This window comes from Andrena cerasifolii, chromosome 13, assembly GCF_050908995.1.
Source record: "Andrena cerasifolii isolate SP2316 chromosome 13, iyAndCera1_principal, whole genome shotgun sequence".
NCBI lineage: Eukaryota > Metazoa > Arthropoda > Insecta > Hymenoptera > Andrenidae > Andrena > Andrena cerasifolii.
In genome coordinates, this window is record NC_135130.1 from 4,550,520 (window position 1) to 4,672,415 (window position 121,896).

General features: G+C 39.3%; 7 protein-coding genes across 10 annotated transcripts; 4 read left to right on the forward strand and 3 right to left on the reverse strand.

The window, feature by feature from the left end:
- Window positions 1–41,997: 41,997 nt before the first annotated feature.
- Window positions 41,998–90,968, forward strand: LOC143375655 (uncharacterized). The gene is made up of 6 exons (XM_076825005.1): window positions 41,998–42,209; window positions 42,286–43,731; window positions 83,610–83,753; window positions 86,560–86,861; window positions 87,673–87,929; window positions 89,630–90,968. Exons 2-6 carry the CDS (start codon window positions 43,422–43,424, stop codon window positions 90,378–90,380), a joined length of 1,764 nt encoding a protein of 587 aa, XP_076681120.1. The 5' UTR covers window positions 41,998–42,209; window positions 42,286–43,421; the 3' UTR covers window positions 90,381–90,968.
- Window positions 55,668–61,592, forward strand: LOC143375657 (endoribonuclease dcr-1-like). The gene is made up of 10 exons (XM_076825006.1): window positions 55,668–55,716; window positions 56,885–56,938; window positions 58,525–58,702; window positions 59,261–59,497; window positions 59,601–59,889; window positions 59,981–60,057; window positions 60,139–60,242; window positions 60,415–60,553; window positions 60,624–60,754; window positions 60,846–61,592. Exons 1-10 carry the CDS (start codon window positions 55,688–55,690, stop codon window positions 60,946–60,948), a joined length of 1,341 nt encoding a protein of 446 aa, XP_076681121.1. The 5' UTR covers window positions 55,668–55,687; the 3' UTR covers window positions 60,949–61,592.
- A 378-nt stretch (window positions 90,969–91,346) lies between the features above and the next one.
- On the reverse strand, window positions 91,347–94,791 carry LOC143375654 (ATP-dependent RNA helicase DDX24). 2 transcript variants are annotated; one of them, XM_076825003.1, is made up of 9 exons: window positions 94,456–94,791; window positions 93,645–94,391; window positions 93,425–93,570; window positions 92,689–92,981; window positions 92,387–92,609; window positions 92,223–92,334; window positions 92,028–92,145; window positions 91,785–91,962; window positions 91,347–91,708 (listed from the first exon to the last, which is right to left on the reverse strand). In XM_076825003.1, the coding sequence occupies exons 1-9, from the start codon at window positions 94,639–94,641 to the stop codon at window positions 91,375–91,377; spliced, it is 2,337 nt and encodes a 778-aa protein (XP_076681118.1). In that variant the 5' UTR covers window positions 94,642–94,791; the 3' UTR covers window positions 91,347–91,374. The 2 variants fall into 2 exon arrangements, with proteins under 2 accessions (XP_076681118.1, XP_076681119.1); XM_076825004.1 differs by having other exon boundaries at window positions 93,645–94,382; window positions 94,456–94,790.
- Window positions 94,792–96,375: 1,584 nt separating this feature from the next.
- LOC143376094 (uncharacterized) lies at window positions 96,376–98,465 on the forward strand. 2 transcript variants are annotated; one of them, XM_076825958.1, is made up of 4 exons: window positions 96,376–96,518; window positions 96,643–96,917; window positions 96,999–97,812; window positions 97,955–98,465. In XM_076825958.1, exons 3-4 carry the CDS (start codon window positions 97,085–97,087, stop codon window positions 98,463–98,465), a joined length of 1,239 nt encoding a protein of 412 aa, XP_076682073.1. In that variant the 5' UTR covers window positions 96,376–96,518; window positions 96,643–96,917; window positions 96,999–97,084. The 2 variants fall into 2 exon arrangements, with proteins under 2 accessions (XP_076682073.1, XP_076682071.1); XM_076825956.1 differs by having other exon boundaries at window positions 96,711–96,917.
- Window positions 98,466–99,392: 927 nt separating this feature from the next.
- Cog8 (conserved oligomeric Golgi complex subunit 8) lies at window positions 99,393–104,416 on the reverse strand. Its single transcript, XM_076825955.1, has 10 exons — window positions 103,956–104,416; window positions 103,745–103,816; window positions 103,553–103,677; window positions 103,197–103,472; window positions 102,918–103,131; window positions 102,021–102,181; window positions 101,678–101,953; window positions 100,645–100,833; window positions 100,424–100,579; window positions 99,393–99,813 (listed from the first exon to the last, which is right to left on the reverse strand). The coding sequence occupies exons 1-10, from the start codon at window positions 104,008–104,010 to the stop codon at window positions 99,484–99,486; spliced, it is 1,854 nt and encodes a 617-aa protein (XP_076682070.1). The 5' UTR covers window positions 104,011–104,416; the 3' UTR covers window positions 99,393–99,483.
- A 494-nt stretch (window positions 104,417–104,910) lies between these two features.
- Window positions 104,911–106,649, forward strand: Mrpl48 (mitochondrial ribosomal protein L48). Its single transcript, XM_076825959.1, has 4 exons — window positions 104,911–105,093; window positions 105,212–105,289; window positions 105,374–105,507; window positions 106,210–106,649. The coding sequence occupies exons 1-4, from the start codon at window positions 105,070–105,072 to the stop codon at window positions 106,490–106,492; spliced, it is 519 nt and encodes a 172-aa protein (XP_076682074.1). The 5' UTR covers window positions 104,911–105,069; the 3' UTR covers window positions 106,493–106,649.
- Window positions 106,551–113,715, reverse strand: Frtz (WD repeat-containing and planar cell polarity effector protein fritz). 2 transcript variants are annotated; one of them, XM_076825954.1, is made up of 15 exons: window positions 113,369–113,715; window positions 112,849–112,978; window positions 112,601–112,778; window positions 112,335–112,528; window positions 111,083–111,183; window positions 110,848–110,962; window positions 110,551–110,760; window positions 110,313–110,476; window positions 109,517–109,624; window positions 109,231–109,439; window positions 109,015–109,138; window positions 108,783–108,952; window positions 107,043–108,715; window positions 106,838–106,970; window positions 106,551–106,767 (listed from the first exon to the last, which is right to left on the reverse strand). In XM_076825954.1, exons 1-15 carry the CDS (start codon window positions 113,449–113,451, stop codon window positions 106,685–106,687), a joined length of 3,675 nt encoding a protein of 1,224 aa, XP_076682069.1. In that variant the 5' UTR covers window positions 113,452–113,715; the 3' UTR covers window positions 106,551–106,684. The 2 variants fall into 2 exon arrangements, with proteins under 2 accessions (XP_076682069.1, XP_076682068.1); XM_076825953.1 differs by having other exon boundaries at window positions 106,551–106,770; window positions 113,369–113,713.
- Window positions 113,716–121,896: the final 8,181 nt, after the last annotated feature.

The following is a 121,896-nucleotide window of genomic DNA, read 5'->3' on the forward strand; positions in this document are numbered from 1 at the left end:
AAAATTCCCGAAGTTATAGGCATTCGAGTAGCGGCAAATGCAACTGGCCACTCGGCGCCCATGTAAAACTTTAAACGCGTTTTTCTCGAAACAGTGTTCTCAAAACGGTGGGAGCTGTATCTCCAAAAGTTATTATCCGATTCGACTGAAACTTTTTTTATTTTGAAGAATATACTTCTGGCTAGGGAGGATATCAGAAAAAAATACAAAAAATTGAAAATTTATTAATTTTCAAAGGCGGTAAAAGGATGAACAATATAGGAAAAAATTGATTTAAAACTTGAAGTGTCGTTGTTTTCTGAAAAATTCCATTTTTTAATTTTTTTTGGGTTTTCCCCCTAGCCAGAAGTATATTCTTCAAAATAAGAAAAATTTCAGTCGAATCGGATAATAACTTTTGGAGATACAGGTCCCACCGTTTTGGATCAATTTTTTGACGCCTTGACTTTAACTACTCCCCAGTGCCGTCTGCAATGATTAATTATAAAACAAAAAATATATTTCTGTAGCGTAAGATATCCTTAATGTAATGCAACAAGTCCCGTTAAATTATATATCGTAGTTTTCCTTTAATTAATTCCTAAATATCACCTATTTTTTGGGGCTCTAGACCGGAAGGTCCCCTTAAGTGGCCTTATCGACAGTGTCACCAGCAAAGACAATATACATAGGCATAGGGTGGATGCACCAGTAAATGAACACGTACCAGTGAATGGACATGTCTTATTAGAACGAGTAAAATAAGTTATTAAAATAAGCAACTAATTAATCAGAGACTTCTTTTAATTTCTTGCCTCATACCCAAACAATTTTTGCAGCACGTAGAACCAGTCGCACTGCAAACATAATTTTATAATGCTGCTCATACATTAGCCTGAAGTGTTCATTTATTGGTGCGTTTACCCTATATAAATTATCTATATAAAACTGACTATCACTTCATGGTTGCCACCTCTGTTTTTACTGCAAACTTATTTTTCATCATAATTCTCTAGTTATGCAAAGTGAAAAAGTGGTTCAGACATGTATCGATAGAAACATACAGAACTACTCAAAGCTCAAAATTGTCATGTACCTACCATTCTGTTTTAAAAAAAAATGGCGCTGTTCAACGCTATCTCATTCCTCTTACAAACCACTCCAGCCAACACTAAAATTTTGTTTAGCTTAATTTCATCAGAATCCACCTTGATTAAACCACATTCTCTGTTTCTTAAATGTCCACAATTTCAGAGATATTGGTTTAACAATCTACAGCGCAATAAAACACTCATTCCCCGAGCCCAGGCAGTTTCGCAATATCTTTTCGCAAAGATCCTTTTGCCCACTAACGAAGCCCTACACCGGCTGCCTACGCGTTCAGCCGCGTTCAGGCCTTTTCGTTCTATCGGAAGTGTTTTGCCAGCGATTGTATAATAGTACCAAAGGCGACAGGACGTCCCTACAGGCCTGATACACCAGCCTGGGCTTCTTATTCCTCGGCTGGCGCCTTATTCTGTGTCCAGCGTCTCCTCTTCGTCCTGTCCTTTGCCATGCACCCCGTTGCCCGCGCGCGCAACGTAACGAGGGGCTACAGCCTGTATACAAATAAGCGTCGCGTCTTCCGTGCACACTTGGCAGGCGACGTTATTTATCACCAGGAAGCACAGAACTCTGATTAACGAAGGTCAATGCCGGTATAGAGTCCTCGGGGGTCTAAACCCTTTGGTCACGTACATGTGTTCGCGGATAACGGGCCTGCACGCGACCAATTCGAGCGGATTTCGTGACAGCGACGTCCGCGCGGATAATTGAACCGAACATTTCGATGGCAACGCCGGGCAGCGTCGTTGAACTCTGCGGGGATTCATCGGATCCGAACGAAGCGACGACAGTTGCTGTTAATTCGCCGGGTTAAGGGGTCATGCTCAGTCAGGAGGCCGGAAAAAGGGTGGTCTTTGGAAATTTTTTACTTAAAGGCTATAACACATTTCTCAAAAAATCTTTTTTTATTTTAAGGATTGCATCTAGTGCAGTGCATCGTATTTTTTTTGTTTAAAAATAATTATTAATAACTAAGTTATTGTCCATCGTTCGAAGGCTCTCTAAATAAAAAGGCTTCTGCGGTGACCACTGCTGCTCGAAATTCGATCATCTGAAATGAAAGATTCAAAAGAATTTACTTATTATATTATATTATCTAGTATTTGAACGAAGGATTTTTTTATCCGATGCTTAGTTTTCTTTTAATTGACGAAAATCAGGCAAGAGGTATGATAAAGTTTGAAACTTTTATTTTAAACATCAGCCATTTTTTCCCAAATCAATATTTCGAAAAATCCTTCGTGCAAATACTAGATAATATAATATACTAATTAAATTCTTTTGAATTTTTAATTTTAGATGATCGACTTTCGAGCAGCAGTGGTCACCGCAGAAGCCCTTTTTTTTAGAAAGCCTTCGAGTGATGGACAATAACTTAGTTATTGATAAATATTTTTAAATGAAAAAATTACGATGCACGGTACTAGAGGCAATCCTTAAAAGGAAAAAAGATTTTTTTAGAAATGTGTTATAGCCTTTGAGTAAAAAATTTCCAAAGACCACCCTTTTTTCGGCCTCCTGACTGAGCATGACCCCTTAATTCGAAAGGGGCGTATCTGCAACTTTCGATTAAATTGAGTTATTGTTGCCAGGTGGCAGAAAAATAGTTTATCTATATGTGTATTAAATACCAAAGCTATATCTGTATTAAAACTGAAGACACAACAGTTTATATTTCGGACGTATTTGAAGTCGATGCCTGATTTTCGGCGTATCTACCAGAATTTCATTTGGAGTTTAGGAAAAATTTTATGGATTTGTCACAAATGTTTAGATAGCTTTTTATTCAGATTTTATATTTAACCTAATCTGATTTATATAGCACACAGATGGCATAGCACAGAATACTAAAAGTCGTTTATCTCAAAACCACCTTTTGACCAGATACGCCCTTTCGAATTAACACGGCAGAGTAAAGGATTACTGTTAAAATTTGAGTGATAATTTTCAGTTAAATATACTTTATATTGTTGAGATGTGTATTCAAATCTCATGGTCATTAAAAAAATTTATTTAAAGAATAAAATCTAGTTTTCTTTTCATTTTATATACAGATACAGATTTGCTGTATTTTATTTATCGCATGGAGTGTCACTAAATGAATGAATACTTTATAATATGCTTAGCTTCATATTTAGAATAGCTATTCTAAGCACAATCTTGCAATGTCCATACAAGCTTCACACCTTTGTGTCACAGAATTCAGCGCCTTTCAGAAGTTCCTGGTCTGTGCATGACATGCATATTCTACTCGCTACGGCAAAAAGGAACGAACGCTGCATCGTGTGACATTATAAAATTATAATAGACTAAGAACTATTATTCATAGTACTAATTAAATGCAGTTATTAATTGATATTACTTCTTTTACAATATTATAACATTGTTTTTATTGCTAAAGGCAGGAGGAGGTTACTGGACTTTCTGAATAGAAACATAGCTTTTAAAATCAGAAGATAGAAGGATAAAATAATCTTCCGACCTGTATTCACTAATAATTTTTTACTCAGTTCAACGAGTATTATCTACCATATAAAACTTGAATCATTATTATAGCTCCCTTGCAGGAGATAAAACACCAATATACTGTTTTTTTCCAAAAATGTAATTAATAATGAAAATAAATTTCAGATAAAATTCAAATAAGATTCTTTATACCACCCTGAACACTCAGTACTAACACTACCAAAATTTGTTAGCCAAAACTGTATCAATTTTTTTAGCAAACGGTGCGTTTGCGACATTTGGCCTCTTTTAAACTTTTTCTCCTTTCAGCGAGCAGACTATGTTAATTTTTAAAAAATAAACATTACTTTTCAATGTTATAAACAATTTTGTGGCAAGTTTTTTTCACAAATCTCTACTGATCCAGAGGTGTAGATTCACCCCTGAAATGATTGACCATCACTTTTTTAACACCCTATACATACAACTCGTCGTACCTCATTCTTCCTTTCCCTCGGTCTCTACCTCTCAAAAAGAAGCAGAAACCAAAAATTCCCTGAAACTGCAATGGAGGTTCCCTCCATAAATAAATTTTTATTCGAATAATCTATGAATAATCTATGAATAAATTTTTTGAATAAAATGAAATTACAAATTTATTCGAATAAAAAATGAATCGTTATTCTCGAATAACTTCGTTTTATTCGCAAATCTTATTCGAATAAGGCCCACTCTGCCTACAAGCCTGCAAAGTTGACAAAAAATCGGAATTTTCGAGTTACCGAAGGTCCCTTGTTAGCAGAGCCTGCGTTGATTTAAAGCAGATGTAAATCGTACGAATATATATGAAATGGTTGGGAAAGGCCCTTACGCTCTTCTAATTCAAAATTCCTCGATCATGACCATATATACAACTGCAAACGGTGGAGGATCCACCTACATCAGGCGAACGCATTAATTAGTACCCCAAAACAATGGTACACGGCTCGACGAATGGTAACAAGCAACATTGGTACACGTGGCTTCATGGCCACCAGTACGTCGATGTAACATGCATCTTGTCCCGCAAGCCACGAGCAAAAAAGGCCCGCAGGAGCGCCATTTTTGGGCACCGGGGAACGTCCACTGTTTACCAATCCGCGTTCGAAAACTCGACGAGCAGAACGAAACCGAGGATGACCATTAAACGAATCCACGAAAGGGCCCCTTTCGACGATGCCTCATGCACCAACCATTGCACATCGAATTGCACAATATTTCACACCACAGTCATCGTTATTCTTTCAAATCCACAGAGTTTACTAGTGGCACGAAGAAAATAATTTTCTTGCAAAATTTCACGCTTCTATATTGGTGCAATTAATTACACGTTGAATGTAAGTCGTGGATAATATTTCTTTAAAAGAATTGAGGAATGTCACTTAGATTCGTCAAAGAACTAGAGCTGAGACTATTTGTCGAATTTCTTTCTGTACTAATATTTTGGTTGCTGAATATTTAAATATGCATTGTATACAGTTTGAATTCTGCAGTACTCGAATATTATTATACAAATTACAGTTATAGTAGAAAAATATTAAATATTCGAATAGTTGTGTAATTTACAAGGGAATATTTCGAGAATTAAATTTTTGTTCACTCTAACTGGCATAAATTTGTAGAGCAATGAAAAATATTAGAAACAAGTTACTCAGTTTTAAATACAGAATCGTATGAAAAAAGAAAAACTTCTGTATTCGAATATTCGAATGTAACATTCCAATATAAATACTCGTGGCATTCTAGTACGTCTAAAAAATTTGAATAGTCAATTACTCGAGTAACCCCAACCCTGCAAAGAACACTTTTCGAGGGTGACATCGCTAATCCTTGGGCGTCGCAAAAGGAGCCCGACAAAGATTTCGTTACAAATTGGTCAACCCCATAATTTCTAAACCCTAATTGTTCACCACTCTACTTTCCAAAGTGAAGACAACTCAATACCGGTCAATATATTCCCAAAAAAACTCTCCAAAACACTTTCATCGTTAGTCGTAAAACTATAGTCCCATTTTGGGACCACAGAGCCTTTTTCGGCTGTACGCAAGGTGAAAGCTGAACCACCACGAGAGCTAAAATACGAAAACAAAAAAACTAATACTCCAAGGAACTCATCAGTTCTGCATCGCGTCAAACACAATAGTGTATCGCTTTTGGGACCATCCCGAACATAGCGGCTAGACGCGCACCAATGGGACGCTGACGTAACTCCGCGCAATCATGGGCCCCGATCAGCTCGGTCTCCCCTCCCCATCTGCATCCTCGTCTCTCCCCGGCCGCGGTGGAGGGAGTCGCGTTGGTAAACAGATTTTCTTCTCTCTTCAGTGTCACGGGCCGGAGATGAGGCAGAGGAGGACGTCGAGGCAGGCTAAGATCGGGCCCCCCCCTCCCCCCACCAACATGTACCGTTACTTCCTTAGGGGCTCCTGGGGCCAGACGTGTAATTTATATATCGCCCCGTGGACTCTGCGAAAGTATACAGACTTTTTTACGACCGTTCCCGCGGAGGAGAGGAAGAAAAAGGGCGAAAGAACCGCAGAGAATGGCCAGCCAGTTCTTCCAGCAGGGCTGCCAATGCAGCTCGCGAAACAATGCGCTCACGTCAATTACGATCACGGTAGCGGTCCACCTCCCCGAACGATGTTGCCTGTCATTATTCTCTTACGTCCCCCTCCGGTCACCGCTGCTTTCTTGTCGCGAGTTTCGTTGCCGAAACGACGGCGGGGGGCGCGTATGATCGGTCAATCTGGAATGGGCTACGAACTGTTCTCCGGCACCCAAGCTTCTTCTTGTACTATGGATAGCAAAACTGTGGGTGTCTGTATGTTTAACCCTAGGACGACGCTTCGGGTCTCTAGTGACCCCATGTATTTAAATATTAATTATATTTAAATTGCAAAGGTAAATGTAGGTAGTACTAGTCAGATGAAAACACATTCTCAAATTAATTTTATTGCTTTTAGACAGCATTCCAGAAATAAGCGTACTTTTCATTCCATTATGCAGCATTAGAACAGTTTTTTACGTGGTCTTTTGAAAATTATATCAGTATTTTTTATAAGTATGTCAGACTAGTTTTAATACCCGGCTTCGCCTAAATCTCCTTTTTTTCATTTAGCAGGATTAGCTAGGCGTAATGAGGGGATAAGGGAAGTTAAGCAACTCGGAAATTTAGAAAATTATGCAACTTTGTGTAGAGTAGTTCATGCGTAAGACAAACCTATTTTTTGTTGGTGCCATACCGAATTTTCTTTTTCGTGGAATATCTTGAGAACGTTGAGAGATATCGAAAAGAATTTTAAATACAAGTTGCCTCTTTTTTATATCTATAAAACTGCGTAAAAATAGTTATCAAAAAATCCATACTTTCCAAGTCACCCCTACCACCATTCCTTAATTCGATAATTACTTTTAGCAAATTTGTAGATATAAAAAAAGATGCAGCTTTTGTTTAAACTTCTTTCCAATATCCCTTAGAGAAAGAAAACTCTTCAAGGGGTGATTTCACCCGCTAAAACCGCACTATGGCACCAACAAAAAATAGATGTGTCTTACACATGAGCTACTCTACTTGCACACAAAATTGCATAATTTTCTGAATTTCCGTGTTGCCTAACTTCCCTTGCGAGGCACATTTCCTGACCGTGAAAGTTTTTAGGCGACAAACACACAGACATAAAATTTCTGATCTATATATTAAAATGTACAATGAATCTATCTAATTGAAAGCTGATCAAATTTGAATCATCGAGGGGTCTCAAATCACACTACAAGTCAAACGTAGCAAAAGTTATACTAAAGCTTAGTACACTTTAGAAACAGATGGTCCTATACTATTTGACTTGCGTGCTACACATGAATGTTCTTCAAGAACTTTATACCAAAACTGTGAAGCAACTCAGGTACCCCATAATCGCCAGTTCCAGTCTAGGGAGCTTCTAGGGAATAATCGACCAAGAAACAAGCCCTAAGCCCTGGGAATCTGTTCCAGCAACAGTAAGAAAACTGTGAGGAACAGCTGATGCAGGTTCGGCAAGCAACCCCCTCGAAGCAATAATACCAATCTTCAGACGATAAAGCTTCTGATCCCAGTTGGAGGCTTCTTCAATCTCACGAATGTAGATTGCAACAGTGCTGCGCAAAGAAGCATAATCGATTTCATGAATAACGAAACAGTCACGCCTGTATCATCAGCCGAGTGTGTTCTGTTGCAGTTCTTAATAGCTGGTCTCTCACGCTGGAAAATTGACCAGATGAGTTGGACGCGTTATTTTTCTCGCCTCCCCCCCAATTGGCCTAGCGACTTATTCAATGACGAAAAACTTGTCCCAGGGAACTAGCATGACTAAGCTGGTGATCTTTTCCCACTAGCTCCCCTGTCCCGTGACGAACCACCGACCAATCCGGCAAGAAAAGCCCTTGGTCTCGCCCTTGGTAACCTATCACGCCTGCCGCAGCAAGTGCAACGTGATTATCCAGCGATAATTATTATTGTCACGTAGCTGGCCGTGATATTCTGTACAGTCACGGTGACTGTTCGCCTGCTGGTACAGAGCGAGTCGCAAAAACGCTGCAACAGAGTATGGGCTCTGATACTGTGGCAACGGGAATTTTGTATCAGGGAGGCTCGTAAAAACTGCTTAAGCCCATTCTCTATGAAAGTTCAGTGTAATTGTACGCGGTGGATGAGACACGTTGTTTGCACTCTGGCTGTCAGAGGATATTTTGTGAAAGAATTTGCAATGTTCGAAGCGTGCCACACTCGTTAACTCCTTAACACCAACCACCGTAATAATACTTTTTTCGAAAAACTGTTTCATTCCAATTTATTAACATTTCCCATATAGTAAAATAGAAACATAAAAAAGGTTGTAATTTTTCAATTTAACGGGAGGTTCTGGTCTAAATGTCGATTTTTCTTTTATTTCATTTTTCGAATGTTCAACCTTTTAGGAAAACGAGTGTGAAAGGATTTGTTGAAATTCGTAAAATTTCCGAAGTTATAGGCATTTGAGTCGCGGCAAATACATGGGTCACAACCGGTTACTCGGCGCTCACGTAAAACTTTAAGGGGAGGTTCTGGTCTAAATGTCGATTTTTTTTATATCATTTTTCGAATGTTCAATCTTTTAGGAATACGGGTTTAAAAGGATTTGTTGAAATTCGTAAAATTCCCCAAGTTGTAGGCATTTGAGTCGCGGCAAATACATGGGTCACAACCGGCTACTCGGCGCTCACGTAAAACTTCAAATGCGTTTTTCTCGAAACAGTGTTCTCAAAACGGTGGGACCTGTATCTTCAAAAGTTATTATCCGATTCGACTGAAACTTGTTTTATTTTGAAGATTATTCTTTTGGCTAGGGGGGGGGGACTAAAAAAATTACAAAAAGTTGAAAATTTATGATTTTTAAAGGCGTTGAAAGGACGAAAAATACAGGGAAAAGTGATTTCAAACGTGAAGTGTCGTTATTTTCTAAAAAAAATGTAATTTTTGTAATTTTTTTAGCCCCCCCCCCCTAGAAAAAAGAATAATCTTCAAAATAAAAAAGGTTTCAGTCGAATCGGATAATAACTTTTAGAGATACAGGTCCCACCGATTTGGATCAATTTTTTGACGCCTTAACTTTAACGACTCCCCAGGGCTGTTTGCAATGATTAATTATAAAACAAAAAATATATTTCTGTAGCGTAAGATATCCTTAATGTAATGCAACAAGTCCCGTTAAATTATATATCGTAGTTTTCCTTTAATTAATTCCTAAATATCACCTATTTTTTGGGGCTCTAGACCAGAACCTCCCCTTAATGTTAATGAACTCTGGGTTTCAAGTGCGTGTACGCTAATGTTACGCAGAAAGGGTTTGTAGCCCTTGTGTAAATCTAGGAGATAAGGAGCCACTGCTCGTGTTTTAATTCCTCAGTCTGACTCTTCTCGACTTCTTCCACTTCTGAAAAATGAAATCGAAATTAATTGTTTAGAATTCACAGCTTTTACCTAATATGCCAAATGAATTGGGAACTGGGCTCTGAGAAGCCTACAGCTTTGTGTCAATGTCACAGAAAATGTGCTTGGAAGTTGGAAGCAGTGAAAGAAGAAGCCCAAGTAGCTTCCGGACAACCTTTAGTAAGCGATTGAGAAGCAATGCAGAAGGAAACCTAACCAATCAGCGTTTTTCCCATGCTCGTAATTCCTCGGAGGGGAACACTGCCACTCGCCTAATAGGAATGCAAAACGCTCGCCTAACTCCACGTCAAAGTCGACCGCGCGTACGACCAATCGACCAGCGCAGCTTTTTCGCCCCGAGTTCAATGCATTCAGTGTGCTTTGACACGAAAAGATCGCGATGACCCGCACGGTTGAGCGTAACTACGTCCGCGAAGAACGTGCATACAGGGTGTTCCTTAAGGGGGACCGTCACTTTGAAAGTTTAAAAAATCGACTTTTCTCTTACATTTTCCTCAAGATTAATGTTCTAAGAACACTTTTCTAAAACATAAAGACTACTTGGTTGGTTATGCCGCCATACTGGGCAACCTACCTAACCTCGAAAAGTCACGACCATCTGCCCAAAATTCCCGCTGAGGTCGCTTCTGTTTGGGCATGCGCGCTGGGAACCTAACTACTGCTCAATGTAGGTACCTATTATCCGCTCGAAGTAAAGACAGAGCGCGTGTAAACAGAATCGCCAGAACAAGATAGGGGTGTATTCAAATAAAGATTATACAAATATTTCTACTACTTATTAACAAGAGAAAATGTATCATACTGTCGAATGAAGTGAGAGTATATTTAAAACACGAAACCTTGTATTCACACAATTGGAACACTGTTTACATCTACCCTATCCTAATGAATGATACAATCACATTAAAACTCGTATCGACTGAGACTAGTAATCGTCCGAACTATACTAGCATCAAAAGTAAAGGACGAATCAATATGCGAACTCTGCAACAAAAGGTTTCCATGAAGAGAACGATACAAAAATTCCGACACGCGCTCGTAGAAGATACTTAGACCGTCTCGAATTCATTGTGGGCCTCGCGCCAAGTTAACAAACACCCTGTATACGCATGCAAATGCACGTGCGGCGCTGATGCGACCACGTCCATTAGAATTGATCGGCAACATTAATACAAGTTAGTGCCGACATGCTTGGAACTCGTTGGACTCGGGGGCTGCCTCGATCTCTACTCGCCTCTCTTCCTCTGGCCCATTCGCCAGCCATCGCGTTCGTCCCTTTCTGGCGCTCGCGTGATCTCCGATCTTACGATTCCGCGACGTGCCACGCAGTTTCGAAGCAGTCCCCGGTTCAGCCCGCGCCGCGGACGAGAGCTATCGGCCATCAATGTCTACTTCCGACAAGATACCTTCCCTCCTCTATCTGTACGGGACGAGCGAGGATCACGAGGAGCCGAATCACGGATTCAACGACCCGCTATGCAAACCACCGAGTCCAGAGGAATGAGATGATATCCCCATTTGGAGGATCAAAACGAATCAACTGCTTCTTATTACACTTTCTTAAAGGTTCACATTTCGACAGTGAGGCCCTAAAATTTTATGCCTGAATTCGCCAAAATGACGAAGTTACAAGTACTCAAAGTTTCGAGGTGGGAGGCTTGCAGCGCGCGGGGTTTCGCGGGTTCACAAAAGAATCCGAATATATACAATAGCGTTCTTTAAATCGAATTTCATGATGACCCTGGAATGAATTAAGCAATGGATTTCAAATATTACAGGCATATAAAGTAGGTTATCAATATCTGAAATAGCCTTTTCTTCACAACCATTAGAAGACAAAAATATTCGAACTGCAGATAATTATTTAGAAATGTATCTGTACTTTCTTGTAACACGAATAAGTATATTAGAGAAGAATTCAAATTCTTTGGCCCTGTAACGTTTTTTATATTAAATCCCAACGGTCGTCTAAAAAACGACGCGCCAAATTTAAACTCCCCTTTAAGCGACCGGTGTAATGCGCGCCTGCCCATTCTTGAGCCCTGTTACGGCCCGATTATTCGTCAGCCTGGTTGGCTGCCAGCGAAAAGTAACGGCAGTGATGCGATCTGCTGCGTGGACGCCGAGTAAATTACGATTGAACGCGTTCGTTCCGCTAACGTCGTTGGGGATGGTCCCACGTTTAATCGGTTGTTATTGAATTGAATCGTTTTAAACTGTCCTCTAGAAGCTAGAGAGATCTGGAGATCAGTCGTGACCTAGGTAAACCAGCGACTGCCTACGTAATTGCAGACGTGACAGGAATTGTTTTACTGTTCGTTTCGGGGTACTATAACGAGGGATGGTGAACTGTTGGATACCTTGAAGGTTCAGTAAAATGATAAAGGAATTGATAAATAGCTTGGTTGGAAAGAGGACGTTTGATGTCACAGAAAATAATACTCTTCAGTTTAATTGTACCATACTATGACATCGAGAAAAATCAGTGATGATGGCTATGTTAGAAAAATAATAGTGCCGGGGTTTATTAGAAAATGGTATTTCAGGGATGGGAAAAAAATTTCAATACTTATGTAACAAAACGTATGTCATAAAACATTAATTACAGATAGCAAGAACAGCTTTTGAAGAGAATAATAATAATGTTTTCCTTTTACTCAATCAAATAAGAATTTGTTTCAACGTCTTGGTATTTTTATTCAACACTGTATCTTTTTCTGATTTCTATATATTACATTCGTCTGATTTAAACTATGCAAATTTTGCACTGTAAAATGGAAATAAACTTCTGCGTTCAGAACACAAATCTCACATTTCGTCACAAAATGGAGCCAAGGGTAGACCGTAAAAGCAGCCCCACGCATTCTTTTTAATAAATTCGTTGCACCTATCGCGCACATACATCAAAACCCCCCGCGGATCTAGCCTTCGATCTCGGTAAACAAGCGCTGATAAAAACTTACGCCCCCGAAGATTACTGCTTTTCTGGCGTATCACAGCCTTTCTTCAATTATTTCTGTACGACGTTGGGGGCGGCAGAGTGCATGGTCGCCTTAACCTGTATGTTTAACCCCCGATACTTACGCCGATTCAGCTACATTGTATATAATTTCTGCGCACTGTAATTTGTTAACATCCACTCTGCCTCAATGATAGAACGTTGCTTTTTTCGGTGTACTTCGATGATACGTAACCGATATAACGGCTATCAGGCGATCTGATTCCGTGCAAATTTCCGAGTATCGATGGTCGAGGCGAAGAATTAGAGAAAGGATCGTAAATATAGGAAATTACACAATAGTGGCCACGACGGGACGTTTCCATTGTCTTTCCTTGGTGCTGTTCGAATGTTACAAGAATCTTGGAGTGCTCAGTTGAGATATGAATCACTAATGAAACACAAGAGCAACTGTAGCTCAGGAATAAAAACGGGGCAAACATTTTTAGGAACTTTTATTTCCACATAAAGTTACGCCCACACGTTATGAAACGCGCAGTATACTGTACTCTCCCAAAATCCTTACTTTTCATTGGATAAACTCCACATTTCTAAGAATTTCTATCGCCCCTTTTCATCATTCAAGAAAACCCAATTTACCTCTAAACTCACACCCATATATTATGAAACACCCTGTACATTGTACAACCCCAAATTCACCACCTTCCGTTCACGTTATTCCACATGCCCAACGAAGAAGATTACAGTCCTTGTACCATACAAGACGGCAAAGCATGCGCAAAAGTACTGGAGGAAATCCAGAGTGGCGCAAATAACCAAGAGCGACCCTAAACCCGTGAGCGCATGTCAAGCTGTACCGTTCACCTGTGTTGGGCAAACGAAAAATGCGATAACTCGTCATCCGCGAGCACGACCAGCGTCTCGCTTCCGCGCCGCACGGTTCCAAAGAAACCATCCTCTCCCGCCTGAATGGCACAAAAACATAGTTTGCAGACCGTTACACGTCCCTCTAGCTCATGGCACCCGTACGACCCAGGAATCGACGGCGACGTTCAATCAACGTGCGCCGAGCGTGGCACACGTGTGTCAGGTCTCTTGCCCGTGTGCCGGACCACCACGTTCGACGACGGGAAGTCGCTTTCACAGAGCCATGGCAGAGTCAAGTCGCGCGTAATCGTGGCCGAACGATCTGTCGTCTAAGCCAGGTAGATCGACCGTGTCGGCTGGCATCTCCGCGGAACACCGCGGTTGATTGCACGACCAACGCCGCACACGTGTACTGCGCCTCGCTCAGATATAGGGACTAAACAGAGATCAACTCGACTGCTGTGGAAAGGAATATTCTTGAGGGTACAGGCCACCAAATGTGTTCCCTTTCACGTATTACAAGGCTGCGCTTATCCCACCACGTTATTGCGCTATGCGCACCCTGGGACCTTGACATACCTACTAATAATATTCAAAAAGTACTATAACTTGTGGAGATATAGTGGGTAACCTGGTTATGGTAAAGGTAAATTCGCGAGCAGTGGCGGACTAGCCAAGATGTCAGCTTGCTCGATGGGAAGTGGGCCCCGTGGGCCCCCTTACACACAAAAATATACATTTATTTCTCAGGAATTTTAATTGTACTTTTATGCCACTCATGTATATTTTGAAGATTTGATTTATATCTTGTAAAAATTAAATGATAGCCTTACAGTTGTGGGTGGGCCCCCTTTGTCGCCTGGCATTCAATATTTTCAGACCCAGCCCGCCACTATTCCTGAGGATTAAAACGACCAGATGCGTTCTACTTAAACTTATTTGGTCACATTTCCACACCTCATAGTCTTGGAGTACTAATGTCTAAAAAATATTGGGCCTTATAAAGATAACTACAGTAACTGACCATAGATCAATTCAAGTGGAGTAAAAAGGACTATTTCTGAGTGTACAAACCACAAAATATAGTCTCCGTTACTTACTCCAGGACTACGCTTACCAGTGGCGGATTTAAGAAAACAGGCCCAGATGGCAAACGTTCTGAGGTGCCCATTTTTCGGGAAATTGAAGAGGTGATTTACTAAAAACGGACCAAGTGTAGTAGTACGAAAAAGAATGTAGTGCTTTCACATGTATCTATATCTAATCATAATTTTTTTTTGGAGATGGGGCCCTGGAGGGGCCTTCTGGACAGGGGACTAGGCGGCAACTTCTCATCAGCCGCCCTGTTAAATCCGCCACTGACACTTACATATTTGGCCACATTGATACCCCAAAGCTTTGTTAATGCCATTCTCAGGTTCGTCCTGCCCAACACTCAAAAGTCCTACTACTTGTAATTGCTACTTCATCCACGGCACTACTATATCTACTCCACCAACAATACCAATAAGTGTACGCGGTCAAAGCTTGCGGAAACGTTCTCCTCGCGTGCATCCCCGCGCACCCGAGACCCGGAGGGGTCGAGGGGCCCATCATGGTTGCGCGCAGGCCCAAGGACCGTTGCACGCCGACTCCCTCTCTCCCACTGTTTCTCTCCCTCTCTCTCTCTCTCTCTCCCTGGGTGTCTACGAGTTGAAAATAAAGGCCGCGGAGGAGGCAAGCACGGCGCTTATTATACCTCGAGTCTTGTAAGGACCACGTACGTGAACCGTGCACCCGCAAAAATTACGACTCGGTGAAACGATAAAAGTTTCACGCCGCGCCGCATGCACGCGCGTACCCGGGGCGACACAGGGCTTTTGGGCAACCCAGGCTATTAAAGTTAAGGATTGGCTACGCCCACCGCAATCATAGTGATTACCCGACGCGTATTACAATGCAATTGCTGGTTAATTCTCACGTGCCCGCGCGCCTCCAAGATCGTTCCGCTAAACCGTACCCCTCCCTCTTCTCTTTTTCTTCTGAACCCTCCTCTGTCGTGCTTTTCGTCACGCCGAAGGAAAAGAAGCGAGCGCTGGGTAGGCAAGATTGAAATAATTGGAGGGGTTAGCTTTCTCAAGGACACTTCGAAGCTCTGTGGGATTATCTTGTGTTGGATTTTCAGATGCAATGGAATATAATCATTATGTGTTTGTTTTTAATTGTCAAGGCTGCCAATGGTCTTTTTTGATTAAAGTAAAGACACATGTGCGTTTATCTGTTTTCGAATTGGGGTTTGGTGTTATTCGTTTAACCTGGAATTAGGGCTTAGGTTTATTAAATTGGATGTTTCTATGCCTTCAAAGTTGTTAGGACCATTTCAAATATACTGCGTGTCATGTAACTTGTGGTACAACTCGAAAGATGGTGATTCTACTTATAAAAATAAGGGTAGAATGTTAAGCCAGTGTACACCTCATCAAGAATTGACAGAATGAAATGAATCATTGTACCAAAATGAGTAAAAATTCTAGAATCTAGAGTAAAATTTGCATGTTAATAAAATCCACAAGTATTCAACGAATTTTCTAACAATAAGAAGTGAAGCCCCAAGTCAAAAAATCACATTCTGTATTTTCTGATTAAAGGTAAATTAATAAAATTTGTCTCTAAACTTCCTGAAAAAATATGAGCAAACTTCTTGACAAACGTAGTAGTTAAATCTATACATACTTAATGGGTGTTCAAAATCAATCTTCTCGGCGACAAGGGCTCAAATAAAAAAATGTTATTCTACATTTTCACCTTAATTTTTCAATTAGAATCATATCACCACCTTTCAGGTTCTACAAATAGTATCAAGACACCCCATAAATAGTTGTAATCAGGTTTATTTCAGCCACGTACCAAACTGTGCCCTCGAACTTATCGATTGCCTCTCGGTTGTCACACTGAGTCAAAATGACCCACAATTTGTGGTAAAATATCTTTGAGGCACCATTGAAAATAGTACCACCCTTCAAACATGATGATACATTAAATCCTAATTTTCAGCGATGAACATATATTCTACATTGTTCAAACTTTATCTCAGATTCTTTGCGACCTAATTTAACAGGTAGTTCTTAAACAGCAGCTGATAAAAAATTGACTTGTGTGACAATTGCGTTAAAAAAAAAATAGGTGTGGCAACCAGGGACCAAACAATGAGAGCCTCAAAAGACATTTTAATTTTCCAGCTCCCAAGTTTCACTTAAAACTATGAAACAACCTACATACACCAGTAAACTGTCTCCGACAGGTCAACTTGCTGTCAGCCCTAATTATTATACAGCGATCTGTCTCTAATAACCTCCACGTCGAGCCCACCGAAGAATCCCGCTATTGGGAAACCCTGAAACATGTCCCACTAATGATGCCCGAGAGTTTGTAATACCCAACATGTAAACAGCGGGATATTAACATCGTGCACCTTTATAGTTGTACCAAGATGGCAGCACCCCGACGCGAGCGTACACTGTTCTTACGTGGCGTTCTTCCTTTTGCGCATCTTAACGCCGACTTTTATGATTGAGACCGATGCGGCGATAATAAGCGGCCTTATCACGCAGGGGACATCCATAGAAAAAGGAATTAACGTTGCATGGTAATGCATCCGGGGAGGGGGGTGCAAATAATCGACATTCATCGACAAGCTCGTCGGTAATAATTCGCCAGAACTGTTGCCTTCCATGAACACCTCTTCCATTTCATTCCGAAGTTTTCTAAACACTGAGCAGGGGGCTGGATTCTTCTTTAAAAAGCTCAGACTTTTAAAAAAACTGTCCTATGCCTAATAGTTCTCGAGATATTCTAGAAAATATGGGGCTGTTTTCACCCCTTCAAAATTAACAATTACCGATAACAAAAAATAAGTGGCAAATATTTTTCACTGTTCTGCAAATCTGCAGTCTCGTCAAAATCGGCTTGCGCTTTTTAGAATGTTTAAAGTGCTGTGTAAGATCAGGTATTAAATCTTGGACGTGAAAGTTGGTAACATATATATGTTGAAAGAAACTTTTATTTTTAACTACCGATTCAGAAAAAAAGGAAAAAGAAATTGTTTGAGCTTCAGGTCAAATTTGATTTATATTCGTTTGCCCGCCCAACAGAGACAGGTAGGTGCATCTCACCCTCTTTGACTAGCTCTTACTTCTGTCGTTCTGTCAAATTCACTTTCATTCTCTCTTATTCGCAATCCTTTCCGTCCACTGTCGGCAAAATAAAGCGAGTTGCTTGATTAAACGACTGCTCGAAATTTATGAGGTGCTAAAATTTAGGGCCATGTTCCGATCTGGTCCTGAAGATGAAACAAGAATCGAATTTAGTCATTTAACCCTCTATGGTCACAACTTCTTATTGTCACGAATTGATTAAATGGGGTTCACCGCGTAGTTCACCTCGGCGCCATTTTTCAGTTACCATTTTCGTATTTTTGAATCTTTTAACTTTTGAGTGATAATTGTACATTGATAATATTCATACGATCATGCTCTCTCTAATAGTCTTTTTCTATAAATGTAAACATTGATATGAAGAAATGGTAAATGTTTACTTTAGGGGCGGCATCTCCGTTCTCAATGACCTTGACATATGTCGTCAAGGTCATCGTTCTGAACAACATTTCCCTCTAAACTTTTTGGCGCTTTGACAGCATATGTCAAAGTCAAGGTCATCGGAGATGCCTCCCCTAAAGTAAACATTTACCGATTAAATTTGTAGTTGAAAAAATAGTTGTGAAAAAAGGCGATTTTTTTTGTTAAAATTCAGCAAATTTTAAACTTTAATATCAAGGTCTAAAAATTTACAGAAATATTGCCAAAGACCAAAATTCTTTTACTAGGGATGCAATGCACCCCGTGTAACCATGAAGAGTTAAAAAAAAATACGGTGTTATATAACAATTAAGAGACCTGCTGTAATAGTTGCTCAAAACGTCTTTAATCGTTTTTGACTCGTTCAATTTCCATTGCTAGCTGTTATCATACAGTAATTATAGTAACTGTATATAATTAGCATATTAACATATTCGATAATTGACTCTTAACGAGTTTCACTACCCCGGTGCAAGGAATCGCGATGGAAAAGCGTGATAAGTTTATCTGAAAAGGGTAACACAAGCTTAGTAGAACTTCTTGCTCGAGGACTGCGCTTCTTATTGGGAGGAAGTTTAAGGACACCGTGTATAATTTAGCTACAGGCATCTGCGCTGCAGCGAAATCGTTATTTGCATATTAGAAGGAAGTTTCAAAGTACGTGCGTTTTGTTTTATAATTATAGGGCAGCGTACAGCGTGTTTGTAAACGGGACACGTTACTTCAGCAGTACTCAGTTCTCACGTCGAAGTTACTTCCCGAAGTCAGTATTTATGAACGAAAACAGGCAATCAGAAGCTGATCTATCGCATAGCGGTACAGCAGTTGCCATTACACTTGGGTCGTAAAACATTCGGATCTATGGTTTAGTTGAGAATTGGCAGCTCGACCTGAATAGCAAAAATGGTGTAATGAAAACTGGGGGCTGTGTAGCTTCCACGAAGAAGTTTGAAATATGTGTATCACCGGCTGGCAGAGTAAAGGTGGATGCACATTGCGCGCCAAAATTTTCCTGGCACGTCAATGATTTTAACGACGATATCATTCACAGGTATTTGTTCATTAATCTAAAATAATTATTACATGGTTAGATACACTAAAATATTTTTTCCCAGTTTTTACTATACGTAATACAACAATATGAATGCCAAATTATGAGTTCATTCTTATGAAATTCTATGTCAATTTTTAATATTTTTATTAATTTTTCCCCTTATTAAAAACAGACCCGCGCATCAGCAATTCGATAAACATTGTTTATAAATTTTTGGCACGCGCAGGGATTTTTGGGACCACGTTGGGTCCCCTTAGGTGCATTTTTGGCACCACGTTGCCAGGCGTACTGGATAAATGGCGGCGTGTTGGCCTATACGACGTCATACGGTGTAGAAGAAGAGGAGCACGGTATATTTGGTTGGTGGCGCCGTGACGTCATGCCAGCGCCAAGCCAATCAAAGCCAAGTGACGTCATACGTCATGCCAGCGCCGTGCCAATCCAAGCCAAGTGACGTCATACGTCATGCCAGCGCCGTGCCAATCCAAGCCAAGTGACGTCATACGTCATGCCAGCGCCGTGCCAATCCAAGCCAAGTGACGTCATATATCGTCGGTGATACTGCAACACCGCGTATGAGCAGTTTCTAAATACCGCGTATCTGCAAAAGTAGCAAAATTGAGATTTCGTGCCCACGGTTGCCAAGCGCTGTTTCGCTTTTTTTAAAACTCACGCCATGTGAAATAGCCAATAGGAAGCCGCCTTTTTACCAACGGAACAAATCAGGTGAAGTGACGGCACGTTTGGCGCGTGAAAGTGACTTTACACAGCAATTCAGCATTTTCATGATGAATTGATGTTACTATTTATTACAAGGCGTGCTAAAACTGACCCAAAAAAGTTCAGTCAAAGAGATCCCTTAAAATGGCTGAAATATTAAGTTCTTTCTTCCTCCTGTAAAATCGGTAAAATGCAGAACCGCGGTATTCACAAACTGCTCATACGCGGTGCTGCAGTATCACCGACGATATGCCAGTACGCGTAGGGGATTGCCTGGCAACCCAGGGCCTATGCTGCGACTGGCACATAGATGGCGCCTCGGTAGCTTGTGCACTTGTAGAGTTCGGAAAAGAATAAGATCGGAGAGTCAGCGTTGGGGGAGTCGGTAACGCGGCTGGCCAGTAACGCAGAGGGTCCCCGGAAATCTTGGGTTCGAGTCCCACCGCCCGGGTTCTGTTTTTCGCCTGCAACATGGTTAAAACTGTGTGAATAAAGTTTCATTAGCCAAATCTCATAACCCATTCCTTTCGCGCACCCATTGCCCCCCAAAATAAAGCTCCTATCCCCAAAGCGATGGTCCCAATGGGTGGCACGTTGTCTCAGAGGGGTTCTTCAATAGATTTTAATATCAAGGGGAAAGGTCGTCGCTAATTATAATGATCTGAAATTAACGACCACGATTCCTACGCGATATGTGCGCACAGCAACCGAGCGGTGTCGTAAATGAAGATGTTTATGGAGACGAGAAAAAGGAAATGAGGGGCGAGAGGGAGAGGGGGTTGGGGAACACTTACCATGCAATTACACAGGTCGATAGTGTTCCTAAATAAAGTTATTACTCGACGTGTCGCTCGTGTTACATTCGCTTAGCGTGGCAACCGAGTGTACATAATCAAGCGACTAACAGCACACTCGGGCGATCTAGGTACACGAATGGCCACGCTAAGTAATAATAATCTGATGCTGATGAGCAGAGGATCTCCGTTGGCGAGCTTCGCCTCGCGGTCTTGGGTATTCTTAACGCTGAGCCTCGTGGGGCGCCTTCCCTCTGTTGGAACACTCTGCGGGGCGGAACTTTGGGAAATGTATCGAGGGCTTTGTGGAAAACTTGTTTGTATTTTCATCTGCTGCAGAAAACAGTTCGATGTGGCGTGGAGAAATTTGAAAAGTTAGATTAATTGTGCTGCATATAAAATTGCCGATCGCGGATAGCGTGAAAGTTCCTTTGTTTGTGGTGGGGGATACAATAACAATTGCTACCGCTGCAAGACTCCAGAAATGTCACGGAAACTCAAAGAAATAAAATGAATAAAATGGTTAAAAAGCAAAAAATATTTTCATTCACACTTCTCCACCAACCTCATGCATGTGTGTATGTAAGTTAATGGGATTGCAACGTTGAATTTCTTAGTGATTAAAGGTTTACTATATGTACATTCTGTGATCAGTTTTAATGATTACTAGCTTTACTATCCGGGTTCGCCCGGAATTTAGATTCAGATTTTATAAAAAAAAATTGTTTGTGAAAATAGTCGCATTCATCTGGATTGGTCAGGCATATAGAGCTGAGGTACGTTTCGTAACTCCGAGGTTTATCGTTCAAAAGTTTTTAGGCGACAGATAAACACACATACATATAAACTTTCTGGTTTTGTGTATTAAGATAGTTTGCAGGGAATTTTGTAAGCATTCGTATACTTTTTAAGTAGAGTAAGTTTGTAGGTAGAATATGATCGAAGATAGTGCTGCCATCTGTAAAATCACTAATCTAGGACCCAGAGCATTAAAACTCCGAACATTTCCACTCGAAACCTGAACAATTTTTACTATTTGAAATAGTCTATTTCTTATATTAGGTACGACATCCCAAGACGAAAATTTCTGTAATTTATAGACTGTAACTGCAATCAGGAAATAAAGAGAAAATATAGTTGTACAAAGTGGGAATTTATTTATGACTTTTTGAGCGAGCAGCATCGAAAAACATTTACAATACATCTGTGGATGTATTGTAAATTATGGAACAGGTTCAGCAGATGAGATATTTCTGCTTGCACTGTGTAAAGGGATTAATGTTTGGAAGTAAAAGTGACTTCCAGGTTTACAAAGTTTTAGTAAATTCAAGACACCTGAAAAGTAATTTTGAGAGCAGCCTTATACCAAATTTTTCATGCAATTAAATAATATAGAAAAATTGATTTTAAATATGGAACCCGTTCTGAATTTTCAAAATTAATATTCTCGGAATCAAAAGGTGCGATACAATTTCGACTTGTTTTTACACAAGAACCATTTTATCCACAATTCTATCCAATATTCTGTGAATTCTAAGTCAGATGCGCTCACACCAGAGTCATTTATGTGGAAGACATATATCTAATAATAATAAAGACTCGTCAAGACTCGTACGAAAGTAATCTATTTTAAAACATCAAATTATTTGGAAGTGCAGAATCTACCCCTTTGGTGGAACGCTTCTCGGTTTGCAACGCTTATGGCTGGCAGAAGCAGTGCCTCAGTGCACGCGTACCGAACAAATACTCGTACTCAATTCCTTACTACATAAATCTTATTGTATAGCCTGCTGCTTTATCACTCAATGTAATAAATCAGGCGTACACATCAAAGGGCCCTAAAGGTCCCAAATAAATAAATGTAAAACAAACGAAACCCTGTGCAGTAACAAATTAGCCCTGCACAAACGAACCTCCCAAATATCAACAAGAAAAGCTTTCATCCAGCAACCAGCTGCCACATAGGAACGTTGACACCATAAAAATTTTAACGACAGCACTCGACAGCGGTCGTAATGCCGAGGGTGGGGGTAGGTCCCGTCGATTCAGGTGCCTCGATTGCGTGTGAGACGTAGCAATGCCTCTTACGTATCCAAGTATCGAGGAAGTTTCGTTCTCGTTTGCACTTTCATCGTCGATTTCGGTTGGCCCGGATACCAGACTGTCCCCCCGTAAGGCCCCCACCGCCCCACCGGGCCCCGTCCCCCCGGTGGCCGTCAGCCAGGCAAAAACTGGTTAACCCACGCCTCGCGCAAAATCCCTGAGGGCTGCAGCTGCATCGCGAGGTGTCGTTGCCACCTGACGTGCATGCAGCGTCGCCTGTGACGTAAGCGGAGAATAAACTTTCGTCGAGTCAGCGACGTCTTCGGGTCGTTCGTGTCGTCGTCATCGGCCGGCAACCTTGAAGAGTTCATCGCCGCCCAGTGCAAAGGGGAACCAAGCTGCCCGAAACTCTCTCGAGTGCAGCCCGCAATGGGCCTGATGTATTTTCCACCAACGGCGTTTGGGCATTCAATTGGCTAAAAAGTTTTTAAGGTATTTTTTAAGGGAATTCAATGACTAGTTTCACATGTAAATGCAGAACTTTTGATATATTACCAGTGGCGGATTTAACGGGTGGCCAATGAGCAGTTGCTGCCTGGGCCCAGAAGGCCCACAGGGACCCATTTAAAAAAAAATTAAAATTTTAACCAAAACACTATATTTTTTGTTTGTTTCCCACAATTTTAATATCTACCACATGCGCGTAAATTTATTTGTAATTCTGTTATGCATAGGTACAGGGTGTTCAAGAACGTTGGGCCTTTTTCCTTAAATCCGCCAATGTATATGTATTACGTTTCTGCACAAGTTCTGTAAGTTAAAGTACGTTTGCAGCAAATCTGATTTTTGGAAACAGCTTACTGTACTTCCTTCAAACTATATACTTTCCATTATTATTTATGACAGCTTCCCATCCACGTGGATGTTGTGTTATGTCTCTTTTATAAGAATCTTAAGATTTGTCATTAAAAAAAAAACTTATGGCATTCTGTGGCCTCGAAATTATTGAAGCTTTTCCCGTCTAAACTGTTTTGTGGCGATTGAGAAAGGTGAGAATTTGTTGGTGCCTGATTCGAGGAAAATGGTGGATGAAGAATAAGTTCCCATTGCAGTTCCGATATTTTTCTTTGCGTTGTTATCGTCGTGGAGGTACACGGCACCCTTTCGATTCACAAGGGGTGGCCTTTTAATCTGCAGTTCATACTGCACTCTTTCAAGATTGTGTAACTCAAAATACAAACAAAATGGCGAACAGAATTTATTCAGCAAGCTAATACTAAGGGAAAAAATGGCGAGCAGATTTTTTGTCAAATAGCTTGTAGGGCTATTATACTGTCAAAGTTACTGTAAAGCCTGCATTATATGAACTGAGGGGGTGACGTTACTGTTTGTATAATAAAATTTTTCGATAATAGGTTTTTTTTAGGTGTATTATTATACGGGGTGTTCGATTACACGCGGGAGAATATTTAAGGGGTGATTCTAGATGAAAAAATAAGCCAAAAATATAGAGTAAAATTTTTTGACATCACGCTTCGTTTTCGAGAAAATTGACTTTGAACTTTAGCCGAGTGCGCCTGCACTGAAGCACCTACTACCCGTTCCTCTTATCGCAGTACGCCCCTCAGCCGCCAAAAACTGTTAAATTGCAATTTGAAATCAAATTTTTCCTCGCCATAATTTAGGAAAACTATGTACCCACTTGCTACATCCACTCTGTACTCAGGAGCGGATTTGGAGATTTGGCGCCCCTGGGATAAAAAGCGTCTGCCGCCCTTTCCGTGAAATATCATCAAATATATTAATTTAAAAGGACAATTGAGACAATTTTAAAATTAATTCGATACAACTCATGAGTTGTTGCTAATTTGCTACTTGAAAGAAAAGTGATCTGTTTTTAAAGTCTCGAGCTTCTGTGTTTAAAAATCACCCCTCACTTTCGGTGCTAGGGAAAATATATAGACGTTTTATTTTATAATGAAAATCTCTGCTATTACTGTCGATGAAAAAATTCGAAGCGATAATTTTGTAAACAGTTTTTTCTAATTTACTCGAAGTTGGTAAAGATGGACCTTCTTGCTGCAAGGTCCTGAATTGTATCTGAACAAATTTACGATATTCCTCCCAGCGTTGGCACCTTATCTTTTCACACGTTGTAAAAATATCTTTCCACCTGGAAATATTAATAACAACAGTTATTATGCGCTGTAATTAATGCACTTAAATTCGCGCGCGACACGCTGCAATTTCAGAGAAAGTCAACGAAAAAATACGGCCTCGTTACGAGGATCTTATCTGGATAAAGCACGGCGCAGGCTACTGTGTATGATGTGGTCCAATTTAGGTTTGGCAGGATTCCTTGCACGCGACGAAGAAAAACGAGGCGGCCTAATTAAGTCGGCAGTCACGTTTCGATGGGAAGTTTTTAACAATGTAGGTCAGTCGACGACAAAAGTACTCAACCAGGAGGTGTGCAAGAGCGAATATCACTATCAGAGATAAGAAACTGTTTGTTGTAAGCAGTGGACTCACCTACAGGCTGTTTAAAAAATTATGATTGACCCTGCATCTATATGGCCTAACAGAATGAAGACTAAATAGAAAAATATTAGGTCCAGTGCATTAGTGTATTGATATTAACTAAAATAAAATAATTTTAAACATTTTTTTTTTAAGTCCCACAATTCGTATTCACAATTTAAGACTTTTAATATGGATTTGCAAAATATAATATACAATAAACTTCTACTTAGTCGATCAGAATCGATTGTCTTTTATTTTTGGAAAGCGAAGATCGTGGTAGAAACAAATTTGTACTTCTCAAATTTAATTGTAAATTTTAAAAAATTATGATTGACCCTGCATCTATATTGCCTAACAGAATGAAGACTAAATAGAAAAATATTGGGTCCAGTGCATTAGTGTATTGATATTAACTAAAATAAAATAATTTTAAACATTTTTTTTTTAGTCCCACAATTCATATTCACAATTTAAGAGTTTTAATATAAATTTACAAAATATAATATACAATAAACTTTACTTAGTCAATCAGAATCGATTGTCTTTTATTTTTGGAACGCGAAGATCGTGGTAGAAACAAATTTGTACTTCTCAAATTTAATTGTAAATTTTAAAAAATTATGATTGACCCTGCATCTATATGGCCTAACAGAATGAAGACTAAATAGAAAAATATTGGGTCCAGTGCATTAGTGTATTGATATTATCTCAAATAAAATAATTTTAAACATTTTTTTTAAGTCCTACAATTCGTATTCATAATTTTAGACTTTTAATATAGATTTGCAAAATATAATATACAATAAACTTCTACTTAGTCGATCAGAATCGATTGTCTTTTATTTTTGGATCGCGAAGATCGTGGTAGAAACAAATTTGTACTTCTCAAATTTAATTGTAAATTTTTTATTTATATTTTAAAACAATTTAAGTGATATTTAAGCAACAATAAATATTAGAACGAAATCGATTTTTTAAGCTAAATGTAAGGTATAAAAGATTGTTTTAATTATTAACAGAACATGATTGAATCTTAAAGTTTCAATTATTTGAAGCACTGATTGATAGAAATAAAATTGAGGCCAGAAATTCTTGCGAAAACTCGCAGGCTGACCTGCTAGCGGATATGCTAGCGTGAAAGCAGCTTTGATACGGAGAGATAAATTTATACGTCGCGTAGAATACTTTTGGTAAAAGTGCAGATGAAAAGTGATAAAACGGAGAGTAATAATTATTCCCTGCCTGCACAACAGGTTTGATGCACAGAAGGAAGTGGGCAAATTAAACTGCATAAATAGAAAATTACTTTCTACTGTCACTTTAATTGCTTCAACAGAAAATCACTTTCTACTCCGACAAGGTTGCTCTGCGAGTATGTTACGTGAATTCCACGTGCATTACTTACTCGTTCAGTGCGAATCGGATTAATTTTCCACTACCCTCTTAAAAGAAATTAGCAAAACAGTGGCACGTAAGCTGCATCGGATGTCTCCAATCCATTCAGTACACGCGGTACCTGCGTAGACCGCCCATAGGCGTTCAGCGCCTATGATGAACATACGTGACTAGAGGAGTCCCGCACGTGGCGTATGTTCGGCGCTGAAATTGTCAGCACCCAAGTTGGAACAAGTTGGAATGCAAAGGGTTACAACTGAAGAATACTTTAAGAAGAAAAAACGCCAAGATATGCTTGTAGAAAATTCAATGCGAGTGACATGCACGTATTTTAAAAGCTATACCCACTATCTGACAATGCGACTGATAAGAAATGTAAAAGAAATGCGAAGGAAACGTTCGTGCTAGAAGAGTGTGCCTGACAAAGTACGTGTGCGACTTCAGAGACTGGCTATTACAGTTCATCACAATAAAGCCTATTCAGAACGATTACGATCGCTTTTTCTGTCATGAATTAAAATTTATTCGTCCCTACGTGCTTTCCATGCGCCAAGAATGGGGCTCGAATGTGGGTCGTGCATTCTGTGCAGCCTGATTGATACAATCTGTGAATGCGGGCAGCGAAGGAGCCTTCCCTAGAACGTAATCGAATTGTAACAATGAACGAGAGATCCTATCGTGACGAGAGAATAAAGTATTTCAAAGGTGTCGGCTAGTTCTCGGCAAGCAACTGCATGAGAACAGTGACTGGCCGGACTATTGTCCACTAGCTTTAAATCTCAAATTATTTGTACATTGTGGTTATAGTAAAATTTTAATGTATGTACTGTGTTGTAACGTATACCCTGTATATTGTCCGTTAATATCACTGTATTAGTGATTTTTACTGATATAAGCTTCCCTTAACCCTTTGTGGTCACACGGGGCGTATCGCACCCCAGGCAATTTTTTTCCTTGTCAATATTTATATTCCCGTAAATTTTGTAGACCTTAATATTAAAATTTTAAATTTCCAGAATTTTAACAAAGAAACTACAACTTTTTTAATTATAAATTTCAGTATAGCAAAATTTACATTTCTATGGGTATTACAAATGTATATTTAGCACTCGGAAGTTAAAAGATTGAAAAATAGGAAATATGGTAACTCAAAAATAACGCTGGGGTGCAGTGAATCCCATGTGACCAATTTGTGATTATAACTTGTCATTCCATCGGCCACTTTTTGGAGTAATCCGCTTTTGCTGAAACTTGAATATTTTATAGTCTTTAGAGATATATAAAGTTATCTCGAAGGGTTTTTAAAAAGTTTTAAAATTGCTGATCTTACAGCTCTTTGAAATTTAGTATTAACCTTTTTTTCAATAAATTATAACTGTTGCACTAACAAACTGATTAAAATGAGCTTTTAGGTTCTTACAGTGGGGGCATAAGAGTACCTAATAAAAATTATATCCGTTGAAAAAAACAATTTTTCACCATTTATTTTGCAGTTGTTCTTAACAAATGCAAATTTATAATATCAGGACACTATTGAAAAAATTAAAAAAAATATATGGATATGGTCCTACTTGTCCAACTTGCGGACAAGTTTTCAGAAATATGAACACTTCATAATTTGCCCCGTGAAATTATTATCAAATACCCAATGAGAAAATTCAAGTGCAAATTAAATATCTTTAACAAACAAATGGCGAGCAAATCGTCAATCAACTGTGCAAAAGAGCAATTTTATAATCGATGCGTGGAACTTGAGCTCCGACAAAAATGCCGTTCGTCAATTGATATTCTCGCCTCGGCTGGCTGTTAGCAGAACCGTCGATTTGCTTCCTGCAACGAAATTCTCGACGTCGAATCGATAATTTGCCACTCGAGTTAACACTGTGCAGAAACTTTCCTCGCAGGGCGCTCGCTGAACAGTTCGCGCAACTCTTAAGCGCGAAACAGAAGGAATTCCTGTAAAAACGTTTCAAGAATTTTCGACGATCAAGTTTTACGGCGTGCCAATGCGTTCAGTCAACGGAAACGTTGTCACCGAAAATTTTTTCAACGATTCCATTCGTTTTCGCGCATAACGTTGGTGAAAGATGTGAAAAACTTGTACGAATTTGCCGCTGCAGAAAAATTATCCTAATTTGTCGCTGTTAAGTATAGCACTTAGGATACTTGCTTCAAAAGAAAAAAAAAATACTAATAACTCGCTTTCTTAAAAGCGTTTATTTTTTATTCTATCGAACGTAATATTACAGGGGAGGAATTTTAAGACTGTTCGCAAGAAGGGTAATATTACGGGGGTGGGTCTTGAGGAATTAAGCCCCAAATTAAAAAATATTATTAAACATTTTCGACTAATTTTTCGTGCAGAATTATCACTTTTCGGGTTCTACAGGGTGGATAAAAAGTAGTGGTCACTGCTTTCAGCCTCTGAATCGGTGGAGACTTGTAAAAAAAACTTGCCGCAAAATGGTACCACGGATATACTGCACTCTACAAGTTTATGGTAGTTTTTCTCGAAATTTTCTATTATCATTCTATTACGAAATTTTCTATTATCATTCTATTACGAAATTTTCTATTATCATTCTATTACGAAATTTTCTCTTATCATTCTATTACATTCTATTATCAAAAAATTGTCTTGTAAGAACAGACCTCTCTATCAGCTCGAGTAATGGAGGGTTCTCCCTTAACTTTGTCAGCACTATGCACCTCTGCTCGTTGGGGATAGAAGCCATTCGAATCTCCTGCTCGCCATCTTTTTCCCAGTCGCAGGACCCGTTGCACGGTACTAGAGACGTGTGACGTGCAGGAATAATCTGTTGCAAGTAGCACGATGAGGCAAACGACACCGACAGAATGTTAATTGGTCGGTGGACAAAAGTGTGGCTGGGACGTGGCAATTCCGGGCCTCGAATTGGCGTGGCGCGACGTGTGCTTCCATGACTTTATGCTAATTCGAAGCACACCGCGGCGACACCCTGCATTTGAATGCCATCCTTCTCAATAAGACAGCGTCGCGGCTAATCCCTGGGACTTAATCTCAAGCGGCTCCAGATGGCGCCGCGATCGCTGGCCCACGGGCTACTATTGTTAGTAGAGTTTAAAATTTAAATCTGCGAGGCACATGCTACCAAAGAAGGCGCTCGATAACTTGCATGTAGCCAGATATAGTCACCAGTGCAGCGAAATATTTTATAGGGATTCCAAAATTATGAAAAATACGGTAAATGTATTTTAGATTCTGCTCTGCGGGTTTCAAATAGTGTGGACGTATCAAGTAGACCGTGGAATTTATTAAAAGTGATTAATAGATTTGTCAAAATTTCGATGCAACCAAATTCACGTCGTATTCAGAATAGTGTTTATTTAGTCGTAAGGTGGGGCAAGTAAAATTTGACAGTGAGAACTACATGCGCATGGAAGCATGTATAGGTGCGCCGAAAAGTAGTGGGATCTCAAACGCGCATGACCAGACAGAGTCTGGTACCGCAATCATGCACAAGCCTCTATTCCGCCTACAAACAGCAGTGCTGCTTGGTACACCCATAACTACCTGTCGCCAATTACCCTACGAGCATTAGGAGAGACTGCGCGGATAGTTGCTACATTTGTCAAGGTTTAGCTTTCAATTTTGAAATTAGGGTAGACCGCGACGAAAGCCATCAAAATAAGAATTCAGGGCATATTTGATCTGGCACGAAAAAAAAATTTAATTTCAAATTTTAATTTCAAATTTTAAATTTCAAATATCAAATATCAAATATCAAATATCAAATATCAAATATTAAATATCAAATATCAAATATCAAATATCAAATATCAAATATCAAATATCAAATATCAAATATCAAATATCAAATATCAAATATCAAATATCAAATATCAAATATAAAATATAAAATATCTAATATCAAATATCAAATATCAAATATCAAATATCAAATATCAAATATCACAATTCAAATATCAAATATCAAATATCAAATATCACAATTCAAATATCAAATATCAAATATCAAATATCAAATATCAAATATCACAATTCAAATATCAAATATCAAATATCAAATATCAAATATCAAATATCAAATATCAAATATCAAATATCAAATATCAAATATCAAATATCAAATATCAAATATCAAATATCAAATATCAAATATCAAATATCAAATATCAAATATCAAATATCAAATATCAAATATCAAATATCAAATATCAAATATCAAATATCAAATATCAAATATCAAAAATCAAATATCAAATATCAAATAACAAATAACAAATATCAAATATCAAATATCAAATATCAAATATCAAATATCAAATATCAAATATCAAATAACAAATATCAAATAACAAATAACAAATATCAAATAACAAATATCAAATAACAAATATCAAATATCAAATAACAAATATTAAATAACAAATAACAAATATCAAATATCAAATAACAAATATCAAATATCAAATATCAAATATCAAATATCAAATATCAAATATCAAATATCAAATATCAAATATCAAATATCAAATATCAAATATCAAATATCAAATATCAAATATCAAATATCAAATATCAAATATCAAATATCAAATATCAAATATCAAATATCAAATATCAAATATCAAATATCAAATATCAAATATCAAATATCAAATATCAAAAATCAAATTCCAAATTTCAAATTTCAAAATTTAGATCTAGGGGTTAAGTTTTAAAGTTCCAAAGTTTCAAAGTTGAAATTTGAAATTTGTACATAAAAAAGGCTGTTTTTGTGTAACGTGGCACGAGTTTCTTGAGCGCGTCAACTCATGTCGCTATGGAACATATGCTGACGCATTTTTGTATCTATACGAGAAGCGTTTCTTTTTTTTAAATTAGATGTATCAACGTGCCTCTGCATCAACTAACCCCAATCCGCCCTATGTAGCCAATACATCAAGCCAGAATTAAACCAATGTTTTTGTCTCTTTGTAATCCTCCTATTTTTATCTACATATACTCTACACGTCACTACCCCTCCCGTTTAATACCATCTTAGAGACGACAGCAGGGAAAGGAGAAAGGACGGAGGACACTGAGGAAAGAAGGAAGAGAATGGTCACGTCGACAAACAGGACGTGAGGTCCAATAAAAGGATCTTACAGCTCTGGAAAGTATTAAGCAGTCCGGCGCGCATTGTACAGCAAGTCAGACGTTCACGTGGGCGCATAAAAATGCCAACTCTTTTCGTAACGACACGTCCTGTCGTATATCGAAAGGGTTTTTACGGGCACAACGACCTGTCCTGTGTAACCTGCTTTATGTGGCGCGTTCGGACGATAACGTTCGCGCTACCGTTTCGTCTTATCGGCTCCACCGCTGGCACATGGTACCGTTTTCTTCCACATTTGCATAGAACCCCGCGCGGCCGCTATCAAACCATTCAGGTAGTAATAAGTCTCTTAGGACTTTCGAAAAGAATCTGTACGCTTCTCGCTTGGAATGAAGCCATTATGTAAATATCCTAGCGGCAATGGTCTGTGCTCTGAACCGAGGGATCAAAAAATCAGAATGGTTTGTCGTTCGCCAGCGAGGGCGTCTGGTAATGTGATCTACCCAAAATAGCTGAGGCATTCTCGCCAACCGAGGGTTTTGTTTATAATGTTACCCTGGGTTCGTTATTTAGTTGCACCCATTGGCAAAGTTTCAGGCAATGAAATTATTTCTGAACCCTATATATTCATTTACTCTTATTTTGTGCAAGCTACTAAAAATTTGAACACTAGAAGATTTTATAATTCTGGAGGTCAGTGAACTCAAGCTTCAAAGAAATCGTAAAAAGGAGATTAATTTAACCACGACTGAAGTAATTTTAGAACTTTGTAAAAAGAAAAGAAAACTGGATTTTACTCTTTAAATAATTTTTTATAATTACCTAATGAATTTTATTGAATTTGCCTTTAAAATATTTTTATCCCTTCTCGCCCCCCCTAAGATTAAATCCTGAGTGCGTTACTGTTGAAGGTATAACTTTCGCGAGTAACACTGACGTAATTAGAGGGAAATTTTAATAAACTATTTTTTACTACAGATATGAGACTACATACCCCTTTATTTCGCCATTACAACGTGATTTTAACGGTAAGGGAAGTGCTTTAATTCTCTTCACTTTCATTCTCATTTCTTCTAGAAACGAATTTCCTGGCAGATTTATATAATAATATATATTTTATCGAATAAGTTCAGCAACCATGTATAAGTTAACGACTAGTCCGTCATTAAGGTAAATTAGAAGCTATAAGAAGTGCATTCACGTGTCGCTGAAAAACGAGCGGTAAAAACGAAAATGTTATTTTACAGCGAGACCTTGCTGCAAAAAGGTAATTTATGTTAAACACGTTTGGTTGATGGTATTTAGATTGTTCTGCAGCAGCTGCGGGGAATTGTCAGCCGGAGCGATGAAAAACAAACGACCTTAAACATATATTGCCCTTTGTCCATTCCCGTTCGGGCTTGTTAAAAATGCCCGTGCCTCCTTCTGTATCCTTCTTTTCCATGTTAAAGGCGAGAACACCGGACAACAATAAGATGAAGAGTGTTCCTACGGTTAAAGTGGCGGCGGAGGCGATAAAAATACCAAGTGCCTTGCAATTACATCTACAGGTAAGCAAGCTTTGTGGGTAGTGATGGCTGCGAACAATCCACAAGTCAAAGATTGTTCATCGATTGATCAGTGTGAACAAAACTTTTTCTCAGTAGACTTATTAGTCTAAAATGCTCATGGAATTCAGTTTTTTTTTTATATAAACATGTTGCAGACGTGTGCAGTTTATTAATGATAATTTTTATATCGATTTTCGATATGTACTGTAGAAGTTGAGTAAATTGTGGTGTAACTGGTGAGGATGTGATTTTTCATGAAGGAGTTATAGTTGTAGTAAATTATGGAGAAGACTTTGGAAAATTATGAATTATAAGAAATACTGAATAATTTGTAAAGTGGATTGTATAATAGAAGAAATAGAAAATTAAATTGCCTAGTTGCCTTTATTAGCGAAGACAAATTACTGTAATATTTTTTTCTCTTTTTGTTCTGAAAAAAGTTTTGCCAGATTAATAACTTTTATCGGAATGTATTTGATAACGATAATGGTGTTAGCAGTAGTTATGTTGAATGTAATAGGAAATGTGGAACCTAAAGAATGAACTGTCGAAATTGGAACAAAAGCATCGAATTTCAATAACTCAAAAACGTACTATGGAATTATAACCAATATTAATGGACTTATTCCAAATCTACCAAAAGGGGCATAAACCTCTAAAAATCAAATTCCCAAAAGGTGTAAAATATAACGAAGAGTAAATGTAACTGCGTAAAAACTGTAACAAACTCAGTCAGATTTTAAAATCTGATAGATCTCGTTTAAAGATACACCACTTTTAAACTATACTCCATCGATTTTTCTCGCGGGAGGTATTCCACCCCTAGGAATTAGTTTCCATCCAAATTGAAAAGTTGCATTTCTAAATAGTTCTTAATGTAGTATTCTTGCGTTTATATTTTCTTGGCATATTGGTCAGATGAACCAGCGTGAAGTTATCCACATAACACAGTATGCAATAACTTTTAGGTTAGAAATCACTAAAAATGCTTGAAACTCGTATACTCTTCAGTAAGCAAGACCTTTTTACATCCAAGTTAAATTAAAAGGCTGAAACACTTACATTTTATGTAACTGCAACGCAACTAGATAAACTTCTGGCAAGAGGTACAACATACCAAAGTGAAGTGTGGTAATGGTCGTGAAATCTAACGGGTATATCAAAAGTTATGTAGATGGTCCACCTCACATAAGATCCATCAGGCCCCTCCTGATTTACCCTACATACCGCGCACTATTTGTGCGCAAAATTTGAACCAAATCGATGACCCGAACCTGGCGCGCTCCCCTTGTTAGGCGGCGAAGATCGTGGATCATCGTCGTCATCGTATTCACGCGAGAGTGGATCGTGCAGCGGGCAAAGGCGCGGTCGGCACTTCAGCGTGACGCTAATGAGCGGAGCGGGCCTGTCCCGCTGTAATTGGTTAGTTAGCACATTTATTTCATATGAAACGCCCGATGAAAAATGCGAAGCGCGTGCGTCCTAATTGGCGGCCGTGCCATTCCCGGCGTGAATCGTGAACCGATCGATCGACGCGATACCGGATCGTTGACACCGGTGACCGAATAACGTTGCCCTTAAGGCTCGAACCCTGGTCGGTACCTGCGTTAGTGAATCGAGCGGAGAATGTGGAATGAAAGGGTTACACCTGGACACTTCGGAAAAGAAAATTAGTATTCTGCATGATTTTCAATTCGTTTCAAGTTTGCGTAATTAAGAAACTTATGGGATTTTAAGTGTATGAACTTATGAACATAACCGAGGTGGTTGCCTACCAATACCTACTGATATTTTCAGGGGTTTTTGCACAGTGATACAAGATATTGGGGCTAGTAGTAGGTATATGGTTTTGGAAACAGCCTATGGTGAGATTGGTACACACAGTGTTATCCACTTATCTCAGATCGCTGACGGGAGAACAGATGAATGGACCAAGTAGTCAGTCCCTGTCCTAAAGAAGAAATTGGATTTTGGATGCACCAACGGCTTGCTCAGGCTTTTTGCGTCGTTTCCCCATGAGCCTGAGGACAAATGTCGAGGCGATTGGCTGAAAAAGGTCTCGCAAGGCATCTGCTCCCGCGTCCACAGTCTGAGTTAAGTGGATAACCCTGTAGATGGCGCCCCGTTAGTTTGGGTAATTGTAGAGTTCGGAACAGACTAACATCGGAGAATCGGCGTTGGGGGAATTGGTAACGCGGCTGGCAGGACGCAGAGGATCCATGGACCTAAGAATTAAATGGACGGAGCACAAAGTCTCAACATGGACAAGGGGGTCGAGCCAGTCGATCGGGAGAAGAGAAGCGTGGTGGGCGGCTTGTGATTGGCGGAGTAGTACGCATGCGTTGCGCGTTATTTGAAACGGAATGCTTATATAGGGTGTATTAAAATACGCTTATTTGTATAAAACTATACATATATTACTTATATATATGTACTTACATATGAGCCCCTCAATTGACGAGTGACATAAGTTTTACCAAGTCTCAAGACACCAAAATATAATGTTGCAATTACGTATTAACGTTTCAAACTCAACGACAAACTTAACCATACAAAAATATAAAAGAGGCAATGATATGTCACTTTCATTAACCAACCACCGATCGTCCACCACCGCATGCGCAGTGCCCTGCACCCCCTTCACTTATACGAGCTTAGGCCCCGCAGCTTTGTGCTCCGTCTATTTAATTCTTAGGTCCATGAGAGGATCCGCAGATCTGGTTCGAGTCCCATCACCCGAGGCTCTGTAATTTTCGCCTGCAGAATGTAGATCAGCAGTTGAAAAGATGTTTAATGTTGAAGATCTGCCTGCCTTCACCTCTGTTGCTTGCTCAGCATCACCACCTCACGTAAAATTATAGCACACTCTCAGTCTCATAATGAGAAATCCCCAGAAACCCTTGTGACCCAATAAAACCGCAGAAAATTCTAAAAAGCAAACCTCGCTGGCCTGACACTTCTCCCAAGTGCACCTGCACTCGGTCGACATACAGAGTGCGGTGCCCAAGGGACAAACGCGTGAAATAATTGTTGAGCTGTATTACGATTCCTCGTCCCTGACCTTGGGGCCCCGTAAAAGTACTTAATCGCGCATTCTGCATCTTCATGCCACTTTCCATCGCCCTGGCTCCTCTCCTTCTCCCTTTCTCCTTCCGCGGCGCTGGAGTTCGGGCAGCTTTGTCTTCGGACTGAAACACCGAAGCCGCCACGCCCTTGGCTCGCCGAGTAATAATAATTGTTTGCGCGGCTTACATCTAAAATGGCGGCCATGTCCTTGCAAGGCTACGCTCCCGCCACGGCTCCCTGCTTCTTTCAGACGGCGCAGCAGCCAACACACACCGTGGGAAGATGGCTGGTGCGCGATCCGCGATGGGCCCTCCGGCTCGCCTTGACTGATCCTTTCCACAGATTAGTCCCTATCTCGCGTACTCGCTGGACGCGACCGCGGTAAATATAGAATTAAATGGACCGAGGCATCGCCACCGACGGTATTAATAAACCCCAAGTTTCACGCGCCTCTGCCTGCTCCGCGCCACGAGTTCCCATCCCGCGTCTAGGACCGCCATTGTGGCCCTAGTTCGAACGCGCTTGGCGCGAAACCTAAGGCCGGGTGCGCACTGCTGCGACGCAGCGTGCAACACAGGGGATTCGGGTGCGAGTTAATTCGTAGAGTATGGTTAGCTTGTTTCAGAAGGGGCTTCCACTTAAAGCCGGGTCCACATTTGTTACCGCGACCTATTTGACCGGTCGTGGTACAAGTGTAGACGATGTCGGACGATTTCGAGACATTTATCGGAACGGCTGAACCAAGTGACGAGTCACAGTATGCAATAACAGAACATCGTTAGATAGGTAACAGGTCGCGGTAACAGAGCGGGGTGCGGTAACAAATGTGGACCCAGCTTAAGAGATTAAAGTCTTAAGAGATACAGTCCCATTACTGTATTTCTAATGGTTTTGTATCGAAGTATAGAACGCATTGCGCCTTGCAGATGTATAGGTAGTGACTACCGAGGCCCACTCATGTGGTAGGTATGTAAAATAATATCTTTAACGGTAAAAGCCGTCAAAAAAAGGGCGATTCAGTACGCGCAGTACTTATTCTTCTTTAACTCATCACAACGCAAATAAAAATAGTTTGGTAATCTTTGAGGTGGAATTACACTCAGTTAATTCTTTAGCAACGGGCAACGTCGCATTTTTTTCCGCGTGCTACATGTCACCCGCGGGTTGCCTCAGTGGAATCGCACCTTTACGTTCATATAAAAGTTTTCTGTAGGCTATCTCCTACGAAGGCGTCTACAGACTTTTTTCCAGGGGGGAGTGGCAACTTTGAGGAAGAGTCAAGTTGACAGGCGACGATTGGTTGCTTGTTCCTATATTTATTTATAAAAAATAATATTTATTAATTACTCTGTACTTCTTGCGGACAAAGCAAACGCAAATGATAACAATAATTACTAATGTCGTCCCGCTTTATACGGTAACACAGAAAGCATATCTGAAGACAAAGAGGTAAGGCAAGATATGCCCAGTAGCAGAATAAACGACGGTTCCGCCCAAACAGCTATTATAAAGCCTGGCCCTGAATAATAGAGTAGCATTTCATCGGTTATTTTATTGGGGGCTTTCCCTCACCGCGCACATTTTTACGCTCGAATAATATACAACATTCGAAAGCACTTGGGGCAACGGGGATTACAATTCTGCGGCCTGCGTCACGGTCTCCCCGTTGAAGAACCTTGCGCTGCGCGGACCATCGCAAGATACAACCGCCACGATACGGTCTCAATAGTCCCGATTTCTTGGCTACGCCCAAGGAACCTTGTCCAACAAGCCATAAAGAAGTGTAACGGCCAAATAAATGCTACTATAATGCATCGCTGGTATACGGGATTGCAACGACTTTGTACTCGTAAATGTTTATCAAGATGAGCTGGCCTGGTTTTCACTGGCCTATTAACAGCGCCGTTTCAGTGCCTCGAATATCGCGAATTGCGTGCTGAGGAACGCTTTTTGCTGCAGAAACGGAACGTATTTTTTTGCCAGACTATGAGAAATTCGCTCGATAAACTGGGGACTGTAATTAATTTTGCAGATTAACGTGGATTCGTCGTGGCGCGTCTGATATCTTCGCTGAAATCTTGTTACGAATGTCATCCTCTTGAGACATTATAAAGCGGCAAAAGATTTTTACTTATTCTGTCATTTATTAAAATAATTACTCGGTAGTGAAATTTTAAAAAATTGTCTGACAACAAGATGGAAGGAATGGAGTTTTTAAAAGGGACATAGTATTTTGTAGTAAATGATTTTTGAAAGATTGGACTCTATGTGTTAAGTCGCGTTCCCACGTGCGTCATGCGCTGCGCAGAACACACTTGAAGTACTCGAGAGGGAGTATATTTTAACGACAGCCTGAATCGACGAGCTGTCTTTTTGTTTTGTGTAAGGCAAGTTACCATTTATGTATCAGATAACAGTCATTAAATTTGGTAAATGAATCTGTATATTTGGATCGGTGAAGATTCATCACAGCCAAATTATTATCGAATGAAACTTAGACTAACAAATGTAGTTCTTACGAACGAGTGAATCTCAACAGATCTTGCGCATGATCAATGAATTGTGCACGATCGTGTGCGGGTACACGAAATTACGGGTACCTGAGCCTCAGGTCTCTAATACATATACTCGGGTAACCGTTATTTCGGGATTCGATTTGCGATTCGGTATCCGATGCTAGATTCGGAACATAATTTTTCCCTCTAGTCTTGTACTTAAGCTTTTAACCCTTAACCGGCGACGTCCTATTTTGTGACATAAACGGTGACGTGGAGTCCCGCAGAATTTTTAATAATTTGATACTGACAAGCCTAAATTTATTTTTAATTTTTATTAGTGACTTTATTATATATTTCAAAAGATGTTTTTCCATGTTTTGTTCGAAACCACTGAAAGTTGTCTTCGTGACACGACATATTGTAAAACGATTTCGAAGGAAAATATAGGAAAAATAATTTTGCAGGAGTCCTTCAGACTCCACGTCACCGGTTAAGAGTTAGGCTGTGTTTTTGCAGTGCGATCAGATGTAAAAAATTTTAAGCAAGGAAATCGGGTCCCGAATCAAAAATCAGGCCCCGAAGTAACGGGTACCTGAATATATTTATGTGTCGACAAACTTTCCGGATCCCGACCCGAACCTGAAACGAATTCTTGACCCGATCCGACCCGAGCCCAAAATATCGGGTTCCCGCACACCCCTAATAAATACCTATTTTCCCATAATTTTTACAACGGACATCCACAAATTTTAAATACTTTCCGTTGTCCAAATTCCATGCCAGTTCATTTGAATTTCATTTTGGTAATAATTAACCTCTCTATCATTTGGTACTACAACATTGCAATTAAAAAGTGCCATTAAGGGATGATAGACTTGAAATGTCCAAAAAGTAAATAATACATTATCATTGATCATACTGAGTTCACTCTTGGAACTCACCATATTTTCTATGCACATAGTAACAACCCTGTACTCTAACCCCAATATCTTGACCCCCTATTACGAAACTTAATCTGACACCACCCAAGTTTAACTGTATGACTTCAAATACTTACGTGAATTTGATTGACAAAATAGTGAAAATAGATTTTGCAATGGTGATATCACATCATCCAGCAACAATAAAGATCTCCAACCGAATCCTTCGGTACCTCGTTACGAAACGTAAGCTGGCATCGCTCACCTTAAATTGAATAGCTTCCGACACAGTAGTTCAATCGAGAAACCCACGAATTCTCATGAATGAACATGTCACCAAGTCCCTCAAGCGTCACTATTACACAACTATTCTTATCTCCCGCTACTATTTCCTCTCTCTCCGTCAACCCAACGAGCTGTCCCGCGCGTAACACCGTAGCGATACATGGTTTCTCGGTGTGGCAACCAGAAACGGTTGTACCGTACCGTCGTTGTTACGCATCACGCCACACGCAATCGGCGAACAAAAGAGTGCGATTCCCGTGAAAACGTGAAAAAAAAATGGCATCGCGAAAGAATCGTGCGAACTGGTATCACTCCACGCGACTATGATGCAACCAGCACGCGCGTTGTTCTCGCAAGGATTTGTCCGACAATGAAACTCAAGGTCGTTCCACTTTCCAAGCTTCCCAGGAACCATATCGCCGTCCCCTTCCACCGTGATATTTTTTTCATTATCTCACGGGTGCATCGCTGCCCGGGGAGAGGTGAATAAAATGATATAATTAAATATACGTTTTGCGAAGAGGGCCGTGTACCATTTCCCTTTAACGTTGGAGATAACTGTATAAGGAGAGGTATTACGGGTACGGGTTTACAACGGGCGTAAAGTTTTACTCGGGACCGTATTTTATCAGGCCCAAGATGCTGCCACATTGCGCATTTGTTGGCGAGATTGCTTTCTACGGCGTTACAGTTATATCGTTAAAAATGCGGGATGTCGAGTTAGCGTGGTCGGTTTACGAGGGAATTGCGAATAATTGTATGCGAGCGTGTTTCCCGAATTTCATTTTAACGCGGCGTTGAGAAAGAATTGATTATTACGAGATAGCGGACAGAAGTTATTTCATACTTTTGATAGGAGAATTTAATCATTTTTTCAATAATGAGGAGGTTGGGTCATTGTATGACTCTCGTTTCGAAAATCATTTCAGACGGTGGTTTTAATTTTTATTTGAAATATCTTCGCTATTTCCTTATCTACATTGAGAAACTCAGTTTGGTGTATATTGCATGATTAATTTGTAACATCGATACCGTATTGTAATATCTGTTCATCATATTTCATCTCTCTCTGTTGTTGTTTTTTATATTTGTTAGTTTAATTATATTTTTAATTTTACTTTATTTGTCCGTTCTCTATTCATGTTATTTCATGATATTATAATGTGCCAAGGGGTTGTTATCCCGCAAGAAATAAATAAATAAATGACTACAATAATGAGACAACAATCATACATGATAAATTACTATTCGCAGATTTATTAAAAAAATTTCATCGCTATCTCGAAGGTTTTTATCACACCTCGTTGAACACAAAGAATTTAAAAAAAAAGCTTGCAGATACGATTTTAATAAATTTATAAAATTTTATTCTACAGTTACTGCAAAAACATTTCAAATTCTGTCATGTTCGAATAAATCATGCTTGCTCTACTTTCCCGTTTTAAAATTCCCCAAATTTTTAGCGCTCAGAAAAATGGTGATCAATCTAACCAAACATCAGTACCGGGATCCCCATTTCGCTTCGGTCCCAGATATCTCAACAGGCCCCAACAACGCCACAAGCAAAATCATCCATCATGCAGATCGTTCTATCACCCAGCTCAGGATCAAGACACCAACTCGTTTCCCCTGTGCCGGACAACGCCGATCCACTCGAGCCAGCTCGTGCACGCGTGAAATCCGCCTCGATTCCAGCCCGCTAATTCGCCACTGGCGAACATTATCGGCGCCGTTGTACGCTGTCAAACTATTGATACTTGTAACAGGAGACGCGTACACGCAGCAACGTCACTTACCACACCCGATTACGTTTCTAGAGGAACTATTAAGGGCGGTTCGCTTCTGTCGAAGCTCCTCGAACACAATAGGGCCCCTATTGAATAAGCCCACGTCCCGTGGGCCGCGCATAGGCGCGTACTCTGTTAGCCTGGCGCGGACTACGGGCCCGGCTCGCCAGCGCCGCTGGTAGTACGGCCACTGACAGGGGGCTGCGTGTAGTGGAGGCGACGCGACACAACCAGCTGCCGGCGTGTTAGTGTCAGTGGGCCTCTTACGCTGGGCCCAGTCACGCCGGGGCGTCAGTGACTTCGCGTCCGCCGGTTCGATCGGTTCCTCTTCAGGGCCCACGGTCCCTCTCGCGAACTGTGCCCCGTACACCGCCGAAAACCATCGCAAAATCGCATGCACACCCTAATCGACGTTTCTCTCGGGGAATTAAAGATTCTCGCGCGGCAAAGCAGCTTCCTAGAAGAAGAAGAGCATCTACACCGATCATTGCAGATCGCCTGGTACGATTCTGCACGTGCTCAGCTGCGATCAGCATAAAAGGATCCCCTCGAAACCTTGAATTTTGCACGCTTTCAGATACTGGCTCCAGCTTGGTTGTCTGTAACGCGTCAGGCCAACGTATCTCACACCTTCGCTTCCCCGCACTTTCGACGATAGCCTGTCGAGGGCTGCTAGGATGCAGTCCAGGTACAGTTCTCGAGTCCAAAGGCAGGGCTCCGATACGAGGCGATAAAACCGAGATACATCCCCCGGGCCACGCGAGGAGCTGCATTAAATCATAAACGCCACGGGACTCGAGCCGCGGGAGATACGGCTGCTCCCATGTAGAGGGAAGGATGAGACGGTAGTTGGCACGACGGCGGATCGATCGGCCGATTTATCGACGTCCCGTCTCCCATAAATGGACCAGTGTTCCGCGGAGCTTTTCCTCGACAGACGACTACGGGACCTGGCCCCAGCGATCAATAGGATTCCATGGGAATCGTGAAACTGACCATCGGCTGAGTGAATCGTCAGCTGTTTCGGGGAGAATGACGCAACGTTGTTCCCTGACCATAGCCGTGGTGCAAGAAGAGGAAGTGATCGGTCGGCGCGGCCAGTGCTATGTCGAAGGTGGACTGTTCGCGAAGGACACGAAGGCATTCAAGAAGAGAGCCTCCACGGTGCTAACTGGAAGGATTCGCGACGCGGACGTTTGAAGTCCGAGGCGTGATCGTTGATCCCCACTGCGTGCTGTTGCTTGCGGTAACAGTTAGTGTACAGTGAACGAATTCTCGGTCGCGCTCGGTGGCTGCGATATCCTTTTCAGCTTGATCGAGATCGATTCTGAAACCTGGTCCCGCGTCGTTGGCGATCCCCGCCCTCCCTGGGTCGCGATCGCTGGTGTCCCGTAACGTTCCGTGGAAAGTGACAGCGACGGCCAGTGATATAACCGAGGAAAGTGCCTAAACGACTAATTGCTGGCCGGTTCCCGTCCACTTGCCGCGCCCAGATGTCACGGCGATAAACATGCGGCGGAAAGTGAATACTAGGACCGTTCTTCTCTGGCAAGTTCCGCGGAAACGTGCCGAATTCAACGCGCCATCGCAAACCGCTGGCGAGATCGGGTTCCTCTAGCGATGCGCGATAGTGTCGTCCAGTGGCCGCAGAAGAAACGAAGGACCTCGTCTTCGATCAATTCCAAGGGCGCGTGAAGTGCAGTGAGCGGGACAATGTCGTCGCACGGGGAATTCTCGACGATGTCCAGCGAGGAGCCCTCGCTGCCGAAATCTCTGCCAAGCTCTAGGGAGGCGACGGCCGAGGGCAGTTCCGGCTCCGCCGGCGGTTACATGCCCCTGCGGGAGTTCCTGGATCGGTTCTCGCTGCCGAGGGTCGTCAGGCTCGAGGGCGCGGGCGGCAGACCGGTGTTGCTGTACAAGCAGCAACAAAGATCCCTTCGCGTCACTGCAACCTTGCTGATACATCGTTACCGGCATGATGTTAAAGTGGGGCCGGAAATAGTCATCCCAGAGGGCTATCCGGGTAAGTGTTGCGCGTAAATTATTTATTAGACTTTGAATTCTGGTCTTGATGATCTTTATTCCTGAATGTAAATGGGTGCTAAGAAGGAGTGGGTCTATTTGCTGAATCTTTGAATACTTATTCTGAGGAATACTCGACCAGTCCAAGTAGTCGAATGTGTTTTGAGTAAAATTTAAATATTATAGTATTGGATTGTACATTGAATAAAATTCGAATATTGAAGTATTAGAATTTTATAGTCGAATTTGGACTGCAGCCGAATTTTTGAATATAATGCGAGTCTTCAAAATTAATCCAGCCCGCTGCTCAGTTTTTAAAAAATTTTAAAAATATGTCAGCACCCATTTTACATCACCAATTACTATATAATATACATGGTTCAAGGATTAGATTTTGTCGCGTAAAAATTGAAACGCAAATTTTATTTATAGAATTCGTTTTTGATAATTCGTGTAGCACACATGTGATCAAAATCAAGATCACTGCCAATTTATGAATACATAGGTACCCACCTACTCCATAACGTTTCAGTTCCATGAACTTTCAGTTTTTAGCTAATTTTGTTCTAGTGTTTGATACGGATGGAATGTGATAAATTACTGTAAATCCATGTGACTAACTATGAATAGGTACATTCAAATTTGGGACCACGCTAATTTTATAAATTTTCCACTAGATTGTAGTTCGGTTAACTCTACAGTCTTCACCCATGATCTGCTGTTTAATAGATTCGATACTTAATTAGAATTCTATATCATCATCTGAAATGGAGTCGTTTTTTAATGAAACTATTCAACTTTGAGCCCACCCGCAGCTTATGAGCCCTCCCCAACGCTGTAGTTTGATGATCTTCGTGTTTTTAGCCAACATTAACTGTTTGAAGGAGATCAGATCCGATAACAGAACACAGTTCCACCTCATCAGTGCCCATATTTCACCGCTGTAAAGTTTTACAAATCAACGTCGACACGTTTAATGATTCATAAAATCCTCTCTATGTAAAAGAGGCATATAGTTCTTTCACCTTCTATAAAAATTGGTAAAAAAATGCCAACCGTCTGACACTCGTCTTGCCAGGCGACACGCTGATGCCTCGAGTGCTCCTATCGAAATGAAATGCAGCGATATTCCAACCCTTACCCCAGTGGTTCCCAACCTGTGGGTTGCGAAGTGTTTTCTAGCAGGTCGCCACGGATTTTTGGGATTTTTTTTTAATATTATTAAGTTAGAATTATATTCTGCAATACCTATTTTTAATGTGTTTTAAATTTACCTTACCTTATTTGAAAATAAATCGCTACTCAAAAAAGGTTGGGAAACACTGGCTTACCCTCTAACTCGATAATAGTAAATTGTCAAAGCACTTTTGTAGCGTGAGTTTTTTATTGTCCAACCACACATATCTCTTTAGTAATCTGAGCGGTGTTAAAACGACCAGAATTTTTTGCACTTACCCGATACGTGCTTGAAGTTATGTAGAATCACGCATGCTCGATACCTTGCGCAGATATTCACGGAGAATTGTTCGAATGCGCAAGAGTTACTCAAGTTGTGTGCTCGATGTTTATGTATGAAGATAGTAGATAGAGGAAAGTGCAGTGACAAGGCAGGCAGGGGACTTGTCCGTCTAGGATACAAAAAAAAATCCTAAATGCGCCCGCTATCATAAATGGAGGCAGGGTGTGCGACGCCATATTATGGGCAAGAGTGAGAACAAAGATTGCCGTCGAGAACTTAGACGAGAATGGTTTGAAGAAAGTAATTCGAGCAGACAAAATTTCCGATTTTCGGAATTCCAGTAAATAATAGATCGAAATTGATCGTCGATATTGGTAAGGGTAGGTTATTGGCTCGTTGCGTGTGACATTGTTAAAAAGATGGATAATTTCAGAAATTTTCATAATATTACAATATATTCTCTGAAATAATGGTGTCACTGTAATTTATCACCATAAATAATTGTTATAATTTTAATATTATGAGAGACAGTAAGTCAGAAAAAATATATATGTGTAGGGGGGAAGCATCAACTATTTTTAACACACTTTTTTACTATGCAGTGTCATACTTTTTTTAATTTCAAGATTACATTGGACTTTTAAATAAAACATGTTTTATTCATATGATATGAGGCAGTGAGAGCAAAAACGGACTAGCCCACATTGAAAAAAAAATTAGTAGAGTCTATTGGAATACATTGTTACTACTAACACAATTTCGAAAAAAAATGTGGGTTAGTCCGTTGTTGCTCTCACTGCCTCATCTTACAGCTGGCACAAAACAGAATTACATACACACAAATAATACGTGATATGTAAGATTTCAAGTTGTACAGAGTGGGCTGAAATTCGTGGTACAACTAAGAAGAAGTTGATTCTGATAATGCAAAAATAGTTGCTAACATAAAACAATATGTCGATAACACTGTGTGTCCACTTTTAGCAATTTCGAGTAAAATAGTTTTAAGAAAGCAAAGGGTACTTTATAACTAAAGAAGTACACAATTTCACAAAAAAAAAATGGACACACAATATTCCTGCAGTAAGCCATCGATGAATGAAATTCTTCACAATACCAAAATTGAATTTTTTCAAATTTCTATTAACATCACACAAAACTCCAGTACACACAACGTGCATCAGTTCACGTTACATTACGCCCACTATAAAATGTTTGGTAACAGACGCTACAGGTCTCTCCAGCACCCCGCGCACCGCTGGCAAATCATCCTCCAACCATCCAGTTCCAGCGACTTCCTATTTATCACCAAGCGCGGTGAGTCGAAGCGACAGGAGCAACATCTTCCTCCGAATTTTTCCCTCGGCATGTTCTATCGGGAGGCGCTGGAACCTGTTCCGCCGACCAAACAGTCTAAAAAGGGGGGTGAGACAGGGTTACTTATAATTGACAGTGAACCATAATCGCCAGCAACGAGCGGTTAGCTTTTAATGGGCCCGGGTATCCGGTAGAGGTTTTCAGAAAAACGTAAATTATGCCTGGCTGAGCAAACGGGAACGGTTGTGATAACCAGCTTAGATCACTGGAACAGGTTATGTGGCGGTGCACTCTCCGCGAAACCGTCCACGGTGTTCCATGGGGAGGGCGCGCTAATGCTCCGAGGGCCAAGAACTCGGCTGCACTATCAGCCACTGTCCCTCTCCTTTTGAATCGTAAACCACTTTGTGGCAATAAGTTGCTAAACTGGCCCCGGCGCAGGGCAGCGGACCTCCTCCGGACGATACGTCCTCGCCAACCCCCCCACCCTATATTAGTTTTCTGACGTTTCCAAACGGAATTTACGACGGCAATAAAGCGGGGTAATGCGGACCTATTAGCTCGAATGCGCGAGAGTGAAGCGTGGAAAGTTTAAGATCCGAGTGTCCCTCTGTAACGACGTCTAGTTCCCTGGGGAAAAAATGGGCGGTGGACGGGGGCATCTGATTTTTCACCACGCTGCGCGGCCGTCGCGGCTCGAGGCGAGCACGGAACGAGGGCTCGGGGCATAACCATGTCTCACCGGACAGGATCTATGTACAGAGTGCTTTGTAATGGGTGGCACCACTGACAGGGTAGGAGTTCTATATGAGAAGATTAGTAGGAAATGTGGAATGAAATTTGTTTGCTTTTCGAGAAAATTGATCGCGGGAAGTTGTTTGGTGTGCGAGTAGTTGATTAAAAATCAACGGGATTTATCAGTAAATATGATGTAACTGCGAATGACATGAAGTCTTATGTAGAAATAAGTCGAAAATGTGGAATAACTTTTTTTTTGGAATGAGGTTTTGGTTTTGGGACAAATAGATTTTGAACTAAGGATCGGTTCTATTTAAATCGATTTTCTCGAAATGGAAACCCCATTTGAAGAAAACTTAATTCGCAATTTCGACTTGTAGTTGAACCAATTCTTAGCAATGGGTACAAATACGAGACGCGTTTTCAAAATCAATTTTCTAGACAAGGATGGCTCGTATGAACAAACTTTATTCCATATTTCCCACTTATATTTTCATGTAGAATCACCATCCTTTCGAGTGTACCACCCAATATGAAACACCCTGTAAATCCTTGGATTCTCTGAAGATCATGCATAAATAAATTTTATTCTAGATTTCCCACTTATATGGTCATGTACAATCACCACCCTTTCGGTTGTACTTTGCACCACTCACTATGAAACACCCTGTACATCCTTGGTTTCTCTGCTGATGAAGCGTTGTAAATTTCGAATCGGATATTAACGAAGAGGAAGTCTCCTATGAATAAATTGTGTTCTAGATTTCATAATTATATAGTCATTTAAGATCACTATCCTTTCGATTGAACCACCCACTATGGAACACTCTGTAAATCCTTGGATGCTCTGAAGATCATGCATTGTAAATTTCAGAATGTAAATAAATATTATTCTAGATTTCCCACTTATATGGTCATGTACAATCACCATCCTTTCGGTTGTACGTTGCACCACTCACTATGAAACACCCTGTACATCCTTGGTTTCTCTGCTGATGAAGTGTTGTAAATTTCGAATCGGATATTCACGAAGAGGAAGTCTCCTATGAATAAATTGTGTTCTAGATTTCATAATTATATTCATTTAAGATCACTATCCTTTCGATTGAACCACCCACTATGGAACACTCTGTAAATCCTTGGATTCTCTGAAGATCATGCATTGTAAATTTCAGAATGTAAATAAATTTTATTCTAGATTTCCCACTTATATGGTCATATACAATCACCACCCTTTCGGTTGTACGTTGCACCACTCACTATGAAACACCCTGTACATCCTTGGTTTCTCTGCTGATGAAGCGTTGTAAATTTTAAATCGGATATTCACGAAGAGGAAGTCTCCTATGAATAAATTGTGTTCTAGATTTCATAATTATATAGTCATTTAAGATCACTATCCTTTCGATTGAACCACCCACTATGGAACACTCTGTAAATCCTTGGATGCTCTGAAGATCATGCATTGTAAATTTCAGAATGTAAATAAATATTATTCTAGATTTCCCACTTATATGGTCATGTACAATCACCATCCTTTCGGTTGTACGTTGCACCACTCACTATGAAACAACCTGTACATCCTTGGTTTCTCTGCTGATCGCGCGTTGTAAATTTCAAATTGTAAATAAATTTTATTCTAGATTTCCCACTTATATGGTCATGTACAATCACCATCCTTTCGGTTGTACGTTGCACCACTCACTATGAAACACCCTGTACATCCTTGGTTTCTCTGCTGATGAAGCGTTGTAAATTTCGAATCGGATATTAACGAAGAGGAAGTCTCCTATGAATAAATTGTGTTCTAGATTTCATAATTATATAGTCATTTAAGATCACTATCCTTTCGATTGAACCACCCACTATGGAACACTCTGTAAATCCTTGGATGCTCTGAAGATCATGCATTGTAAATTTCAGAATGTAAATAAATATTATTCTAGATTTCCCACTTATATGGTCATGTACAATCACCATCCTTTCGGTTGTACGTTGCACCACTCACTATGAAACAACCTGTACATCCTTGGTTTCTCTGCTGATCGCGCGTTGTAAATTTCAAATTGTAAATAAATTTTATTCTAGATTTCCCACTTATATGGTCATGTACAATCACCATCCTTTCGGTTGTACGTTGCACCACTCACTATGAAACACCCTGTACATCCTTGATTTCTCTGCTGATGAAGCGTTGTAAATTTTAAATCGGATATTCACGAAGAGGAAGTCTCCTATGAATAAATTGTGTTCTAGATTTCATAATTATATAGTCATTTAAGATCACTATCCTTTCGATTGAACCACCCACTATGGAACACTCTGTAAATCCTTGGATGCTCTGAAGATCATGCATTGTAAATTTCAGAATGTAAATAAATATTATTCTAGATTTCCCACTTATATGGTCATGTACAATCACCATCCTTTCGGTTGTACGTTGCACCACTCACTATGAAACAACCTGTACATCCTTGGTTTCTCTGCTGATCGCGCGTTGTAAATTTCAAATTGTAAATAAATTTTATTCTAGATTTCCCACTTATATGGTCATGTACAATCACCATCCTTTCGGTTGTACGTTGCACCACTCACTATGAAACACCCTGTACATCCTTGGTTTCTCTGCTGATGAAGCGTTGTAAATTTCGAATCGGATATTAACGAAGAGGAAGTCTCCTATGAATAAATTGTGTTCTAGATTTCATAATTATATAGTCATTTAAGATCACTATCCTTTCGATTGAACCACCCACTATGGAACACTCTGTAAATCCTTGGATGCTCTGAAGATCATGCATTGTAAATTTCAGAATGTAAATAAATATTATTCTAGATTTCCCACTTATATGGTCATGTACAATCACCATCCTTTCGGTTGTACGTTGCACCACTCACTATGAAACAACCTGTACATCCTTGGTTTCTCTGCTGATCGCGCGTTGTAAATTTCAAATTGTAAATAAATTTTATTCTAGATTTCCCACTTATATGGTCATGTACAATCACCATCCTTTCGGTTGTACGTTGCACCACTCACTATGAAACACCCTGTACATCCTTGGTTTCTCTGCTGATGAAGCGTTGTAAATTTCAAATTGTAAATAAATTTTATTCTAGATTTCCCACTTATATGGTCATGTACAATCACCATCCTTTCGGTTGTACGTTGCACCACTCACTATGAAACACCCTGTACATCCTTGGTTTCTCTGCCGATGAAGCGTTGTAAATTTCGAATCGGATATTCACGAAGAGGAAGCCTCCTATGAATAAATTGTATTCTAGATTTCCTAATAATATAGTCATTTAGAATCACTATCCTTTCGATTGAACCACCCACTATGGAGCACCCTGTAAATCCTTGGATTCTCTGATGATCGCGCGTTGCAAAGTTCGAGTGAGCACGCCAGTCGGCATGCCTGCCTCTTACTTATGTAAACGAAAGGAGGTTACGATCGGTTGATGTCGAGAGCAAAAAACCTGTTACGAATTTTGTTTCCACGGGCGTTACGCGGTTATATCGTTGACTCATCGGTAAAAAATCCAATACGTTACGACACTTTTACTATTGGCGTCAGTCAATCGACCCACGTTCCGCGTTTACGCGAACGATTCGTGAATGAATCACTGGTTTCGAGATACGACGGAAGGTAGCTCTGGTGGGGCTGCACTGACCTTTCCATCTCGAATGGAAATTGATCCATGACGCGAACGTGGGTAGTGCATTGAAATCTTTTTTGAGAAATTAATTCGTTGCACGAGACGCTTTTGTTTACAATTTCAGTTCAATTTCAAGCTCAAATAGAATTCCATGGACGAAGGAAATGTTAGTTGCTCTTTGTAAGAACGACTTAAAATCAATTCTATTGCGAAGAAAGACACGAACTTTGTAGTTATAGAGTAGAAATTTGGTGATGGTACTAATGACCATCTTTGAACTTTACCCTTCGAACGACGGTGCCAGCGTCTTTCTGTATCCATATGCACCACCACCGGGTACAATACTAGATAGTAACACAGAAATTCTAAGAAATCGAAAAAATAAATTGCCCTAACAAAAAAGAACGTCGTCTAAAATAGGCACGTGTTTCATTTTTAAGATAAAATTTGTTACAAGGAAACACCACGAATCCTTACTCACCCATTGGAACGCAACTTTGTGGGTTTATAAAGTGACGCAAGACAAGAATCTTGAAAGCGAAGAAACGGTATGTTTCATTCGTACCCAATCGCCCTTTATGGGTGTGAAAATTAACCTCAAAATCAACTAAGCACTCCCACCTTTTCGCGCATAGCTTCAAAAGTACAAGAAGCAGAAAAAAATGTCTCAAACCAAAATTTAATAACACAATAAGCGCTGGAAATTTGGGTTAACAAAATTTTTAAAAATATTTTTTTCAAGTATTTTTTAAAACTATTTTCCAAATTTGGTTACCGCAATTTTATAGCGCTAAGTGCGCCATTAAACTGTTATTTGAAATATTATTTTCAGTCTCTTGTACTTTCGGAGTTTAAGGGTGCCTACACTAACCTGAAAGTCAAATAAGCACTCCCACTTTATCGCGTATAACTCCTAAAGTGCAAGAGACAGAAAAAAATGTTTCCAACAAAAGATTAATGGCACAACAAGTGCTGCACACTTGCGTCAACAAAATTTTGAAAAAAAAAAATTTCGCGAGATATTCTTTTTAAACCTTTTTTTTTCAAAAGTTTGTTAGCGCAAGTTTTCAGCGCTTAGTGCACCATTAAACTTTTTCCGAAAACATTTTTTTCTGCCTCTTGTACTTTAGGAGTTATACGCGAAAAAGTGGAAATGCCTATTTGACTTTGAGGTTAGGTTTCACGCCCTTAATGGCCGATTGGTCATGAATGAAATATACCGTTATTCTTGTCCTGAGTCATACTACAAACCCACAAAGTTGCGTTCCTACGTTACTTAAAAAACAAGTGTTCCCCCATATTGTAACATCGTCCAAGCGTTAAATAAAATCGATTCATTGTGCAAACTTTTACGTGTACACTTTTTAAGCTACGTCCACTCGATTCTCAAGTTATAAACGTAACCATTCCATTCCCCTTCACAAGTCTTCCAATGCACAGCAATCGTAACGATCTGGTCACAAATCAGTCTACAGACTGAACGTTGTCCTTTCCAAACAGGCCAGATTCCTGCGTTCGGTGAAATTGATTTCTCCGTATTTCGTTGGCGACGAGGCTGCTTTCCTTCGCCAGCAATCGCGAGGTTGTCGCGTTTCCTTATAGCCAGGTGGCTTCATTAGGTGAATCGATCTCGCGTCCGCGTTGGTCGCCGGGCAAGAGGACGCTTTGCGCGATTCCCGGCGGCAAGAAATTCTCAGGTGGTTACGGCGAACAGAGGCCAGCTTCTCAGCTAACTGTTCCACCAGCCACTTTTCCTTCTGCGTCATCGTGGAATTTCAACCGGCACGATCGGTTCCGTTCCGAGCGGACACTTTCGTCACCAGACTAATCCCATTTGTCCGACGCACGTGCATGAAATGCGCGATCGTCGCTGGCGATCTGATTCAGTAGAGCCTTGGTGCTGCCACGGCGGAATGGAAGTGGCGACCCCTTTCGACGCGTTGAAGAAGCATTGCGGGAAGCGTGATGAAGACTTCTATGGAACCGAACACGCTGCAGTGTTTGCTGTCGTGCTCTGATTACAATATTTTAGATAGTGCGCTAATTAAGAAGGCTTAAAGGCGGATCCATATCAGTTCCGTAACGGTTCAGTGCCGTCGGTAAAAAATATCGTTTCCCTGTTTCGGAACGGAACAGCTTGCACTTGCCCGTGTTACTCACAGTGGCGCTGCTGAACCGTCACGGAACTGATATATGTGTGGATCCGCCTTAATCGAAGGAGGAAAGACTACGGAATATCAGTAGAATTTTTTAGAAACATCTTCCTGAAGTCTGTTTTATTTTTGTTGCCAAAATGATTTTTGGGTAAAAAACGGGAGGACCGATTCTTTGCAATTAAAACAGATGCAAAACGAAATCTGTATGTATAATGGTTTTGAAGGTAAAAATTCATTTGTGAAGGAGGTTTTCGGAAAAATCGTCAAAAATTGTAATTTTTTTTATTACTATTTTTTAAACAATTACGCAAGTGGAGTAATGATGACTTAAACTCCCTCTAATTTCATATGAACTGTGACATATTTCTGGGTGATTCTACGTGAAAATATAAACAGAAAGACTATAGCAGAATATATTAGTGTAGATTACTGTAGATGGTGGAATTGTAGATGAGATGAAACCTTGTGGAAATATGCCTCGAAATTGTAGAATAACTTTCTTCGAACAAGACACGAACGTTTATGGGTATTTTAATTACCTTCTCGGCGAATATGATTCTGCTATATTTGCCAAGCGAATGAAAAGCGTTTCCGCTACGTTTTAATTTTCATCTCACTACTCAAGGACATTAATAAAATGCCGAGAGCTGAAGTAGATCCACTTCCGCAAGAAACTAATGGCGGCTATTCACGACTGGGATTAGAAGAATGTTTATTACTTTGTGTATAGTGTCATAAAATGTGGAGCGTAATGAATATGCAACGCGAAATGTAATTTTGCGGTCATAAAATTACATGACTCGTAAACTGTGTAGATTGCTAATCTACATATTATAGAACCCAAGTGTCGTCTATAATCTATGCAAATCGTTCTACAAATTAATATAAGTTTCTGCAAAGTAAAAAAGTGCTAAGTGGTTACAACTGATGAAATTCAAAATCTCAATACTAATATTTGAAATCTTTTTATAAATACATAATTAACACTGTCTCGTTGACAGATTTTATGGAAATAGATACATTAAGATTAAGAACCAGCAGTGTGAAGGGGCCGAAATGGTTCACCTAACGTGACGACCACAATTTCCTGATAACTTATTGGTTGCGTTAAAAAATATTTTAAACAAAAGTTGCATGGTATCAAGGAGGAAATATAATAATGCAATAATATGTTTTTTATTATGTTACCTCCTTATCAAGATATAACGGTCTCCTTAAACTTTTTAAATGGAACGTGCAATATTTCTTCCTGAATTTCGATAAAGTGTCAAATATTGCATATAAAAGTATTTTACATTTCACACACCTCATACTACTGTTTATCAATTTTTTATTACGTAAAAAATCTATTAATTCCGAATAATTGCTACACACACTTAAAAATTCGTATAATTTCATTTTTGCTCTTTGTATTTACATATATATATATAGCAAAAATGAAATTATACGAATTTTTAAGTGTGTGTAGCAATTATAATATAATATATATATATATATATATATATATATATATATATATAATTTAATAGTATTAATATATATATATATATATATATATATATATATATATATATATATTGTATTACTTTTATCAATACTCGAGGAGGTACATAAACTGAGACGAAGTTTGCCTCTTACAAGTCAACAGATACATGTCCCCCAACACCCAACCTTACTGTTTGGCTCTTGTCCTGTAAACAAAGCCCCCACCCACGCGCACTTGTGTTGATTCGCGAGAGGGGGGGGGACTACGTGTATGTAAGTAGTGTGGACCCCAAATATAAAATCGTAGCTTCGGGTATAGGTATATTAGTTTCGGAGATATTAATAAAAATTACTATTATTTAATTTTTTTTTACAATATTTGAACAATGATTCGACAATAGTATAAGGAAGGACTTAGTTTTCTGTTGCCATCTGTGATAGAAACGATCAACTCGCCACCTGTTATCATTGTAAATGTACCCTAATCTCAGAACCAATGACTCTGCTTTGCAGTGACGAATCTGCGTCAAAAGTCTCTATCTATTCCTGAAATTTTGTCGTTTCCTCGTCACTGTAATAGGGCAAGTACATTTGGCCAGAACTGTACACATAACCCTCGCTTGACACCCATAGAATTCCCACGCTACACTTGTACCACAACAAAGCAAAATTCCGACGCGCCTCTCTTGCAAGTGTAGCGCGAAATTTTGCCTCTCTCGCAAGAATCGTGCGATCGAATTCGAGCCAAGCCGTTTGCAAGTTGCTGCGCCTGCGACAGAAGCAGATTTTATAGAAACTTTGCTACACTTTCGGGGACTATATGTATGCGTGAAGTGTGGTGTTTGAAGCTTGTACTGCGATATCATGTGCGATTTGTAATCACCCTGTCATTACTCGTAAATTGATACAATCGTTTAAACTTTTATGAATTCTATGCAATAGAACGCGGACTTCCCGCTTTCGTTTTCTTCTGGAACCTGTCGCTTGTGGCGCTGCAAAATGATTCACTAGAACCAGGAGAGATACTTATCTATAAAAGTATTGTTATTCATCTACGAGATTTAGTGTAGAAGTTCCCTCCGTTTCCTTCAGCAGTGCGCGAAACAGTGTAAATAAATACACAATCTTACAAGAAGCGAATGTTACATCTCGCGAAAATCAGTTTAATGTATTTAATTTATATAATCCTTTAACACAAGGAACGTGAGGATCGCGGCTGGCAAAGTGCTCGCGGTATTATAGACCAGCGTTTTTCTCGCAGATGGTAAGTATTTGAAAAAAAAAAATGAAAGAGAAAAACATTTCCTGTTTTGGTGATTATTTACTTTAGGGTTTCATCGCCGATTTTGATGAAATTTAGATATGTTTTAAAACTCCACATTCCGAACAACTTTTTTCTATACACGTTACCGCCGCTCGGCCTTAGTTTCCTAGATGTTCGCAAAAATATTTTGTAAATTTCTTGCTTTGGTTTTATAATTTGAGTTTTAGGTTAGCTTTGCTAGATTGAATCGACATAACTGCAAATACAGAACAGACACGCGAAATATCTCGTCTGTGGCTGTTTACAAACGGCATAGTGTTGCGGGATTGTATTATTATGGCTGAGTATGTCACGTGATATCGGTATAGGTATGGAGCTAGATTTCGGAGGGGGCGGAAGCTAATGTATGCGTGTAGCGGTAGTGTCCGACCTAATGTAACCTTGAAGGTCACAGTATACATACCTCATGGTTGAATTCGTCTTGACAGTCGCTTTCACACTATTTTTGTATAAAAATATATACAGTAAGGCTGTTCGAGTACTCGGAAAAATTTCGAAAAAAATTTTTCCGAGTTTTTTTTTCGAAAAAATTCGAGCTACTCGGTTTTATTTGAGCCTATCGGTTCTTTCGAGCTACTTGGTTTTTACGGGTACTCGGCTCGGCTCGGTCCGAACTTCAAGCTACTAGAATATTCGAGTACTCGGACAGCCTTAATATACAGCATTCTACTAAAAAAATTAACATCACCTGCGTGTCTCAGAAAATATTACGAACGCAAAAAAATTGACATACCGTATTATGTTGGGTATAGAAAACAGGACATTTTTTCCTGTCTCATTTCCTCGAAATACTTACCACTTGCGAGAAAAACGCTGGTCCGTAATGCCGCAAGTACCCTGTACATTTCGAAGCATTGGAAATATAAATAATTGAATTACTAATTAAATTGTACTAACTTTTGTTTGAGATTCTTACCGGTTCGAGTAGATTGTGCTTGTATTAAACAATATAAGTAACATTCTGATTCATTACATGCACATATGATATAAATACATTTGGCCTTTTATTTAGGACTATGGAGGGCAACAGTGATGAATTTGTAGCAAGGCCATATGAAATTGATAAGTATGAAATTTCACTCAAGCAAAATACTATTATATGTTCATAAAACAAATAAGGGGGGATGCTCGTATAACAACTCCCGAAATTTATGATTTTTTTTTTAAAAAACTATTGTTAATTTTGCATCAAACTCTTTTGAGATATAAGTAGGCATCTTTAAACTCATAGATTTTTTTTATGTCGATCTATCTTATTATTTATTAATTATTATGGAATCGTGTTAACCTCTTCGACGATGTTAGCGTCAGGTGTAGCACCTGTCACAGTCATCTGCTTGCAAAAAGAAGAAAATTTTCTTAAAGTTAAATAATTTACGCTGGGATTGGACCTAAAATTTTAATTTTAGTTTTTATTTATAATACGTTTTTCGTCGATATATAGAAAAATTTGTTTAAGGAAAAAACTTACTTTTTCTTTCAAGCGCTATAACTCTTTGAATTCTTCATTTTTTTTCTCTATAAAGTGAACCAATCCCAGGGTAAACTATCTGACTTTAAGAAGCTTCAATTTTTTTGCAATCAGATGACTGTGATAGGTGCTACACATCCCGCCAACAGAAGTTACATTATCGAAGGGGTGGACAATATTCCACAATAATTAATAAATAATAAGAAGGCTCGACATAAAAAAAATATTTTCTGCAAGTTTAAAGATGCCTCCTTATATCCCAAAAGAGTGCAATCCAATATCACCAATAGATTTTTCAAAAAAAATCTGAAATATCAGTCACTTTTGGGGCTGTTAGACGAGAATCCCCCTTAAGGGGTAATGCCTAGTCAGGCGGTCGAAAAGAGGCGAATATTTGTGAATTTTTTTTGAAGAAGCGGAAGCATATATTTTACAAAACTTTTTGCGTTTCAAAGAGCAACATTTAAAGAACATTTGGTAATTTTTTCGTAGAAAAATATTTACGTTTATAATAAAATAAAAAGCGACATCCAAGAAGCATTTTTAAAAATTTGGTTTTGCGGTGAGCAGTGCCATTCGGAACCAGATTATCTAAAATCAGAAAACAAACAAGATTTCGTTAGTATATTAATGTATCCTCAGGTTGACGGAGAGAATTTTCCGAAATATTAAGTTAAAACAACATGGCAGCTATTTAAAGTGGAAATCCTGATTTTTTCGCGTAATCTTTGCAGGAAAAAATCAGGATTTCAACTTTAAATAGCTGCCATGTTGTTTTAACTTAATATTTCGGAAAATTCTCTCCGTCAACCTGAGGATACATTAATATACTAACGAAATCTTGTTTGTTTTCTGATTTTAGATAATCTGGTTCCGAATGACAGTGCTCACCGCAAAACCAAATTTTTAAAAATGCTTCTTGGATGTCGCTTTTTATTTTATTATAAACGTAAATATTTTTCTACGAAAAAATTACCAAATGTTCTTTAAATGTTGCTCTTTTAAACGCAGAAAGTTCTATAAAAATATACGCTTCCGCTTCTTCAAAAAAAATTCACAAATATTCGCCTCTTTTCGACCGCCTGACTAGGCATAACCCCTTAAGTGCGGGTATGGGAAGCTAGTAATCATGAATTACCGATTTGTTCTACTTCTTCTTACATATATTATGTTATGTGTAGACCATATACGAAAGGTGGGAAGCATACTGTATTTTTAGATAATACAGTAGGATTAGTCACACAACAGAGTATATATATTGCAAGGCTATCCGGATTAACCTGCGGTGAATTCAGTGTTGACAAGAATGGTGTTTTTTGGACTAGAGATATACGGGAAAAAGAGTTGGAAGAAAATCAGGTGATAGAGATTCATTATATTTTGTGTTACTTTTATAAATGTTATAGACATCACGTTAAACTTATTGCAATTTATATATAATTCAATGTCCCGTTTGAATCTCCCCTCGTAAGTATCTTAAAAAATATGAATTCGGAAAAATGTTTCCGGCGAAAGTTGCAGGTATCAAGCTGGTATTTGTTTGACCTTGCGATGACATTGAAAAGCACTGTCATGTCAACTTTGGAAGATCGTATCTCGGTAGTGGTTTGTGCCAAATACACAGGTGGGTAGTGTTTTGAAAACGTTTCAATGTCAGCTACAAGAATATGTAATAAAAAATAAAGATTCCCATTTGAAAAATGAAATGTGACCTTCACAGGGCTTATCATTTTCATCGCAAGGTCAAGGAAATATCAGCACGACATGTCACCCTCGATTCCTACAACTTTTATCTGAAACACTTTTCCGCATCATTCATATTTTTCGAGACATTTACCAGGGGACATTGAAATGAAACACCCTGTATAGACTGTCCAGCAAATCGAGGTTGTTTGTAATAAGAACATTGCTCCATAGGTTTTAGTGATGACCTCATCGATTTTGATCGATACATTTTGTCATGGACCTATATTTTTAAATAGAATAAATTTGTTAACTTCTGACGAATATCACAGAGCAGTGAACGATCGTCCAACGAGGCAACTCGCGCAACAATTTGAAAATTGCTCTAAAGATGAACCAAAAGTTTTAGCTTTGGCAGCTTCATCATTAAATTCTAATGTGAATTTGGCTAAAGTAGAATTGCCTGTTAAGGTACCTTATATATCGTTATTATTACACGTTTATTAAATAGTATTGTTTTATTCTGAACTATATCCTCGAATAAATAAAGCATAATGTTCGAGAGTCATTACAGTGTTTGGAAATAATATTTCATGCAAAAGTGGCCGCAATAAATCCAGCAATGCAAGTAAAAAATTATGCAACTCCAGAAGAAATAATCGTCGAGTACAATGAATACGATATACCTCATGTTGGAAAGCAGATAAACGACGCCATCAATGAAATAGAGTACGTTTTGAAAGTTATAGTTTTGAAGGGTTCTTTAAAGTGTATTACATCTAGCGAAGCATGCGGGCCAAAAACTGTGAACAGAAAGTTGGCATCCATACTAAGAGACATACAAGAACAATTTGCATATTCAGGTACAGGCATCGGATTTTTTAGAATTGTATTTATATGGATATAGCTATGCGTAGTTTATGTGCATTTCGTTAAATTTTATTTTTAACGCAGGAGTATATGGTGCAAGTAAAGCTGTTTTGCTCCATTTAATTCAATTAGAATGCATAAAAAATTATACCCAGGAAGAAGTATGTACAAAAGCAAAAGAAAGTGAATGAACTTCAACCCTGTAATTGTTGTATTCCATTATAACGAAGGGTTTTGTTTAGGAAACCATGAACGTTCTGGGATATTTTATTACAGAATTGACTAAATTTAGAAAGCTGTTGGAGGATGAAATGAAAGATGTTACAGATATGGAAAAAATTCACAAGTCAGTTAACTGTAGTTAATTGTATTTATTTTCATTAATTTGAAGCCTGTTTTCGATATTTCAACAGTATGAATATAACTTCGATAATTATTTCAATTAAGTTTTGAGACGTTCTGAATTTATGTTATACGACTTATTTTTCTACCTATTATTTTACAATATTGAATTTCAGGTATTCATGTGATCAGGTTCGAAAACTTTTCAGAGTATTAAAGAACTTCCGTGTTAACAAATGCACCGATGAGAAATTTTCTTGTATTATTTTTGTACAACAACAATGTACAGCAAACGTGCTATATCACATATTAAAGGTAAAGAGTAGCTTTAATATGCATAACTCGCATTCAATTTATAATTGCTCTATGATTCTTATCCTTCTAGAATTTATCTACACACGACGAAGAATTTAAATTTCTGCGATCCGACTTTTTGGCTGGCTTGTCAAACAACCCTTACAATAATTCTAGAGAATCGTTGTGCATCTCAAAATGGAACAGGGAGGTTTTAGGCAGGTACGAGGTCATTTATTTTTCGTGTTTTAAACAATAGGAAAGATGCACAGGTTTGTTTACTAAGCACAGTGTGAACATGAATTTTGTTTAGGTTCAAAAATGGTTTATCGAATTGTGTTATTGCGACAGATGTTCTGGAGGAAGGTATAGACAAACCAGCGTGTAGATTAATTGTAAGATATAATGGATATTAGAGCGGATATCCAAAGCAAAAGAAGAGCGCGATATGTAACTAATCAGTACATATTATTATTGCTAAGAAATGACACACAGTATTTAAAACGATATGAAATTTTTAAAGTGGCAAAGTGGCAGCATTTACGAATGTATGATTTACAGGGTGAGTCACATTACATGTCCACCCCACATAATTTTTAAGTGTGACATTTAAAAGAGCAGTGAATTTTCTATAAGTATTAAATTTTATTTGTCCTAAACCAAATAATAGTAACAGTTATATGGAAGTCAAGGACCATCACTTTTAGCACCTACTGTAACTAATTGTAGGGTAAATAGTAAGACCATGAACAACGTTTTTTTTTCAAATATCCCCCTAATTATTTCTTATACAGAATTCACTGCTCTTTTAAATTTATACAAAAACGTATGCATTCTTGATATCTCGTAACAAATATGTTATATAAAAAAATCGTTTCGGCATCATATGCTCCCTTTTATACCACGTAATTTCTGTATAAAACACTTTTTTGTAGGACACATACTTTAGAAGTTATTCAGGGTGGACACGTTATGTGACTCACCCTGTACAAGCAGACTTACATTATTTTTATAATTTTTTGTTACATCAGTTCAAGAAATCATTCATTTCTTTCCACTATTTTTAAGTTCTTATTAAATTTTTCTTTAAAAAAAAACTCTTTAAATCTTCCGAAAAACTTAATATTTCAACCAAACATATTTAATCCCTATACACATCTGTTACTAGGGTTGCCAACCGTACTATAATATATACTATTGTACTATATTTTCGTCTAGTCCACTATATACTGTTAGACAAAAAATATAGTACGTAAAAATACTATATTTCTGATACATCGATAAATTTCTACAATTTTTACTCATTTTTATATTTACGGCAACTTCAAAATTTGAATTTAACAAGGAGGATTTTTTCTATAATGAATATAAAGTGGCGGGAAGAGAGAAATCGAACCAGTGTATCTATCACAAAAAATGAGCTCCTCATATATGTTAATTTGGACTTTCAGTGCAATCAAACTTTTGAAATATTTGTGACAGACAATAAATTAATTAATAATGCAGAATATCATAAAAAACACACATTTAAAAAATAAGATACGTTTGTTCCAATGTGATTTTATTTTGTACCATTTTTCTCCGAGAAGTACTATATTCTTCCACAATGTACTATATCTTTTGTCACATTTGGCCGTAAAGTACTATATTTTCCCGGAAAAAAAGTTGGCAACCCTATCTAAAAAGATTTACACGACCTTCAGATAACAAGACCAGGCCAATCTTCCCACCACAAACGAATCCTTCAATTTCACAAATTTTCAAAAATTATTCCCCACACATTCCACCACACTTTGCAGCCTCGCGAGAAATCCTAAAAACATTCCCTTTCCGTGTAAAAAAAAAATCTCACAAACCACGTAAAGAAACCCAGAAAAAACCCAAGCGGACGACTACAAGGTCTAGAAGCCAACAAAGCGCCTACCCCCAGAGGCCTGTACCTCTGCTATAAATCATCGTAATCAGCTGACGGCGCGGAGCAAAAAGCGCGAAAGATTTTTTCACCGCGATGAAGGAACGTTTTCCTGGAGGCGCGCGCGGCAACCAAGGGAATGAAATGAAGACGTTCGAAGCGAACAAGAAAGGACGCCACGATCCCCGAGGTATCTCGGACGAGAGACAGGGGTATCCTGGGAACACAGCGCCGCTGCCACTGGGAGCTGCTTATGAAATTGTAATGGCGCACGGCTGAACGTTGATCAACGAGCAGGATGCATTGATTTTAATTTCAACCCGAAGAGGAGAACAGCCGTCTGCCATGCGACCAGGCGCACAGGTAGCACACCTACGAGGCCGCCGGTTGCTCTTGAAATCGGTAGTAAAGGGGTAGGAGGATGGGATCTTTGCGGAGGGAACTTGAACCTTCAACCGGGATAAAATTACTAGGGGAAGATTCAGCGTCGTGCATCCGATTCCAGGGACTGATAGCGACGATGGACGATATCGCACAAATCACCGGCTCACTTAACTACTATTCGTGCAAACCCACGGCTACGGGACTCAGGGGCTCCAGTTTACAGTAATTTATTAGGCGTGTAAACCTCCAGCTCTTGCCAGGGGTCGACGGCCTCGTCCCTCTCATCAGGAGACCTTCGCCTCCTTGCTTTTCCCCCCTTTCCCTCTGCGACGCTGCTGAAATCCGCTCGTCGGAGGAATCCCAAACCCCACGGAGCGATCGATCGCGATCTCTTTGCTGGCACATGGGCCTTGCAGACGAATGTAGTAGGCAGCAATAATAGGGAGTCTTTGCTGAGTGGTAATGCCTGAGTGACAGTACCCGAAAGGGAACTTGACCAAGGTAAAGAAGTTGAAAGAGGACGTAGAGATGTTTATAAATACCGATTTAGACTCCCTTGAAATATGTTGTAAAGATCATCATTCTGGACAATTTTCTCCGATACACATAGGTACCGAGATATTCGCCATAAAACATTGGTCGGTAGTTGGTTTGGTTTAGATTGTTTAACGGCACCCCTCGATTTTTGGGAGATTTACATACTTTTTTTATCTTAAATTCGAGTAACTCGAAATTCGTTAAACTCACTTTGGAGTCGAAGAAAGAGGCTAATAAGGGGTGGACAGGCTGTGGTAGACAGCGATTTTGATGAGCCTTGGCACGATTAATCTATGTTGAAAGTAAGTGGATAGGTGTCCCAGCGTTTAAGCCAATAGGCTTTAATAATAGAGATATTTACATTTAAATTATTAAACATTTCATGGGGGTCGTGAGGTTTTGGTGGGAAAAATCCAACACAACCCGGGTCCCCGGGGACTCCCCTCTGGAGGTACTAGGTACCAATAACGATACAAAGGGACGATGTGCAGTAGCGGATGTAACGTATGCGGATGAGCATTTGCCGCCTGGGTCCCTTATTGGTCAGGATCAAATACAATAACCCACATTAGTTACTGAAGCTGGACTACCTTTTCTAAATTTTATTTTTCTCCAGGGTAATCTTGGAAATAAAATTTCCTGAATTATTTTGGGTACGCTATCCACAAAGCTGTAGCTTGAAGGTCGAGACGTAGGAACGTCCCGCGCTCCCTTACTTTGGGAAAACCGGCATTCTCGTTGGTTGATTATACCTGATTCACTACTGCGAAACAGGAAGGAACTCCAGCTCCTAATTAGAGTGTAGTTTTCCTGGTCATAAATAAGTAAATGGAAAAGTGGCGAGGCAAACAGCGCACCAGCTTTGAATCGCTAAACTAACGGAGGGTTGTACCACACATCGCGTTGTGGAACTTATTATTTTACGAAGGCGAATCGTCACTTTTGATTTTCAAATTTGGAAATCTACATGTTTCTATGACAGTAAGAAAATCCAAGCATGTATTACCGATCTCTGTGTTTACCGTGTGGAGGAACTGATAATGTTTACTGATTAAGAATTATTTATATAAACTGTTTTCCAGTATTTTCTCCTGCTTTTTTATTCCCTTGCACACATTTCACAAAATTGCTTGATTAATTCCATTATCTGAACTAATGGAGTGACAATTGTTTGGATAAAAGAATTTTCAAATAATAACACTCACTGCTCTGACACTCATGTTTCTATATTTTAAGTGAAATACAACTATGAAGGCCAGAAGTAAGAGAATACTATAAAACAACGATCTTGCCAAAAAATTGACATATTTTATATTTGTGGTGCTGCTTCTTCGTAGTTCCAAAATTATTTATATCTCAAATATGAAATGGGATTGATACAGATAGATCTTATAAATTATAAATTCCATTAACGAATAGCGCATTACCACTAGTAGTATAGTAAAGAGAGTTCTAACACAAATTTGAGTTTTGTGTTCAATACACGTTCAGAGTGCTACGATAGACGTTCGATACACGTTCAGAGTGGTACGATAGACGTTCAATACACGTTCAAAGTGGTACGATAGACGTTCGACACGTTCAGAGTGGTGCGATAGACGTTCAATACCGTTCAGCGTGGTACGATAGACGTTCAACACGTTCAGCGTGGTACAATAGACGTTCAACACGTTCAGAGTGATACGATAGACGTTCAACACGTTCAGAGTGGTACGATAGACGTTCAACACGTTCAGAGTGGTACGATAGACGTTCAACACGTTCAGAGTGGTACGATAGACGTTCAACACGTTCAGAGTGGTACGATAGACGTTCGACACGTTCAGAGTGGTACGATAGACGTTCGACACGTTCAGAGTGGTACGATAGACGTTCGACACGTTCAGAGTGGTACGATAGACGTTCGACACGTTCAGAGTGGTACGATAGACGTTTAACACGTTCAGAGTGGTACGATAGACGTTCAATACACGGTCAAAGTGGTACGATAGACGTTTCATACACCTATGGCGCCAGTCAAAAGTTGCATGGTCTATTGAACGTCTATCATACCACTCTGAAATTTGGGTTAGAACTCTCTTTACTATACTACTACCACTGATTAATTACTCATGGTGATGACTCCCTGGAATTGTTAAGATTCATCACACACATATATCTCTCTAATATCCAACGCTCTCTCGTAGGTTAAAAAAACAAAGTCTACGTGGTTTATTCCAAAATTTGCCATTCTGGCCACACGCGGCTATAATAGTGTTAGATGTTAAGTTCGCCCATGAAGGGGTGAAGCAACAACACAATTCCAGTGTACAAATCTCTCATTACCCTATGACTACTTCGAGAGAAGCAAAGGTTGAAGAACCTATTTGCATATTAATCGTTTAAACACTAATTAACTGCCTGTATCGAGTAACACCCACCCCCCATGTGTTCCAAAAACTGATGAACCACCCAAACGTAAGTACTTTCGGGAAAATGAAATCGTGAATGTGTTGAACAGTGAGCAATAAATTGCTTCGCCTGATTTACATAAAACAGTGGACAATTATGAGTGTCAAGTCACTGTTTCACAATAAATTACCTCGCTGGCGTAAAATACGCGTCATTCCGATTACAGTTATTCGCAGAAACAGCAGAAGCCCCAGAACAGCGTAATTAAATATGCAGAAATTCACATCCGCGTCTTTGTCAGCTCTAAATCAGGATAAAGTGTAAAGGAAAGTTCTACGACCGCAAGTCACGCTAATTTAACACGTCCACCGCAAGCACTACTGGCCTGTAACGTCCACAGTCTAATACTTTGCTTGGTTGGCTGCAAATGATACGTACCTACTACTTCCAGCCACGACAATGATCTAACAGTGCAATCGAAAGTGAACAAGAGAGCAAAATTACAAAGCAGCTAATCGGCCACGAGCTGTGGAGCCGAACGAAGGGGCTAATAATACGTGCAAGAAACAGAAAAATCGAAGTTTGTTTCGTAACTAGGTACTAGCCACCAATAACTTCTCACAAGGGAACATCCCGAACTCGAAAATTTTAAAAATTCTGAAAGTTTGTGAATATGTAAGGAATTTTCTCCCGATTATCGCGCAATTTTTGTTTGCTTCCCAAATTCACTCTAAAGGGGTGTAATTGACCCCCGAAAATCCAGTTCTTTTCCGAATTTCTGCTATAACTCGCAAACTGTAAAATAATTTTCTTACCAAAAGCTAGATCTAATTCAAAGAAGTAACTTTTGCCTTGGAACTTTTTTTCTATCTCTTACAGTTCGGGAGTTATAACACAAAATCGGAAAATAGCCGAATTTTCAGGGGTTAATTTCACCACCTTCTAGTAAATTTGGGTAGCAAACAAAAATTGCATTGTAATCAGGAGGAAATCCCCTACATTTGCACAAAGTTTCAGAATTTTTTGAATTTCCAAATTCGGGATCTTGATTTCAAGAAGGAATCTATCAGAACAATACTTAGAAATAGCAATGTTGCTGTTTGTTTTTATTGTTTTCCTATATTTTAAACAAGATGGCGTTTCAAGCTTATTTTTACTTATATGGCCCAACAAACACTATAGTCCCAATTTTTTTTGTTCCCTCCCCTCTACTTCGGGGCCCAGCAGCAGCAGCACACCGGGAGAAAGGTGGTGGTCACCCATCTTTCCCCAGTACACCGCCCCGTGATGCTTAACTTCGGTGATCTAACGAGACCGGTGTTTTCCATCACGGCTACGGCCACTGGTAAATAACGATGTACATAACTGCATTGAAAACATCCCCTAATACCAGAGTTCCTGCATAATTAAGCACAATTGAAGTTCAATCTACGAGGAGTAATTAACGAAGAATGTTAAAAGAATTTTCTCAAGACATGAAACTGTGTAAACCAAATTCCTCGCATTTGCATTTGTATCGTGTACGTTCAGCAAAGGCTTCTCGTAACAAAGGAGGATCCACACCTATAATTACGAGGCGTAAGTAGCCATTGAACAACAAATTTCATGCCCCCCCAAAGGATCGTAGCTACAGAACAAGGGATCGCGAAGATCGTTTCGACTGATGACCACGCGGACTTATTGAAAACTGTTCAAGGAAACTGGGCCAGACAAACTACACCCAACGCATCGTTATTTGTTCGTGGCTCTAATAGACGATCGCCGCGAAGCAACAATATATCGCTGACGCGCCCTCGGCGGTGGCTGGTCATTCTTGATTTTTAAATAACGGTCATTACGCGGGTATAGCCTGCCATGAACGTGCAGCTACAAAATGGACGACGATAAAAGGGAGACGAACCGTCCTGGTTTCGATCTATCTGTCTGCGATGAACTGTCCAATTTACAGGGAGCGATAGCATCTATAAAGAGCAACCTTCGAACCGAGATGAGTCCCAGTGATTAACCTGTGGTGTTTTTCGTTTTCAGTGGCTGACTTAAAGCCTTTTCGTACGAGGCATTTTTTTATACATTTTCTGTATTTTTCCTTGTTTTTTATAACTAATACTGTCTGTTTTTAACCCTTATACGGAATTTGTAAAGTTACATGATGAAGTAAATTTGGGTCAGATGGGCCCAATATCATATATTTATGAGAAACGAGCATACAAAAATAAAACTCAGTTCATTTAATTATTACTGCTTAATATTTTGAGAACTTATTACATATGTACAATTAAAAATTAAAAAAATTTAAAAATTAAAAAAAATTATTATTGACGAATTATTATTAATTATTTAAAATATATATTAATTATTTATTATGGAGGAGTTTTAGTGCAAATAATATGTTAGCAAAGGAGGGATTTGAAATCCGATTTTTTTTGTCAAAATGACCCAATTTCGATATAAGAAAACTTTAATAGCATTGTTAGGTAACATTATTTGTGGAAACCAATGGTGGACGGTGGGAACAGCAACCTGGCGTCAGCGTAAGTCGGGCTTAAGTTTCTGTAGAAATCCATCAGCGCTGGGGATGTGGAAATTGTTTCGGAGAAACTATTCTAAATTGCAAGTGGCAGTCGGGGCTAGGAGCACAATAGCCCTTTAACCAGAAATAAGTGAGCGTCGACCTGAAAACCCGGCTAACGTGAAATATCAGGAATCTGGTTGAACATCGTAAAATCGTTGAAAACTTGGAAACATTCTGAAAGGAGAAAGAAAAGTTTTCCTTGGCAGATTACATATCTTTTTAATCAATTTTTCAAATTACGCGCTAATACTTTTGGATCATATTCTGCATAAATAAAACGAAGAAAATATTTAAAAAAACTTCATTTTTTCAAATTCTAAACCAGACTCAATTCCTAAAGGGATATTAATCTCAGAATTCATTGTGTGTATCGAGATATATTCAGAGTGTTTCTTGAGGGATGATGACGATACTGTAAGTTCTAAGATTTTTTAATTCCACTTTTTTATCTTAATTTACAATTGATTTATCTTAGTGAATCGATCATTATTATCGTTTCAAAGATATAAATATTAAATAGACTGGAAAATTCTACTCGTTCCCAGATTTCTTAACTCAAAATTATCCGATAGTTTTTGGAAAGATATAAGCAAAAAAACTATAGCGGAGAACCCACTAAAAATCGAACACCTAAATAATTTCCTCAGTTCAAAAGTTGTAAGAAATAACCTAGTCATAATTTGAACTAGAATATTGCAATCCAAATATGGCTAAAGGAACATGCTATCAAAATCTTGTATTTTCTATCGAATTTTTTTCGTTTGGAAAAAATTAGACCGTCGTTTCAGAGACCAGCAACCTCCATTATGGCAAAAACGAACTTAAACATAATAGTTCCACCATCAACACCCTAACTTACTGCTTAAATTTTCTACGCAACACTTAATACGCGACAATTAGTATAAGATACACAACTTAAAAAGCATCAGTTAGCCCTTTGAATGCGGTCGACGTATATATACGTTCTGTATATTTTAATTGAATCTGCGCGACGTATATATACGTTCTGTATATTTTAATTGAATCTGCGCGACGTATATATACGTTCTGTATATATTGATTTAATCCGGACGACGAATATATACGCTCTGTATATTTGGATTGAATCCGGGCGACGTATATATACGTTCAATTTATTTTGATTGCATCCGGGCGACGTGTATATACGTTCTGTATATATTGATTTAATCCGGACGACGAATATATACGCTCTGTATATTTGGATTGAATCCGGGCGACGTATATATACGTTCAATTTATTTTTATTGCATCCGTGCGACGTGTATATACGTTCTGTATATTTTGATTGAATCCAGGCGACGTATATATACGTTCTATATATTTTGATTGCATCTGGACGACGTATATATACGTTCTGTATATTTCGATTGAATCCAAGCGACGTATATGTACGTTCTGTACGTTCCGAAACTGTAAAGTTTATTCGCAGTTTCGTTGCGAAGTTTTTGTTGCGAATTTTTGTTTCGAAATTCCCCAGATTCAAAGGGTGAAACGATTTCCATAAAATATTTCGCGGCGAACGCGTATCGATACTCCGAATACCAGAAATTACAGCAGCGGTAACAATAAGAGGCCGGCACGAGAAGCAACACGAGGCCAGGCACGAAAGCATTGAAATCGCGGGAGCAGGCTGGGGCGTTTAAAAGTCCCGTATCCTAAAAAGAAGATAACATCTGGAGCTGCAAGGGCCATTGTCCATTTCATTGAAAAGGCCAGGCCTCCTTTCACGGGCCGCAGAAAAATCTGAATCAGAATTAATTCCTGAAGAGCGTTACAATGTGACGTGGGCCCTGCAGGCGCACCTGGATCGCGCGAACATCTGGTCCCTCGAGGGGTAACAACCTTAACCACGGTTTCCTCCGTGATCCTTGAGACCATTTACAGTTCCTAGACAGGCCGTTGCACGGCGCACGGCTTTATTCAGGCCCTGCGCCCAGAAAGCTCCGCCGAGACACGTGCTGCCAATGCGTCCGCAACGACCCCGTTCCGTTTCGTAACGCGCGTCGGCGCGTGCGCACGAATGCGTCATTTCCGATTACTGAAAACCAGCACGCGATGAATTAATGCTGGCTGAATCACTCGAGCCACATTCACCGCTTATCACCTCCCAAGTTTTTCACTCTGTGAGAGGGGGTGGGTCCATAGGCGTCTGCAGGGGCAGGGGAGGCAGTTGCACCCTCCTGATTTGAGAAAAACCGCGTTTTTTTTTTAAAAACTAATCTTTATTAAGTTTATACTAAAAAGGTGAATATTTTTAAATTTAAATTTTGTTTTTTTAGAACTACTTTTTTTTCTCCACCGCCACTGTTTCTCAAAGTTGCCCATGGGTGAGTCGAAAGGACTGTATTCTTATCTAAATTCTTTATCTTCGAGTTTAAAAATTTACCAAATTGTGTTGCATTGATGTTTAAATTAGAAATGGTTTACAAATTTAAAAAATGGGTTTGTTATAATATTTTTAATGAGTTACATTCTGTAATTCGTACCTATTGATCTCTGCACTTTACTTTTTATCAACTCGTGGTTTTCAGAAAAATAAAAGATTTTTGCTGGTAATAAAATTGACTAATTTTTTAGGCATTTCCCTTCGAGTTACTCATACCGTCAACCTACATTTAGGGGTGTGCTATTAGTTGCAAATTAGAAAACGACTAATTTCGTACTTCCTTTGCCAACAGTTTTAAAAAAGGGATTTCTTCAGATGTTGACTAATTTTCGATGCTTCTCAAAAAGTAGTACCCCAGGACTACTAGTCAAATAATTGAAGATAATTAATTTGTTACATTGACCCCCAAATAGTGCTGCAAAAAATATCAATGTTCGAGGCATCAGTATCCATCGTTCAAGGAGTCTCGCAAGTCCACCTGCCTAATCTCCATTTTCCACACACGCAGGTCGAAAACGTCCCGGAAAATTTCCCTTCAATTAAAAGAACGCGGAAAACGAGCGAACGAGACGCAAGCTGCATTGTCTCCCCCGTTGACAATGGCTCCGACGCAGCTCACCCTCGGTCCTTTCTCAGAGCGAACGCCTGCACTTTGAATAATTAATCGGCAAAGCTGTGTAATTACATAATTAATGGCGTAATCTCGCGAAGGCGTATCCTAATTAGCTGTCGAGGAAGTTGACCCGCGGAAAGCAGCTGCTGCCGGGTTCTGCCGCGTGTTTCCCCTTGCTCGGCCCGGCTTTTTCAATGGACTTTTCCGACGGATACGACAATCTGGTCGATTGCGATCTGAAACGGCGTGGGCAAGTCGCATTAACTGTGTCGGATACGCGCGTGGAAATGGAAAGTGGAGGAAGAACGCTTGTGTAATTCTTTGTTGATTACGAGGAGTACGCGTTCGCAACGTTTCTTTTCCGGAGTACACGCTCTCCGGTATCCCGAGCCGAGTGTACCGAACGCGGCACGAGAAATCGCGTTTAATTCCCATTGGAAATTTCCGCTTTAAACTCATTCGCGATAATTCGCTAGCTCTTCTTTCTCGTCAACATTGTATTTTCCGCGGCAATTAATTTACAGCGGGCCTCTTATACCTGGACACCTTCGAATATTTCATTGGTAGTTGAAGCTGCAAAGAATTCCCCTTACAAAAGCTATTCACTTTGCAGAGCAAATTTTAATATCTACTTTTAAGTTACAACTACTTCTTGAAAGATAGAAATTTCCTGAATAAACGACAGAAATTTAGCGGGATCTGATACTAACACTAAAAATAATGAAATAAAAGGCTTTTCAGAGTGGTGATATTCGATAAATTTGTTAAAATTAAATACCTCCAGGTTTCCGCTCGGTTGTGAGTAATCAGAGCGTTTATTTCGATTACTAGGAATTTTTTTTCACGGTGGAGGTGTAAAGGAAATTTCAAGATCGACTTGATTTTTTAAAATTAAATGATATGCTTTTCACAACGTAAGAGCGTTTCTTAATAACGTAATACCTTCAGACAAGTTAAACGAGGGGTAATAAAAGGTCACACAATCCCACGAACAGTCGTAAATTAGTGAGGCCCATAGCGGATCAGATAACAGACGTAAAACTGGGGAAATTTTTGGGGCCCGGGGCTGTCAAACCTTCGAGGTCCTCATTGGTTGAAAAGCGTAAGAGGTGGCGTAAAAAATGTTGATAATAAACCTTACAATAAAATACTTAAACCTTTGAAAATTGAAATTTATTCTAAATAAAATTAAATCACAGTGAAAAATAATATTAAAAGAGAAGCCTCCAAAAGATATTTTAAAATATACTTTTAGTGAGATTTCTAATTATTTCAAATGGGAAGCAGCAAACAAAATGTCATTCTACCATTTTTTTACACGAATGGAAGGCTTAGACCAGGCCCCTGAAAAGTGGGCCCCTCTTGATACGGCATTGCATCTTTGCAAGCACACAAAATATAAATAACGAATTAGAAAATGTCTGAAGAGAATATTTGGAAAAGTCCCTACTGTATGTTCCAACGAAGAAAACCTAACCCACACCTAACCCAGACCTAAACCAGCAAGGAAAGCGCACGAGGTTAGGGTCACGATTTGGTTCAAATTTCGAATTTACCCCTGAATTCTGCACTTGATTTTCCCCAAACCAGCGGGCCACATAGAAAAATGTCGTCCAACATTTTCAATTTATTTTCGCACAAGAAATTATCTTTTACCTGGCTGTGTGCAGCACCGGTCCCCGCCCATCCCGTACAGTGCGCGGCTGTTGGAGCGATATTTTCCAGCCGATGGTACAGCACGCAAACTCGAAAAAGGACGCCGTTGTCCAAATGCATTCTCCGTGTTCGCGTAGCCGTATAAAAAACGAACGCCGCGACGCGCACAACAGAGAGGGATGGTCGAAGGAAGGGAAGCCTGGCCGAAGATTTAGGTGTCTCCGCGGATAGGATCGTCTGGAAGAACCGTGGTGGCATTCCAGGACGAACGATCAGCTCGCGCGCCCGCGCGCGCGGGCCTTAAAGGCCGGATTCGAGGGGCAGCATGCGTGCATTCGCATCGGGGCGGCATTCTTAAATCAATTAGCGACAACCAAAAGAACCAGCCGACCTTCGGTCAGCCAACCACTCGGCTACCGTGTCCCCGTTGCTGGGGCCCGCTGCTATTACCGCCGCGGGGCGTGCGCAAGCGCGCGGGCCTGAACGCGCGCGCGAGCCTGCTATCGTCTCGAACTTTGGAACGCTTTTTGCAGGCGAACCGAAACACGCCGGCGTGCATTTCCTTCCTACTAAATGGCTACATCCTTTGCCCTTCTACGGAAGACCACCGACCGCGAACACGGCGGAACGCGACCCTCCGATTTATTTCAAATCTCTAGAACTCTAGACCTACGTTTTTCCCCACCGAGACACCGAGCAATGGCTGGAACTAGGTTCGAATGGGGGGATATTGGGGTCTTGGGTGGAGATGGATGTCGAGAGCTGCTGCTTGATTTAATGCGATTGTAAATTTGATGAAATTTTAAATTCCTGGACCAACGCGTTTCCCCGCAGAGACCTCTAGCAATCGTTGAACATATCTCTGAATGGGGCATGTTGGGAGTAGAGTTGCCAACCGTACTGTAATATATAGTATCGTAGTATATCTTTGTCTAGTGCGCTATATACTGTTAGGAAAAGATATAGTACGTAAAAATACTATATTTCTGATGCAGAGATAAAATTTTACAACTTTTACTAATTTTTTTATTTTATGGCAATAATCAAAACATGAATTTGCAAATTTAAACTTTGAATTTTTGAACGCGGCTTAAAAGAAGTGTTGTCTCTCTATTCCCACCACTTCAGATTTTGTAGAGAAGATTTTTTCTGTAATGGTAGTGAAGTGGCGGGAAGAGAGAAACAGAGCAGTCTAGGTCTCATAAAAAATGAGCTTATATATGTTAATTTCGACTCTCAGTGCAATCGATTCTTTCACATATTTGCTAATATATTAATTAATAATGCGAAATGTAGTACACAAATATACATTTAAAAGATAAGATGCCTTTATTTCAATGTACTTTTATTAGTTTTATTTTGTACCACTTTCCTCTGAAAATTACTATATTTTTCACAATGCACTATATTTGAGGCAGTGAGAGCACAACGGACCAATCCACATTAAAAAAACTTTGTTTCCTATTATATATGATTAGTAAAGCCTATCGAAATACATTATTGCTACTAACTCAATTTCGAAAAAATTGTGGGGCAGTCCATTTCCTCATTTCTTATTGCATTTGGCCGTAAAGTACTATATCAGTGATCCCCAACCTACGGTTCGCGATCTCCAAGTGGGTCGCAAAGTGTTTTCTGGGGGCTCGCCACGGTTAATTTTAGTTGACGATTTTTAGCACTTGCTTATTTGCATATGGTTACATTGCCATATTCTATTAACGCTGTACCACTGATTTTTCACAAATAAAATGAAGCAAATATTTACCTTACCATATATGGGAGGAGGGGCCGCAGGTTATTTGACTACATATAAAAGTGGATCGCGACTCAAAAAAGGTTGAGAAACACTGTAATATATTTTCCCGAAAAAAGAAGAGTTAGGTTTGACTGTTTTACTCCGATACGTAGGTGGATTTTGGGACGCGCGATTAAATACGTGAATACGGTGTAATTAAAAATTTCCATCCCAACATTTCTCCTTCGGATTCTGAGGAGTGGTCGCAACCTTATTTCGAGCATCGATCGTTACACAGTTACCGTAATTCCGCATGGGCCGCGGAGTCCATCAGTCCCGAAGAAGTTTGTGAATTAGCGCAGCATAACAGAACAGCGTGTTACGGCGCGTTATTTGCGATCCGCGAAACGAAACGGAAAACGCGAGGCGCGGCGAGCGTAAAATTGGCGTTTGCCAGTAAATCATGCGCGCGCGTACACGCCCATCGTCGGAACGTAGCCATCGGGACCGCTGGTTCCCGAAGACGTAGCGTGGAAGCCCATTACGAATGACATAACGGCAACCGTGGATCTCGCGCGTCGACCAGTGCGAACGAGGCAAAACACGGGTAATAGCGCGAACCGCGGTAATACCTGGAACTAGATTGATATTTCGCTTCTTCGACGGAGTTGTTGTGGTCGATTCCTAGATCGGCGACGGGGGGACAGATCGAACGAGGTCTGGGACGGAGGGGCACGAGTCACAAACCAGTCCTGAGCATAGCGGGGAGATATTTTGTGAACTCCTCGGGGAGGGGGGGAGGGAATGATCGCGCGGCGGGGGACGGTTCTGGGGAACGATTTCTCGATGACAATTAGGGGGAATCGTGGAAGTCGAAGTTATGTACTTCGTTTCTTTGCGAGTGAAAAGTGGTTGAAGTTGGACGACTTTTTTCCGCGTCGCACAGTTATACTTGTCGATATTTGGACATCGATAGTATGGGTGTGCTGAGGAGTAGTGGGTTTTATGGGAGGAGTTATTAAGGCCGGGGAGTGGGGGCATTTTTACTCTAGATTAATTTTAGTTTCATCCTAGATTAATTTTAAAAAAGTGCATAATTGTGGTTCGAACATTTTTTAATTTCTGGTTAATATGAAAGTTGTAAGAAGATACATTTAGGTGTACCGAGCAATAGCGAGGTTTGTGGGCGGAGCCACAAGAAGGGGTTCTCAACTAGAGGTTTTTAATAATTGGCTGTCAAATCTTGAATTTAATTAAAAGTGCCGGTGTAAAGCTCTCTTCTGATGGGACATACGCAGTACAAGGTGTTCGGCTACAAGTGGGAGAAAATTTAAGGCGCGATTCTACGGGAAAAAATAAGTCGAAAATAGAGAGTAGGATTTTTTGATATCGCAGTTAGTTTTCAAGGAAATGACTGAATTTTAGTCGAGCACGGTGCTCTGAAGTACAGTTTTTGGCGCCTGAGGGCGCACCGAGGTATAAGGGGAACGCGTCGCGCTTCCCTTCAGTGCACGCGTACGCGACTAAAATTAAAAGTCAATTTTCCGACAACGAAACTCGATACCAAAAAATTTTATTCTATATTTTCGACTTACTTTTACATGCAGAATCACTCCCTGCGTTTTCTTCCACATGTAGCTGAACACCCTGTACAACCCGCATGTATTCTGTACAGTGTACACCTAAATTGAATGCCCCGCCTTCACTTCCCAATTCATCAGATTCTATACTCCCTGTCATTTAAGAAGGAACCCGTTTCGCGCATGTAGAATGAGCTCATTGGCTCCGAAATAGCGTTGGTGGGGGTACAGCCAATAGTGGCTTCTCCCGGCACCAATGAGCGTCAACCTGCGCAGAACCGGTCCTAAACTCGTCGGTCAGCAGGTTCCTTCTTAAATGACAGTGAGTATAACTTTCGTTATAGTCGCTTTCTACCAGCAACTGAGAATTTACGGAATCCTAACGTAACCAGCGACAAAAAGATCGAGCCTACGCTGTGTCCGAGATCGAAACTAACCTATTCTCTTCGGGAACAAACGAAACGGAAACGCAATAACCTGTCGCATTCCAACGGCGTGGGTCCCGCAATCGGAATCTGAGGAATGCGAGCAATTATAGTCAGAAGAAAACCGAACGGTTTCCGGCGTGTTCCATTGGAAATTGCGCGGCATTCGTTAATTGCCAGCCAGACGCGGACGCGTCGATGCCTTTTCCGTCGTGGAACGTCGGCAAATATCAAATAAAGACGACCTCGCTACGTTTCAAGCCCACTCAACGACTGTTTTGGAATAAACGCGCTAGCTTCCGATCGTTTTCAGATTTCCAAGCTAGGTGCTCGTCGAGTCTCGAAAATCATCACGATCAGATTTTTTAAATAGAATGGCGATGTTTCGATGGTACAGTTTTATCGGGGATAAATCTGAAATGAGGTCGAGTTATTAGGCTCACGCGCTATAGTACAGTATTACCTCTCTATAGGCACTGACTAACTTGTTCTCTTGACTGAATTTGTTCGCTACAGCGAACTCTCACTATAGGCGCGCGCTCGGGGCTGGCGGCGAGCGCTCAACGCATAGCGTCGTCGATTCCGAGCCGCCCAGAGCGCGAGAGAGAGACAGAGCGCAGGTACATGAAAGACGAAGCGAAACAAAGTATTACGCTTTCTCTCTTTCATAGCCAGCAGTAACGTCGCGTTGACTCTTTTGTTTCCTATCTCGCTCGATCTCGGGTTCGCTCACTCTTAACCGAAGGATAGAAATGCACTTATAGCGAAAGTTTACTGTAGTCACTTTGAATGAAATGCAGATGAAAACAATCTTTGCACCTTTTACTGTATATAGATGAAACATCCGGGACGCACAGCCACAGGGAAAAGTCTAAATTCGCCTTCACTGTTTACGTGACTTTGATGTCACGGGCTGAGTGTAGTACAGTAGAGCGGAGGGTCAAATATCCAAACTTCGATCAACCGAACCGCCGATTATCTGAGCTGCATCATCGCTAGCCCCACCTCTTCTTGGAACCAGTACCGATTGATTGATTGATTTTTGCGTAATACACATTGCATTTCAAATTACAGCAGTAGTACTCTTGTATTTAATAAGTAATTTTAGGTGTAATTCCTATAGTTACAAACTGGATAAGTACATGTATGCTTCATTCTCCGAACTCTTCGATTATAACAATTCGGATTTCCGAACCACCTCGGTCCCAAGCACTTCGAATAATTGACGCTGTACTGTAGTACCTACAGAAAAAAAAAAATAGTGTTGGATGAAATCGTATTTTTTTTAAGATGTGGCCCTGTGCTGCCCTCTGAGGAGGGGCCTGCTCATCAGTCACCCGCAAAATCTGCCACTGGGGAGTGGATAGCGACGAAATCGAAAAAGTGGAATTGGATAGCTGGCAATCAAACATATTCCAGGATTTCTTCCTCTTCGATCCCTCTTTTTCCACTCCACCTAAGCGGTCCGCAACTGGCTGTGCACACCTATACACCAAAATCGTGAATCAATGTCCTCCCTAGCAGAAGGCGGCAGCTAAGGCGCGAAAACTGTATCATAATTACCTGGCATCGTCCCTCTGCCTCTTGGTGGCTATAATAACAACGCGGGACAATTTTATATGCATAACGCGGATCGGTTAGCGGACTATGCGAGGCCACACACCGGCGCGGTTGACTATAATTTAAAAGCATCTCGTTATATTTCTTCTCACGTTCCTCGTTACCCTGTCGCGCGCACACATCAGCCACCCAATGGGGGACCGTACGTGAAGGCGGGCCCGCGCGCGCGCGCGCGCGCGCGATCCCGCGGTCGTGACGGTGTAATATAATTCAGGGCCTCCTCTTTGGCGAGGTGTCTCCCACACGACGATATACCGCGCGAATTACTTGCGCGTAATATACTGCGAAACAAAGCCCGTTAACGTCGCGGAACGGTAAGCCGCGAAGGCATTTTGTTTAGTGTCCCGTAACTTATGCTGTCCGCAGACGACTTTGTAAGGGGGCAGAGTAATTGAGTACTCGTGCGGGAACGACGGATCTACGACGGCTAATACGGACCGCCGCTTTTTACCCGCGCCGCAGCTGAACGTAAATCTGCCCCGTTCGGGCCGATATCTGAAAATCCTCGGCCTGATTTATGCCACTGGATCAGCCGCGAACGTGCTGGCTGTAAATAATGTATGCACTGAAGGCAAAAGGATTCGGAAGTGGGGTGCCGTTTTTTAAGGATGTGTACTTCTTTATTGCGCAAACAAATATATATATAGTTGGGTAAGAGGAAGGGAAAAGAAAGAAGAACACCACTATCGCAGAGGCGAGGTTCAGTCTAAAGACTGTTTTCCAAACATGTAAAAGACTAATTAGAGTAGAGGACCAATGTTCGTTGGGCTATATTGGGCTGTGCCCTGAAATGCCATCTGCTAGCCTTACAAGAAACTGTATGCTGGGAGAAAATAAAAACCTAACCTAAAACCTAACCTAAAAACCTAACCTAAAAACCTAACCTAAAAACCTAACCTAATTAGAGTAATGTATACTATGTGAATTTAGTATGATCTTGATTCTTGTGTAACTCTAATAAAAATTCGTTAAGCTCTGAAGATTCGATATGTTTCATTGTTTATTAAACGATTTTATTTAACTTCACTCCTCTGTCTGTTTATTTCTCGACGGTTTGTTTGTCCATTTGTTTGGTTCAAATTTTGGAACTCAATTTTAACTCCCATCCACAAATCCAATCGACTTGAAACATCGCAGCATTGCAGGCGTATACGAAATTGTGATGACAATACAAAATTTTGAAAAAACTCACCCTCGAGGGGGTGAAAAATTGCATCCCCTACAATTTTAACCCATTTCCACAAATCCAACCGACCTGAAATATGATAAAAACAATTGTGATTTGTTAAAAGTAAATATAAATTGTAATTTGTGAATGTTCAGATATACTTATTGATCTAGTTAAATAAAATAGTTTAACTTAAAATTTCTTTTATATATATATTTTAAAAAATTTGTCGAATATTACCACTCTAAAAAGCCTTTTATTTCATTATTTTTAGTGTTAGTATCAGATCCCTCTAAATTTCTGTCGTTTATTCAGGAAATTTCTATCTTTCAAGAAGTAGTTGTAACTTAAAAGTAGATATTAATCTAAATAAAATAGTTTAACTTAAAATTTCTTTTATATATATAAAAAGAAATTTTATATTTTCTTTTATATATATATAAAATAAATTTTAAGTTAAACTATTTTATATATATAAAAGAAATTTTAAGTTAAACTATTTTATATATATAAAAGAAATTTTAAGTTAAACTATTTTATATATATAAAAGAAATTTTAAGTTAAACTATTTTATATATATAAAAGAAATTTTAAGTTAAACTATTTTATATATATAAAAGAAATTTTAAGTTAAACTATTTTATATATATAAAAGAAATTTTAAGTTAAACTATTTTATATATATAAAAGAAATTTTAAGTTAAACTATTTTATTTAGATTAATATCTACTTTTAAGTTACAACTACTTCTTGAAAGATAGAAATTTCCTGAATAAACGACAGAAATTTAGCGGGATCTGATACTAACACTAAAAATAATGAAATAAAAGGCTTTTTAGAGCGGTAATATTCGATAAATTTGTTAAAATTAAATACCTCCAGGTTTCCGCTCGGCTGTGAGTAATCAGAGCGTTTATTTCGATTACTAGGAATTTATGAAATAGGAGTCTGACATTTCAAGAAATATATGCTCCATTTAACTTCGTCGTAATTACCTTTACTGCCACTTATTTGCTCCTTAGCGTTATATAACCATGAAGCAATGCTGCTTATCTTCACAATATTTTCTTCGTGCTCGATATTGCACGATCGTAATTTACGCGGCAACGGAGCATGATCGCTGCATTTCATTAGCATAATCTTAGTAAATCTCGGATCAAGCATTTACCACACTTGTATACAAAAGGTAAAATAACTCCACAAAATGGACACTAAATACTGCGATTAAAACTTTACAGCAACCCATGAAAATTTTATATTTGCGATTAAAGTGATCACGTTAGTATAGAAATTTTATTAATTATACTGAACAACTATTTGCACAGTTTTCTATAAATCTAGCACATTTGAATTTACGAATATTTAAATATTTTAAATCTCCAAAACTATTTTTAATTTTGAAATTCAGAGTCAAATATTTTATATAATAATTATTAATATTATTCCCACCCCGATAAAACAATATAAAAAAAAACTCAAAACGAAGTACATGTATAGAATAATTGAAGATGAAATAGAGAAAAGAATTTATTTCCAGGAACAACACTGCTTAAACTAGGACACAATTTTACAAATGTTGGTGTAAGAGAACCACTTACAATCAAACTTTCTAGATTTTTGACGAATACGTAAATAGATAAGAATAAATAAAATTTGCATTGACTTTCAAGGTGGAAACAACTTCTGCAAAATCTCTAAGAATCCAAATTCGTAGATTCGCCAGTGAAAGCCTTGATTACAAATTCTTTCACAACCTGTGCATGTTTAATCGTTCACAGACTATTTCATAGTTCCAAGAGATATTAATTTGCGATTTATGCATAACTATTATCGCTTGATACTTTGATGCAAAGACAGGTTACCCTTGATTTTATGGTAACCAATTTAGCCTGCCATTTTGTTACTGACATCATTCAGTCCCATCATCCATTATTCATAATATGCCCCAACGTTCGACGCATTCATCAAACTTTCCACGAGAAGAAAAATTCTACGACTCAAGGTCGAAACAGTTTTCACACAAGGAGTAAAGTACCTACCTGCACGTCTTTGTCCCTACGGCGCACACGTGGGGCCTTACGGGCCCAAGTGAACAGTTAAATGAATATAACAAGAAAAATTTAAAAAATTAAAAAACCCGACTGCTTAAAAAAACATTAAAAAAATTAATTTTTAATTTAATTTTCTTATTAATTTAATTTTTTAATGTTTTTTTTATTAATTTAATTTTTTACTGTTTTTTAAGCAGTCGGGTTTTTTAATTTTTTTAATTTTTATTTAATTTTTTTTAATGTTTTTTTATTTTATTTTATATCCTATAACATTCGGAACGTCAAGACAATTCTAAAGACACCTCATTTGTCCAAATCGGTGTATCCGTACAGACTCTAGAGCGTAACATGGACATACATCCTCGTGATATTGATAAAAAATTCAAAAAACGATGACCCACAGTGTTAAAAAGATATTTCTTCAGTATTTCATTCTGTCATAAATATTATTCTTAATAAATATTGAGTGCAATAGATTACGCGCGGTCTACAAATATTTTGCTCTCAAAATATCCATGCATTCCTAGATTTGGAGACATGTGCCTGTAAGGCCCAACGTGTGTAACGCTGAGATTTCAATTTACGTGTGCGCTGAAAAGTTAAATTTATAAAGTAATATTCGAAACGAACGAATCTCTTTATTGCAAGATTTTGCGTGTTACGACAGTGAGGGATGGATACACTTTGCACAAGCATCCCAGAGAAATGTTCAGCGATAACGAAACGTAAATGTCACTTCCCTTATTAGACTCCTCTGGCGCATTAGCAATCATCGATGCTCGTTGCCAGTGTCTGAATATCATTATTCACGAAGTAAACGAACGTGGAAGCGAAATTTGCATTCAATTGTAGAAAGTATTATTCCTACGCGCCTGGTGCCTCTAAGTAACAGAAACTCGCATCTCGAATGATGTTATAGAAAGCATAAATCCTTGCGACATCTTCCTTGCAGTTTCATTACGCAATTCCAACGCTTTAACCGGCACCATTGTTAATATAAATTCTGATATTAATTAATGGCTTCCACGGGAAGGCACAAGGAATGCGTCGTCTAAAGAGGCATAAGTGATTTATTCAAATAAAATAAAATAATTTGTGTTAAGTAACCATGACGATAAGTTGTAAAAAAATGTTTGCAGGTGTTCTCGAAATTTGATACACTTTTTAGATTATCTCTACGGAGAAGTGTTGTAGATAGGTACAGTGTTTGTAGCGGTGGTCGAAAGTAGAGCTATTGTTTTGGCCCAGGTACTAGGGTACCCGTTGCGATCCCGGGTAGACAAAATTTACCCGGCTGCCCGGGTATCATTTCCAAAATTCACAACGTGAATCTGATTTTTTAAATTTTTAAGAGAAAAAGGAACCCGCGGACACGAATATTTTTGCAAAATTTTGTTACTGTTGTGTTTGTTTAATCAAAAGACAACCACCCCCACCCAGGCCAACTGAGAATTTAAATTTAAATTAATAATTGGGTAACATTTCCTTTTTCAAAATTCGATTAATTTTACCTTATAAGCAACTTCTCCTGCTGTGCAGATTATCCATACTGTGGATGATTTTTACGGCTACTACTATATCACTTGATGCTTTTAGTAGATATTGTTATACACTGTGGATCGACTTTGGACCATATTAAGTATCCCAGATTCGTTTTGAGACACAATATTTGTGTTCCTAATAAAAGGAAGCAAAAGACCTCTCAAGGGAAGATCCCCAAGCAGGAAATTAAAAAAATTATGAAACTTTGGGGATATGTAAAGGATATATAGATTACGAATTTTTTTTGCTGCCCAAATTCACTCTGAGGGGCTGAAATTAACCCCCGAATAATCCGGCTATTTTCCGAAGTGGTGTTATACCTCGCGAACTGTAAGAGCTAGGAAAGTGTTTTCGATCAAAAGTTACTTCTTCTAATTAGGACTATAATTTGGGAAAAAAATTATCCCACACCCCTGAGATGAATTATTATTTAACAACGCTTATATGCTAGTAAAATGAACATTCTGCTTCCTCTCGTTTCAGGATGGTTTTCTGTGATATCTGGCACCAATACAGCGGGCAGTGCGCGAGTCTACAGAAGAGTGGATTCCCTGGTGCGAGCAGGAGTGCCCGCGTTTCTTTTGGCAGCGCCTTTAAGGGCGTACATTTTGACGCACTCAAAAATGGGTAAGTAACGATGCCATGAGAACCTATCGTTGGTGAAACACGTGTACCAAGTTATGCATATTCAGTGTTACACCAAATCGAAACCTAACCTTGAGCCTGGGTGGGCCTGTCAGGATAACAGAACGCTACCAGCTGAGCCGCTTGCGCGGTTAGGACTGGTAGCTATGCGGCTCGAATACCCCGGGATCGCCAGTTCCCGTCTTGGGGCATGCTTCCAAGGAATAATCAACCAAGAAGCAGGCCCCAAGCCCTGGGTGCTTTGTCAAACTATAAGTATACTAATAGTAATAATAAACTTTGTAAGGTAAATTAACACTTGTAGGGAAATGGGGTCATTTTCACCCAAAATCGAGACAGAAATTCGAACTCTTTCTTTACTAATGTATTATTTAAACTGAAACTCTTTCATATCTTAAAATAACTAATAACCGGCAATAATAAATAATAATATTTTTTTATTTGACAAATTTTGTTGTTATTGTCATCTGAAGCACCAATTTGTGAAGTATCAGATCTCTACCAACTCGTTTAAGGATAATATGGGGATAAAAGCCCTTAACTTTATCATTTTTTTTCTCGGTTACTACTTGAGATAAATTGATGAAAGAGAAGAGGCAAAATAGCTGCATATTAGCTGTAGTTCATATATTTTTTTCCAAATTGTAAATCAATTATTGCGGGTAGAAAAAATAGTTTATTTTGGGGGGCGGTTTTTGCAAACAGTCCTTTGAGTGACATCCGCTAAAAAAATCAGGAATAATACTCTATTATCTAACTATAATGTATAGAATTTGTAGGGTGATCAGGTTGGCGGAACATATTTAATTAACCACCCTCAAGAACGTCGGTTGCGTCCAAATTGTCTGACACGGAAAGGGGCAAGGGGTGGCAATGAAATCGAAAGGTAGTTATAAGATTAAAAAAGAACGACAGAGAAAAGAAAATAGAAAAGGGATGATTGCAAGGAAGTTGAAAACGTAGAGACGAAAAGAGTTGATCGAGGGAGGGGGAGAGAAACATGACAGTGAAGTAAGTACTATTGCGAGACGAGAAGAAGCCCGACTACCCGCAAGCTAAAATGTCACAGGGGCAAAGGGAATCGAGGGCTCGCTCCACCAAATTCCTTGCAACAAAGCAGAGTTGGGCAAAATGTAATCTAATTACAAATTACAAAGTACGATTAAACTGTAATTGTGTAATTAATGACAGATTATTTTCTGTAATCGTTCGTTTACATAGTTGACAAAACCAAATGGCCAACTACCTAAATTAACAATCACAGAAAATAATGTGTAAGCAATTACACAGTTACAGTTTAATCGTAATTTATAATTTATAATTAGATTACATTTTGCTCAACTCTGCAACAAAGTCCGCCAAAGACAGCCCGCGGATATGGACAGCCGCTAGGAACCGAAAAGTAGTAGGACTTCTTGGAGGGGATGGGGTGGAGCGAGCGGGCGATTCCCCTTGCTCCTGCGACAACTCAGCTTGTAGGTAGTCGGTCTTCTTCTCATCTGGCAATAGTAGAGTGAAAAGGGAAGGGAAAACTGAAACGAAAATATGAGTAAGCCAAAAATAAAAAAAGGGTAGAAAGGTACTATATGAAAGGGAGGAAAAGTCTGCGAAGGGAGCCAAAAATAACGGGAGATACGTGATCGTGTGTAATGTTAAGCAACATCGTTCTTGACACAAATGCATATTAATATCAGTTCGCGTACGCTGACTCGGTAAGACGAGAAGCACGAAGAATGCGTAAATTATACGTTCCGAGCGGAAGCAAAAAGTTAAATGCGGTAAATGGACTGTGCCAGCGATGGAAATGCACGGGGCAGTGATATAGGGGGCATGAAATGTCAGTGTTGATGTTCCAATTTCTGTTTTGAGCGCTGCAGCGCGTAAATAAGAAACAAAGCAATTCCCCGACAAGAAGTAAAGTGGGAACGTTGAAAACCTGTTCGCGCAACCCTTGATTTTGAAAATGTGCGAGAGAGCACGTATACTTAACGGAGACTTGGCGCAACAAATCCCTAGGCTACGTCGAATTATTTCATTTCCCCTGGTATCATTAATTCCATAATCCTCATAAAAGAATACAAACACTACAGGTCTGTACAAATCACGAATAGTAAGCTTTATACAATTTGCTTTCGCGGAAGAAAATTAATTGCCTGCATCCCCCGTCGAGATTGATTTACGCCATGCTAATTGGTCATTTACTTGCCCATTTTCTAAAATACTTACCACGTACCTTCAAATCCTTCGCCCTCTATATTTGGATCGACCTGTACTACCTAATAAGTTGAGAAGAACTAACAAGGAGAGTATTTTAGGCGTCCGCCTCCGATCATTTTGATTTTTGGATATGTTATAGAGGACCGAAAAATAAGAAATACGTGTTTTTTTATTTTTCCCCGTTTTCATATTTGGGGGGAGAAAACTGCGTTCAAAGTTAGGGTTGAAAAATCATTTTTGTGGATTTTTGAAAATTTAGTGAGTCAGTCATATTTCGCATTCAAAGACACAAAATTCGTCCATTGACACTATTTCCCTATCTCTAATAGTTCTCGAGATATTCCAGAAAAATGATTTTTCAACCCCCTAACTTTGAGCGCAGTTTTCACCCCCCAAATATGAAAACGGGGAAAAATAAAAAACACGTATTTCTTATTTTTCGGTCCTCTATAACATATCCAAAAATCAAAATGATCGGAGGCGGACCCCTAAAATACTCCCCTTGTATCTTTTGCAATTAGACTCCTTCGATTAGCTGGTTTTGAACGATGGGATTGTTATCTGTTTGCAGAGAATGGGAATCTACGAGCTCACTACACAAAGACAACGATCAGAGCTGGGGAGATCCTGCGATTAATAGCGGTCTTTCAGGACACGAGGAAGTGCAGCACGCTCTCGTTCGGGATTTCGGGTAGCTCTTCTGAAAAGGACCAGTACGCGCAGTGCTTGGACCCACATGGCCGCGAGGTGTTCGCACCCCTGTCTGCGAGGGGCGAGTTTTACGCGATTTGTCAGAACGGAAGCATCGACACTGGCAGCGATGCAGTCCTGTACAAAGTGCACCACCTTGCGAAAAGGCAGCTACCCCTCAGAGTAAGTGCTTCTTCGCTTTGAACTCGAGGCAGTGGCGCGCACAGACGGGACTAATGGGCCCTGGCACCCCCGAAGAAAAATGAAGAAGTAGATTAATGTAACCACGACTGAAGTAATTCAAAAGCTTTGTGAAAAGGAAAGAAAACCAGATTTTATTCGTTAAATAAATTCATACGATCACCTAACGAATTTTATTAAATTTGCATTGAAAATATTTTTATCCGTTCAACTGGGCTCCCCCAAAGATTAAATCCTGAGTGCGCTACTGACTTGGGCTATACATATTTGCTGACGTCATTCACCCTGATAAAAAAATTAAAACCGACTGCGAACAAATAAAAATGCACTGAAAAGTAAGAAATAATTTTTTTCCTTATTTAATCTAATTATACTTTTCTTCCAAAAAATTAACATTAACTTTGAATGTTATAAACAATTTTACGGCAAGTTCTTTTAGAAATCTCCAGCGATCGAGAGGTGTAGATGCACCCCTGAAAGCAATGACCATCACTTTTTTAACAGCCTGTACAAGATCATAACTGAAAAGTGCACATTTCACTCTGAAAAAAGTAATCAAATATTTCGAAGCATACCAACTGTGCCAAAATATTGATGCTAATCAATAAAATTAGATATGTATTATTACGAGAACGAATATGTACACAGTTTGGGAGATTTTGCTCCGGAAAGGACGACCGTCAAAGAGTGACATAGCACAAACAGTAGATTAGGTCGTTCACGTGCCAGCCAAAGTATCAGTGAAAATATTAAAGATATGTCAGACCAGTACACGAAGACTGACGTTTTACAGGTTCGCTTGATAGCTGGCCCACTCCCTGTGCCTTTGCCAAGAGAATACGGTGGCTTGATGCAACTGGAAAGCTCGACACGGGGACCAATCGTCTTAGGATGCATAGTACCAGAAAGGCCAGTGCACAATCCTGAGATGCTAGAGCTCGTGGTGACCGGAAGTGGGGCACCCAGAGTAAGAAGAGCACGACTGGGTTACCCTTCAGAGGCTAGGCTGTTGGCATCCCCGAAAATGCAACGATTATTGTCCGCTTGCAGGTGAATTTACACTTGTTAATTTGTTATTTTAATAATTTTTCACGTACGTCACTGTTTTACTAATTCCCTATCCCAGTTGCTGTCGTAATAGTGACTTATTATTATTACTATTTTCAAATAAAAAATAATATAAATTTTTCAATAGAGAGAGAGAGAGAGAGAGAGAGAGAGAGAAACAAAATCTCGAAAATAGCGACATTAAAAAATTGACTGTTGCGCACATTTATTCTCTAATTTTTTCCCACTTCCAATTTTTGCTACGTGAGAGAGAAAATAATAATTGATATGCATTTTAATCTTCAAAGTATTCAGAGCAAAAAATTCGTATTCAGTTTAAAAATTACTTCCCCTATAAATGTACATACGTAACGCGATACGAATGATTGTATAAAAATTTAACGAAGATTATTTATAGGCTAAATATAATATAAGTCTCATAATAACACAATCATAAAAATCTTAAAAAAGTCACTTAACGCCCAAAGGGTTAAAAACTGATTCGCTGGCGTTAGATACTTCCAGTGGTGTATTTAGTGTAAACAGTGCCTAGGGCCCCCCCCCCCCCAAAGCATGTCATTCAGAAGAATATTATTTAGAATTTAGATAATCCTTTTAAAAAAAGTGGAGCTAGAGGGCGAAAGAGACGAAAGTTGGAGGTAAATGAAGCCGAAAAGCAGGGCCGGCGCGCGGATGGTTGGCGCCCTTATGCAAGAAAATTTTTGGCGACCCCAAATTTTTGCACCTACTTTCTATTTAATATGTTTCGTCTTTACGAGGTACAATACAAAAAAAGAATTACATTTACATTTTTGTGGGAGTTGGATCCCTTTATTATTAAGTGTGCGATGCAGTTTTGTTAGCGGCCCCTTCGGCTGGCGCCCTCATGCGGCGCATAACTTGCACAATGGCTTCCGCCGGCCCCGCCGAAAAGTGCAGCGGATTTTTTTCGAAGCTTCTCTAAAGACGCATGCGAAGCACAGGAATAACAAGCGTAAACTACTAACATTAACCATCCAAATAAATTTATTCAAGAAACACTATTTTTTCGGCTATTTTGCAGGGATTGTAACCCGCCCGGAGCCGGTTACTAGTAACATAAAGACAGCCTAGTCCAGACAGCCACTTAAGGGGGAACTCCGGTCATCTGACCGAAAAAATTGAGCAGGGCACAAGTAGATGAATATTATGTAAAAAGTTTTGCACGATTATATTTGTTATTCATTGAGTAAAAAATTCATAAAGATTGCTCATTTTTCCGGCCGGATGACCAGAGTACGTTAAGTGGCTGTCTAAACCAGACTGTCTTATGTTACTAGTAACCCGCTCCGGGCGGGTTACAGTCCCTGCTTTTTTGCGTTCCCCCCCCCCCCCCCCGGCATTAGTGCCCAGGGCACGGGCCCTACTTGCCCCACCCTAGATACGCCTCAGTATCATACTCCATTCCTCGCAATCTCGGTATTAAGAACCTAAATCGAAGCGAACCGCATATCAACGGAGAATCAATTTCACGCACACGTGCGCACGTCGATGGATTAGAAATGCATTGCACAGGATGACCGATAGAAGATACATACTCGTAGTATACCGTACCGTGTCCCGTATTCCCGCGATATTCAAAAGACGCAAAACGCTTGTAAATGCACATACATATATATATATATATATATTGTACGCGGCCTAACCTGTTCTGCCACTTGCAGCCGGGCTGTTGGCGATCGTGCAACGGAACCGAGAGTGGCGCCACTGAAGCTGCTCCCGGCTGGCGAAAATCTGAAGGAGATGCACTTGAAGAAAATCAAGCCGAAAACCGAGACGAAGCCCATACTGCAGAGCCTGAAGGACGGGCTGGAGCATCTGAAGAAAAGCACCGTGAGGGAGAAGAGCCAGACCAGGCAGAACTGCCGGAACGGCCTGCTCGATCGCATCTCGAAGTTCGCGCAGGGCGGCCGCAGCAGGAATCCCGCGAAAAAGTCGGCCTCGTTCACGTTCGCGGTGAAGCCGGAAGTCGCTATGAGATGCCAGGAGCGCTACTCCAGTCTGGAGCCGGAAACTACCTCTCACCCGAGCCACTCGGACTTCGCCAAGCAACCTGTACAAAGATCGGTCTCCACCAGCGTTCTGGAAATGCCGGCGAACGTCGAGCTGCAGCCCAATTACTCGCACGTCCGAGATAGTCTAACGCCAGTGCCATCCCTTCCAAAATTAACCAGGACCAAAGCTGATGATATTTACGCGGAGATATGCGAGAACGCGGCGGCCGCGCAGGTCCACAAGTGTCCCGGGAGCCACGTGATGGCCAGGATTAAGATCGTCGTGAAAGGGCGGGATTCCCCTGCCGCGCTGCCGGCCAGGATCGACAATGACAGATACGTGAACTCGATGGCGACCAACGAGCGGATCGACTCGATCATCAGCACGGAGAACGAAGTTATTTACAACACGATATTCTGATTATAGGGAATTTTTGATTACCTTAAGTAATTATAACCGGCTGTGTTTGACGATGGGAAATCTGTAGTGATGGCGATAAATCCCCACATGTATCGATATTTCGGGTCGATGCGCATTGACAGTCCAAATATCGATACAACTGATATATCGGAGACGAAGTATCGATGTCACCGGTATCGATATACGTACGTATCGGTCCATGTATTATGCCCTCATTTCATGACATTTTTTTTTACACACCATGCACGATATTAATTAATATAATTTAATCTCTAGGGTACTCGTGAAATCAATACGAATAGTCATTCTAGTCGATGCACATGGTGTCGATGCGAGTGATATATTATCATTGGTATCGATACTTAAATTAGAAATGGAATCCAGAAATGAAAATGTTAATATACAAAAAAAATCATTTATTTAGTTCACACATGCCGAATGCCGATGGCGTCGGCGTGGTGTCCAGGGTGTTTGCGTCCGTGCTGCGGTGCGGTTGTATCGATATCGATATATTCATGGTTAAGTATGGATACAGCAATATATCGTTATATTAAGTATCGATACGAAGTATCGATGTATTGGTTGGAAAGTGTCGATATTCCGATGTATCGATACTATATCGCCATCACTAGAAATCTGTCGATTGCTGTCAGTGCGCAGTTACGGATCGAATCTGTATTTATATTAATACTATCGAAATAAAAGCACCACGAAGTTACATGTAACATTGTAGAAATCGTAAATATTTGCGTGTACATATGTCTGCCATACATACTAACAATCGTTACGCGAGAATGCATAGTATTCTGTAAGAGGGCTCAATTTTTCTTTTCTAAACGACAGAATCGATGTAATATTTTTCAGAGAAAATTAAATGACTTTTCCTTTTAAACTTACTTCCACTAACGCGGTACGAAATATGAATAATTACACAGAAAACCGAATGTAGACAATAAAATAGATATATAAAAATTAATAACATATTTATTTATCCTTATTCCACTTTATTAAAGGAATGCTTATTATGGCTTTTTTGTTTTTGCCTTTTTGCCTTTTTTGAAACTTTACTTTTCAGCAAAACTCTCTTGTTTGCAGACTGTTTACTTTTCTCCTTTTTTTTCTTAGGAATCTCTTCTATGGCCTTCTTCATAACGTCGACAGCTTTCTCGTTATCTTCGACTATCTCCAATTCGATATTAGCATCGAGATATTTTCCAGAAAATCCTTTCGGGAATAGCGGTTTCGACAAAAGAGACGCTAAGTGGCGATTTTTTATTTTTAGCTGGTGTCTCAAATCCGCCATTTCTTTCGTTTCTAATTCTAATTCTCTGAAAAATAAATTATTTTCATTAAAAAGGGAGGGTACTAGCAACTGGCAATAACTGTATCTATACTGAATCTTACTCTTCGTCCTCCTCCAAAAACAAATCCATATCCTCAACTGCTTTACGCAACCAGCCCTTCTGTGAATTATCTCTGCGGCATTTCAATTCCAATTTATCGATTTCACGAGCGACATTAACTCTTTCTTTCACCGCGATTAACAATCTATCTACTACGGGAAATACAGGCAAATCTTCCGCTAAAAGAATAATTCTATTAACATTCTACTCAATGCCATCAATTCTTTAAAATGTATCCACTTACTACGACCAAGTGTTTTGCACAATTTGCTATAGTATTGCTTTTCAGAAGGCTCCATCATAAGGACTGTTATACCTTCCCTCTGTGCCCTCGCAGTTCTCCCACTTCTGTGCACATAACTCTGAAACAAAATTACCAATAAGAAACTGAAAGACTTGTACCTTTCAGTTTCTCGTTAAACAATTTTTCTATACATACCTCGCTTGTTCTGGGAACTTGGTAGTGTATAACATGCTCGACACTTGGAATATCCAAACCCCGTGCTGCTACGTCTGTAGCTATCAGCAGTCCATCCTCGTCCGCCTGAAATCTACAATGCTTTCAGTTATCTGAGAATTTTATCCTCCTTAAAAGGCGCTTACCTCTCAAGATTTTTTAGTCGCTGTCTTTGTTGCATGTTAGCATGCAGAGGTAAGGGTTTGCAGTCAAGTATCCCGAAAAGTGTAGCTAAGCGTTTCACACACCCGATGCTGTTACAGAATATCAGTGTCCTGCCAGTGTGCCTTTTCAGAAAGTAATAGAGATAATAATCTTTATGATCTATCGTACACACTATCCTACATTCTGTTAAATTGCTGGCAGTACCTGAGGAAGGATCGTTTCGATTTATAAGCTGTTACATTAATTCTAATATAAACAATTATTTTATATAAAAACACGCAACCTGACTCTTTTGTAACGTCAACAATTTTTGGATTCTTTATTCCTATTAATTCTATCATCTTTTGTAACTTCTGCTCGGAAGTAAACTTGGATATTTTGCTCTTAACGTGCTTCTTTTTCTTCCTTTGTAAATACTCGGGAATATCGTGTACCATAGTTAAAGTAGCAGAGAACACAAATGTCTGGCGTTCCTTTAACTTCGAATTATCCACATTTATTTTTTCCAATAACTGTTGCAATTCTTGGAAATGTCCTTTCTCTAACATTCTGTCTGTCTCATCGATGGCTAAGTACCTATTAAAAATTGTAATACATATATTTTGTATTACCTTATTCTTTTTAGGGCGGCAAATTTTGGAAAGCGAGAAATTTTGACGGGCATCAAATTTTGGCGAGCGGCAAATTTTGGGAAGCATTCAATTTTGGGGACCGAGAAATTTCGGGAGGCATCAAATTTTGGAGAGCGAAAAATTTTGGATAGCATCAAATTTTGAGTGAAAGAAGTTGGAAGAGCTGTAAACCCAGAGGAAATTAATTTCGAAATTGTCTCGACTCTTTTAAATTAAAATATTTGATGTTATTTCGCGTAAAGGGCGGCAGACGGTGGTTAGCCTAGGGGCGCCAAATCTTCAAATCCGCCCCTGTAAAAAACTTCTGTTCTGCTAACATTTTACACTTAATTCGTTTTTCGTAACTTGAAAGTTCAATGCACGAAGGAACCGCTTAACGCAACATACTTAATAGAATCCACTTGATTCAGATGTGGATTGCCTTGCTGTATTAATTCCCACAATCTACCAGGAGTAGCAATTACAATTTCAGGTCCCTTGCTTAATATTCTTTCTTGTTTAACTGCAGCCATTCCACCTAATACGACTGCTATCTAAATAATACCAATATTTACTGACTAGCATTTTGTAACACCTCAATCTTTATTTTATATTCCGAAGAACTCACATGTATATCGGTATATTTCGCTGCTTTAGTGAGATGGTCTTTTATTTGTATAGCTAATTCACGAGTCGGTGTTAAGATTAATGCAAATAACGGTTTCTGCCCATGATTCTGTGGTTTATCAAGTTGTATATTATTAATTACACGTACACAACCAATACCACCTCCATTAGTACTATCAACATCCCCATTGTAATCGCATTCAGACGAACTGTTCTCGTCTTCGCCAGTTTCATTTTCTGAACAAACCCACCCTTTGTTCTCAATGTTACCACTTATTTCTGTTACAGTCTTTGAATTTAACATAGACTGCTGTTTACTCTTCAATTCCAAAATGCCGTTTATAATTGGAATTCCAAAAGCTAATGTTTTCCCACTACCTGTCTCAGCTGCACCCAATATATCTCTACGACCTAATATTGCTGACGGCAATGTTAAAGCTTGTATAGTAGTAGGCGTATGAAACTGTTGATCTTTTAGTGCTTTTATTACAGGGGCAGGTACACCTAGAGTACTCCATGCCTGAGCATCCATATCGTACGCATGATCTTCATCGTCACTACTTTTATTACAAACTTCGCTTTCATTATTAGAATTAACATCTAGGTCAGCCTTCGAAACCTTTCTTCTTTTAACACTTTTTTCTTTTACTTTTTTAACCTTTGCAGTCTTTGGTACCGGTTCGTTATCATCTATATTATCTTCTTCCCATTCGCCTGAACTTTTACGCTTTGACGGTACCTGTAAAGCCTATATATGTATTTATGCTTGCACTAAGCTTCAGAGTATCAAAGGAATAAGTTTTCTTTCTCACCTTATTTTCCTCATTCTTAGCTTTCCTGTCGGAAACTAAAATCTTCCTCTTACGATTTCCTTGTTCTAATTGATAATCAGTTAACTCCTCTATACCGATTAATCCATCAACACCAGCAGAAAATACTGACCCCTCCAATGTCAGAGGTTTCCAGCCACTGGAGTTATTCCGTTTTATCTTGGACATAGTTTTTACTGTGCTGATACTATTTATTAGAATCAATAAATAATAGTCAAACAATTAACAATTGCACCCAATGCATATAACCTTATTCATTAGTCAAACAAAACCACGTGGGATATATACAGTCAGGGTTGCCAGAAAAATTCCTCATATGACGTAGTAGGGAGTAATGGAGGGGGAATCTCACACGCAGGGATCGGCGGGCTTAAGCTACGCTGGTGGAGGGGGAAACACCAGTGCCAAGCCCGCCAAGTGGCGCCAACGCAAACCGACACCACAGCCAACCAGCGTCACCGGGAAATATGTTGTCGACGCTGGTTGGTCGCGGCGTCACTCGCTTGGCTCTGGCATTTGTTTTGTCTCCACTCTCTAATCGTGGCGTCTCACGCACATATTACCACCGCTCCTGTAGATGTTTCCCCCTCCATCAGCGTAGCTTAAGCCCGCCGATCCCTGCTCGCATGTTTGATCTCCCTACTACGGGCAAATTCCACGTATGCCCAAATTGCCCGCAACGCCCGTGGTTTAGTGATCCTGTAGGGAGTGATCGAAACAACGTGCATCGTCGCTGATTGGTTACCGTGATTTTGGAGCAAAAGCGGAAGTAGACAGAGAAAGAAACTGTAAAAAAGAAAGAGACAGAAATACTGATAGAAAGAGACAGAAATACTGACAGAAAGAGAGAGAGAAATACTGATAGAAAGAGATAGATATTGTTATTTCCGCTTTTGCTCTAAGATGGCTGCGGTTATACCGATCACTCCCTAGGGAATTACTACCGTGGTTTACATTCCAGACTTTATGAAAATCTTTTGAAATATGGAAGAGAAATCTGTGAAAGAGCCATTATCGGAAAATACATGTTTTTAATTATAAATTACGACTCGAAAACAGAAACATATCATTTATGATATTCATTTTATTACAAAAATGGAAAAATCCTACGGTCATGGGTGCGGGCGATTTGGGCGTAAGTGGAATTCGTATACGTCATATTAGGAGGTTTTCTGGCAACCCTGCACAGAATACCTAAAGGTGAACCAGTGGGTGCGTTCAGCCGACACAACCAGTGAGCAACCGGTGAGTGATCTTACTAGATTTTACTCGCGTCGACCAAGGAACGTGCAACTTCAGAGTAAAATCTAGTGAGATCACTAACCGGTTTGGTCGGCTAAACGCAGCCATTGATTCCCTAGTCAGTTTTATTACCATATTATCAGGGGCGGATTTTGAGATGGGCACCCCTAGGCTAACTTGCATCTGCTTCTCTTTCCAGTGACGGATTTAACAGGGCGGCTGATGAGCAGTTGCCGTCTGGGCCTCTGCTCAGAAGGCCCCCCAGGGCCCCATCTGCCAACACTACATTTTTTTCGTACTACTACACTTGGCTCGTTTTTAGTAAACTGGGTATTTCTTCATTTTCCCGAAAAATGGGCCCCTTAGAACGTTTGCCACCTGGGCCTTTTTTCTTAAATCCGCCACTGGCTCTTTCCGTAAAATATCATCTTGTGCTATCTGGGTAAATGAAAAAAAGTCAATTGTTTTTAAAGTTCTCTCAAGCCCCTGTGTTTAAACAATTTCTAATTTACGTCGCTGAAAATTTGCAACCCCCAAAATTTGTCGCTCCCCAAAATTGTCCGCCCCTGCATATTGTTAAAGTTATATACCTAATAAATAGGTAAATAGTGCAAAAAGCTTTGACAATGAAATTTACGTCCTACATTCAATATGTGATTTTTCTTTCCTCCGTTTTTTATAGTAGGTAGCCAAAAGATGAGATGAATGTAGGAAACATGAACCAACGAATCAGGATGTAAGTAGTAAAGATAGTTGAGTAGCCTTGAAAGGTCAAACTCTTTTGGCCTGATTATAAAACACTGGTAAACAACATTAACTTGGAGATTTATTTACTAACGATACCTATATATATGCTTCATGCAAATAAATATTAAGCACTTAAACCGTGTTTTTTCATAGAATAGAAATGATATAATAAATACGTAGAGAAAGCTACGAAAAATATGGGAAACGTATAGTTAAGTATGGTCGTATATAAATTCAAATGTTAACAGGCATCAACTTCGAAACACACAGATTTGAATTTCGGATAATAAATCGAAAGACTATAATTGTGCCTAGTGAGCATTTGGTTGAGGTTACAGGCAGTGTTGCATTTCATTACATTTTTTTAATTTCAAGCTTGGTATGTTGCAATTGATGTTATTGATCGAAGATTATCATGCCACAAATGCACTGACACAATTATAACGTAATATCCAGTAAGTATTACAAGTATCCGATTGTAAGAACGATTACCATCAAATTATTGGTGCATCTTGTTAAGCTTGAATTGATTTTAGATTTTCTGCACCTTACAAGAAATTGCCAGCAAATTACTTGAAGGGAATTAGTTAATAAAAACGACTGGTTTCCTTCTTAAGACGGTATGATGCGCAATGCCCATTTTAAAGACAAAGCTATGCCTAAGGGGCCGAAGCAAAACAGTAATTTAAAAGCAGTAGTGGCCACGACATTGCCATTTAAACAGATTATTTTACCCTCTAACTGCGCACAAGCAAACTCGAATACGCATCAAATGGTCAACAGCACAACCACTGAGAAGGCTGCGAGAGAGAGAAATAATCTCTTGAATATGCAGCCACCTACTGTAATTCGTGCATCGGCGTATCAGTCTATAAATAACTCGAGAATTATAAAAATAATTCCCGTAACCAGAAGTCAATTAAATAAACTTATAGTCGCGCCCACTACATGTAAGACTGCACATTCGAAATCCAGCGTAGCAATACCAAAGATCGTCGGTACAAGCGCAAGAACGATAAAAAAGGTTTCGAACGCTAATGCCATTAAAAAGGTTCCGGTTTTAAAAATAACCATAAACAAAAAGTACAACAAGCCTCCTGCGTCGAATTTAAAAATGAATAAGCGCGCGTTAGACGCTGCCAGCAACATCGGCATTCATGAAAGAAAGAAAGGCGACGAAGGTGTTAATCCCGATGTAAGAGATCGCGCGCGAGATATAGACGCCATTCGAGAGCCGATCATAGTGGATTTAGTAGCTACGAAAACTAAGAATGCGACGGTGGGAATGAACAGCGCGTATACGTCTAAAATTGCGTACGCTAGGAAAGGGGATTTGTCGAGAGATAATTCGTATGTATTCTTGTAAAATAACCATTATGAACTTTTATACTTTAGTAACTTAAATGCTTCCCGTACTTTGGTGCGATTAGACGTGTTACCAAAGGAAAGTGGATCGCGAGGCTTCGTTGTGTTTAGAATGGAATTGTTCTAGGCGTCAGACATCAGCAGAAAAAGTACGATATCTGTATACGAAAGCACAAAGAGACTGTGATATATTGAGAATTCGTTTGAGAGCGTTGAAAGAGAGACAGAAACAAGAGAAACTAGAAGTTAGAAAGTTACAGGCACATTTAGGCGAGCTTTCTAAAGATGTCGCAAAAGAGCCTGTGAATGAGAAGCCTGAAGAATATTCGGCGAGGAAAAGAACGCCTCTGCTTTTGGGGGACACGGAAGAAGACGAATGCGAAAAGTTGCTCAGAAAAGTCAGAAGAATTCAACGAGATATATTGAATCCGAACTACTCTGCCACAGCGTCGGATAAGAGATTAGAAAGGACGAGTACAAAGACCAAAATAACCAGGGTATATGGAAGACGCAAGACAAGTGATGGCTCGGAAGTAATTGTTCTGAAAAGAGAAATAGTTAACAAGGTTCGCAATAGCGCCGATGTTTTGGAGGATTTTAAATCTGAAGATTACGTAGAACCAGCTGTTGAAACGTGATCGAGAAATTTTGTACTTGGAGTTCTGTTGCGCAATAATACTATTTGGTAATTATTTAGAAGCTTTCCGTCCTCACCGATTTCAGTGATTTTTGAATATGTTGTCGGGTACACGATTCTGAACAACTTTTTCCTATACATGTTACCGCCGCTCGACCTTCGTTTCCGAGATATTTGCGAAAAACTTATTTTGACTTATTCCGACGCAACGCATTCCACTTTCCAACTTGTCCCGGGTATTAGTATTGGTTGGGGCTAGATTAGTGCGGGGGCGCGCGCCCGCTCGCGGGCGCGTAAAGCATGATGGCGAGCCGATATGAGTCGGGGTGTTGACGGGCATCCGCAAGTTTCTGGTTCAAATCTCTAAACTCACATCAATTCGCTATCATGGTTTACGCGCCCCCCGCGCTAATCTAGCCCCAACCAATACTAATACCCGGGACAAGTTGGAAAGTGGAATGCGTTGCGTCGGAATAAATCAACAGAAGTTTTTCGCGAATATCTCGGAAACGAAGGTCGTGCGACGGTAACATGTATAGGAAAAAGTTGTTCAGAATCTTGATCTTGATATCATATCCAAAAATCATTGAAATCGGTAAGGACAGAAAACTTCTAAATAATTACCTACTATTTTACGAAATAAAGTTAAAGCCATGAGCGTTTTTATACATTTGTTTATTCTATGCAAATGTTGGAAAAGAACTGTACTATATAATAAAGTTAAATGTAAATTGAGATTTAATACTTTTTATAGTACTATTATTTTTGTAGTAGATACATTTAGAAGTAATCGTAAGAATAATGGAGTAGTTTATACTTCGTAATGTAAGATAATGCTAAATCACTGTACCAAGTAAGAAATGTTGATATTAAGTTTCAATAAAAACATGTCAGAAAAACGAGAAGGGTATTGCTTTCATAAATATAGTTAACTTAAAAAATTATTCCTTTTCTTTATTTACAATACTTTGTATACAATTATACGTAATGAAATAGGTAAAAATGTACAATTACTTAATCTAATTTGCACCATCACTTGAGCTATTTGCATTAATTTTAATATCTTTATTCGATTCTGCTTTATTTCCTTGCGAATCGGCGGACAGAGTAGCTTGCTCCGCGGGTTCCTTTGATTCTGACGCATTCATTTTTTCCAATTGTACAGCGCCTGTATCGATTGCTTTATTTTCAGATGTTGGGAATGCGTCACTGGAAGCTTTTTGTAATGTTAGTGATTGTACATTAGAAGTAGACAATGGAGAAGCGATAGAATCTTTTCGATATTTTGGAATTGGTAACAAAAGAGCCAATGGTTCTAATATACTACCCCTATTTAAGTACGTGATCCCCTGTAAAAAAAGTATGCTTAATATTTCTATGTACTTATACCTATGTTCGTATTTTTCATCATAAAAGTATCTAAAGAAAATATATGCTCCTGGATAATATGTACGACATTAGGGTGGCTCTTATTTACGACTTTTGAATTTTCTTCGGGGCACCCTCCAGAATAGTTCCAAATAATTAAAAAAAAATCCGTGTTAAGTTTGAGCTCGATCGGATAACGGGAAAGGGTGCCCCTGGGCCCTTAAACATTTAAATCATTATTTAACAGCTAGCGAAGTCGATTTTATATAATATCCTCCAAGATAATTGATTAAATAAAAAAAATATGTCAAACAAAAGTTGTAGATCCGGACAAGGAGCATCTTTTATGTTCTATTACTTTTTCTCGTGCGACAAACGGTTTTCGAAAAAAAGTGCGAAAAAAATCCCTCAAATTTTGAAAGTTTAAATGCTGCTAGAACATTTTTTTATTATGAAAGCGAACAAAAAATTGAATTTTTATTTTCGAGGACTATTTTTTAAACATTTAAGGGAGGGGGAAATTTTTTTACCAAGAGTAAGTAAGAGCCACTCTAGTACGACATGCTTGAATAATTACGTATCTTTACGTACCTCCGTTTGCAATAAATTTTCTGAAATGCCTAAATGAATCGCAATTTGACTCGGTGGGAAAATAACGTGAATACAGTATTGTACGTAAGGAAGCAATTGTTCGCTTAAGCATTCTGTAAACTTCAACATGTTTTCTCTTTCCGCAGCCACAAAAGCCTGTAAAATAAATACGTTTGGTCAAACATATAATTTTTTCGTTAAACACAGAGATATTAACTTACTTGTTGCTCTTGTTTATAAAAGATCAATATAGATTTCGCCACATTGTGCAAAGACTCCTGTAAAATGTTTGTACAGAAGACAGAGAGTGCCACTGGTGGGCACAGTCGAATTTCGTTGAAAGCCGATATGAGACCGTTACAATATTCAGCTAAGGGGTAAAATTCTACCAGCTGTTCTGGTGGATTCTCCTACAAAGAGAATTATTTTCTTATCGCAAACGATTTAGAAGCACATGTGCAGTCTAGAATACAGTAGACTCCCATATAACGCGGTTTGAAATTGAAAAATACTTTTACAATCTTGCGATTAGGTAATTCCTGTGTTTTATTATTTGGTGCGTTGTACGAAGAATCGCGTTATACATACGAAAATAGTAATCGCAATATCTTTGGCGCATTATAGAAATTCGCGTTATGTGGGAGTCTATGTAATGCAAATGAGAGCAGAGGTGTGCGAGAACCCAGAAATGCCGAGTCGGGTTGGAAGAATTTTTCTCGGGGTCGGGACGGGTTCCCCGGGATTTCGGGATTCCCGAAAGCGTTGGGATTCCCAAAAGTCTCAGGATTCGTATTATTAGGATACGATGTCTGTACTTCGGCAGAGCCGCCCTTAGCACCGGGCAGACGGGGCCCTTGTCCCGGGTCCCGCACTTAGGGACTTCACTTGTACAAATTACATGAATTAAGTATAATTGTCAAGGTAGCTAGAAGGTAGCTTTCTAGAATAGATTTTCGGCAAGCCTAAGTGACGCATGAAATAGACACGTAAGTTTATCTGTTTTCAATTAGATGTTTTCAATAATATCGACTTTTGCCACGGGCCCCGCAAACTCTAAGGGCGGCTCTGTATTTCGGAAAATCAACTATGTCTCTGCACTTTTTCTTACGAAACGGCAATCGAGTCCTCGGAATTTTCGGAAACCCCGACACTTTCGGGAACTCGATCCGACTCGATATTTTCGGGTTCTCGCACACCTCTAGATATCAGATATCAGTAAACCGAAATCGATAAGTAACAAAGGCAATTACTTACTGACTTAACCGTTGTGTTTATTTTAATATTAGTTCTTTGGGTTTTATTAATCAATGTAAACGATTCCATATCTTTCTCAAACTTCTTTGTCGTTTTAAGGACACTGGACTCAAATTTCTCACCGATCACGCGTACAAATATATCGGACATTCGACCGGTAAAATCAGCGCCTACTCTACCAAACGATAACCCAAAGTATGTGCACTGGCCCAAAATAGAATCTATAGACGTTACACCCGGCAAATCTTGTTCTAAAGTCGTCAGGAATTGGGATATCTAAAAGGAAAGTAATTACATTACGTTAATAATATATTACAGGGCAACATATACATACTTAATATACCTTTTCTTCGAGCCAATGATAAAATATGGCACACTCGTTTACGGTAGGATCCCTTCCCGGTATTATGAGCTCATCATCATTGAACATAGCTCTGTATTGTGTTATTATATTAAACAAATGTATCCTTGATAACTCTATTGTTTTCGTTATATGAAGATTAGCTAATAAAAGTTAAATATTATTAAATTTCATATCTCACAAGGGAAGATCCCGAACCCGAAAATTCAAAAAATTCTAAAACTTTGTAAATATGCAGGGGATTTCCTCCTGATTGAAACGTAATTTTTGTTTGCTGCCCAAATTCAATCGAAGGAGGTGAAAGTAACCCCTGAAGATTCGGCTATTTTCCGATTTTGTGTCATAACTCGCGAGCTGTAAGAGATAGAAAAAAAGTTTCAAGACAAAAGTTACTTCTTTTAATTAGATCTATCGTTTGGTAGTAAAAATTATTTTACAGTTCACGAGTTATAACATAAAATCGGAAAATAACCTGATTTTCAGTGGTCAATTTCTCCCCCTTAGAATAAATTTCAGCAGCAAACAAAAAATTGCGTTGTAATCAGGAGGCAGTCCCAGTAGTATAGTAAAGAGAGTTCTAACCCAAATTTGAGTTTTGCGTTCAATACATGTTCAGAGTGGTACGATAGACGTTCAATACACCTATCGCGCCAGTGCCACTCTCAACATGTATTAAACGTCTATCGTACCACTCCGAACGTGTATCGAATGCAAAACTCAAATTTGGGTTAGAACTCTCTTTACTATACTACTAATCCCCTACATATTCACAAAGTTTCAGAATTTTTTGAATTTCCGGATTCGGGATGTTCCCCCGTAAGTAATTTATTAAATTTCATTTCGAAGTATCTTCTAATCGTTAAGAAAGTATTAACGTACGATCGTCTTTGGGTATAGCGTTCAAAAGACTTTGAAGCCAATTGTCACGTGCTTGCAGAAATTTTATACGTAACTCTGGTTCTGTGAAAGCATCCATCGATCGCAATAGCCCAACGAGTTGTAAGCATCTCGGAAGCGGCAGATCTCCCCTCAACGATCCGACAACTTGTCCTACCATGCCTGACCAACTGCTCTCAATTTCTGCCACTATGGACTACATTGTTAATGAACAAAGTGAAATATATCGCGTTGCGTACTTTATCTGATATTAAATCGTACCGATATAATCGGAATGTCTCCGTGCTTCGTTCCTAATTGACGAGCGTACTGGGATAATTCTAGCGCCTCGTTATACTGATTACTCCTTAAGCAAGACTCCATTAATTGAGGCATTTCCAAGACTTCGAGTAGCTCCGCGTTCCTGGTTAACGTTAAACTGTTTACTCTTCTATGCGCGTTTATATCTTTCGAAGTATCGCAAAATAATTGGCACTTCCCCACGAACTTAGGAATCTTCTGCACAAGTCCATCGAGCCGACTTTCGGTTTCGTTGAACTGGAAGTTGCATAATAAATTTATATCAGTAAGATCGTTGCTAATAATACCGACACTGTCGGAATTAATCCCATTGTTACCTGTTTGAATATCTCTCTGGAACTTTCCGCCGTTTGAATAAACGTCTTATAATTTGCAAACACTAACTCCTGCGTGGTTTGTAGCACAGAGGTTTTCTGGCCATCTAAATGGTCCGGTTCTTTACCTAGAAAATATAAATATTCCGAATACTGTCTCTAAAGAAGTCTTCCTAACAATCGGAAGTGACTTACTGAGTTGATCGACATCGTAGCCACCAAGTTTCGACAAATACTGATAGAAATCTGGATTTTCTTTCCATGATTCTACAAAAGAGAACATACATACTAGATTCGTAATCGTGAATATAAAGGAGGAATGAATTGATTTTAAACGAGCGATGCAATTATACAGCAATGTTGAAAAAGTGATTAATATTAGAATGTATGAACATTTGTAAGTCACCTCGTATACCATCCGGAAATATAAGGTTTATAACATTCTCAGTTTCCATATCCATTTTTTATTTAACCAATACATTTATGTTTCTTATCGGGATACTTAAATCGTCTTCATGTGCTGCGTGTCATCTGCGCGAACGTAAGTGCGGAATACAGTTTTTGCTTTTGGTAGAATGTTGATTCTGAAATAGCGAATACAATTATTGTCCGTGCATCGCATGCACGCAGTACGGATCTACGTAGGCAGGTAGGCAGAGTGAATGATTGCAATGGTCGAATGGGCTCTATCATTTACCACTACTGGCGCAACTGCATAAGAAACTAAATCACGAGGGTGGTAGCAAGTTCGATGCATTTATTCATTTTATAATATGGCTATTATAATTGAGAGAAATGCATAGACTAAACTTATCATAAATTGTGTGATTATGTAAGGTCGGGGTCGGATGTATTGGCCGGTCTGAAGTTGTTACATGAACAGCAATCGAGGGGAAATCGGCCCCCTCCAGCAGCGTTACCAGTTTCAGGGGAAAAAGGAGGGAAAAGGGAAAAAGCGGATGGTAGTGGGGGATGTAACTCCAGTCACGTGATGCAAGTGAGGTAGGTGATAGGTGTAGAGTGGTAGTGGGGGGTTCTGTGACCATTAACATAGGAATATAGGGACGTAGCAATGGTTAAAGCAAAGAGGAGATATAATAAGAGGCGTCACTCCGGGCGGAACCTTTGAAGTCCTTACTTGATCTTGGCATTTAAATTGGTTGTCTATTCGAGCGGGATATTCAAATCGATTAAATGTACCTTACCGCAATTTTCTGATTATTGCCGATGTTTACCGTGGTTTACCGATCATTGCCGAATGGGCATTTAAATTGGTTGTCTAGTGATTTCCCTAGTTTATGTCTGTCCATGTCGAGTGACGCCTCTTATTATATCTCCTCTTTGCCGTAGGTGTTCCCCCTCCACTACGAATAGTTTGCAGTAACCCATTTCCCGGCCACCCCGTATACAGTTGTATACAGTTCCCAAGCTTGGTTGACATGATACCAGTTCAAACTAAATAACAATAGCTCATTTTTGGAGAATCGAACGTTATTCTTGATTATTTCAGTCAGTACGAAATGGCGTTAAATGTTATTAGACAGGCAAGTATATGTTTCTCCCAATAAATGTTAGGTTACACAAAGCTACAAACAAACAAGAATGTTTATTATACCTTTACTGCTTATCAACAAAAATAATGTAATCGTATTATGTACTCAGGTTACAACGTCCTGCCGTCATTCGCTATTTAACAAATCATTGAGGTTTTACAGTATATACGAGCCACCTTATTTAAAGGTTAGTTTACTCATTATTACAGCTGATATTATGCAATGCGTTCATATGGTGTATTATTATATCAAACTCTTTAAAATGCTATAGGTTAAAGAACCAGAGATTCCATTGTATCCGGTTTTAAATATACAGATCAGAGGATACGTATATCCTTTGCTTGAAAGCTATCAATCTTTCATTCATAAGGTTGCAAACGTATTGGATGTCGATGTTGAAGATAGGTAATATTGCACTCCTACTTTGTTTTAACCAGGGCTGCGGAGTTGGCAGTCAAAACTCCCAACTCCAACCCTGACTTCTCTTTTTTTTACTCATTTATAATAGATTGTTAATATACTTAGTACATGTGTATATATATATACATATATATGTGTGTATTACTAATATTTAATATATAGTATGTTTGTATATTTTATATATCTACAGTATAAAAAGCTAAAGCTACGCTAACAGTAAAGGCAAATAAAGGAAAGAACCGATAATGAAAAAAAACTTTAAATTTAACTAATACATGAAGCACTTTTTATTTCAATAAAATACAGACTCAAGTAGAGCTCAACAGACTCGGATTTTTATAAAATTTACTAATATGGAGTCGGCATATATTTTTTCGACTCCGACTCTGGTAATCAGAAATTTCTTCTGAACTTCGACTCCAACTCCGCGACTCCGACTCCACAGCCCTGGTTTTAACCCCTTAACGCTATCCTCCGTAATATTCTGTTCAACAGAATAGCAACCGCTTTACACTTTTTTTTCGAAAAAAAAAAGTATTTCGTCCCAGTTTATAAACATTTATATAGTAAAACAGAAACATAGAAAAATGTGATTTTTTAACGTTTTTCTAAAATTTAATGTGTGTTTTTAAGGGTTTACACTAATCGCTTTACTTTTTAGTAACGTCTGTGTTCATTCTTTCGTAGTTTTGGTTTCCCTCACCAAGAGTTCAAGGTGAAAAGATTTAAGAAAGAAAGTGCGATAGTCGATACCGAATACCATCTTAGACTATACGAAAGAGATATACAAGTATCGAATGTAACATCCACAAAATGCCCTATTTTAATTAGAATATTAGAAGCAACTTTACCCGAAGGCGTCTCTTTACATATAGACACATTCGATCCAATGTTACAAAAGAAACGTTATATACCAGACAAGGAATTACTCGACCTGAAATCCGAATTGAGCAGTATGAGAAGGCAGTAATGCAAGCCTGTATAAAAAGGGAAATATTTAAATGTCGCTAATGTAATAGACAAATTAATTAGTAATATAACTTGAAAACAATTTTTTATTGTATAAAAATTCTGTACAAAATAAGTGTATATGTTCTTCGGAGGCAATGGAAGTGTACGTAAATGCAGTCGTACTTTTTTCTTTCATTAAAATCTGAATCCTTTACAAAAGCCCAAAGTGTACCACTTTTATTTTAGAACCCTCTTCCGGTTTCGTAGGTTCTTTAACTTTATCGCTAATATCGTCTTCTGAAAAATGCGCGACTTAGTATTATTTCTTTCAAAAATTTAATTTACTATTTCATCTATCTCTTACTTGAGAGCGGTTGAAAATCTTTGAGATAGTCTTCGTTACCGAGGCACAGCGGAAGACTCTCCGCCAGCTCGCGTTTGGGATCAGTCAAATGTGCTTGAGTAATGGTGGAACGTTTCTGTTTATGCGATTGACCCTGTAAGGAAGTGTTAAACGAATTAAAATAGTATCGAGATTGTATATTAGTATTTCGTGTATTTGTACTTACTGTACCGGGTACTAATATATGCGTCACTGTATCTGAAAACTTGACCTTTGGCTTTTCGTTCGCTATTGTTGTATCCGTAAACGTGGAGAATGGGGAACAGGATATGGGATTAGACGTCGGAGTAGATATAATAGGTAGCGGTGGTACATTGGAAGACACCTTAGTCTCTTTGTTAACGCTAACATTTGTACTATTTTGCGATAATATTTTCGAGTGCCTATTATCGAACCTGTTCTGCATACTGTACGTAGAAGAAAACTGCGAAGCGCCAAGTTTCGTGTTATTAGTAGAGGAATGTATATTAATATTATCACAGCTTCCATGGAACGAAATGTAATCGAGATCATAATTCAGTCTATACCTAGAAGGTTTAATATTACTGTACTTCTGCTGGGTTTGCAGAATGTTAGACGTGGAATTTTGCCTCTGTAACAAATGCGACGTGACATTCCTCGTTCTGATGGACGAGAATTTTTTAATAGACTCGTCGATATCTGCCAGGCCAGATGTACTTCTGGATAGAGGAAGATTCTTCTTCGGGAGATTCTGAAGGTAACTTGCGAACGAGTTTGTTAATGAAGGAGGCGGCGGCGGGACACTGAAGTCCACTTGTTTCTTTCCTGCAAGGGATTGCTCGTTGTTAAAGCCCTTCGGATTGCTGTTACGAAAATCCTGTACTTGATCGTCGAGGAAATTAAATGAAGTCGAAGAGAGATTGCTATGACTGCTGTGAAAGCTGGACGTTGTCTTGTTTGTAACGACAGAGTCAGAAAACGTTTTAGACGCAAAGTCATTCGTGGCAACGGACGACTTCGTGCTTTTTAGAGACGAAGAGATGGTCGAATCGCATTTGCTAGCTATTAAATTGCTCAGAGAACAGTCATACGTATTTGGAATACTTGTGCCAAGTGTGCTAAAAGATGTCGACATGATGTTACTCTCCATGTTGTCTAGCGACGATCTTAATAAATCGGAAGGAACGTCCAATGTAACTGATTCGTATGTTGGATTGTTGAACGGAGTGGACATAAAGCTGTTCTCCTGTGCCGAATTAGTTGTTATTGTGTCGTCAGATACACTGTCAAGAGAATATTGCATTTCACCAAGTATGGCTTTGTTTAGCGTAGCGCCTACAGAGTTTTCGGCAAGTCGATTAGACACCACAGCCTTTCGTTCGTTCACGGAAAGACTTCCGAAGGAAGTTGTCATTAGGTCATCGGAGATGTTAAAAGACTGCGAACTACTGGTAGAAGTTACCGTGGATGTTGACGCTGGATTGCCGTGAGTTTTATACAGTGGTTTGTTGAACGACGTCGATGCGAAAAATGTATTTAAAAGCGAAAGATGCGACGAATGATTAAAGGAAGTTGTTGCGGGAGTATTGCTAGGAACGTTAAAAGATGTTGATATTAAATTGCAATCGTTCTTTTCGCTGGACGAGACGTCAGAGAACGATGCGGGTAACAGGCTTTTATTAAGGTGATGCGCAGGAAGTACCGGTAATGGAGGAATTTGGCTATTTGACTCTTTCCTATAGATAGGACTTTTGGAATGCTTTATATCAATTCGATTCTCTTTAGTGGAGTTGTCACTTTCGTCGCTACAGGACTCCTCTCCTTTATCACTGATCGAATCGGAGCACAACGAACACGATGCTCTAGAGCACGTGGAATCTGAAACAATTATATAGTATAATATTTTCCAAGAAACAGTTCCATGAAATATCCCATTGGTTCTTACGTGAGCTACTGCAGCTATCCGATCTACTAAGAATGCGTTCAGCATTTTCTTTTGCCGCTGTTGCCATTGCCATGTCATTTACGACTAATGCGTAAAAGTGTATATCCATAAAAAGGTCATGATCGTTCAGATCTATCGCAAGCCGGAAGGCTTTCTCAAACATTTGATACCTACAGTATTTAGAATTAATGTACAACAGAAATTCCTTTGCAAAAAGTAAGGTACGGGTTACCTTAATAAATGGTGGAAGAATCGCCTTGTCAGGTCTCTTATTTCATCTCCGTATTCTTCTTCGATAGCTTGGCTTATTGGTTTAACTGGCACGTGGAAACTGCCAAGTGCGTTCTGTATGAAGTCTGGAATATTTAATTATGTAAATAAATATTTAATTATTAATATTTAATTTATATCTAACCAACTAATCGTAACAAGTGAGATTGAGTTTTACTTTCACGTTCTGGCGTCAATGGCAGCTTGAACAAATAATTCAATATTTGGTTCAGCGCGTGCATGCACGCACGAGGATGGGTATCCCAATTCATAGATAGCAATAAAGAAGTCGCTTGTTCCACTTGAGATAAGGACAAATATCTTTTAACTAACACGTCTCCGGACAGAGAGCTTCCTTCTAACATTTTTATGACACCTATAGGGCCTCTATTGATATATTACATTGATATTACTCATTTTTACAGATTCTGTCTATCACGTAAACACAAATCGTTATAACATACCGTTGAAAAATGAGTAATAACAGAGAATTTCCATGATTACGTAGGTCGATGTAACCGTTTACATCATTCTTTTTATTCCACTCCATACGTAGCAACGCTGGTTGAATTCTGTATAGTAAATAAATCACATATTTCACGCATACATCGTTAAACTGATGGCTAACAAGAAGAGTATCCCAGGTGTTCGCCTCCGATTGCTTTGATTTTTGGATATATTTTAGAGGACTGAACAATTAGATATACGTGTTTTTTTTATAGCGGCCCGTTTTCATATTTGGGAGGTGAAACCACCCCTCAAAGTTATAAGATTTTCAGGTGTTCGTCTCCAATTGCTTTGGCCAAAAACCACCTATTCTCATGAACTTTGAGGGGTGGTTTCACCCCCTAAACATGCAAACGGGCCAAAATAAAAAGACATGTATTTCTTATTTTTCGATCCTCCAAAACATATCCAAAAACCAAAGCAATCGGAGGCAGGCACCATCTATTCTTATGAAATTTGAGGGGTGGTTTCACCCTCTAAACATGCAAACGGGCCAAAATAAAAAGACACATATTTCTTATTTTTCGGTCCTCTAAAACATATCCGAAAACCAAAGCAATCGGAGGCAGGCACCATCTATTCTTATGAAATTTGAGGGGTGGTTTCACCCCCTAAACATGCAAACGGGCCAAAATAAAAAGACATGTATTTCTTATTTTTCGATCCTCCAAAACATATCCAAAAATCAAAGCAATTGGAGGCGGACACCCGGGATACTCTCCTTGTAAGTAAAAGAATTTGAAATAGTGGTACCTAAAATATGAAGACAGATCAAGAATATTGGCTGGCGTTACTTCTTCGCTTAACGTCTGACTTTTAATACACGACAAGGAAATGTCGAAGTGTTGGAATTGACCTTTGTCGTTTCCAATAATAAATATCGTTCCGTCGCTATGCCACGAGGCTAACGTAGGTATCTTAAAAAATTACACATGTCTTCATACATTCTCAGGAGTGGCTCCTTTAGCTTCTATGCGTGCATTTAACTTACAAAACTCGCTTTCACGCTGGTGGTGGTAGCTTTGATCTGATCGTAAATTATTACAGAACCGTCGATGCAACATAATAATAGCAACTCCTGATTAGGTGAGAATTTCACGCAGCTTGTGTGCGTAGGTAAGGGTACAGAGATCACTGCTATTCTTTGTAGCTTGTCTTGTTGAGAAACTTCGTACGTGCGCCATTCTATGGTCACTTCGCCCTGCGTCATACTTATGATGTAAAACGTTCGGTTGAGACACGAATGCTACAGGAATGATCGCGATACCGAACGATGCATAATTATTACCTTTCTCGACACTTTCTGCTCTACGGAATGAATAATATTATCATGCCATGCATCGAATTTTATACATAAGGGATCAAACTCGCTACGTATATAACAAATTAATTCTAATTTTACTCTGAAAGTAAGAATACATGGTACTGAGATACTTTTACTAGGTAAACGAAAATCAGTGTCTTCGTTAAGTATTGAAAAATGAAATTTAATGGAATCATAGTGTCATTGAGAAGCTTGATACCCTATTAGACGATAAAGATGTATATTTGCACGATCGTGCTCTTTCACGGCGGGACTCCATGGATAAACTTCGTTCATTGTTGACTTCCACCAAATTAATATCTATAATGTACGAAAGTTTACTTTTAAGACGATAGTCTCGGTGAAGACTATATATTTTTAAGGAACGCAACGTGAGGTCTGAGAACACGTACTTTTGGGATTTTATGTTGGAAAAACTTGAAGACTTTTTTTAAGTAAACAGTGGTTTATTCGAAAGTATATAGTTTAAAGTTTCTGCAGTATTTTTTGCAATGCAATATATAAATAAATAAAGAAATTATAGGCAATGGCGGATTTAAGAAAAAAGGTCCAGGTGGCAAACATTGAGGGGCCCATTTTTCGAGAAAATGAAGAGGTAGTTTACCGAAAGGGGATAAATGTACAGAAAAGTATAGAAAAAAAGTGCTTATATAAAATCATTATTATTGAAGACAGGGCCCTAGGGGGGGGGAGCCTTCTGAGCATGGGCCCATTTTTCGAGAAACTAAAGCGGTAGTTTACTGAAAACGTGCTCAGTGTAATAATACAGAAAAAAATATAGTTTGGATAAAATCATAATTTTTGGTAAGGATGGGGCCCTAGTGGGGCCTTGCGAGCAGGGGCCCAGGCGGCACCTCTTCATCGGCCGCCCTGTTAAATCCGCCACTGATTATAGACGATCACCCTGCAGTTTTTTTTTAAAGCACTTTTTTTTTTAAATAAAAAAACTGCCGCTGGGCGATCGCTCATAATTTCTTTATATATTTACATATTGCATTGCAAAAAAAGCTGCAAGAACTTTGAAATATATACTTCCGAATACACAACCGTTTATTTAAAAGAGCCTCCAAGCTTTCCCAAAATAAAATCCCGAAAGTACGTGTTCCCAGACCTCACGGGTAGGCAGGACCCCTTAACCCGGTGGGAGGCGCACCCCATATTGTAACACAGGTTGTCGCTACCGGGTCAAAAATACCCAAACGTAAAAAACCACGGTTTCAGAATATATTTTTTTTAACTTTGTAATTTTAAGAATCAAACAAAATTTATAAAATATCTTAAAATCTTTATTAAAGTTCTTTAAAAAATTGTAACAAAAACTGAAACAGTCTTCATATTTTCGCAACTAGCGCCACCGTGGTGAATTTGTACCCAGTAGCGCCTCCCACCGAGTTAACGCAACGAGAAGTAAAACGGTTTCGAGTAGCTTTTAAATGTATAAATATATTTACCAGGTCGTTGCACTTATTCGTTTGTACTTTTTTATCCAATCTACGACCATTGGGACCAAACATATCAGTCGTGAATAATTTCGGCTCGAGTTTATTAATCTTATCGAAGACATGCCTTTTAGATCTCGTGAAATGTACAAGGCTCACTTGATTATCGTTGTAGGTACAAAGTATGTAATGCTTAGTAATTACCACTATAAATACAAGGCAGAATGTGTAAAAATCGTTCGCGGGCGCAAGCGTGAGCCAATTAAGCTGATGGTTACCGTCTGATATATGGTCGGACAGCTTCCCTATGAGATACTTATCGAAAGTTATTTTATGTATATCGCCAGTAGCGATGTTGACTTGTATTTGTATTAACAGGGCGTTATTTAACATTAACTGTAAAACCCAGTCGTCGTACCACTGGCAATATATAATCGAATTGTCCTTTAACTGATCCTATAAAATTCATTCAAGGTAGAGCGCTACAACGTTCTCAATTTCTGTTAGCGTTTCATCAAGCCGTTACCTCTAAATATTTGATGGAATCTTTTAATTTGTTTCCTTTCTTATTGGTAGGTACGTATATCATACCGCGCTTCTGGCAATAAGACCTCTTCCCCTCCTCGTGCAAACTATCGACACGTTTGTCATGGTACCTGTGGTAATATTGCGAAACTTAGTATCAGTTTGTAATTTTTCGAAAAGAAATATTATTTAGGGCAAAGGTAGCAGGAGTTGACCAAGGGTCAGTAGTTGGCACCTTTTCAGAAAAACCTGAAAAATAAGGTTTTCAGTAGTGCAACTATCTCTTTCCAACAGCGCGCCGCTGCTCCTAATACCCACAGTTCGCCACTTCTAAAAACCTTATTTTTCACGTTTCTTCTAAAAAGTTGTTAGCTACTGATACATGGTCAACTACTGGTACCCTGTTTGTAATGTGGATACAGGCAGAATATTTGGAATGCATATATTCCGTGTTATATGTTTCTATCGATGTATTCGATTACTAAGTTAACTTATAACGTGTATCAATTAGTTTGCCTCACCGAAATGCACCGAAATCTGTGCTCTTTATGTTAATGTTGTCATCGAAGCTCCACAAATTTACTTCGCCCAGTAATGTAAACATTATAAAAGACAGCTAATGCGATAGCATTGAACTTTCACGTCGGAACTGTACATAAGCAAAGTGAATCGAGATCCGGCGATATTGTGTTATTAGATTAGAAAAAAAACTGGACCGTTTGTAGAGCACGAAAGTATGAGATAAATACAAAAAACGCTGGAGTACTTTGTTTACGGAAATTGAAACTCGGCCGTCCCTGTATCGTTACAGAGTATTGTTTTACCGACGTGATTCTCAGGCGAGGTATAGTCATCGTCGAAGTATAGGATAGACCTATCATCTTATGGGAGTTCGTGTCACACGGTCTGAAATACCGACTTCATGAAAAACATCAGCTTTAATTGCAGGGGCGGATTTGGGCTTTTCGAGAGGGGGGGCGCAAGGGCGAATCCAAGATTTTCTAGAGAGTGGAGGGGGGTGGTGTAGGTCCAGGGCCGTTCCCGGCGGGGGTGCAGAAGGTGCCCCTAGTGATCCTTTAGGCCCTAGAGTCTAGGGAGTGAACGGAACAATATATCGTCGCTGATTGGTTGGCGCGATTTTGGAGCAAAAGCGGAAGTAGACAGAGAAAGAAACAGTAAAAAAGAAAGAGAAAGAAATACTGACGGAAAGAGAGAGAGAAATACTGATAGAAAGATATAGATATGTTTATTTCCGGTTTTGCTCCAAGATGGCTGCGGTTATACCGATCACTCCCTAGAGGATCACTAGGGGCGGTATTCTCAGTCGCTACTTATTCTTAAGCAAATGCTTAAGCATTCGGTATCCTTTACTAGCTACTAGGTTAGTAGATACTAGGTATTCCACGTTACATCATGAAAGCATGTCTTCAAATAATGTTGTTGTTTATATAAATTCCTATGTTAAATAAATTTGTTTTGCGTTAAATAAACCCGTGTAGGACAGCAAGGTTAAAAGGCGTATGTGCTCTTGTTTTGTTGTGATCCTATAAAACGGTGTTCAAATTGTTACTTTAACAGAATCATTTGTAAATCGCGGGTTTCGAATGACCTAGTTTTACCCGTGGTGAATTCTAATTCCTACCACGCGTAGCGTTACAATCCCTAAGGATGGAGTGCAAAATCACTAACAGTGATTTATCACAGTGATCGCAGAATCACGATCACGGTCGTGAATGAAGTTAAATCACGACCGTGATCGTGATTTTTTTAACTTGAGTGGATTGTTTACTGTGATCGTAATTCTTGATCTTGATTGAATTATTTTTTATAAAATACTTCAATATAGCTTGTGTTACAGTCAATGTGTGCACGCACTGATTTGATTGGATGAAGTATTCACATATACACTATACTTTTTAACTAAACTGAAGAAATATTCGTTAATTTAAATAGATCAAGAACGATTACATTGGTTTAAAATATACAACTGAGATTCTATAAGCACAGTGAGGACTTGAGAATATTTCAAGAGAAATTAGAAATTGGGGTTATGTGGCGCGTACAAAGAGCAGTTATGCTTTCTACCAATCACATCACGAAAATCGCGACTCACTGCTGTGCCTGCACCCATCAGAAGCGATCACGAAAATCACGGATCACTGTGAAAAATCACCGTGATTGGGAATGAACGTGATCGGATCACTCGTGATTCACAAATCACGGTTCTAGCCAACACTAGTTACAATCTGTTTCGAGACTTCACCGGTAACGTAGCACGTGACACGAAAATGGTAAGGGGGCTCGCGAGCCCACCGAGCGTGCAACACCAAATTACATTGCGTGATAGGTCTATCCTACACCTGGTTTTGTGCTTGCAGGACAGAAAGTGTTGCATTATCGATCGCTGATACAAGCGTTCGTTTCCTTATCAGTTATCAGGTAATCAGAAACTCAGGAGTAATTTCTGTTTTTTTTGTGTTTTATTTGAGTTTATCATGCTATGATATAGACATTAAAATCAGACATTCCGAAACATTTCGAATTTCTGCGAATGTTTTACTTCCTTTTAAAGATTTATCGATGACCAAACAGAAACATTAACTTTTCGGTTATCCAGTACAGTTTGCACTGAATCATCAGTCAGTAAATATACTTCCTCCGAAAATTTCTAAATCCTGACTTCTCATCGATTTCCTTTAGTCACATGCACCGTACCGCTATCTCGCGTAGGAATTCCGAGGCACGTGCTTTAATTACTGTCGATAATCGCATTAACATTATTTTCTAGTTTTTGTACACAGTGCTAATCACGTGCTGTTTTAATTTGAAGCGTGGAAGTTAAATTGTGGGTGGGGAGGAAGGGACAAGAAATTTTGATTTCATCAATATCGTTGAAGAATATTCTTCTGAAGTATAAAGAGGGGATACTTAAGGCGACCAGGCAGTAAAATCGCACGAAAGACCGTTTAGCCGTCTAAAATCGAGAGACTTTCGCATATGTATGCATAACTTCCGAAAAACAATAGTTTTTTAACTGAAACTTTTTTTTAAGCAGTTCACAATACTGTGTAAAGATAGTAAAAAACGGGAAATCTTCACGAAGCCGTTGGCTTGTAAAAAAATTCGAACGGGTATACCCCCTTAAGGGGTTATGCCTAGTCAGGCGGTCGAAAAGAGGCGAATATTTGTGATTTTTTTTTGAAGAAGCGGAAGCGTATATTTTTACAGAACTTTTTGCGTTTAAAATAGCAACATTTAAAGAACATTTGGTAATTTTTTCGTAGAAAAATATTTACGTTTATAATAAAATAAAAGGCGACATCCAAGAAGCATTTTTAAAAATTTGCTTTCGCGTTGAACACTGCCATTCGGAACCAGATTATCTAAAATCAAAAAACAAAAAAGATTTCGTTAGTATATTAATGTATCCTCAGGTTGACGGAGAGAATTTTCCGAAATATTAAGTTAAAACAAAATGGCAGCTATTTAAATTTGAAATCCTGATTTTCTCGCGCGATTTTTTCAGGAAACATCAGGATTTCAACTTTAAATAGCCGCCATTTTGTTTTAAATTAATATTTCGGAAAATTCTGTCCGTCAACCTGAGGATACATTAATATACTAACGAAATCTTTTTTGTTTTTTGATTTTAGATAATCTGGTTCCGAATGGCAGTGTTCAACGCGAAAGCAAATTTTTAAAAATGCTTCTTGGATGTCGCCTTTTATTTTATTATAAACGTAAATATTTTTCCACGAAAAAATTACCAAATGTTCTTTAAATGTTGCTCTTTTAAACGCAAAAAGTTCTGTAAAAATATACGTTTCCGCTTCTTCAAAAAAAATTCACAAATATTCGCCTCTTTTCGACCGCCTGACTGGGCATAACCCCTTAAGCAGTTTTTCCGTGTCGCTCCAAGTTCGTTCGCGACGAGCGAAAGCTGTCCGCCATTCGTTAACAGAAATTACATAAAACCGTGTGGTCGGCCTCCACGCAAATTAATCGCGCGAATTTCCTGTGCCAACATCAAAACACAATTTAGGTCGTGACCTCGCTGACCTATATGGGGCGCAACTGAACCCGTTCGAACCCTCTTTATCAGAACTTCCGTCTGTTCTTACCCACAACAGGGATCACGACGATAAAGAGCATCTGGTGGCCCTATAACGTGCGTGCCTCCGAAATCGCATTTGATAAAGTGTCTTCTACGTCGGCAATCTTTTGGCCGAGCTTCGTAGAACCACATTTATCCAGCGGCTGGCTTCTTTGCCGGATAAACATTGCGGCGGATCGCACAGAAATTGGGTAAATAACGGGAGCCCGAATTTTAATTGTAATCTTGAATGCTGATGGTAAAGAGTTTTCAAACGTATTTATGGTTTTCGCTGATTGCACTTTGGAGGAGAGGGGATTGTAAATTTCGTGCAATTGTATGGAGTATAATTCCGCAATGAAAATGTATGAAATCCATTGTACATCGAAGTTCGTGAAATTAATGAATTTCGTAATTAAAAGCTATGGAATTATACACTCCTCTAATTGGCTTTCGATTTTTTTGCAGTTTCCTGATTCATAGTATTGGAATATCAGAATACAGTGAGCATAGGAATTTTCATGGATTTGCATTAATATAATAATTAAAATCGATTGTGAGACCGATCGTTCCACGAATCAATTTGGAAATTAGTTTGCAAACGGCTTGAATAATAACTTCGAAATTGGTTTAAAAAAATTCGTAGCTTGGGGAACCTCTTACCACAGCTACTCCAATTAAAACTCTAACGATCGAAGTGCTCGATAGAGTAGAAATCAAGGAACATCGCAGACTTTCAATTTCTCAAACACTGCGGAGTCCTCCAACAAACCCCGATTTCAGGTTTGCTGCATTTCGCACGCAGCGCTCACGCTCCCATGGCCATTCGGGTTTCTAAAATGTAGTTCAATGTGATATTACAATAATTGCTTTAATTTACTGGAGCATCGGATGCGGAATGTAGGTTACGACCTCGTTAACCTACTCGCTAAGGTGGAGATTCTGTTAACCCGCCGCCAGATCTTTATTCCGGCAACTGTCGATCAATTTTCAATGGAGAGTCATCGTTCGACTCTTCCTTGCCGCGCAAATCGAAAGCGAAGCAAGTTTTCTTGCAAAAATTATAGGAATTCATTTTCGTCGTGTCCGAGGGACGTGGCAAACAGATTACTGATAATGGTACTTTGTGTCATAAGCTTGGTCGAATTCTCGGTTCACAGCTCTCCGTATGTAATTTGCTTACGCCCTGTACATTGTGTTCTGCATTTGCTCCCTACTGTAGAAGCACCAGAGAGAACCACCCCAGGACTGTTTCACGTGTTCAGAGCAGCACTGCGAGCCCCGAAAGTTTGCAACCACCCCTCTGTAACGCCTCGGTGCAATTAGAAGCTGTTAGATGCATCTCCATTTGCAGTATCAACTTTCACCTACCACCCCCTGCTTTGAAAGTTCGTCGCGAAGGAGCTGGAAGGCACGCATTGAAATTCAGGATGGAGATAGGCGATTGAAAGCGGCGGCACAGAACAAACGAGTGACCGTCGGGACTCGTAATCAGGTAACAAACAACGGGATCAGTATGGACCAACTCTCCTAATTCGATTTATACGAGCGGTACGGTGGTCGCGAACGAACACGCTCCGCTCCGCTCGGACGAGTTAACGTACTGGATTAAAGCGTATTAACGTTTGCCGGCTCGACATTCCCGCCAGATGTTCCTCCGCTCTCACTGAAATAAAAAATTCGGCGTCGCTGGAATTGCGGATTCAACGATCGAGCGTCGAATTGAGCGTGATTGTTTTCGCCGTTTAATTCGTGGGAATAGAGTGGGTTGGGTCGTTTAGGGGAAGCTTTTTTTGTGATTAATGGGTGTATGTGATTTTGTAGTTTTCGGTTTTGTGCGGAAGGAGATGGTTGGTTGTGGGTATTTTCGGAGAGAATTGGTAATTATTTGTGGGGCATGTTTGGGGGAGGTTTGTTTGACATATTGAAACACTTGGGTGAGTCGAACAGTGTAAGTTAGGTGTTATAGAGGAATCTGTGGATTCTAGAGTAATTGATGAATGCAGATGGGTGTAAGCGTGGAATCGGTAAGGAAGTGGGGAAAGAATAAGGGAAACTCGGTTAAAATGGGTAAATGTACGAGTCGAACTCAATCTTCGAGTGCCGATTGTGGCAATTTTAAAGTTGAATTTAGATACTATTCAAGTGGAATTTCGCTAATATTCAAGTTCAATTTATGTAATATTCAAGTTGATTTTAGGTAATATTCAAGTTGATTTCAGGTAATATTCAAGTTGGATTTAGATAACATTCAAGTTGAATTTGGATAACATTCAAGTTCCATTTTGATAACATTCAAGTTCAATTTAGATAGCATTCAAGTTGATTTTAGGTAATATTCAAGTTAGATTTACATAACATTCAAGTTCAATTTAGATTATATTCAAGATCAATTAAGATAATATTCAAATTGAATTTAGATAATATGCAAGTTCAATTTAGATAGCATTCAAGTTGATTTTAGGTAATATTCAAGTTGATTTTAGGTAATATTCAAGTTGCTTTTATGTAATATTCAAATTGATTTTAGGTAATATTCAAGTTCAATTTAGATAATATTCAAGTTCATTTTAGATAATATTCAAGTTCAGTTTAGGTAATATTCAAGTTGATTTTAGGTAATATTCAAATTGATTTTAGGTAATATTCAAGTTCAATTTAGATAATATTCAAGTTCATTTTAGATAATATTCAAGTTCAGTTTAGGTAATATTCAAGTTGATTTTAGGTAATATTCAAGTTCCGTTTAGGTAATATTCAAGTTGATTTTAGGTAATATTCAAGTTGCTTTTAGGTAATATTCAAATTGATTTTAGGTAATATTCAAGTTGAATTTAGATAATATTCAAGTTCAATTTACATAATATTCAAGTTCAATTTAGATAATATTCAAGTTCATTTTAGATAATATTCAAGTTCAGTTTAGGTAATATTCAAGTTGATTTTAGGTAATATTCAAGTTGCTTTTAGATAATATTCAAATTGATTTTAGGTAATATTCAACTTGATTTTAGGTAATATTCAAGTTGGATTTACATAATATTCAAGTTCAATTTAGATAATATCCAAGTTCAATTTAAATAATATAATATCCAAGTAGAACTCAGTTCACCACAAGCCAACCTCAGGTAACGTCAGATAATTTCAACATAATTCATTAATCTCCAGCTTCGCCACTCAGGCATTTCATCCCTTATTCAACTTTCACACTTTCCACTATTCGTCACTGAACTTCGCTCCAACAACCAAAACATTCAAGCTGAAATAGCATACCTGCCTCTAATAACCATCCTACGATAATAGTATTTCATCCGTATCACCGAATTGTGCTCCCGGAGACCACAAATTGCTCAACCAGTAATTACCAATACAGTGGCTGTGGACACGACATCGAACCAACTGCGGTTAGAAGCAAACAATATTCGAAAGCTAAATGGGCGTTGACACGCTCGCACCGGGGCAAGCTTCGCCCCTTGCAGGATAGGGAATCTCGTCCGATGTATACATTTTTTTAATAAACGCCTGCACAGAAACGCGGAAACGGCACACCAGCTGCGTGACCCACATTTCAGGGGCGAAAAAAGGGGGTCGTAGCCTCTGGTGGGCTAGGGGTTGCACGGCGTGTGACGGTCGATGCACTGAAAAATATCTACAAACAAAACTTCTCCGAATAGCAATCTTCTCGCGAAACGCCTTTCGCCGAAATGTTTATTTAAACGGTCCGCTATTCCTGTTGCTCCGGCTTCCCATAAATAATTCAAGTTCTCAGAACAAAGAGTGACGATGATACATGGAATTCTAAGATTGGATTCATCTCAGGAAGATTGTCCAATCGTCGAGCATATCAATTATTACTCACGATACACAGATGGGAGACCTGCTCCTGGAAATGTTAGTTGAGGCACCAGTCGTTGAAAGTAACGACGGTTAAAGTGCAATTTCTAATTTGAGTAGTATGAAATTCTGTGGGTACACTTTCTTTCGGGCTACGCATCAGAAACAGTTGTGGAAAATTCGGTGGAAGGACTCAGGCCCTTCTTGCATAAAACGTATAGTTAGATTCCTCATTCTTTTCTACACACGTCCTCTAAATTTCATTGCTATATTTTTCAAGTTGACAGAGCTATGGTAAATTTTGTGAATCGATGTGGACCAACTGAGCCTAACTAGTATCTAAACCAAACATACATCAGCCTGAACATGCCACGATCTTTTACTATTTTTATGACTATATTTCTTCAAATATTTTGCAAATATTAAATGAATAATAAAAAATAATGTTAAAAAGCAACATTAGCTTCTATACTTCTCCCTTTCATGCAAGAAGAGCCTGAGAGGGCTATAATTAGAAATTTCACTGAAATTATCTTCACCAAATCAAATAAAAGTCATCAAATAATCTTCGCCTATCTCTGCCCCGACTTCAACTAAATTCCAGTTCAACTAAAACCTTCACTGAAACGTGACCCATACAACGTATTAACAATACTACGTCCACTATTTCATCCTGCAACATCAGGACTTCATCCACCGATTTTTACTAAACACCCAAGCACACACCAAACATCATAGGCAGCCATTAAAGTTACAAAAGCGGGATGGAGTCTCTGGACAGTCCCAGTTAGTCGAGGGTGGATGGACACGCGTACAAGACGCAACCCACATATTCTGTTTGGCTGTGGGTTGGAAATTTCAGCGATAATGGCAGCAGCAGGTTAACACGCAGCGCGGAATCGGCCGTTGCTCTGTGCAGCGAGCAACAACACCTCGTGCGAGCCATCCGTTGTCCCCGCGCGAAGGAGGCGGCCCCCAGAGGCTGGCTAGACGCGAAATTGCACTACTTTCTGGAGCAATGTGTCACCGCGCCGACGCGTACAAAGCGGGGATATAGGGGCCCTGTTGGCTATCCAGTTGCAAGTCAATAGCTTTTGTAGGCGGCTGAACAACGTGTTGGGT

Bases quoted from the DNA above. Each gene is read 5' to 3' on its own strand.
- Mrpl48 (XM_076825959.1), top strand. From the start codon at position 105,070: ATGGCGTTAAATGTTATTAGACAG. The intron at 105,290-105,373 runs GTTAGTTTACTC...AAAATGCTATAG, and splicing joins ACGAGCCACCTTATTTAAAG to GTTAAAGAACCAGAGATTCC. The intron at 105,508-106,209 runs GTAATATTGCAC...ATTCTTTCGTAG, and splicing joins GATGTCGATGTTGAAGATAG to TTTTGGTTTCCCTCACCAAG.
- LOC143376094 (XM_076825958.1), top strand. From the start codon at position 97,085: ATGATGCGCAATGCCCATTTTAAAGACAAAGCTATGCCTAAGGGGCCG. The intron at 97,813-97,954 runs GTATGTATTCTT...GAATTGTTCTAG, and splicing joins GATTTGTCGAGAGATAATTC to GCGTCAGACATCAGCAGAAA.
- LOC143375654 (XM_076825003.1), bottom strand. From the start codon at position 94,641: ATGTCCAAGATAAAACGGAATAACTCCAGTGGCTGGAAACCTCTGACA. The intron at 93,571-93,644 runs GTGAGTTCTTCG...GGTATTATTTAG, and splicing joins CGAAATATACCGATATACAT to ATAGCAGTCGTATTAGGTGG. The intron at 92,335-92,386 runs GTAAGCGCCTTT...AAAGCATTGTAG, and splicing joins CGACTAAAAAATCTTGAGAG to ATTTCAGGCGGACGAGGATG.
- LOC143375657 (XM_076825006.1), top strand. From the start codon at position 55,688: ATGTTACATCTCGCGAAAATCAGTTTAAT. The intron at 55,717-56,884 runs GTATTTAATTTA...CCTTTTATTTAG, and splicing joins CTCGCGAAAATCAGTTTAAT to GACTATGGAGGGCAACAGTG. The intron at 58,703-59,260 runs GTGATAGAGATT...ATTGCTCCATAG, and splicing joins AAGAGTTGGAAGAAAATCAG to GTTTTAGTGATGACCTCATC.
- Cog8 (XM_076825955.1), bottom strand. From the start codon at position 104,010: ATGGATATGGAAACTGAGAATGTTATAAACCTTATATTTCCGGATGGT. The intron at 103,473-103,552 runs GTAACAATGGGA...TGCAACTTCCAG, and splicing joins CCAGAGAGATATTCAAACAG to TTCAACGAAACCGAAAGTCG. The intron at 102,182-102,917 runs GTACGTTAATAC...AACTTTTATTAG, and splicing joins CGCTATACCCAAAGACGATC to CTAATCTTCATATAACGAAA.
- Frtz (XM_076825953.1), bottom strand. From the start codon at position 113,451: ATGTTTACATTACTGGGCGAAGTAAATTTGTGGAGCTTCGATGACAAC. The intron at 106,971-107,042 runs GTAAGTACAAAT...ACTTCCTTACAG, and splicing joins ATATATTAGTACCCGGTACA to GGTCAATCGCATAAACAGAA. The intron at 106,771-106,837 runs GTAAGAGATAGA...CGCATTTTTCAG, and splicing joins AGATTTTCAACCGCTCTCAA to AAGACGATATTAGCGATAAA.
- LOC143375655 (XM_076825005.1), top strand. From the start codon at position 43,422: ATGTCGTCGCACGGGGAATTCTCGACGATGTCCAGCGAGGAGCCCTCG. The intron at 43,732-83,609 runs GTAAGTGTTGCG...CTCTCGTTTCAG, and splicing joins CATCCCAGAGGGCTATCCGG to GATGGTTTTCTGTGATATCT. The intron at 87,930-89,629 runs GTGAATTTACAC...TGCCACTTGCAG, and splicing joins CGATTATTGTCCGCTTGCAG to CCGGGCTGTTGGCGATCGTG.